The sequence below is a fragment of the Scophthalmus maximus genome, chromosome 4 (assembly GCF_022379125.1).
Source record: "Scophthalmus maximus strain ysfricsl-2021 chromosome 4, ASM2237912v1, whole genome shotgun sequence".
Classification (NCBI taxonomy): domain Eukaryota; kingdom Metazoa; phylum Chordata; class Actinopteri; order Pleuronectiformes; family Scophthalmidae; genus Scophthalmus; species Scophthalmus maximus.
This window is the reverse complement of record NC_061518.1, coordinates 26,679,937-26,822,743: the sequence shown is the minus strand read 5'-3', so window position 1 is coordinate 26,822,743 and position 142,807 is coordinate 26,679,937. Positions and strand designations below refer to the sequence as shown.

Sequence of the window (142,807 nt, the reverse complement as noted above, 5' to 3'; positions counted from 1 at the left end):
TGCTTGATTCGTGGTCGCCATTTCAAAAGGTCTATAATGTTGAGAGGTGTGGGGGGGGGGGGGTTGTCTGAACCCTTCTTTAGTTAAACATGTTTTTGTTTTTTTACATTAGGTCTACGAGGTACTGAAGAGGACAAGATGCACCAGAGCCAAATACTCCATGGGTAAGCCCCTCTGCGTATATATCTCAAACACACACAGGATAAATTAATATGCACTTAATCTGGGCCTTCATTGCCATACAGTGTGATTACTACCACAGCCAAGACCAGGCTGTGGGATCCTCTCTTGCTTCATCCGCACGCCTGCATTTTAGTTTTAAAACACATCACTGTTGCTACGTTTATGCCCGCCATTCACACTACTCTGGAGTTTTTGAGCGGCTAAAACTGAGTTTTTGGAAATGCTGCCAACCTCGTTTTTGGTGTGGTGACCGAAAGGAAATAGCTGGTGAATAGATGATTGATCCATGTTGCTTCCTCGGAGTCACCATGGTGTGGTCAGGGTGGATAGACCAGGTTTAGATCCACAGGCCTGTTTGTGGGTTTACACAACAAAAGTACTTTGGTTAAGATCAGTGAAAAGATGACATATGTCTGAAGTCCCTGTAAACTTTTTCTGTATGGAAGCAAACCAGGATCTTTCACAAAATCTTAATCAAGACTTCAGAGAGTCTGAACACAAACATTACAGTAAACCTATTATGAATGCTGCAAGTCACCGCACGTGGAGACTTGACTGGAAGCTAAAGTACTGCAGGGCCCAGTATGAGGAGTTGTTTCTATTTTATTCTATGTCTGTATTTCCAATTTCCCAGGAACCACTCACCCAAAAACTTGGATTGTCCAGAGATTGAATGTTTGAAAGTTTGAAGTTAATTGAATGAGTGGTTGTTGAGGAAATCGAAGGACATACAGACAGACTGACAGTCCCTCTCTTAGGGTGCCGTCAAAATCTCCTTCCTATCTACTATTCCTCGACCTCAATGGAAGGGGTCAAGAAAGGTGTAAAGGAGGACTGATAGGACTCAGGAGTAGCCGACAGCGCTGCTCAGAGAATCCGACTCGACTTTCACTAAACTATGTCATCACGTGACGGCGGATGTTATTGATGTGTCTGTTGTGGTGAAACTACACATTTCCGAAGGTGGACTACAAAACACATTGCAAGTTCCAGTGTACCCTATGCTAGAGGAGATAGGAAAGGAAGCTTTGAAGCTCCTTTCCTATGCATTTAGAGAATCCGAACAGCTCTTATCATGCTGCTGATCAAATACTTCCGGGTCACTTCAAGACTTAGGAAACTTCCTAAGACAATTTGACAATTCGACCTCACCCTGACACTTCTCTCTGGAGCTCGAGTAGGGACAGGGGGTTTGCCTATGAGCCTAATGAACGGTTCCTCTGATTGGTCAACTGTTTTCTGAGTGACACATGACCAAACCAACCACCGGTAATGGACTGTAGCCTACTGCTGTAGCTTAGTAAAACCTCTGTGAACTTCAGCCACTGGTCTCTAATGTGTCTGTCCTCAGGAAGACATCCAGCATCCAACGCTTGTGCAGCTGGTCCTTGATGTTTTTCTGTCTAGTAGCTGTGAGCTGCAGCAGTGGAATGACTGCTTGGTGTTGTGTTGTTCTTGAAGTTGAAGCAACAACAAAGAGGATATGGACGGTGGCTCCAGATGGGCTGTGTCTGTGTTGTCGTAAACTCACAAAATGAGGGAAATCCTGGTGGCTGAATACAGGCAGCGTGCATTGATACTGTCACAGTATTTATGTATAACCTAGACCTGCTTTGTAATCACATAGACGTGTGTGTGTGTGTGTGTGTGTGTGTGTGTGTGTGTCTTCATTATAATCCCGGCTGAATATGCCTTCTTACAGGGATCACCAGTCTGCTAGCCAATGGTGTCTACACGTCATCCTATCCTCCACATGATGTGAGTATATCACCATCACTCGAGTGGTTATCTATGGCTACAAAAACTATTCAAATTCAAGATAGGCCAACATGCTCACTTAATCTCTGTAAGAGAATTTGGTAGTCCACATTTTCAAATGCAGCATTCAGGTCTTGTTTCTGACAGAGTTTATTCTAAGATCATTCATTACTTTCAGTGTCTTTAAACCCAATTGAAACATATCCAATTTAGTGTTTGAGAAAAAAAACAACACTTAGTTGATTAAAAACCCCTTTTTCTCAAATTTGACTCAAAAATTAGGAATTTGAAATCCGTCTAAAATTGCTGGGTTTTAAAATATTGAGTTTAACAGGGACGCATTTCCAGAAAGCTCAGTGCCCGGGGGTCTGGACATTTCCCTGAGCTACTGTCAATAAAATAAATCATATTCCTGACCTCGAAATACTAGTATAATAAGTATAAGTATAATATAATGAGGTCATCCACTGCAGACATAGTACATGGCATGCAGCAGCGTCTGTAGAGATCCTGAAGCAATAGTTCCTTGAAAAACAAAACACTATTTTGTTTCACTACTTTTTTTTCTCACAAAATATTGGCCCTCTTCCCCCTCTGTATTTTTTTTTTTTTGTTTTACTACAATGGCCCTAATACGCTGTCGTACTAAGTCTTCACGGGATGATGGTAAGATTTTTTTTTTGCAGTGGTGGTCAGACACACCCAAAACAGTGACAGAGGATATATTGATGTTAAGACAATATGATACAATTAGACAAAAAGTGTGTGTGTGTGTGCGTGTGTGTGTGTGCGTGTGTGTGTTTTGCAGGGCGACATCGAGGATGCAAACGCAGAACCTAATGATAGGAAGGTAAGTAAAGTCAATAAAGTGAATCAGACGTCACCACACCACTGACGTTTATCAGATTTCCGAAAAGAGACACGAGACATCTTATCGAAAAGACAATAAAAAGACTATTTAGTATTTTTTACCATGTAGAGACACATAATATTACTTTTTTTTTTTTACAAAAAATATGATTCCTTCCTCTCACACATGATGAACAGGAAGCAGCGATGCCTCAAACCGATCTCTGCCCAGTTAATTTGTTCAGAAAGCCTGAGGAGGCTCGTACCTCATTTCAGGAAATCCTGCAATGGAGATGCACAGTTATATTGACCCACAGTCAATAATAATCATAATAACACCCTAATTAAGAAGTACAGGGAGGCTTTCTTCTAATGAGTTGTAAACCAAGACAGATTACCATGGTAACTGTGGAGGTACCTCCAATAGTAAAGGGGCAGAATAGACATTTTAATTATCTAAAATCCAATTTGTGCGGTCACATGAACAAAACGATCACATAATGTAACGCAATGCTGCACCGTCTTCCTTTACCAGAAAAATGACTAAACGTTTTATGACATTGACTGTCCCTCTGTACACTACTCCTTCAGCCATGCGGTGTGTGTGCGTGTGTGTGTGCGTGTGTGTGCGTGTGTGTGCGTGTGTGTGTGTGTGTGTGTGCAGAGAATAAAACAAAAACCCTTCGTTAAAGTGAATGGAATAAACAAACTTTAGACAGTTCCTTAAAACTTAAAGATTCAAATTTTGTGAGTTGAGTCTTTGGTTTAATTTATGTGGATTTAACTTTGAATTTGAAAGTAACATATTTGCATTAAGTCAATTTGTTAATATCTATCCAAATTCATAAAAATGATAAAAGGCGTTATGCGTGTACCTGTACATAAGATATTTAGAAGGTGAAAAAAGGCAGTGCCTTCAGCGTCACGTCTGAGTGGGCATTCCATTCAGGAAGTGCAGGTGGAGTGATAGCTCCAGAGTATGAAGGCTTATCAGATGCGAAAACACTGGCCAGTGGTTTATATCATGATCCTTCCCATTTGTGAAGGTTTGGTTTCACTTTACTTCTGTGAGACTGTCATAGACATTTTTGACAGGACAAAAACAATGCCACTGCTCATTATTTTTACCAGTTAGTATATTTTCTCGCCAATTCATGAAGTAAGTATTACTAATTGACTAAGTGTGACACCACCCCCCCCCAGATCACGGATCATTTTATGTTGGTTTTTTTTCTGAAATTGTAATACTGCTAACGTCTGGCGAAATTTTTTTTTTAAAGTGAAATCTCATTAGTTTTAGTGAGCAAGCAATCTCATGAATTCAATTCAATTTTATTTGTATAGCGCCAAATCACAACATACATCATCTCAAGGCTCTTTGCAGAACTAAGTAACTCTTTATTTCTCAGTGATTTAAGTTATTCAGAACTGTTTACATATTGGAGCCTTTGTCTCCAACATAGGAAAATAAAAGTAACTTGGCATTAGGAGGGGCTGAGTCTCCTCCCCTGCCATACTCCACAATTATACTGTAGGATGTGTGTGTGTGTGTGTGTGTGTGTGTGTGTGGGTGTGGGTGTGTTTGTGTGTGTCACTAAGGCAACAGCCTCTGAAGAGCCTCATATAAATGTATGGTTAAGAAACAGGTTTTCCTCGGCTGTAGGATTAGGCATGTTGAGATTCCAGGCTGATTATAAGATGTTTTTCTCACTTCACAGGCTCAGTCGACTACTCTCGACCTGCCTCCTGTAATTAAACGCCTTCATTTGTTGCCTCGCCGCTCTGCCCATGGACAGCCTGCGTGATTGCAAAACTGCTCCGCCGTTTCACTGTGATTGATTGTTTTCCCACCGGTAACAGGAACGGCTGGTACACAGTCAGTGGTTCAACGACAGCCTTATTTTCCCACAGCAACTGATTTGCATCTAATTATGTTTGACCACAACCAGTTCAATGTTTAAATGTACTTGCGTTGTAAATTAGAGCACATTGTGAATTATATAAGTCTAGATTTAATACCACGATAAATAATAAATTCCTCTATTACACAGTCCAGTACCAGCATCACAATGCAGTTCATCATTCACTGATTGATGGTTATTGCCAGGGTGCGATTTGCCCGGGGGATGTGTGGGATTTCCCCCCCTTTCTGGTCGACATATCCCCACCTCTGCTGATTTATTTTTATCCCCTCAAAGTGATTAATGCTACTTCACCAATAGACCATATTAAAGACATAAAATAGAAATGTTTTAACTAAGCAAAGCTCTGTGAGGTGAGCAGTCTGTAGTGCGACCCTAAACAACCAAAAGTTTGTTAGTGGCACAACAACCTATTGAGTGTGTTCTGATCTGCACCCTCTGAGCTTCAGTTTAGAAAAAAAAACTTTAAAATGGTGGTTAAGCTTCGATCAACACCATGGTCGAAAGAAGTGTGTGTGCTTTGGCTTTTGTAGACCGAGGAGAATATTCCCATTCATGACTATAAATACTACATTTTGTATTTTTTTACAGTTTGACTTACTTTCTGGACAGTGGTCCGTGATGTTATAATCCATACAAGAAAGGGTCTGTGTTGATGAAAAAAGGGTTAGGGTTACTAGTTGACGTACTTCAGTTGTAACAGTAAGTGGGTGTGGATCAGGACTGTAGAGTGGGGTCAGTGGTTTGATTCCCTACTCATCCCACATTGTGCCTCTTGTGCGACTGACAGACAAAGACCTAGAGAATCTGTTGCACATGCTCCCCCAGATATTCAGGATATAGACCCACGTTGTTAGGAGGGTTGACCTTGTGTGTTCTGTGAAACACTGAGAAGGAAAAGGGAGATACTTGTTTGCTTGAAACTCAAATAGTCTCTTGTTACAAAGGCCTACTGTAGGGCCAAATGTGGTTGTCGATTAGTATTGTTTGGCCGCGACGAGATGACAGAAATCCCAGCCAGACCGGGATCTGTTGGGAGTTCTTTCTTTGAGACAGAAGATGAGCCTGCAGGTCCGTTTCTCATTGCATTGATTTCTTGTCGCCCAGTAACTCATTTGGATGTGGGACCACTGAACCGCGTTGTGGTCTCACTGTACACCCCTTGCTGTCTAAGAAAAGAATATGTCACTGTGAACATGCCACACCAGTGGATTTATAATGCAAATATGATCGCAGGTATATTCAGGGTTCGATTTGCTGACACTTGATGTCTGTAGTGCGATAGAACACAAGATCAAAAACCGACCTAGATGATTTACCTAATGATCCTGGTTCCATCAGCCTTTATCACCGCACGGCTTTTCAGAATGTCACCAATCACTAATTCCCTATCGCTCTCGTACCAATGGAACAGCCAGCAGGGGCACTGACTCTTTGTCATGCAGACTTGAGCAGCCGCACATGGTACAACTGACAGTCCAATCGGTGGATGACCCGCTCTACCTCCGACAATACAGTTCCCTGCAGAGTTGTGGATTGTCAAGTTGCTCAGAGATGATTTCTTCTAGCCTTTAGCTCTAACATTTGTCTCACAGTTGACTGTTGCAGTGGTTTCGATTTCCAGCTCCTCCGGTCCACATGTCAGTGTCCTTTGAATGTGACTCGTGTAAAGCACTTTGAGTGGACATAAGACGAGCAAAGTGCGATATAAATACAGACCCTTCATGATTTGAGGTGATTTCCCGAACCCTTTCAAGCTTTACACAAACCCACTTGACACTGACTCTTCTGGTTCACGCCAGCAGATGCTCCCTTTGAATAGAAAAAACTCAAAATATGTGTATTAATCAAATTCGCTCAAACACACACCTTCAACTTTGGGTATCAATGCTTCTGGTGATGTCTTCAGCCTTGGACTGCACATGCTCTTTCCAACCTACACTGTGATCCTTTGAATAATGAAAGATGATTTGTTTGTCAGACTTATCCTCCTCCTCCTCCTCTTTGCAGCTGCTGTACCAGGAGTGGGCCAGCTACAGTGTCTTCTACAAGTACCAGCCCATTGGACTCATCAGGTCAGATCCAGTGCAGTGCTCTTGTCACACCTGTCAGGTGAATTACAGATGCGTCGCCCCCTGCAGCCAGGGAAGGCAGACGGGGGACTCTCACAAGCACATCGACGCTCCGCCGATCTTACACAGAAGCAATTTTGGACTGTGCTGACCTTTGAGTGTGAACTGAATCCGAAGCCATTTCTTAGCGAACGCCCCTGAGGGAGCATAGCACTGATGTAACGGGGTCACGTGCATTAGAGAGATGACACGCTGTCACCAAATCATCACTGTGACGGTGTCACAAAATAATTGTTGGGTTCTTTCTCAGACATTGCTTTAATGTGTAGCCCTGAACTAAACCACCACAGCCTGTCGTGTGAGACCATGAACTTTAGAAATGCCAAAGGGTCAGAATTACTTCACAGTCTATGCAGTTACTGGTGGAAGTGATTAGGAGAGGTTGATGGGAGAAGGACAGCAGACGGGGGGGGGGGGGGGTTAACCATGAAAAAATTGGCTTTAATATATTGTCTAACATGATCTTATCTCATACAGTACAGTTCACTTCACAGTGACATGTCGATATATTCGATTTAGAGCCTCTCTCCTTTTGGTTTCTGTTTCTCCACAGGAAGTATTTCGGGGAGAAGGTTGGACTGTACTTTGCCTGGTTGGGGGTCTACACACAGATGCTGATCCCTGCGGCCATCGTTGGAGTCATTGTGTTCCTCTACGGCTGTGCCACCGTCGATGACAACATACCTAGGTACACAACACACACACTTACACAGCATTCTTTTGTTAATCTGACATGGTTTCAATCAAAAAGTAATTTCATTACATATGAACTTTTTCTGAAAAGGTCTTTAACACGATTTATTTAACAAAAGAAGTCTCAAAGAAGTGTCTGTCAAATGTTGTGTGACGACCAACAGCCATACAGGAATTGATCTTAAAGAAATTGCACAAGACTTAGAGACTTTTAATAATAATAACACATTTTGGTTGACACAAAAAGTCACTTATCCAGTGAACAACAGACATCATTTTGCTAAAAAAAAACCTTTTACGTTTGTTTTATTCTCTTCTTTAAAAAAATTATATTTCAACAAGTCTTTGTGTTTAATGTTGAGCCATAAAATAAACTTTCCTAAAATATGTGAGAAAGCTCGTTCCACCTGTTTCCAACACAAATCAAAATGAAACAAAATGTTCCTGAATCAAGCATCAAGTGTAAGTTATTTTTGTTTGACACTTACTGACTGATTTTTTAAATTCTTAAAACATATAATAATTATTATCATCATCATAAATAATCATAATTCTAGTGCTCTTTTTAAAAAAACTTTTTTTTAATTATATCGTTAATATCTACTGTTGAATTATTTTAAGAAAGAGTCGATCCGATCACCTGCAGTATACCAGAATGGGTACAGTATGACAAGAAAACGAAATGGCCACATGTGGGACCACAACTGCACTTCCTGTTTAGGACAACGCTTCAACCACAACACCTGGGTTCATACAGGGCTCAGACCCGACGCCCCCTGTTTTAATTCCCTACGCCTAACTGGACTTGCTCTGTGGAGTTCGGTCCTCTGGCCTCCTCCTCCCAGATTTCCTCAAATTGCTCTCTCTCCTCTTCAACTGTTGCTGCCATTGATTGCGAAACTCATCATTATATCGTTGGACAGGCGATCGATGATGATCCTCTGCCACAGATCAATTCATCTCTTAATGTTGTCGGGGGGCTATTAGGGACCTCCCCGACTACAGCGGTCCACGTGCAGATGGGAGAAATGCAACTGAGCCAGAGATTCAAGCGACGTATGTTGAATTATTGGGCCACAAGGAAGATCATCTAACTGTGAAGGCCCCTGGGAAAAATAATGGCATAATGTGACGCATGGGCAATGAGAAGTGGGATTACATGAGAAAAGATGCAGTACCACAGCTCCTCACCCAGGAACTCCCACATGGTTATCTCCCCTGTGTCCTTAGAAAATAGGTGAGAGAAGGGAAAAGGAAATGAGGCAGATATAGTTGATGAAAGACTCAAAAGTGTACATGTATACAGGTGGTCACAAGAAGCTGGTGGGAAGAACTGGATTTGCTTTAAATATGAACATAGAGGAAAGAACATCAGATCATGTGGCAGTTTACAGCTGAGCTTCACTGAGATATACCATAGTGATGGCAATCCACAGATTTGTTGTACGTGTTGTCAAACAGCTGCGCTGCATGAATGTGAGTGAATGAGACAGTCCATCTACTTGACTGGACTCGGCAGCAGACATAATGAAACGGAGACGTCTTGCAGTGTGGGGTATGAATCTTATGGTAAACACTGGGCTCAGACCAAACCCTCAGAATGACTCCACCTATTCGCATTAATCCTCTGCTGAAGCTCTGGGTTTACTGCCACACCGAAGGAATTACTCACAGAGCATGTCCCTTAGGTGTTTGGCAACGTGATGACACGGTCTATTCCACAAGGCGTCAGATATATATTTTTTTGTTAAAAGCAGGTTTAAAATTTAGTGTGTAAAAAAAAGATGTCGATATCACATTGTCCAGTGCATACACGGTGATTCTATCCAGATCTGTGTGATCAGTCGGAAGCGTTGTTTTAATCAAACAGACACGTGTGATGTGAAACTGAACTCTGTCTTTCCAACCCCCTTCTGAATAATCCACGCCGCCCACTCGTCCCTGCGTTTGCCAGCATGGAGATCTGCGATCCGCGGAACAACATCACCATGTGCCCGCTGTGCGACCACGCCTGCAGCTACTGGAAGCTGGTGACGGCCTGTGGCACGGCCCGCGCCAGCCACCTGTTCGACAACCCGGCCACCGTCTTCTTCTCCATCTTCATGGCCCTGTGGGGTGAGGGCCCACATTCACACCGCGTCACACACAAGGGGCCCCGACTGAGCCCGGTAGACGAGCGGAAAGGTTTACGGATACAGACTGCGCAGCCAATCACTGCTGGAGCTGATCCAGTTAATAGATCAGAACATTAAATATCCTCAGTATAGAGCTTTGGCAGAGAATGCACAGGGCCACATTAAATTTACAATAGCAGGTTGTGACCATAACCGGACTTCCTCTGGTGTCACTCTGCCATCTGTTAGCAGCAGGAGGGAGGTGTAATGTGTTGTAGATGGAGCTAGTGTCTGACAGAGTCGCAGAACGGCTGCCATCTGGACTCACCTACTGAGGGTGGAAGCCATGAATAACTGTATGTAGGTGTCCCCTTCCCCTTATTGGGAAAACTGAATGGTATATATATATTTCATTTTTTTTTCATGTAACCATTTGTTAACAAATCCCGGTAAAGACATGAACCAGCAGCACACGTCTCCCGGATATAGGAACCCTGCCTGTATCACAGTTAGGGCTGCAACTAGCGATTATTTTCATCATCCGATTAGTCGTTTGGTCAATAAAATGTCGTAAAATGGTGAAAAATGACGACCGTGTTTCCTCACAACCCCCAAGATGATGTTTTGTTTTGTCCACACACCAGAAATATTCAGTTTACTTTCACAGAGGAGCAAAGAAACCAGGAAATACTCACATTTAAGAAGCTGAAATCAGAGAACTTTTTTCCTCCATAAAAACTACAATCCGATTAATCGAATATCAAAATAGTTGGCGAATAATTTAGTGATCGATTACTACGTGGTGGAAAATCTAAACGATGACCTCATCAAATGTATTTACACGTCGTGTATCTTTGGTGGTTGAGAAAAGGCGTGTTGAGTTTGTTGGGTTTGTTGGTTGTGTAGCGGTCCTCTTCATGGAGCACTGGAAGAGACGGCAGATGCGACTCAACTACATTTGGGACCTGACCGGCTTCGGGGAGGAGGAGGAGGTGAGGCGACACCACACATGACATCTTCTATACATCAAGCCTACACCGTAGTAGAATTAGATTCCACTGTCACGTCTGAACACTAAATATGAAACTGCAGCCTAGAGGTAACAATCTTACAATTCACACTCTCTCTAGTGAAATGATGAACGCGTTTTGCTCGATCAATACATTAAAGAACTGAAATGCAAAGGTGACAAGTCACGTGGAGCTATGATAACTATTTCTTTCTCAAGCTCGTCACTTCCTTTTTCTGGATTAAACAAATGAGATATGACGTTTTTTAATCAGTGAGCTGTCGAGGTGTTGGCTGATGTATATCTGGACAAAGCCGGGCTAGCCTTTTCCCCTTTATTCTATGCTAAGCTAAGCTAACTGGCTGTTAGCTATGGCTTCATATTTAGCGTAGAGTGATAGTGACATAGGGGCAGGTGTTTGTATGATGTCACTGTGATAAAATTTCACATTTTATCCTCAAAGACATTTGTTTTAAATTTTGTCAAAATGAATGCATTCGTTCAAAAATACTGGTGTGGTCCTTCAAACATTACGTGTGAATATCGTTTATATACTCATTTACTTTGTAAATGTGTGGTTGATCAGTCAAATGAAGGATCATTGGAAGCTCACAAAAAAACTGAAAATACAATCGGTCGCATAAATCTGGGCCGGTTTTGGATAAATTCAGCAAACTACGGCACTTACTTCAACAATTTCTGAATATCTGAGCCTCTGACTGGCCTCTCTTTTCTGTGGCAATGGCGGCTGAGGATCATGGCTAGTGTAGTTGTACTATTCACAAAGCTGACTAGATTCAAACTATGCATGTTTTAGTGTCCGTCCTGTGTCTCTCTGTTGAGGTATATCAAGGCTATTCTTAAGAGGAAAATCTGAAACGTAAACACAGAACTGGTTCTACCTCGAAGTCTCTTAATCTCCACCATCTCAAATTTCTGTTTTAGACTTTTGCAAACTAAAATATCTGTTTTAGGGGTCGACCGTTATGGCTTCTTAATGGCCGATAGAGATTATTACTAATCTAGGAGACCGATCACCGATATTTGAATCCGATATTTGTGTCAAAAGGCGTCAGAATTTAGAATAACAGAAACTCTTAACACAAAACTTTGTTTGACAATATGGGCCCTTTAATTCACAGAACCTTTCAACATGACCTTCAACAGCAGTATTATGAAGTTGAACAAACGAAACATGGGCGGCACATTGATTAAGTCCAGTGAGTCGTGACTGCGGCTGGATCAGAGCCAAAGTGGCACATTTTAAAATGAAATTGTAATCTGTCGACCCCTAGTGTCGGCTTTTTGATGACAAAATGTGTTTTTGTGACTTTTTTTGTGTCAATGTTCAGTGATGGGCACCGCTGACTGACATCTTCTCCGTGTGTGTGTGTGTTTTTTTGCAGGAGGAACATAAGGTTTGGATCTGACTCACTTTACCTCTTTACCGTCTTTGGACTCACTGTTTCAGATCAGTTCTGCGGATGCTGTCACTTAACACTAAACTTTTTTTCCCCCCTCAAGGTGTCTAACAAGCAGCCTGAGCTCTTTTTTCGTCTGACGCCTCCTTCGCCTCCTCGCTCCTGTCTTAATATGTTCTGCAGCTCCTCTTTTTTCTCTCTGAGGTTCACCCTGATTCTGGCAACCGCTGTGGCTTCTCGACACAATACCTGCTGCTGATGTTGGTGTCCCCTGACGGCTGCCAACCGACTTCACAGGACAGCTGCTCACGGCTCCTCTTTTTCTTTTGCTGTTTATATGTCGAGACGCTTCACGGTCGCACAGACACGACTGTAGACTCATGGGACAACTTGTAAATCCTTCGTCCCAAACTGGAGATAAACATTTAGAGTCAAATAGAAGAAATGTCATAAAATATCACCCTTTTAAATGTTGTAACAGAAATCAAACTGGACTACCCTGGTGGTCCGATGACAAGTTTTTAATGACATTTTTATAAAGTAGCTTAGGGGTGGTGTGCTGGAACAATTTCTCAAGTGGCATAGTGAGTCATTACGGAGAAAGCTCGTCTCTCTCTTTGTTGTTGTGGCTGTGATTTGACTGCACTGACTGAGACCGACGTGCTTCCCACTGGGCCAAAACCCCTCTGTCGTAGCGTCATTCGCTAGCACGACTCTTGTTTACAAACTGCACGGTGTTGGGTGGCGCGGTCCACACCTTTTTCATCGTTTTTTGATTTGCGTTTCCACTCTGCCTGTCTGTGCAGCTCGACGCATGACCTCCACACCAAACATGGCCGTCTCACCCCGAGCTTTGCTTTCTAGTGATGCAGTTTCCCCAGTGAACGTCTGCCTACTGCTCACACTGTATTACACTCACTCACCTCTGGTCACATACGAGCCACATTAAATGTTCATCTTCATTCCTCCTAACCATGAAAAAGGATTGTTTGCACAAATTCTACACAACACATGGTGGAGCTTTAGCCATTAGCCTGGATATTTAAAAATCTCTGGCGTATGTGTTTTCAAGGCAGAGGTGATCAGCTATAATATTCTGTGTACCACAGCTAACATCAGCCATGACATCCTGGAACTCTCCCTCGAGCCAGTTGACCATCAACAAACCTGCTTTATAGGTTTTTTTTTACAAGTTTTGTCTTTTTTATGCAGAATGACATATTTAAGTTTTTTTGGTTTCGCTTTTTAGTGCTAACCAATGATCAACGTGTACCGGAACAACCTGTTGGACACACAGACCCCATTTACATCTGGCATTAAAATGGGTTTCGTATCCAGATTGTGTCGAGATAGGATTCATCCTGATTACATTTAAATCTGGTACTGATATGTGTCTCCAGTCTCCACATCACTGGATCACGTCCACATCACCGTGGATCCAAAAAAAAAAAAGAGAGTATATTGATTTATCAAAATGTTGGGCAGTTTTCTTAGAGTTGCAAGGTGCTCGATCACTAACCTTGCAGCTTGAGTTTGACTCACTGTTCAACTTCAACCTGCAGTTTGTTTTTCAGCTTTTTGCCGGCGACTACTTAATCTTTGCATGAAGGATCATTGTGTTTCTCTCCTTTCTTGCACCGAGCGCTTCATTCACACTAAAAACGCACCGTGCTCTCCTGCCGCAGACGAGGGCCGTCTTCTGTGCCGCTCACCGTCTCTCACTCACCGCTCAGTTGTGTCACGGTGACCGAAGACTAAAGCTGGTTTCTCTCTTCCAGGACCACAACCGAGCAGAGTACGAATTCCGGGTCATGCAGAAGACGATGAGGCTGGAACATTCAACCCCAAAGGTAAAAAGTGATTCAGCACATTCTAACCCTCTCATATTTGATACTTTCTCATTTTCACCTTCCATATGGGATTTCCTGCTCTTAAGTTTGATGTGTATTCGTTGCTATTACTCACTTCTTCTTCGTTGCTTCTTTTCTGTAAAATCGCTCACTAGACCAGATTGTGATAAAAAAAACATCTGAAACCAATCCAGTTAAATCAATGTGGGTCTCATGAAGATGGTATGTTTTGCTTCATGTTACATCAAATATAACGAGGGGCAACTGTTGCTAAGTGTTTTTAGTGTAACGCTTTGCATTTGCCTCTAGTAGTCGAGTCAGAACCAATCAGGAAGATGGTACTGGAAGTGGACTATATTCATAAAGCGCTTTTCTTATCGACCAATCAAATCGCTTTATAGGACGAGTCACATTCAACCATTCACACACAGTCAGAAGACCTGCCAGAGGCAATTCAGGGTTAAGTGTCTTGCCCAGGGACACAACGGCATGAGGACTGGGGGAAGCGGGGATCGAACCGCCGACCTTCAGGTGTCTGCGCCATCTTTACCAAAAGTCTCCATTCCTGTCCATCCAGACTAGAGCTGCAACAGTTCATCAATTAATCGATTATTAATCGATTATTAAATGTATCGTTAAGTATTTTGATAATCGATTAATCGGTTCAAGTAGTTTTTATGGAAACAAAGTCAAAATTCTCTGATTTCAGCTTCTTAAATGTGAATATTTTCTGGTTTCTTTGCTCCTCTATGACCGTAAACTAAATATCTTTGGTGTGTGGAAAAAGCAAACATCATCTTCAGGTTTTGGGAAACACGATCAACATTTTTTACCATTTTGCATTTTGTAATAGGTACAGACAGGTAGCAAACAGGTTGGGGCCAAAATCAACAGGAACAGACTGGGGGAAATCACAGACAAACCAAAGAAAGACAAAGGGAAGCACAGAGGCCGTTTCTCAATACCAAGAACCTTCTTGAGAGTTCAACTCGGGAGAACAGGAGGACGCAGAACGGTCATTTTGCAATTGGAACAGCAGCGTACTTTCGTTTCTTCTTCTTCTGGTTTTATAGTGGGTGGCACCTAGCGTGCATGGCGCATTTTGCACTCTGTAGACTACACATAATAGCCAGTGGCGGGACAAAAACTTTGTGGTGGGTTGTGGAGGACATTTTGCTGAGTGAGGAAAATAGCATTGCAATATACGTATAAATGGATTGAAATCGCGTTGCCGTTTGTTGTCGCGAAATGCATTCTGGGATACTTGGCTCTACCAAGAACACACAAGTCTCCTACAATGCATCCTTGGTAAAGGGGGCGCGGCGAGAACAACATCCGGGCATGTGGACAGTTCTTGGCTCGATGCGTTCTTTGTATTGGAACAGTACTTTGGCCGCGACTGATGACGTTTCACGAGAACACGAGAACGTACAGAGAAGAACGCACATTGAGAAACGGCCGGAGACTAGATAGACTCAAAGTGGGTGGGGCCAATTGAACACAGGTGAGACACATGAGGAACAGGTGCAGACAATCACAGGGGCAGGAGACACAGGAAAAGTAAAGACACCAGAAACAAGAGGAGAACAGGAAGTGAAGCAACACAAGTAAAGGGACTTCAAATAAAACAGGAAACTCAAGAAAACACAAACACGGGATAACAAAGGTAACTTAACCAAGGCAAGGCACACTAGGCACACTAGAAAAATCCATCCACTTGGAAAAAAAAGTTCATGGGGCAGAACCATGACACTTACCAGACGCCCCCAGACAATTACAAAAATGACACGCTGGGGCTTTAATAGTAATGAAAACATTTAGTCCCGTGCTGCATCGGGTGGTTGTAGTGAGAGAAACCCATGAGCAACTGGTGATGAAAAGATAACAAATATTCTTACACACACAAATGCTGTCCACCAGCAGCTGACAGCTTTCAGGGAAACACGATTAGCACTGACCAGTGGAAGAAGAACATGTAGTCAAGTGCAGCAGGAACACTGACGCGTGTTTGTGTCGAGATTAAAAAAAAACACTGGACTGAACATGACACATTTAACATGACACGTCCTGGAGAACGAGGGTCAGAGGTGAGCATTGTTCATGTCCACTGTTGGCCTTTTGCCTTTCGTCTTGTGCCAAGGTCATATGTCTTCCGTTTCAAAGGAACACACACACACACACACACACTTTAGGCTTTTTGACCCAATTCTCAGTAGGCTTGAATGTGACATGATAGCTCAGGGTGGAATTAACTGTGCTCCACTGGAGCTACACAGTGTATGTGTGTGTGTGTGTGTGTCCATGGTGTGTTTGTATCTGTAGGCTCGGAGCATCGAGAGCTGCTTCTGACAGGAGCAGTGTGGCAGCAGAAACACACACACTCACATACACACAGCTAGAGATGAAATGAATGTTACTGATATGCTGCATGCTTTCCACCCCCCACTCTCTCTCTCTGTGTGTGTGTGTGTGTGTGTGTGTGTGTGTGTGTGTGCGTGTGCGTGTGCGTGTGTGTGTGTGTGTGTGCGTGTGTGTGTGCGTGCAAGTGTTTTAGGGGGAGAAGGTGAAGCTGACGTGTACGGACAGAATGCCAGCTTACTTGACCACTTTGGTCACGATGTGCTTCCTGGTGAGTCTCAAATGTCTGACATCTGAAGAAATCATTTTGAATCATAACTCCAGATTCATACAACACATTTGCTTTTGATGCATTTGCTTTTGCTGGGTGAAATGAAACATTACCAGCTGCAAATGACACGCTTTGTTACGCAGCGTTTGTAATTTAGCAAAGACTCAAATGTAACATCGCCTGGTTTTTTGTTTTTCTGTGCAGGTGAATGTCTGTAGGCAGCCTGCAACAGTTTGTGAGAGAAAGGATTTAAACACACAGCTGTACGTGGCCCGTCTAGAGAAGTGATCATTTTGTCACGTTCATATTTAGCTTTGGAAAAAAGCCACCAGGGTTATTTTAATGTGGCAAATACATTTAAGGAGTTTAGGTATCTTGGGGGAGGATTGAGCGGGAGATCGACAGGCGGATTGGGGCTGGGGTTAGGAGTAGACGGAGGGAGCTCGGAGTAGAACCGGGGGGTCGGTTGAGGTGGTTCAGGAAATCTGGTCAGGACGCCTCCTGGGCGTCTTCCCGAGGAGGTTTACCGGGCACGTCTGACTGGGAGGAGATCGAGAGGCATCAGGCCTGGGAACGCCTCGGGGTCACTCAAGGGTGAGCAGGAAAGCGTGGCCAGGCGGGGAATGGGGTGTCTGGATCCTGGAGGATGAGGATCAGGATGAGTGGAAGAAGATGGACGGATGGACATTTAATCATCATGTCATACGCAGCACTGTTCATCTCATTTGTCAGGCTGTTGCAGATCGAAAGATAACCTCCTTCAACAAGTGGATTTGACGCCGGCTTTAGATGAGATCAATCACTTTGCTGTGATTTTTTTTTTTATTGAAGAAACGGATTCGTAGATGAAATGTCTGCTACACAACAAGGACTATTGTAGAAGGATGAAACTGCTCTTGAAACCTAATCATGACCTGAACCAATGTTGTGTTTTATTGTTCCATCTTCAGTGAGAGGCGGATGGCTGCAAAGGGATTTCTCACAAATGAAAAATAAATGATCTGGCATTCACTATGATATGTATTTTAGAGTAACCGAGCATTGATGAAATGTTCCAAAAACCACAAAAGTGACCAACAGAGGAATTGGTGGGTTTAGGTTGGTTGGCAGAGAGATGCTGGTGATGCTTTATCATGAGTATGTAGTATGTCCAACATGTGTCACCAACACAGACGATGCAGCTCCTACCTGTGTTTCCGTGGTTTCTGTCGGGTGATCACCGACTGTCCTTGCTCTCAGATCGCCGTGACGTTCGCCATCGTCTTCGGAGTCATCCTGTACCGGATCAGCATCAAGGCGGCGCTGCACATAAGCAGCTACCCTGCAGCGCGGTCCAACATCAGAGCCACCGTCAAGACCACCGCCGCCATCATCAACCTCATCATCATCATCGTCTTGGATGAAATCTACGGCGCCATCGCCCGTTGGCTCACCACGCTGGGTGAGGCACAAACTAAACACACTTGACGGCATCAGAGGTTTTCTCATATGAGGCAAGCGTTCGCTGGAAACGAGAAAATATTAAAACATGAAGCTCTTGTTGTCCCCCTCCACTCAAAAAAGTGTTTTTCTTTGGGACATTGACTATAGGGACTTGTATCTTAGCACATTTGGTCACTGAAGAAGTGTTTTCACATTCCTCTCCTGGAGGAGGAGATTTCTGTCTTTCACTTCTCTGTAACTTAAAATTCAAACGAATCCTGTGCAAGCTAGATTTGGTATGTCACAAATGCAGAAAACCAATCGCTGTCGAAGGAAACCGGAAACTTCCAGTGCAGCAGAGGCAGCGCATCCACGAGCGGACAGCAGGTGTTTCAGCAGACAGTTAGCGTTAGCATTCGCAGTTACCATCCACGAGAGGACAGCAGGTGTGTTATTATTATTATTATTAGTTTATTTAAAAGGGGACAGTGCAATTTCATAAAACACATGATTACACATGGTTAAAAAAAGCCAGAATTAGCCAGAAGGCTAGTTTTCATCTGTAGTCCCCTGGCCATGATGGGAAAAGGCAATAAAAATTTAAAATTTAAAAGGAATAAAGAAAAGAAAAAGAGAGAAGAGAAAGAGAGAGAGAAAAAAAAGCACACAATACATTTACAATATAATACAAAACATAACATTTTATCATAATATAAAAACATCACAACAGGCTTATCTTTTAGTGTTGGCAGCTGTAGGTGTTGATAAGCCACATTTTCAATTTTTTTGTGAAGGCCTTGTATGTTGTGAGCAGTTTAACCTCCTCAGGTACTGGGTTCCACACCTTTGCACTCCGTACTGACCAGGCCGACTTACTGAAAGTGCTCCTGCGCAGAGGAATGTCACAGTCACCTCTGACAGAGCCTCGAGTGACACGCTCAAGGCTGTTTCTTTGGCTGATGAACTCTGCCAGAGGATCTGGAGCCAATTTATGCAGTACTTTGTAGGTCAGTTTTAAGTCTGCAAATGTGTGAAGACTGTCCCAATTTAAAATACTGTATTTTTTTAAGATTGCACAGTGATGATAGTGCCTAGGTTTTTGATCCATAACTTTAATTGCTTGTTTGTACAAGATTTCTAATGGGTTTTTTGAACTCTGACCAGCCTGGGACCAGCTGGTCAGGCAATAGTTGAAGTGGCTGAAAATCATTGAATGCAAATATATTTTTGCGGCTTCAGTTGACATTTCATTTTGGATTGCACGAAAATTTGCGAGATTAAACTTGATTATTTTACACAATTTGCCGATATGGGCTTTAAAGGAAACCTGTGAATCTATTATTATCCCAAGATATTTATATTGGCTGACAATTTGTATTCTTTCTCCATTAACATGTATGTCCGGGTCAGATGATACTCTATTTGTTTTAGTGAAATACATGCCTACAGTTTTAGAAACGTTTAGCTGCAGCACTCCTGCAACCAAGTTGTAACACAGGACATTGTTTTAATGAGTTTAGCGGCAACATTGTCTTTGGTGTGACCATGAACAAAGAAAACCGTGTCGTCTGCATACATAAAGCATTCAGCTTCAAAACAAACAGTGGGCAAATCATTAATATAAAGACTAAATAAAAGGGGGCCTAATATTGACCCCTGAGGGACTCCGGAGGTTAGCCTAAGAGAATCAGATCTGCAGTTGTTAACTGATACAGATTGTGTTCGATCATGCAGATATGATTCAATCCAACTCACAGCGTTTTGGGAGAAGTTACATTTTGAGAGCTTGGTAAGAAGAACAGCAGACAGTTAGCATTAGCATTAGCAGTTAGAATCCACGAGAGGACGGAAGGTGTGTCAGCAGATAGTTAGCGTTAGCATAGCAATTGGTTAAAATTGCCTCTAGCGATCTTGTTGGGCATATTCGTCCACCGGTCAACCTAGCGCAAGCAGCTGTGTTGGGCGGGGCGCGCGGCCTTTGTTATTTGCATATTATTTTGGGGGTAAACAATGTTAAACAAAATATTAGGCATAGCAGATTATTTTTATACAGGGGGTCTTTAAGGATGAAAGTGTCTCTGATTTCCCTTCAAAGTCTTTTAAGAAATAAAGTCAAACAAGAAGAGAACACATTATACTTAATTGTTGACGTTAACATATACCAGCATTAACCTTCAACAAAATGCTACCTGCTACAGACCGCAGCCAGAGGAAGCTTCTTGGGACAGGTATGTGACTTCCTCAGTTTTTGTAGCCTATTTTCATTTTTCTTGGACGAGGGAACAATAGGTGGGTGAGACAACAGCTCTGAAAGCTCTTTTTCCCCCCAGAATGATTCAGAGAAGCTCATCTGCATCTATTTGTCCTCCCACACATCTCGCTTTGTCTTTCATTATTTGTTGTTAGTGAAAGGTCGGAGAGGGAAGTGGCACGACCCATAGTTTATGTTTTTTTTTTTTTTTTCTTCTTCTGTTGCTCAAAATTTTACTTCTGGAGCCAACAGGAGTGAGTAATGGAAAGGGCACGTGATGCACCATGGGTGGGCCGATGCTCTTACGTGGATACGGCTCCAACTGGTTTCGCTTTTTAAATGTGATGCATTGAAAATGGGATCAAAATTGAAAATTCACAAATGGTAGTGAGAAATGTAGAAAAATACTTTCTTCAGTTCACTGGAAGTTCCAGCAAGAAATTTAAGTGGACAAATTCTCTTTTTCAGAGGTTCCAAAGACGGACAAGAGCTTCGAGGAGCGCCTCATCTTCAAAACCTTTATCTTGAAGTTCGTCAATGCCTTCACGCCCATTGTTTATCTGGCCTTTTTCAGGGGCAGGTAAGAAAATGTTCTTTTTATATAAGTCATTTTAATCAAACTTCTGTGATCCGTCAGTCATGATAGACCATGTGCCATGTGCTTTGTTTATGTCTGGTCCACAGGCTTGTTGGGCGGCCTGGAAAATACCTGTATGTCGTCGGATCGTACAGAATGGAAGAGGTAATACACAAGTCCACTTGACTTCCGTATTTTCTTCTTGGTGAACTTACCGGTCTGTTCAGTGGTTTGTTGGACACCAGTGTGGCTCTGTGGCTCAGAGGAAATTGATTTACAAACAAAGCTTGTTGGTAGAAGAAGTTCAATGTTGGTGCTTGGTGGAACATCTTGGCAACAAGACTAACAGAATATCAGCGGAGTTATTCTTAAAAGTTTTTTCATGTGCCAGCAAATCACCGCTTGTGTGTTCTGTTGTGTCAATATCTTGGAGCCAGCTACTGTAGCTGGATTTTGTTCATACTAACTTTGACACTGAGAGACAGAAAATACAAAACTCCAGGGTCCCCTGCTGTCAGTCGCGAAGATCAGCTCTGAGATTGCCCTCAAACAAAAACAGCATGGCTATAAATACTACTGTATTAACTGACAGTTAGTCAGTTAAGTTTGAATTGTACTATCCTTGCTGCGGTGTCTATTGCCTGCATGAATATAAGGATATTTTCAGTTTATTTTTACAATATGTTCTTCACATTTTTTGATTAAATATTTTCTTTAGAAAACAGATGTTCATTTCCCCGTGCCCTCGTACAAAGTGGCTGTGAACTGTTTTAATGTCACTTTCCCCTGCAGCTCGTCCAACTTCCACTCTCCTGTCACTGACTCCTGTCCCCTTTCCCACCCTCTGCCCAGTGTGCTCATGCAGGCTGCCTCATGGAGCTGTGCATCCAGTTGTGCATCACCATGCTCGGCAAGCAGCTCATCCAGAACAACCTGTTTGAGATCGGCATACCGTGAGTTCCCAAGAGCAGAGACTAACTCTTAACACACAGATGACAGGCTGAACAACACATCGCAAACAATGGGAGCCACAGAAAATAAATCATTTAAATGACACTTCCAGACACTTCCCTGGAATCCAGACACACCTTGGTGAACAATGTTCTTGGTCTTGCTTCATCCTAACAGTGGACTGAGGGAGGTTTACTATCCTCTTCTCAATCACACAATCCTTGTTCTTAAACCTCCTGACTGGACAGATGAAGAGAATAAAACTATATTTATTGATTTGGATGGGTTTCCAGGATTTTGGTTTGGATCATGTCAGGAGAACAAATCAGCTGTTCTGTTGTTTCCATATTTACGTGGATCTGCCCAGGTGCAACTACGATGTTACATCGCGTTATATCTTGCTGCCGTGATGAATTTTGAGATGTTCATAAAGAACAGTCCAGGGATTCTTATGATAAAGGGGATGAGATAGGAAGCATTAAAGCTCCTTTCCTGATCATTTTGAGATTTCAAAATCACTTTTCTCTCAGTGAGGAACCTTCCTCAGCAAAATAGACTAATTGACCACAGCCCAGGTCTTTGTTTGTCAATGTATATTTTAAAGCCCGACCGATATATTGGTTGGCCGATTATATCAGCCTTTCACAGACACATCGGTATTGGCAGATATGTTTAGAGCCCGACCAATATTGTCGCCAACTGATATGAGCCTTTAAATGTGCATTTATGTTTTACGTTTTAGGTAAACCAGATGTTTATTTTCTTTATTCAACTTCATTTATTTATGATAAAGTTCACGTTTAAACTAAAATATCAAGCCTCAATTACATTTCTTTATCATGAAGGTTTTATAACGACATCTTGGAATCATTGGCAGATTTAAAGAAAAAAAAAAAATATATATATATATATATATACTTATACTCCCTAATATCAAAATCGGCATCGCCCCCAAAAAATCCAAATAGGTCGGGCTCTAGTGTATTTTCTGAGCCACACTTCCAAACATTGCTTAACAGTATCACTTTGGGTTAAAATCTCTACAGTATGTCTTGAAGGAGAATACTCTTTCCACCGTATGTAAAAGAGAGGTTATCAATATCTGGGAGACCAATAATCTAAAAAGAAAAAAAGCATAAAACATAGTTCAGTACCGAAAACAAAAAGAAAAGTATCTCATGTAATTTTACAGGAATCTTAACCAAGAAATTGTGTTCATCTCTGTTCTTAATATATGTAAAAAGTCCGGCATAGATGCGGCTCCATTGCTGAGGCTGACTGTGTTGTTGGTCTGTGCAGGAAGCTGAAGAAACTTCTCCGGAGGAGGAAGTCAGAGTTGGACTCGAAGCAGGAGGAGGAGCTGAACAACAGCCTGCAGCGCCACGAGAAGGACCACCTGCTGGGTCCGTTCGTGGGCCTCAGCCCTGAGTACATGGAGATGAGTGAGTCTTAACCTGAATGTCAAAAGGTGTGAGAAAGTATCAGCAAAGTATCGTTATTGGATATTTGAAACGAGAAATTTAAAGCCCCATTGTGTCATTTTTGTACTTTTCTGGCGTCACCTGATTCCATTTCGGGTTTTCGTCAGCGTCTGAAAATTCAACGCGAATGCAACGTATTCTGGACCGTTTTGTGCTACAACCGATAAAGCGTCGTGATTGACAGATGAGACCTCTGATAGGTGGAGTGCATGTATCAACCCCGATACCACTGCTGGACCCGACAATACTGCACAGACTCTGGCTCCGAATGACAGCAAAAGCCCAAGATGGCAGCATCCATAACCATTTTTGTGTAATAAGAATAGCTGAAATGCAAACTGCTCTCACTGTATTGAACTTTAACTGAATAAAATAGATCCAGTTTGACAGCACAGTCCACAAATGTCAAACAGGATTGTGGAAACCCAGGTTGCATCATGCTTCATTGAGATTCCGAAGCAGTTGATCCAAGAAAAATCTATATGATAAAAACAGGCTGAGTCTGATGTACTAATACTCGAGAGAAATGGTCAAAGCTACGTTTGGCTCGTCCTCGATCAATACTTACATTTTAAAAGAAAGTATCAATGGCAAAACCCACATTTTCTAAACAGAGCTACAGTATACGACAAAACAAGTCACCTCTGAGGGGACTCAGCATTGATAATAGATTAGATTCGTCTTTATTTCAGACACATAAAAGTAGTTCCATATTGAAATGGAATAATTGACGGAGTGGATGCTGATTCAGGGAGATGGAAACCGTGGATGTCTTAAGTAGAAGTATTTATTATAAGAGCTCAATATTGAAGAGACTTCCGGTTCCCTACACAGATCAACAGGTTCACAGTGTTGGGCGTCCCAAGATAGATTGCCCATCCCCGGTCTCTGTAGCGTATTTAGTTTAGAGTAATGTCGTCATCTCCCCACGACTATGACACCTCGAGAGAGACTTCCGTTGCTCAATGGTTGTTTCGGCTTGCCATAGATACGATGACCTTGCTTGGTGCCTGAGAAGACTCGTCTTTAGAGTTTCTCAGGGGTGGATAGATGAAAATTCCTCAACACATATCAGTAAAGAAAAGAAAATAGAAATACAGCACAAGGACAACAAAACAAAATCTAGACATTGCAGTTTGAAAGTCCCCAGTGATTAAGATACATAAAGACATCTATTCCAATGTTTCCAATAATAAGATGGGTACCTTGTGTCACTTTATGTTGGCTCAGTCAAGGCTCTTACAATTCGATTTTAAACTAGCACCTGCACTGAGATGCTCGTTTGCATCTCGGGTCTAATCATCTCTCCTGTTTTATGCAGCGTGAACTAGAGCAGAAGAGAGGAGAAAGCAGAGAGCAGAGGGAAGAAAGGACATTATTTTTAAGTTAAGTGTGTGTCAAAGAATAAAGTGCTGATCCTAAGTCAGAACTGTGTGTGTGCATGCTGTGCCAAGGGAACTCACTGAGGTCACGACGCACGTTACAGTTTATAAATTGCGTCTTGGAAAAGATAACGGCGTCATGCGTTTTTTATATATTCACATTCACGTGCACGAAATTAAACTCCTGATTTCAAGCAGCAACCAGTGAGGACCACTCCAGACAATATATGGATGTGATGATGACTCTCCTCATTGGTGCGCATCATTTTAAAATGGACTCATGCAGGATGGAAAGCTATTTATTGAGTGACTAATGATCAAACATTGAATTAAAGGGGTTGATGAGTAGGACATACTGCAGGGAGATATGGATGAACATCTCTCAGTAAATAATCACCATCAAGTATTCAGACAAGCCATAGTATAAATAGTAATTTACATTTGAAATGTATTTAAGGAAATCTGGGGGAGCCAGAATGGGCCTGCTGGAGCTCATACAATTTATGATTAATATTTTCTATAATATACAGTTGCTATGCTTAAATTAGTCAGCAGAGGAGATGATTGATGGTCAGTAAATATAGTTCATTCTGTTCTGTGTAGATCTATTTCTTCCTAGACTGACAGATGGTGGGTCTACACTGCCCACTTGTGGTGCAGTTGTAGTAAAACAAAAATGAAAAAGCTTCCGGTGGCCTTTAATGATGCACTATGAACCTTGCTCGAGCTCCCAAGTTGGGAGCTGCTAGTCACATGCTCGTCACTAGAAATGTTCCCACCTTTCATGCAGTGTTGAGGAATTTTACGTACAAATGTATGCGTCCATTAATTGACTCAAAAAATGTAATTGTTAGGGCATTGACTGAGCCGACACAAAGTGACACGAGGAACCCATCTTGTTATTGGAAACATTGGAATAGATGTCTTCGCGTATCTTAATCACTGGGGACTTGTGAACTGCAATGTCTAGATTTTGTTTTGTTGTCCGTGTGTGGTATTTCTATTTTCTTTTCTTTGGACCTACTTTTATGTGTCTGAAATAAAGACTATTTAAATCTATTATCAATGCTGAGTCCTTTCAGAGGTGACTTGTTTTGTCGTGGACTGTAGCTCTGTTAAGAAAATGTGTGTTTTGTCATCGATACTTTAAAAAAATTTAAATATTGATCAAGAACGAGCCAAACGTAGCTTTGACCATCTCTCTCGAGTATTAGTACATCAGCCTCAGCCTGTTTTTATCACATCGATTTACTTGGATCAACTGCTTCGGAATCTCAATAAAGCATGATGCAACCAGGGTTTAAACAATCCTGATTGTCTTTAGTGGACTGTGCTGTCAAACTGGATCTATTTTATTCAATTAAAGGTCAATACAGTGAGAGTAGTTTTTTGTATGATACCCAGGGGACCGCCGTATAATTTTGATGTCATAGCGACGCAGTCACTGCCTTCAGCCTTGCCCCCGGTGCTCAGCCGTCATTCTGTTGAGTGATAAATAAACAAAAATCAGGAAGCTACATCATTGCACAGGATTCCGAAGGACATGAATACAATAGACCAGAACTAACTCAAAATTATCTTACCTTTGCTCTCTCCTCTCTGCTCTGGATCACGCGGCATAAAACACTACTCGCTCTGGTGTCTTCTGCCTCGCGGGCCGCCGCCGACACTCATTACCGATGAATTTCGCTCTGTCAGTCGGGGAGCAGGGAGATAGTTTCTCCTGGGCAGAGACACCAGTCCACCTCAAGCTCAGTCACACTGATCAGTGGATCATGTTTCTTATGCCAAAGAATGGCAACGCCTCCTGGCATTCTGCTGCATTCTACTCCTGCTGTAATTGTTTGTTAGATACGTCCAACTCTGGCCTTGTGCATGTTCACCAGTGAAAACTGCAAGATAGGCATCACCATATTTCGGACCAAATAGCGACAGCATGGAGCTCAGCAATTGTAAATGAAGTCATTATTTTGTATTGTTTAATCTATTATTCCATCTGCATTGTTACTTGATCTGGTCTGACAAATAGCATATATGATAATAACTCAAGATGCCTATGACGTATCATGACCAAACTCACAGGCAAGTCTTTTGAACATACACACCAAGTTTGAATTTGAATTCAAATTTGAGTTTGCATTTTGAATCTCCGGTAAAAACACGTCGCATCGGCCTACGAGGTTGTAACGGGTGTGTTTAGGACCCAATTGCAGTACTCGAGAATACAGGTATAGTTGGTATTTACGTCACACACAGGAATCAAAGCAGTTAAGCAGCACAGGATACTAATACTAGTCAGAGACGTCCCTGTTGACCTCCATCTCTCCGTCCGAGGGTGCTTCATCCTCCTCAGAAGAGGAAACTTCATCCTCGTCCTCATCGTCATTGCTGTCGGGCGGCTCAGACCACTGGGGAAGCGGAGCCCTCCTACCGGTGCCCCTGGTAAAAGTGGAGGTCCTGGACGGTTGGTCGGGATGTCGGTGATGAAAAAACTTTATGAGGTCGTTGTCCAGGACGTGTCGCGCAGGGACCCAGGACCTTTTCTCAGGGCAGTATCCCTCCCAGTCGACGAGGTACTGGAGGCCCCTCCCTCGACGATGAGACCTAATGAGCCGATGGACGGTGTAGGTGGGACCCCCATTGATCAACCATGGAGGGGGTGGAGGGGGAGGAGGCGAAGCTGCGGGGACCAGCGGACTCTCCCGGACAGGCTTGACCTTGGAGACGTGGAACGTCGGGTGGATCCGCATGGATCGAGGCAATTTCAGCCTAACCGTTGCAGGGTTTATGACCTTCTGTACCTCGAAGGGGCCGATAAACCTGGGTGCCAGCTTCTTGGATTCCACCCGTAGAGGTAATTCCCGGGTGGACAGCCACATCCTTTGACCCACCTGGTAGGAGGGGGCCCTGGTACGGTAGCGGTTTGCTCCGGCTGAGTAACGGTCGGCAGAGCGTAGGAGGGAGGCTCTGGCTTGTGTCCAGATCCTCCGGCTGCGGCGGATGAAGGCCTGGACAGACGGGCAGGAGACCTCTCTTCAAGGAAGGTGGCCCCAACCAACAAGCAGAACTCTTTCCAGAAGATGGAGGTAAACTGCGGTCCCCGGTCCGACACCACATCGACTGGGTGGCCATGCAGACGGAAAACGTCGAGCAGGACCAGTTCGGTCGTTTCCTTGGCCGAGGGAAGCTAGGGTAAGGTAAGAAGTGGGCTACCTTGCTGAATCGATCTACCACGGTCATAATGGCTGTGGCCGTGGGACGGTGACAACCCGGTGACGAAGTCCAGTGAGGTGTGGGACCAGGGACGGTGATGCACGGGCAGAGTCTGGAGCAGGCCGGCAGGAGCCTGATGGGAAGGCTTGTGCTGACTGCAGACTTGACAGGCCCCCACAAACTCCCGGGTGTCCTCTTCCAGCGTAGGCCACCAGAATCTCTGCCGAACCACATCCTTAGTGCGCTGGATCCCCGGGTGACAGGTGAGTCGGGAGTTGTGGGCCCACTGGAGGACGTCAGATGGGAGAGTGGCAGGGACGAACAGACGGTCAGGAGGGCAGGCGCGGGGGTGGAGGCGTCCACCTCCACCACAAACTGTCTCTCAGGGACGGGCATTTGGAGGATAGGGGCTGACGTGAACCTGGCCTTGAGGGATTGGAAAGCCGCGGGGGACCACAGAAAGGGAACCTTGTAGGATGTGAGGGCTGTGAGTGGCGCGGCGACCGTGCTGTAGCCCCGAATAAACCTCCTGTAGAAGTTGACGAAGCCAAGGAACCGTTGGAGCTGTTTGCGGGAGTCAGGGACGGGCCAGGCGGTGACAGCGGAAACCTACGCGGGGTCCATTTGGATGTTCCCTCTCCCGACGACGTACCCCAGGAAGGAGACAGATGAGGAGTGAAACTCAAACTTTTCAGCTTTTACGAAGTGTGAGTTTTCAAGGAGCCACTGGAGAACCGCCTGGACGTGGTGAACATGTTCTTCGTTGGTCTTGGAAAAGATCAGAAAATCATCCAGGTAAACAAAAACGTGCTTGTCCAGCATGTCTCAGCATGTCATTGACCAGGGCTTGGAAAACGGCCGGGGCGTTGGTGAGCCCAAAGGCATTACGAGGTACTTGTAATGTCCCGAAGGAGTGTTGAAGGCCGTCTTCCACTCATCCCCCTCTCGGATGCGAACCAGGTGGTAGGCGTTGCGCTGATCAACCTTGGAGAAGACAGTGGCGTCTTCTGAGAGCTCAAAGGCAGAGGAGATGAGCGGGAGGGGGTAGCGGTTCTTAACCGTAATGTCATTCAGGCCCCGGTTGTCGATACATGGCCGCATGGACTTGTCCTTCTTCTCGACGAAGAAGAACACCGCGCCAGCAGGAGAGGAGGAGGGACGGATGATGCCCGCCGCCAGGGACTCGTTAATGTAGACATCCCAGGCTTTCCTCTCGGGGGAGGACAGGGAGTACAGACCGCCCCTGGGAGGCGTCGACCCGGGCTGCAGATCAATGGCACAGTCATAGGGGCGGTGCGGAGGTAGAGAGGTGGCTGAACACCTCTTTGAAGTCGTTGTACTCGACTGGAACCCCTGTCAGATCTGGGGTGGAACTGGAGCAGGTGGCCGGTCGTGGCACAGACGCCTGCTTGAGGCACACTTGGTGGCAGGAAGTACTCCAACCCAGGATGGAGCCTGTGGACCAGTCAATGTTGGGGTTGTGACGACGGAGCCAGGGGAAACCCAAGATGAGTGGGAGCCGAGGAGACCTGAGGATATGCAGCTGGACGGTCTCATGATGGTTGCCAGACAGATAAATGCGCACCGGTGCCGTCAGGTGGGTGACTGTCCTTAGCAGGTGTCCATCGCGGGCGTTGGCAGGAACTGGACGAGGAAGAGGGACCCGCTGGATACCGAGTTGTCGAGCCAATTATTCATAAATAATGTTGATATCCGAGCCAGAGTCTATGAACGTTACCAGTGTGGGTTGGGGGAGAGGTTGGAGGCACGACTCACCAGTATTCCCCCTCCTACTGGTGACTCAGGGGACAAAATGGCTGGCCTGGCCGCAGTAGAGGCATAGGTTCCCCTGACGACGTCGTTCCCCCTGGCTCAGACCCAGTAGACCACAAGCGGCATCGGGACCTCGGGAAACCTCGCCAAACACTTTGCGGAGCTCCGCGGCGAAGGCTTGGAAGGACGAGCAGGCTGGAGTGCGACTAACCCACTCGGCCTAGCCCTCTGCCTGTCAGATGGTTGATGGTGAAGGCCAACTTAGAGTCCTCAGAAGCGAAGGTATGAGGCTGGAGCGAGAAGAGGATGGAACAGTTCGTGATGTAAGGGCTGCAGGCTACAGGGTCTCCAGTGTAGCGCTTTGGGGTTCCCACCCGGGGCTCCAGTAGCGGAACGGGAGCTGGGGCCGGAGATGTCGGAGTTGGAGAAGAGACACCAGTTGTAGCTTGGGCGAGAGTGGTAGTCAGCTGCTGCACCTGGGTGGCCAGCGCAACCAACGCTTGCTCCTGGTTCAAACAGTCAGGCGAATATCAGCTTGGAAGGAGGAGATCATGGCTCTGTGATGCTGGAGATTGTGCTCGATCCTATCGAAGCGATTCTGTGGTGACGTCGAGTGCCATGGGTCCATCTTTGGCCAGATTGTACTGTAATGGGTGTGTTTACGACCCAATTGCAGTACTCGAGAATACAGGTATAGTTGGTAATGACCTTTATTTATCACACACAGGAATCAAAGCAGTAAAGCAGCACAGGATAGAGTTCAGAGCAGGCTGCAGGCGACGAGTCTCTGGAGCCTCCCAGGTGAGTTGGGGAGTCGACTCAGCCGAGTCGAACGGGAGTACACATGGCAATAGTTCAGGAATCGCCGTACTCACTGAGCGGCTCAGGGTAGAGCGAAGGTTCAGTTAGGGGACAGGCCGGAGACGTAATCAGGAGAGAAGGGGGTTCGAAACCAAAAGAGCCGATCAGCGGAGCAGACAAACCAGAGAGGACAGACGAGAGGGAGAGTCAAGGCCAGGTGGGGAGTCGAGGAGCCGTAGCAGGGATTCACAAAACAGCCCAGAGGAGAGGCAGACAGAAACCAGGAGGGACGGAACGAAGCTCGTGGTCGGGGACAGAAGGCTGAGGTGATATCCGGGAAGGCGACAAGACGGGGTAGTCAGAGGCAGGCAAGGTCGATACCAGGAAAGCAGTCCGAACAACGCTGGAGAGTCTTGCATGAGAACAATAAACAATCTGGCAGTGAGTGCATGGTGGAGAGCAACATTTGTAGTCGGTTGATTGCAGACCAGTGGCAGCTGTGGTAACAGGTGAGTGGAGTTGGCTTGAGGAGGAGGGGCAGGTGGAAAAGTACTGGGAGCATGAGATGACTGAGGTGAGGAGAATGCAGACTGTGACAGAGATGACGTATCACGTTCGAAGGGGTGTCCCATTTCATTGGGGTAGACTTTCCTTTCCCTTGTAACTCCGTTTCAACGGGAAGGGGTAGGGGTAAAAATGAGAAATGGGATTGGGCCTTTTAGTTGTTCTTTGTTCTGCTGCCACCAAGTTGCTAAAGATTAATGAATCCCTCTGTGATTTAACTAACATTTTCGGCCCCCAGTGCAGCTCGCAGCTCTCCAACCTCCCAGAACACCATCCATCTTTTCACAGATACTCGGCTCAACGTGTATACGACAGAAATAAAACATCTGTCCACTCTGGATGAAGTGACGAAGCGTGTGAGATGAGGCAGTGATGCGAACAAGCATCTTTTTTTCACCACACTAATAAAAATTGAATTTAAGTAGATTTGTAGATTAAAGGTAAAAGGTAGACGTGCTGTATGTAATTTTGGCAAAGATAAAATGGGTTCATTCTCCTCTTTATCTTTAGCTTATAGATGTTGATTTGTTCTACAATTTATTCCACACAGACTTGGTTAACAGTTCAGCCACTGCTGAATTGTGTCTGTGCTGACGATGCGTTCATCCAGTAACCTCTGCTCATTTTTTCCTCCCCCCGTTTCTGTAGTCATCCAGTTCGGAATGGTGACTCTTTTCGTGGCCTCCTTCCCTCTGGCTCCGCTCTTCGCTCTCCTGAATAACATCATCGAGATCCGCCTGGACGCCAAGAAGTTTGTCATGGAGCTGCGCAGGCCCATCGCAGCCAAAGCCAAAGACATTGGTAGGTGTTTGCTGCCCCCGACTGCAATGACGAGGAAAGTAGATCATACAGGTCGTCCCACATTTGTGTGTGTTTATTCCCCTCGATGTTTTCAGCTGGATTGCTTTTATTAGGATTGAAGAGCAGGAAGATGAACTGTGAATTTTTAGAACACTACCTCAGAAAAAGCGAGCCTCATCCTCAAACGTTCAGTTAAGTGTTGATGCCATTACTGACTCACCCACCTCATCGATACCTCTTTGACGACGAAATTCCAAAGTTCGTGGTTTTGTGTGAAAGGCAAGTTCAGCTGAAGGACATGTCAGCAGCTGAAGGCAGTCTTAACCAAATCCACCAACTTTCGGTCAATATTGTTTTGTACAAGATTGTACTGAGAGATTTCAGATGGTTGAAGCGTCACATTACCGTTGGCTCAAGATTAGAAATCATTTCACTTAGGAAGGGACTGTTGTTACTTCCAATATGAACAGGAGAAAGTTTCAATCCACATGAAATAAAAAAAATGTTAGTCTATCCTTCAAGCAAAGGTGCTGGCATGATAAATGTTGTGCTTCTTGGAGGTCAGAGCATCCTGAATTGCACCAGCAAACTATTCACGTTTCAGGTTTTCGGTAAGCTGGTCTTCATAATGTACAGAAATAACCTGACAGAGATGGAAATCAGTCTCAGAGCTATAGTTGCATTAGTACTATAGTGTGCAGTGATATATAGAGCAGGTTAACATGCACCTAACATCTCTAACATTCCCTGTAATAGTGCTACAACGTCTGTCCAGGCTGATTGTGTCACCTAGTGAAGGTTTGTATGTACTGCTGTTTCACTCCTTTCTTCCCTTAATGAAAGTTGTGTCTCTCTGCAGGTATCTGGTACAACCTCTTGAGAGGCCTCAGCAAGGTAGCAGTCATTGTTAATGTAAGTCTACATGTTCTACAGTCATTATACAGTTACAATCCCAAAACACACCAGGGCTGGTCTGAAAAAAATAAGGTCAGGGGTCACATTGATAAATGTTGGCCTTAGGTGATAAGTGATAAGTGCTGGCATTTTTTAATCTGGAGAATATTTTCCCCACATGCATTTTTGCAGCCAATGATTTGTCAATAGCTTTTCTTCAACATATTCGGATGGCCAGTGGAATCAATCCGCCCTCAGACTCACACGTGGCTGGACAATGAAACATTTTGAATGTCACGAGTCAGTGTCACCTTATCGAATTCTTTTGTCTTGTAAAAAAATGTCTTATATTAGATTATAAGAAGTTCTATCTCCCCCCAGGCCTTTGTCATCTCCTTCACCTCTGACTTCATCCCCCGGCTTGTCTACCAGTACATGTACAGCCCCGATGGCACCATGCATGGCTTCATCGATCACACCCTGTCGTCCTTCAACGTCAGTGACTTCCAGCCGGGCACAGCCCCGCAGCAGCCGATGAACCTGGGCCACAAGGTAGAAACATGCAGGTAAGCTTTTCACTTTAAAATGTGAACGCTGTCTGATCATACAATGTCGTTATTTCTCATTTGTGTCGGTCGTTGATTCTCTTGAGTTATAACAGGTGAATATAGGTGAGTCAAAAGAAGCCCATTTTTAATATGTCTCCAAATAAATCTTGTTTTTTTGTTCCCAGATATAAGGACTACAGAGAGCCGCCCTGGTCCAACACACCGTATGAACTATCCAAGGAGTTCTGGGCCATTCTGGCCGCCCGCCTTGCCTTCGTTATTGTGTTTCAGGTTGAGAACGACGAACGTGACACATCACTCGCTTTTGTCATTCATATTTTAACGTAGGCAAAGCAAACAAGTCATTCATATCTGATGGATTTTTGGCTTCTAAGTGAAATATGAGGTGATTAACTGAGTGAAAATGGACAGAGTCTTGGAGAGTAGTGGCTATCTGCCTCTCCTGTGGTCATATACATATTTTCTTTTGATTTATTTGATTAACCCACAGAAGGACAATTGTATTTCACAACCATATAAGCTGGAAGCGGGTCATCCTCTAACCAGTAGGTCGATGGTTTGACCCCCTCCGGTTGCTCCAGTCCATGTGCCGATGTGTCCTTGTGCAAGACACTCAACCATAAATTGCCCCCTATGACGGTGACGGCAGTGTTTGAATGATATGTGAGAGAAAAAGCGCTGTTATATATCATTGATCAAATCCGTCGATAACTTTTTGAGTGATTTTGTTAAAAAAAAAAATCACATTAACTGCTTGGTAAAACTCCCTCGCTGTTACACTGCATAAACAGGAGCTTATGATGGTTAATGTTGCCAAACTTTAAATATTTGCAGACTTTATTACTTCTGCTGCTGTTACACTGTGTTAAAGCATATCACAAATAAGCATTGCAATCAGATATCACAAAAGCGAAAAACGAGATGTAAACACACCTTAGCTTGGTTGAATCATCTTGCTTCAATGTTGCTATGCCAGTAACTCCTTCTTTTCAACAAGATGTTCATTAGTGTGTTCCCATTGACTCTTTGTCCACCCTGTCCTGTGCAGAACGTGGTGATGCTTATGAGCGACTTTGTCGACTGGCTGATCCCCGACATCCCCAAGGACATCAGCCTCCAGATCCACAAGGAGAAGATCCTCATGGTGGAGCTCTTCATGAAGGAGGAGCAGGGCAAAAGACTGGCAGCGCGGGACAACCACCACCGGGACAGCGGTACTTCACCCTCGTCAACCAATCAGACCCCAACACTGCCGCGCTCGCGGCCCGTATCCCACACCGACTGCTGTTAAGCTGCTTGCCGTTGGATCGGAGGACAAAACAAGCACAAACGGCCACAAGCCAACGCCCCCAGCCTGTACACAAACAGTAAAATATGACGATTTTTTTGCATTCATGTTGTTTAGGAAGTGCTCACGTTAGAATTCCCTTAGCGGAGAAACTGGCTGTCAATTTGTTACATTTTAAAAACAAGCCAGTCATAACCAGACATAATCTTATCAGCCATTGACCAAAAATCCAGCTAGTAGCAGACAATACTTCACCACAGGACTTATGATCACAAAATGCATAACAATTATTTATTGGATGTAACTCAAAGGAACAAGCCATTATCTTCAGGATGTCTGAGAAAAATAATGCCAAACCAGCGACCTAATGTGAATCCTTTTTTTTCCGAGGAGCAAGTTTATACCTCCCGCCTCTCCCACAGGACTGAACTGCAGCGTTTCTGTCAATCCATCCACACGGTCCTGGTATCTCACCGGTGGGCTTCAACGCTGACGGAGATCCTCCCCTTCTGCCATCGATCTGAACAGCTCAGACAAACAGGACTGAATCTGTTTTGCACAATTCTATACAAATGCAGGGATTTCTTGATGTTTTTCTCTTGTATGCAATATGGTCCGGCTCTTGTGCTTTGGTTGTTGGGCTAAAAAAACAGGGTTTCGAAGGAGCTCCGGTGTCAAGCAGCCCATCGATTCGTACTTCCTCTTGTATCGTTACATTTGTTACATTTTGAGTGTGAACACACAGCCTGAACAGTGCTCAGTGGCGTTTATTCCTGGAAGCACAAGTCGCATTCGTGATTCATTCAAATTTAACTGGAATTAAAGCTTGGCCTGGCAAGATTTATAGTATAAAAATTGATGTTATGAAATGACACATGAATTTATTTTTCCTTCGGCGAAAAAAGCATAAAAGTACAGGAGAGTATTAGGGCCAGACATAAGAAGAAAAAAATGTGGGGGAAGCTTTTTTATATATATATATATATATATATATATATATATATATATATATATAAAGTCAAAATGCTGACAATAATTTGAAAATTGTGACCAGGAAGTACTTTTCAGCAGCACCAAACAACCGGATGTTGATGTTTTGCTAGCCAGTTTGCTAAGCTAACGCTAGCTTCTAACCAAGTTGTAAAGTTGCGATATTATTATTGACAGGCTGAATCTATAAGCAAGGCTGCACGGTGGTGTAGTGGTTAGCACCTTCGCCTCACAGCAAGAAGGTTCTGGGTTCGAATCCCGGTTCAACCAGGGCCTTTCTGTGTGGAGTTTGCATGTTCTCCCCATGTATGCGTGGGGGTTCTCCGGCTTCCTCCCACAGTCCAAAGACATGCAGAATGGGGTTAGGTTCATTGGAGACTCTAAATTGACCGTAGGTGTGAATGTGAGAGTGAATGGTTGTCTGTCTCTGTATGTGGCCCCTGGCGACCTGTCCAGGGTGTACCCCGCCTCTCGCCCAATGTTAGCTGGGATTGGCTCCAGCGACCCCCCGCGATTCTTAAATGGATAAAGCGGTAGACGATGAATGAATGAATGAATCTATAGGCTAGCTTTGCTAACGTTAGTTAATGTAGCTGTTAAACTGGTGCCACAAAACATTGAAGTTTAGGGCTAATTCGACTTTAATCTCAACATGTTTGATTAAAATAAAAAATCTTCCTCCTCATTAATTAAAAAATTACTTATTGTACCAGTAGTCATGTGTGTGTCGTGTGTAAACAGCGTAATGCCATCATACTAAATATAATGTCAGAACGCTGCATCTTTGGAAAAGTTAGGATTAAAGAATCCCGCCTTTATACCGTACATGAGATTCACCATGGCGCCGTAATGGCCAAATTAGATATATTCATCTGGAAGTTTTCATAACACAGGAACCAGGAAATGCAGGACTGTTTCAATTCTATTATCTTGCCTTACACTAACCCTCCAAATCATTTGGCATTTTCAAAAAAGCTCCAAATCAAAACACAAAGACTGACTCACTTATAGCATATCGTTGTTGTTTTTTTGTTTTTGTATTGTTCATGCTGCAAGAGCACGTGGGAGTGACTGGATATCATTTCTGAAGGACGAAAAATGTAACTTTAGACTGAAATAAGCGTTCACATGAATAAGGTTCTGTCTGTGTATTGTCAAATCCAGCCCCGTGCTGTAAATATTTTGAAACTACCCAGACTGATAGAATGTATTATTACCTTTTTCAGCGATGTATTGTCACTCTTAGGTCAAAACATTGTATTTCTATATTGTTTGTTACTTTGCTCTCTTGTTTTTATGAGTATGCATTTCTAACTTTGTCTCATGTGTTGAAAAGGGTTTGTGGCCCACAAAGGGGACCACTGGTCAGTCAATTAGAGACTTTCACAATGACAAGGGTATACTTTCATATTCCTTATTTAATGTACTAGCAACCCTAAACATGGACCTATTGAACTATATGTGGAAGGATACCTGGGAAAACATCTTCCAATGCAGCCGACAAATGTTGTCTCTGTCACTTGGTTGTGGGATATGACTTACTTAGAGCACAAACTGCACATACAATTTCCTTTTTTAGCAAACCCTACTGCTGTTATTAATGTGTGTGCAAGTGTACTTTTAGTTTGGATATTCAGCGATACATTACAAAGGAACATTTTCCTTCAGAATCCTGTACGAGCTGAGACCACCCATGTCCCTCCGCAGACGTCCTCCTCCTGCCACCAGTTGCCATGTCGTATTGACAGCATCAATAAAACACTACAAACTGTGACATGGTAATATCTATTTAAAAAATGTATGCCAGTGGCTCATTTCACAACATTGCATGGGTGTGTATATGCACGATTTTTCCATCTCCGACTTTGAGTCTCATTAAGCTGACCGCTTATGAATGAGTGAGGAACTACCTGGATTGTACACATTTATTAAAGATTCGTGCATTTCACTTGATTTTGATTATTTGATCAATTGCAGACCTGTACGAGAAAAGTACAATATCAATGTGTTTGTAATGTATTGTAAAGAAAAGGTCTGTGAAAACCCTGTTTTATTTGATATGCTGTTCAGATGTTGCATAAAATATATCTTTACAGTAACGCTGAGATAAATCTAGCCCCAAACAAATGGTGATTTAATTGGATATTATCTTCTATTTGTCGATTCTTCGAATGCCAAAATCCAGGGTAAAATAATCGTATAAGCGCCGCCCAACGTTCGCTCATATACCTTACAGTATGTCAATACAGGCATCCTGGATGATCTAATAACATAACTAGGAGGTAGACAAACATCCGGATTTTCTTAAAGGCATAAATCTGGAAGACATCATTTTTTACTTCTAAATTCAGACAAAACCGAGGTCATTGTGTTTAACACCTCAGAGAAACATTATCTGAGCATCACTGCAAAAATAGCCCTACTAGAAATAAGTCGAATGTTCTAAAATGTGGTTAAATATTTGCAGACTTTACTACTGCTGCTGCTGTTAAACTGTGTTAAAGCATATCACAAATAAGCATTTTTTACATTTTTTGAAAATACTTTTTGCAGGGTAGTTACCTTGGATAGTATAACCTTGGCCTCCTGCTCTACTGTGAGGAGCCTTGGAGTTATGACTCGCATATAAAACAAAGCCTTTTTTTTCAATATCAAGACAGCCACAATCATAGCTCAGAAAAATTGACTTGCATTTAATTTACACTTTCACTTATGCCTACAAAAGAGAGACGAGGAAGATGTTTAATGGGAGAGACAATGTGATGAGAAGCAGGGGGAGAACCCGGGTAGAGGATATTAAATGAAACGGGAAACATGAGAAACGATAGAACATGTTATGCTTTACTGTGCATAATATGACAGAGAGAAGGTTACTGATATTGAACCTTGAATTCACGTGATCCTTTACAAAAAAAAGTTGTGGAGAGGAAACTCATTTGTTTTTGTTTCATTTGCCAAGGGAACAAAACTGAAACAAAACCTTTTCTTTTCTTTTCTTTTTTTACATTTAAACAATAAAGGCTGTAATACCATACCCTGAGCCACACTCCTTCACCAGTTGGTGGCAGCACTGTGCGACAGAGAGAGGGAGATTTTATATTTTACAAAATTCTATTGTATTTTTACAATGCCACTCACTGTGACATAAACCAAACATTGAATCTGAATCCTATTTCTGTAAAAGCTAAGATGAAAAATATTTCCCATTTGTTTTGGAAATGTTCCTGTACAGAGAAATTCTGATCAAATGTTCTTGAGTTCATCCAATCTCATTCGATTACAGATTTGTCTTTCTGTTTTAAGCATGTTTTCTTTGGTGTTTAGTGGAGCCTAAGACAGAGAATAATTAATAATGAATCTTTTATTTCTGCTTGCTAAATATCACATCCACAGATGTAAGTTCAGGGACTCTAAACCCTCCTTTCCTGTGTTTGAGTATGAAATCAATGAATATTTGGACTCCATCAAATATTCAAAGAATGTAAAGCTATGAAGACTGTGCAAATATATTCAAGACTTGTGACCCCACATGACGGATGTTGGAACCCTTCCAACTATAGTTGACGATATGAATTGGACTGCCTACTGATTACCCTTGATGGACTTTGTAGATTCCCTGGAATATGAATTGATCATTATATATTTGTTGTTGTTGTTGTTGTTGTTTGTACGTGTATTTGTGTTATATGTACGTTCAAACCATTCTTAATAAAGTTATTGATTAAAAAAAGATAAAAAGTAGAGAAACACGCGGAAGTGAAAATGAAAGTGACGTGTTTCCTGCTGAGCGGATGTGTCACTCTGTCGAAGAGACATGAGCTCGCTACAGTTCAACAGCGTCCTGCTGGAGATCTCGAACCAGCTGTCCGGCGACGAGCTGGACAAGATGAAGTTCCTGTGTCGGGACAAGATCGGGAAGAAGGACATGGAGAAGATCAGCAGCGGAGTCCGGCTCTTCCAGCTGCTGACGGAGAGAGGCGAGCTGGGAGCGGAGAAACCCGAGTTCTTGTCCAAGTGCCTCGAACACATCCGGCGGAGAGACCTGGCGGACATGCTGCAGAGTTTCGAAAGCCCCTGTGGGATCGGCAGCCACCCGGACCGGGAGGAGACAGGTACCGAACCTCGCTCTTCATGTGGACGAACATCCGGGCCACAAGTTGTGTCAAGTTGAAGAAGCTATTTGAAACTGAGGGTTGAGTGTCAAAACAGTGATGGGTTTTTTGTTTTGTTTTTCAAATTAAATATTTGGATTCAGTCTTTTTTTCAAACAAATCGTTAATGTTCACCTTCATAAATAATGGCTGGTGTAGTGGTCAGTGCTGTTGCCTCACAGCCACAAGGTTCTGCGTTCGTTGGCGCCCTAGGCGAGATCTTTGATCGGCGCCCACCCCCCACCCCAAGGGTGTTTACACCATTATTTGTCCAACACTTATCACCACTTGCAATGCAAGAAATTTAACATTGTATGATATCTAAGATGTGGAGTATATAAAAATATACAATAATCAAAACTAGATTAATGATGTATTAGTTACACATAGAGAATGTCACAGCTTAAATCCAGTGGCGGCTCCTGACAAATTTGTCAGGGGGTTGGGTGGCAATTGTTCTGATGATGGATGAGATGACCCGGTCACTCAGACAAATCAAAATAATCTTGTCTATTCAATGACTGAAAACGCTGACTCTCTGCACCGGTACGAGTTGCCGCAGTAATACATGGCAGAAGTACGCTTGAAAAAAAAAGTGCAAACTTAAACGGCTGTCTGGCGGCAAACTGAAGCAGTGAAAAATTGAACGGATCTTTTTTTTTTAAGATACGTTTAAAAATGTGGCAAAAAAGAGATGTTCTTCGGTGGTCCTCTCTGCAACAGAGGGACTCAGACTTACGCTACTTCCACTTCTCCTCCAAACTCCGTTAAATGACATCGCTCATCACCATCTCCATAAGGTAACATATAAATTATGCATGAGTAACTCATACAACCCTTCAACAACACTTCAAAAATCACTGAACTGTCCCTTTAAGTCGATGTCGGCGTAAGTAGTGTGATAGGCTCACTCTGCGGGTGAGGGTTTCTGTCAGAATCCACGAGACACTCGATGATATTCTCTGTGAAAGATATATTCATTATCCTTGACAATGTCTAGTTCCAGAGGTCTGATTCCTCTCAGCCGGAGCGATGCCCTCACTGCATGTAGCTTTGCGCTACACGCAGTGAGGGCCACGGACAATTTCAAGTTTGCCATCGTGATACTGATCATGTGATTAATATTACTGTATGATGTGCAGTTGCAGGCTGGATGTATTGATGCATTAGCCGTGTTCCCTGGACAGTAAATGTTCTTTACAGTAAAAGTTCTTATGCGTTATGCAATTGCAGGATTTGCAGTATAAAATTCTTGTTCCGAACCTATTTTTAATTTGCACAGCACGCCTACATACAGAAAATATTTTTCAATAGGATTCCTGAGAATGATTTCTGCTATTGACTTTTTTACTGATCGTTAAAATAGCTTATGATCAAATACCTGAACATTGATGCTGTGAAATGATTTCCTGTTCACATAATCCTCACGTTCTCTACGGGGCTTTAATGGGGAAACGTGTGCAATAACCAATACACGGGACACTGATGATGTTCTCTGTGAACGATATAGATTCAGTCTCTTTGACAACTTCTAGTTGGGTGGGGCTCCAGAGTGGGACCCCCCCCAAAAAATGTCCTTTGTCGCCTGACATTTAGCTCGTCTGTCTGTGCGTGTAGCGTTTTTTTTGTTTTCTCACCAGCATACAGCGAAGAAGAAGCCAATCAGAGTAAAGAGAAGGGCGGGGCTTCGTCTCTGATTGGCTCTGACCTTTGTATTCTTCTTCGCTGAATCTTGGTGGGAAAAATTAATAAGGCTACGATAGTCGATGGGCACTGAAATCCGGTATTAATTATGAAAGACTGTGGTAACGATAAACTTTATCGTCTCTAATAACGTCGGCACTGTTAGCAGCTAACGCTCCCACGTCGGAGCAGCGTCGTAGCGTTAGCTGCCCTGGTGCCGGCTCCCACTGTCCGTCACATACGCAGCACCTGCTCGAAAGTCTGGTTGTACTTCACCGAAATGGATGGAGACAACGCTCGTTGCCACAAGTGTAAAAAATGTTTTGCAAATAATGGCGGTGACACATTTAATGAAAGTGAGAGTAAACTCTACTTCTGCTGGTCCCAGTCAGAGACAATAGCCGCAGCTAGTGGGAGGATGACTGAGGAGAGGCTGAATGAGTTACAGCACTTATGATGAGAACTATTAGTTTTTTTTCTCAATTATTTAAACCATTTTGTCCTTTGTTATTTATATTTTGTGGCAGTTCTACCAATTTGTGCAGGAAGGAAAAAAAAAATCCCTGTCTCCTCCTCTTTCAGCTAAACTGGACATTGCCACAGAGGTGATCGCAGAAAACCTGGGAAAGATGTGGCGCAAACTGGGCCGCAAACTTGGTTTGAATGAAGTGAAGCTGGAGTCCATCTACAGGAGGCATCCCACGGACCTGGAGGAGACGGTGGTGGAACTGCTAAAGGATTGGAGGAAGAGTCGGGGTGCCGAGGCCCAAACCAACGAGCTGCTGAAGGCCCTCAGGGACTGTCAGTTCAACCTGACAGCTGCTAAAGTGGAGGACAAATTGGCAGACACGGGATATTGATGAAGATCTACAGATCAAACGAGACAAACTATGGGAATTAAAATGATAAATGAGATGAATTAAATGATGATTGTTGAAGAAATGAATGGAAAGTGAAAGTGAGATTAAAGAGTTGACATTTTTTAGTTTAAAGCCCCAAGTGTGTAATTTTTGTACTTTTCTGGCTGCATCTGGTGGTAAAATTGCAAACCGCAACCAACTGAGCACCCGGCAGGGGACACTTTATGGTGGTGCACCACTGATTCCATTTTCGGTTTTCCCGCAGCGCTGGAAATTCAACGCGAATGCGCCAATTAAACAGTATTTAATGCTGCGTTCCATTATACCTCGGAAACCGGGACCTCCCGAGTCGCAGTGGAACTGGAACGCAGCACAACACGACGTACCATCATGGAGACTTACACGGAGGGGGGGAGTATTAATCAAACCAAATGGTTAAGACAATGAGACCAGGGGTACAGTTGAATTGTCAAATTGTCTTAGGAAGTTTCCTGAATCTTGAAGTGACCCGGAAGTATTTGATTAACAGCTGATAAGAGCTGTTCGGATTTTCTAAATGCATAGGGAAGAAGCTTCAATGCTTCCTATCCTATCTCCTTTAGCATATGGTACACTGCAGCTTCCTATGTGAAAGGAAAGGAAAGGAGAAAGGAGACAATTCATTGCGGCAGCGATATCGGAAAAGATAATGGTATCTTGCGTTAAAAATAATTCACATTCGCGTGCACGGAATGAAACTCGCAATTTCAAGCAGCAACCAGTGAGTACCAGTCCAGATAATATATGGATGTGATGATGACTCATTGGTGCACATCATTTCAAAATGGACTAAAGCAAGATGGAAAGCTACTTATTGAGAGTGACTAATGATCAAACACTGAATTCAAAGTCTTGATGACCATATGGATGAACATCTCTTAGTGAAAAATTCCATAAAGTATTCAGACAAGCCATAGTACAAAGTTTTTTACAATCAAAATGTATTAAAGGAAATCTGGGGGAGCCAGTTTGAATGGGCCTGATGGAGCTGATAACATTTATAATTAATTAATATTATCTATAATGTACAGCTGCTATGCTTAAAAGAGATGCTTGATAAATAGAAAAGAATTCTTGTCAAATGTTCTAATATATATATATATAGTGGAAGAGATGCAAACAAGTACAAAAAAAGAAAAATTCAGGTGCAATATATATGTATATATAAATATACATATATATTTAGGTGCATGATGTGTTGCATTGAGATGTGAGCATCAGGGGAAGGTCTTGTATGGCATTTGTCGTTTTTTGGTTGGGTCTTAATTTTTTCTATTGTATGTACAATAAGCCTGTACTTTATATATATGGTTTTGTAAATCTATGGCGTTCTTGTCATAGTAAATGTCACTTTTTTATGTGTAAAATCAGAGGGGGGGTGGGCAATTCAAGAGTAGTCACCCTGGGGCACCCTAGGGTGTTAATCCGGCCCCGCTGATTCCATCAGCACGCTAGGCTGTTATTAATATTTTTTCGAAAACCTGTATCCAGTCAATGCAAGCTTTCACGCCAGCGACAGAATGGGGTTATCGTTGCTTTTATTTTGTCGTAGGTTTTTGCTTCTGACATGTTCGTTCTTGTGCAGTCTGATATAAAGTTTAACGGTCAATACATCTTAAATATTCACCTTTAACCATCACAGTTATTTTTGTCTTTAAAAGGATACGATGTCGCCTCCTTGAAGCTGTGATCGAGCAACAGGCAACACAACTCCTGTCTGAGAAATTTAATTAACCAAATGCGCTAAGCTTACAAACATACAGGACCTTCCTCTAATCAAATACTACGGAAACATTCGGCTGTGATACCTCTACTTCTTCAAACGTGGGTCTTCAAACTGTCTGGTGGACGATGGACTGTGGTACAGTAGCTCCTGAAACAAGTTCTCCTCTGCACCCTGGTGTTTCATCTTTGTTATAATACAAAGCTTAATGGTAGGTAAGTGTATCAGAAGTGGTCAAACTTGATCATCTATTTAATGTGATAAAAACCTTTTTTCAAATCAAAACACAGTAAATTAATTTTCATAATCTGCAGTTTGCAAGTTTATTTTTTTCAGATTTCCCCTCATGCCCCAAAACCCCTCACCACCTTCGTCTGCGCTGACGTCTTCCGGGCAGCTGGTCAATAGTCGCGTGGAGTTTCTGCGGAGGCAATGCATGTTGCTGTAGTTAGAGGAACTTTTTTTGAAAGAATTGTGCAAAAGTGGGACTGAGATGTTTGGTACGTGACTATTCCAGTTGTGTTGATTTTAACATTAGAGGGTAGGTTGACATTTGATTTAGTCTGTCTTATTAATATTTTAGGTGTCTTCTTGTTGAAGTCGGTCAATGATTCGACTGAGCCACGGAACACTTACAGCACTGGTACAGCCTGTTCAGCCTGTCGATGTCATTCTTGCTCATCTGGGTGGCCTGGCCAAAGGACACGTTGCTGTTGGGAATGGGCACCATGGTGGGATAGTTGTTCTTGGAGAAGGCGTACCTGAAGAATCACAGACACCACCATCACATCACGGATCAACGGCCCTCTTGTACAGGACAAGTCTATACAGACAGTGGAGGTCTCCAAAGTCCACCGGAGGAGAAAGAGAAATGAAATGTATTTAGTAAAGTTGATGACAATCATGAAGTATCCATCCATACCTCTCATATTGCATGACAGAGTTGTAGTCATAAGGAGTCCCCTGGTTCAGAGTGTCAATCTTGTTAAAGTTGTACACCATGTCTGCGGAGGTAATAGAAAATATGTCAAATTAAAACACATTTGATGGTATGAATCTTTTTATTTCTTGTGGATTTTAGCCCTAGTTTCTGATGCTCAGGCTCCCGTTGTAGGTGCTTTCGACCATGGGCAGTCAAACAGTATGTGGACTACATTTATAAAGTGATGTTGTAGTCTCAATGACGACTCAAAGAGCTTTACAGTACAAGTCACATTCACACACATTCTTATACTGCATCTCTATACCCGCCGCATTGTTCTTTCATATCAGTGACAGAAAAGCAGCGTTGAATGATTGTGTCCTTGGGCAAGGTTATGGCTCAATCACATTTCACCCCTGGCCCCTACCCCTTAGCCCTACCCCTCGGTTTTGCACGTTCACGTGTTGGGGTAGGGGTGTCTCAATTCCCTCTGGCCCTCCAAACTGAAATTTTACAGACCCACACTCCAAACGGAGGGCTGTGAGATATGCCTTGTGAATCACGGGCAAGTTGGCTGAAAAAAATGTCCAAGGCGACCAAAGAAACACACAAATTAGTGTGTCAACCTTTGTTCGTTGTTTCAATGTATTACGGCGCTTTTCTTCATAAAAGCCACACACACACAAAAAATCGCTAGTCACAAAGCAGCGTTATGTGTTATATTATTACCACATATGTAACGTTATCAACTGATGTGATGTGCTGTTTCGTCATCATAAGGCCACGTGGTATTTTCAGTGTGATTCACCTGTCCTGTCATGCCCAACATACTGTTATGAGCACGTTTGTTCATAACAGTATGCGTATGTCACCATAGTAACTGCAACAGCATCTTTACAACGATATCGCCGCCATTCCAGGCATGTTGAATCTCCGGTAAGAACACGTTGCGTCGTCCTCAGGATGACGTATCGCTTTCGAAGGAGTGTCCCATTTCGTAGGGGTAGACTTTTAACCGCTTTCTCTTGTAACTGCGTTGCAAGGGGAAATGAGAAATGGGATTGGGCCTATGTGTCTTGTCCAAGGACACATCAGTACATGGACTGGAGGACCAAGGGATCTAACCATCGACCCTCCTGGTTCTACCTTCAATCCTCACCGTCGATGATGTTTTCCCAGTACACCTTGATGTAGCTGTCCCTGTCGGAGCGAGTCTGTTCGTGGTTGAAGCCGAGGGCGTGGAGCAGCTCATGCTGGACGGTGCTGTGGTACAGGCAGCCCTGACGACTCAGAGACACTGTCTGACCACCGCCCTGACGACCCACGAAGGAGTAACAGCTGTGGAAACGCACATGATCATACAAGATATCATTGTATTGATTCTTGCATTATAATGCTCTAGAGCCCCTGTTTTCTAAAAGTATGAACTTTTTGTAGTTACTGAAATTCACACGTTTCATTTTTAGTGAGTGAAAGGGAAGACTGAGATGCTGTAAAGCTGCAACGGGCAACTTGCAATGTCTAGACACAGACCTCAAGATGGACATCGTATCGTATCGTAAAGACACTCAATGAAACTGATTTCAGAGCGATTTGATTCCCTCATATTTATGATGTGTCAGGAAAAGACAACAAGCTTTGGAGCAACTGTCTTTGATATTGATTGGAGTTTACAGCAGCCGATAATGCTGAATGTGAGTCGACAGTGTCAATAGCCTGCTCTCTGCTGTAGAGAACCTCCACCTTGGCCGATAAGTCTGCAGATTTACTAGACAGCCTAGGTCCCAGAGTGATGGTTGCTAACCGGCAGAATTTATACAGTTGTAAAAAAAAATCAAGAAATCGTTATCATTAGACATAGAATAAGTAAACACTCCAGAGTGCAGGATGATTCATTACACTGTTGAAACTATTTTACAGGAAGAAAAAACAATGTCGCCTTAGAAGAATTCTTCCGTGCAGTGAACCTACGTCAGCCAGAGCCTTACCCGCTCCTGGACTCGATGCTCAGCCACTCGTGGTCACCGTTCTGGTATGGTCTGAAACGAATGCAGGAAACTGAAGAGAACGACTCTAGTCCACGAATGATGATGGCTTGTTCTCGGGAGGCTGGAAGGACAAACACACAGCAGGTTAAGATGATCTGTGAAATGTAGCCAGATGCTCTCTTTGACAGCACTATGTCTGGCTGCAGCCATTATTAATATTCTCCTATAGGGGAAAAAACAAACAGTCACAATCATCTTAGGCAGCATTAAATCTTGGAGCCCTCATGTTTTGGCCCTTGTCAGTGTCTCAGATTCTTTTGTTTGACTTATAACACATCAAACTCAAGAATTGACTGTGGCCTAATACATCATACCCCTGACAAGTGCCACTGCAATGACATAATCGATATTAAACACTCTGTGGTTTAATGGACAAAACTGATGGAGTTGACGTTGACTCAGGATGACGGAAAACTGTGGATTTCTTAAGCAGAGGGATTTATTACAAGGAGCTCAATATTGAGGCGATTTCTGGTCTCGTTACACAAATCAACAAGTGGTCAGTGCATGGCGTCCCAAACACCTTGCAAGGGTTGCACTCATCTTTGGAGTCTCTCTGAGAGGTTTGAATGTTGTGGCCAACTGGTTTGAATGCTATAATATGTAGAAATGGTCTGTTAAGTGAGTCAAATGTGTCTGTCCCTATACACATTAAGAAAAATTACTTGTTGATACTTACAGAAGTGGTTGGTAATGTAGTAAGGGATGTAGACTTTCCCATCGCTCCACTTCTGCCACAGGCAGCCTGTGGAGGTGCAGGGGTCGGCGTTTCTGTCCGCCTCCGACCTGATGGCAATGTCTCCTCCGATCAGGGTGGGCTCATCAAAGTCAGGGGCTGCAAACCCAACACCAGATGCGGAGGTGAGTTTGAAACACAGAACAGAGTCACTCGTTCCTCTCTTGTTACACTGTGGTTTAAGCCATTATAGGGATAGTTCAGTGATTTTGAAGTGGGTTTGTATGAGATACTTGTGCATAGTTAATATGTTACACTTCTCCTCCAAACTCCGTAAAATGACATCACTGATCACCATCTCCATAAGGTAACATATTAACTATGCATAAGTACCTCATACAACCCCACTTCAAAATCACTGAACCATTCCTTTCAGGTTTTTTCTAGGTCACTTGTGTCTGGCTTTGTGTGGATCTGAAGTCAGAAACACTGGATGTGACTACCTGTGTTCCATACGGTGACTTATTTGAAACAGATGATCACTTGTTTGCAGATTGTTATCCGGTTGACCAACTTTCACTGAGAAATGTTTCCCTGTTATTGGTACTGTCTAACATTTTAGCCATACACACAAAATATATTTGTCTACAATATTGGGACAGTGTCATGGAAAAATGAACAGAATCGTGACTGAAAGGTGCGGACCAGCTGTGCTCACTGCGGTCTCTGTTGGCGCGCTCCAGCAGTTCGCTGACAGAAAGCTCCTTGGATGTGTCCTCCTCGAAGGCAGCAGCATCTGCACCACACATTGGATGTGATATTGTATGAACTGTATACACGATCATTTTTAATATATGGACTTAATGACATTAGAGGTGCTGTTCTTACCTTGCTGTACTCACCCAGAAGGACAAAGGAGAAAAGGAAGAAAAGTGAAAGAAGGAAAAAGAAGTTAATTTGCAAAAATTGTATGCACTTTTTCGTTGATATTCAGTATCATTAGTCTAATACTGTACCAGTACAGTATGATCCAGGTAATGAGGAACACGATCTGTAATCTACAGCGTTACCACCTTTTTTTTGCATCACTTTCCATGACTGTTATCATTAACCCCCCCCCCCCACCCCCATCAAAAACATTATATTATTTTATGATTTTTTTAATTATGAATTAAAAAATGACTTATCAAAAGGGTTTTATAGATTTAAATACATAAATATCAATATCAAATCTAAATCATGAAAACAATTTTTTTAATGATTTGTTTAATAACTTTGTTAAATAGGTTTTATTTTTAAATATTGAACAGTTTGAGGCTCTGTATATTTCAGCCTAATGGTGGTGGTTTGAAAGAATAATAACAAACAATAAAATGTCATATTTATCTTTTTTAATAAAAAGAGTAAGATGTGTCTTTGTGTAATTTTCCACAAATAAAAAAAATTGTTTGTAGCTTTATAGAGTTTTGAGTTCATTCTATGAAAGCCAATTCATAGCTTTCAATGAAGATTTATTTTAAATATCCATTGGCATTTCAATATGCACTTCTCTTTTTTCTACTCCTTATGAGGGGAGGAGTGTTGCTTTAACCAGAAAACATGAAAGGCCAAATCGGGATCCTGAGATAATGAAATGAATCATTCAGGAAAAACAACAAGGTTGTGTTTCTATATATCTGTATGTATATATTTATGTATGAGTAGTAGTTTAATATACCTCCATGATTTCAAATGTTTCTAATAATTCATTTCCCTAGGTTAGCAAAATGCAGAGATGACCATTGGCAAATATCCATTGGCATTTCAATATGCACTTCTCTTTTTTCTACTAGTTTATTATGATTATGATGGTTGTTATTATTAATAATTCATTTCCCTAGGTTAGCAAAATGCAGAGATGACCATTGGCAAATATCCATTGGCATTTCAATATGCACTTCTCTTTTTTCTATTAGTTTATTATGATTATGATGGTTGTTATTATTAATTCATGTTTACTCCTACTCCTTATGAGGGGAGGAGTGTTGCTTTAACCAGAAAACATGAAAGGCCAAATCGAATAAAAGCTATACATGTGACATATTTTGCAGATGTCTTGGGGATTCATGATTTTAAATTTTTGTCTTTGAAAAACAGTTTGGAACGCAGATGCAGACCCTCTTGACGTGATGGTTCGATGAGGTGCTTTGAGATGTTTTCTACCTCAGCCCAGGTGGACGACACCAGCAGCAGGACGGCGACAGACCAAGAGAAAACCAACATGGCTGCAACAGAAACTGCAATAACCACACAGTAAACGGAGAAAGGAGATATAGTATGGCATTTATGATAAATAATCCATCCATCCAGGCTATATTTTCTATGTAAAATGCTGATTTGCTGTATTGATGTGCACGCTGACTTAGGGGGCAATTGATTTTTGGGTCTTGCCCCTTAATCTCGTGAGCCACAACCATAATTCATTCATGTGTTGTCCAATATTATTAAAATATAATGTATGCTGGTAGAGGAGGTTGGGAGTCTTACCTGAGAACCTGGAGAGGGAATCAGTGTTCTGCTGTCACCCGGAGACAGCTTTTATACTCGCGTGAAGGAAAATGTGCAAACACGACGGCCATCGTTATCACTGGAGATGGAAAATGTCCGTGTCCTTGTAACCATTAGTGAAACGCTGCACCTGTCACAGGTGTGTGTGTGTGTGTGTGTGTGTGTGTGTGCAGCGTAAACACAGTGCTACTTTTCTCAGAGTTCTTCATACAAAAGTAGCTCTAAATCTGCCATAAAGTCAAACGTCAATGGATGGGTCCACAGTGTATGTGAAAAGGGGGTTTCTGCATTTATACCCTAACCCATGGGACGTTTCATTTTCTATTATCTTATTTTATTTGGTCTTAAATTGGTTGTTTGACTGAGAAAGTAATCTTACCTTTTTTATATGTCAGAAAAATACATATTATAACTAGCTAAAAAGAACATGCTGATCTTAAAGAGAACATTCTGTACTTGTATCTTGGATACTGACGTGATCTTTGTATGTCTTGTTGTCTACTATGGGGGTACTACTCAGGGTATGCATGACTCTGCAATAAGACTCAGGAAATTCATGACTGCCCAATGACTGTCTGTGTAGACAACTGTTGTTTGTATGACTTTATCTGTAAACAAGTACCACCCAGATATATGTTGTAAAGAGGAACCGCCCATCATGCTTAAATATCCTTGTATCTCCTGTATTCGGCGGACAACCTCGGTACTCAGACACTGTGCTGTTGTATTGACTTGTCCCCTTGCAGCAAGTATATATTAAATGTTACTACTGGACTAAAAACCGAATTCAACTTTCTGTGTTGATCAGATAATCCTAACATTATATTATCACATTGTCTTCAACAGTCCTGTTGTCCAGTTGCATGACCTCAAAAGAACAGGGATATAGTGGTGGAAGTCTTATTTTCTTGAAATAGCAGCAATAGCTAAATGTTTTTTGGGGGCTGTGCCACAGTTTTGCCACCAGCAACTGACATGTTTTCCTTGAAAATGCATGGAACAAGTTCAAGATTAGGACAGCAGCAGCTCATTGGTGGAAAAGGACTATCGAATTCCAGTTATCTTTTTGTAGCAAAAAAAAAACCTGGGGGGAAAAGAATAAGCTTTATATTTTAGTTTATATTTATATTCAAGTTTTTTATCTCAATAATTTTTGAAAAACAAAGAAGTATGTTAGTTTTTCTTCGTGAACTTTTCCTGGGATCCTGAGATAATGAAATGAATCATTCAGGAAAAACAACAAGGTTGTGTGTCTATATATCTGTATGTATATATTTATGTATGAGTAGTAGTTTAATATACCTCCATGATTTCAAATGTTTCTAATAATTCATTTCCCTAGGTTAGCAAAATGCAGAGATGACCAGAAAATAGTTCATATAGGTCAGGTGTCACACTTTATTAAAAATGCTGTTGTCCTGGTTGATTTGGAGAGCTGACAGAATCTGAGTTGGAAACATCTGTCACTCTGTCTGAGAAACACTATCTCCTCTTATCAGTGGGACACATTCAACACACTGTTGAGGATATGAACCCACCCACGGCCCGCCTCTACAGGTCCACTGTGACGAGGACAGAAGAGGTAAATGTTTTCGTTCCAATCATACTTGATGTGTCTGTGATATCAATATAGTCAAGGGGGCGATTTGTGAAAAACAGCTGAAGGGGGGTGACTCGATCATGTGTCACAGGGGAGGGGCTTCAAACTCTCGAGCTTGGGAGATGGTCGCGCTACCAAGGGAGCTAAAAACGCGGCATCATTAGGTAAATCAACTATTGTCTCACAAACACGAGCACTGACAGTGGGTGGTCCATTTCTGATTTTATTGTTCCATCGCACTATAGACAGACATTGTTAACGTTACAGCGCTTTACTAGTTTAATAATGTATTTCATATGTACTTATATGACAGAGGTGGCAATATGTAGACCAGAAGGGGGGAAATCCCACACCCTGAATATAGTGTATATCTCAATAATATTGTTTGATATAGAGAAAGCTTTTATCTCATGTAACGGGGACGTCTTTGGGATGCTTAAAAAATAGCGTCCCAAAGACATCTCTCTCTCTCTACTATTCGGTTCGCAGGACTTGGAAGCGTAGATAGGGTGTGACGGTGTATGGCAGGCATTTGGTTTGTGAATACAGCAGTTTGTCATCTGCCTGTCTCTGTGTTGCCATTTGCACATTTTGAGTTGGGATTATAAAGGAGGTGTCATCAGACATTAAACAGGTCACTGGTCCGGGTGAAACAGATGAGTTAAAGGACAGTCTTTATCTGCAATATTTCGGCTATCACCGATATTATATTTAATAATGTTATATATATATAATATAATATATTTTTCCCCCCTATTAAGTTATCTTAGACTAACGGGCCTTTTTGTTTAATTTGTTTTCTTCTTGGTTTCTTTTGGGCATTGATTTAAATTGGACATGTGCAATTTCTTTTATATATATATATTTCGAGAATAAAGTCAAATTGCTGACAATAATTTGAAAATTGTGACCAGGATGTACTTTTCAGCAGCACCAAACAACCGGATGTTGATGTTTTGCTAGCCAGTTTGCTAAGCTAACGCTAGCTTCTAACCAAGTTGTAAAGTTGAGATATATTATTATTGACAGGCTGAATCTGGAAGCTAGCTTAGCTTTGCTAACGTTAGATAATGTAGCTGTGTGACAGCTAAACTGGTGCCACAACACGGAAGTTTAGGGCTAATTCGACTTTAATCTCAACATGTTCGACTAAAATAAAAAAATCTTCCTCCTCATTAATTAAAAAAGAAAAAATCTTCCCCCTCATTTTTGTTCTTATGCCTGGAGACTCTTCCGTAGAAAAGACAAAAGCAACACTGACACATTATGGCCTTAGAAAATTTCTCACGGTGAAAAAACAGATCATTTACACGTCCAATATAGATCAACATTAGTTGCTGTTTCAGTCCAGTCTTCACTGTTCTTCTAGGTTTTCGCGGCCGTTTGTTTTCTGACTACCTTTAGACCAGCAGATTGCGAACTTGATCTGTCTGCCGTTCCACTTATCGTTTGAAAAGTGATTAGAGTGACAAAACTTTTTTTCTGTGTCTGCTAGATGTATAAGCTTCATATCAACATAAAAGGTGATCCATAGACCTCTTTAAGATTAAGATTCCTTAACTTTGTTTATTTTTGGGGTTTCGCCGAGTCAAATCCTTTAACCCTGTACAGAAATTCATAATGATCGGTTACCTTCAGATGCGATATGAAAATTTTAATGTTTATTTAATCTATCTTTCATCATTCATGGAACAGGTGTGTTGACAGATTTGTGTCAAAAGTTGTGTCAAGTTGAAGAAGCTATTTGAAACTGAGGGTTGAGTGTCAAAACAGTGATGGGTTTTTTGTTTTGTTTTTCAAATTAAATATTTGGATTCAGTCTTTTTTCAAACAAATCGTTAATGTTCACCTTCATAAATAATGGCTGGTGTAGTGGTCAGTGCTGTTGCCTCACAGCAACAAGGTTCTGGGTTCGTTGGCGCCCTAGGCGAGATCTTTGATCGGCGCCCACCCCCCACCCCAAGGGTGTTTACACCATTATTTGTCCAACACTTATCACCACTTGCAATGCAAGAAATCTAACATTGTACGACATCTAAGATGTGGAGTATATAAAAATATACAATAATCAAAACTAGATTAATGATGTATTAGTTACACATAGAGAATGTCACAGCTTAAATCCAGTGGCGGCTCCTGACAAATTTGTCAGGGGGTTGGGTGGCAATTGTTCTGATGATGGATGAGATGTCCCGGTCACTCAGACAAATCGAAATAATCTTGTCTATTCAATGACTGAAAACGCTGACTCTCTGCACCGGTACGAGTTGCCGCAGTAATACATGGCAGAAGTACGCTTGAAAAAAAAGGTGCAAACTTAAACGGCTGTCTGGCGGCAAACTGAAGCAGTGAAAAATTGAACGGATCATTTTTTTTTAAGATACATTGAAAAATGTGGCAAAAAAGAGATGTTCTTCGGTGGTCCTTTCTGCAACAGAGGGACTCAGACTTACGCTACTTCCACTTCTCCTCCAAACCCCGTAATTGACATCGCTCATCACCATCTCCATAAGGTAACATATAAACTATGCATGAGTAACTCATACAACCCCACTTCAAAAATCACTGAACTGTCCCTTTAAGTCGATGTCGGCGTAAGTAGTGTGATAGGCTCACTCTGCGGGTGAGGGTTTCTGTCAGAATCCACGGGACACTCGATGATGTTCTCTGTGAAAGATATATTCATTATCCTTGACAACGTCTAGCTCCAGAGGTCTCTGATTCCTCTCAGCCGCAGCGATGCCCTCACTGCGTGTAGCTTTGCGCTCATGCTGTGCCACGGACAATTTCAAGTTTGCCATCGTGATACTGATCATGTGATTAATATTACTGTATGATGTGCAGTTGCAGGCTGGATGTATTGATGCATTAGCCGTGTTCCCTGGACAGTAAATATTCTTTACAGTAAAAGTTCTTATGCGTTATGCAATTGCAGGATTTGCAGTATAAAATTCATGTTCCGAACCTATTTTTAATTTGCACAGCACGCCTACATACAGAACATATTTTTTCAATAGGATTCCCGAGAATGATTTGTGCTATTGACTTTTTTACTGATCGTTAAAATAGCTTATGATCAATTACCTGAACATTGATGCTGTGAAAGGATTTCCTTCGTCGTAGCGTTAGCTGCCCTGGTGCCGGCTCCCACTGTCCGTCACATACGCAGCACCTGCTCGAAAGTCTGGTTGTACTTCACCGAAATGGATGGAGACAACGCTCGTTGCCACAAGTGTAAAAAATGTTTTGCAAATAATGCAGTGACACATTTAATGAAAGTGAGAGTAAACTCTACTTCCGCTGGTCCCAGTCAGAGACAATAGCCGCAGCTAGTGGGAGGATGACTGAGGAGAGGCTGAATGAGTTACAGCACTTATGATGAGAACTATTAGTTTTTTTTCTCAATTATTTAAACCATTTTGTCCTTTGTTATTTATATTTTGTGGCAGTTCTACCAATTTGTGCAGGAAGGAAAAAAAAAATCCCTGTCTCCTCCTCTTTCAGCTAAACTGGACATTGCCACAGAGGTGATCGCAGAAAACCTGGGAAAGATGTGGCGCAAACTGGGCCGCAAACTTGGTTTGAATGAAGTGAAGCTGGAGTCCATCTACAGGAGGCATCCCACGGACCTGGAGGAGACGGTGGTGGAACTGCTAAAGGATTGGAGGAAGAGTCGGGGTGCCGAGGCCCAAACCAACGAGCTGCTGAAGGCCCTCAGGGACTGTCAGTTCAACCTGACAGCTGCTAAAGTGGAGGACAAATTGGCAGACACGGGATATTGATGAAGATCTACAGATCAAACGAGACAAACTATGGGAATTAAAATGATAAATGAGATGAATTAAATGATGATTGTTGAAGAAATGAATGGAAAGTGAAAGTGAGTTTAAAGAGTTGACATTTTTTAGTTTAAAGCCCCAAGTGTGTAATTTTTGTACTTTTCTGGCTGCATCTGGTGGTAAAATTGCAAACCGCAACCAACTGAGCACCCGGCAGGGGACACTTTATGGTGGTGCACCACTGATTCCATTTTCGGTTTTCCCGCAGCGCTGGAAATTCAACGCGAATGCGCCAATTAAAACGTATTTAATGCTGCGTTCCATTATACCTCGGAACCCGGACCTCCCGAGTCGCAGTGGAACTGGAACGCAGCACAACACGACGTACCATCATGGAGACTTACACGGAGGGGGGGAGTCTTAATCAAACCAAATGGTTAAGACAATGAGACCAGGGGTACAGTTGAATTGTCAAATTGTCTTAGGAAGTTTCCTGAATCTTGAAGTGACCCGGAAGTATTTGATTAACAGCTGATAAGAGCTGTTCTGATTTTCTAAATGCATAGGGAAGAAGCTTCAATGCTTCCTATCCTATCTCCTTTAGCATATGGTACACTGCAGCTTCCTATGTGAAAGGAAAGGAGAAAGGAGACAATTCATTGCGGCAGCGATATCGGAAAAGATAATGGTATCTTGCGTTAATAATAATTCACATTCGCGTGCACGGAATGAAACTCGCAATTTCAAGCAGCAACCAGTGAGTACCAGTCCAGATAATATATGGATGTGATGATGACTCATTGGTGCACATCATTTCAAAATGGACTAAAGCAAGATGGAAAGCTACTTATTGAGAGTGACTAATGATCAAACACTGAATTCAAAGTCTTGATGACCATATGGATGAACATCTCTTAGTGAAAAATTCCATAAAGTATTCAGACAAGCCATAGTACAAAGTATTTTACAATCAAAATGTAGTAAAGGAAATCTGGGGGAGCCAGTTTGAATGGGCCTGATGGAGCTGATAACATTTATAATTAATTAATATTATCTATAATGTACAGTTGCTATGCTTAAAAGAGATGCTTGATAAATAGAAAAGAATTCTGCTTGTCAAATGTTCTAATATATATATATACTGGAAGAGATGCAAACAAGTACAAAAAAAGAAAAATTCAGGTGCAATATATATGTATATATAAATATACATATATATTTAGGTGCATGATGTGTTGCATTGAGATGTGAGCATCAGGGGAAGGTCTTGTATGGCATTTGTCGTTTTGGTTGGGTCTTAATTTTTTCTATTGTACGTACAATAAGCCTGTACTTTATATATATGTTTTTGTAAATCTATGGCGTTCTTGTCATAGTAAATGTCACTTTTTTATGTCTAAAATCAGAGGGGGGGGGGGCACTTCAAGAGTAGTCACCCTGGGGCACCCTAGGGTGTTAATCCGGCCCCGCTGATTCCATCAGCACGCTAGGCTGTTATTAATATTTTTTTGAAAACCTGTATCCAGTCAATGCAAGCTTTCACGCCAGCGACAGAATGGGGTTATCGTTGCTTTTATTTTGTCGTAGGTTTTTGCTTCTGACATGTTCGCTCTTGTGCAGTCTGATATAAAGTTTAACGGTCAATACATCTCAAATATTCACCTTTAACCATCACAGTTATTTTTGTCTTTAAAAGGATACGATGTCGCCTCCTTGAAGCTGTGATCAAGCAACAGGCAACACAACTCCTGTCTGAGAAATTTAATTAACCAAATGCGCTAAGCTTACAAACATACAAGACCTTCCTCTAATCAAATACTAAGGAAACATTCGGCTGTGATACCTCTACTTCTTCAAACGTGGGTCTTCAAACTGTCTGGTGGACGATGGACTGTGGTACAGTAGCTCCTGAAACAATTTCTCCTCTGCACCCTGGTGTTTCATCTTTGTTATAATAGAAAGCTTAATGGCAGGTAAGTGTATCAGAAGTGGTCAAACTTGATCATCTATTTAATGTGATAAAAACCTTTTTTCAAATCAAAACACAGTAAGTCAATTTTCAGAATCTGCAGTTTGCAAGTTTATTTTTTTCAGATTTCCCCTCATGCCCCAAAACCCCTCACCACCTTCGTCTGCGCTGACGTCTTCCGGGCAGCTGGTCAATGGTCGCGTGGAGTTTCTGCGGAGGCAATGCATGTTGCTGTAGTTAGAGGAACTTTTTTTGAAAGAACTGTGCAAAAGTGGGACTGAGATGTTTGGTACGTGACTATTCCAGTTGTGTTGATTTTAACATTAGAGGGTAGGTTGACATTTGATTTAGTCTGTCTTATTAATATTTTAGGTGTCTTCTTGTTGAAGTCGGTCAATGATTCGACTGAGCCACGGAACACTTACAGCACTGGTACAGCCTGTTCAGCCTGTCGATGTCATTCTTGCTCATCTGGGTGGCCTGGCCAAAGGACACGTTGCTGTTGGGAATGGGCACCATGGTGGGATAGTTGTTCTTGGAGAAGGCGTACCTGAAGAATCACAGACACCACCATCACATCACGGATCAACGGCCCTCTTGTACAGGACAAGTCTATACAGACAGTGGAGGTCTCCAAAGTCCACCGGAGGAGAAAGAGAAATGAAATGTATTTAGTAAAGTTGATGACAATCATGAAGTATCCATCCATACCTCTCATATTGCATGACAGAGTTGTAGTCATAAGGAGTCCCCTGGTTCAGAGTGTCAATCTTGTTAAAGTTGTACACCATGTCTGCGGAGGTAATAGAAAATATGTCAAATTAAAACACATTTGATGGTATGAATCTTTTTATTTCTTGTGGATTTTAGCCCTAGTTTCTGATGCTCAGGCTCCCGTTGTAGGTGCTTTCGAACATGGACAGTCAAACAGTATGTGGACTACATTTATAAAGTGATGTTGTAGTCTCAATGACGACTCAAAGAGCTTTACAGTACAAGTCACATTCACACACATTCTTATACTGCATCTCTATACCCGCCGCATTGTTCTTTCATATCAGTGACAGAAAAGCAGCGTTGAATGATTGTGTCCTTGGGCAAGGTTATGGCTCAATCACATTTCACCCCTGGCCCCTACCCCTTAGCCCTACCCCTCGGTTTTGCACGTTCACGTGTTGGGGTAGGGGTGTCTCAATTCCCTCTGGCCCTCCAAACTGAAATTTTCCAGACCCACACTCCAAACGGAGGGCTGTGAGATTTGCCTTGTGAATCACGGGCAAGTCGGCTGAAAAAAATGTCCAAGGCGACCAAAGAAACACACAAATTAGTGTGTCAACCTTTGTTCGTTGTTTCAATGTATTACGGCGCTTTTCTTCATAAAAGCCACACACACACAAAAAATCGCTAGTCACAAAGCAGCGTTATGTGTTATATTATTACCACATATGTAACGTTATCAACTGATTTGATGTGCTGTTTCGTCATCATAAGGCCACGTGGTATTTTCAGTGTGATTCACCTGTCCTGTCATGCCCAACATACTGTTATGAGCACGTTTGTTATTTGAATAGTCTGCGTATGTCACCATAGTAACTGCAACAGCATCTTTACAACGATATCGCCACCATTCCAAGCATGTTGAATCTCCGGTAAAAACACGTTGCATCGTCCTCAGGATGACGTATCGCTTTCGAAGGAGTGTCCCATTTCGTAGGGGTAGACTTTTAACCGCTTTCTCTTGTAACTGCGTTTCAAGGGGAAATGAGAAATGGGATTGGGCCTATGTGTCTTGTCCAAGGACACATCAGTACATGGACTGGAGGACCAAGGGATCTAACCATCGACCCTCCTGGTTCTACCTTCAATCCTCACCGTCGATGATGTTTTCCCAGTACACCTTGATGTAGCTGTCCCTGTCGGAGCGAGTCTGTTCGTGGTTGAAGCCGAGGGCGTGGAGCAGCTCATGCTGGACGGTGCTGTGGTACAGGCAGCCCTGACGACTCAGAGACACTGTCTGACCACCGCCCTGACGACCCACGAAGGAGTAACAGCTGTGGAAACGCACATGATCATACAAGATATCATTGTATTGATTCTTGCATTATAATGCTCTAGAGCCCCTGTTTTCTAAAAGTATGAACTTTTTGTAGTTCACACGTTTCATTTTTAGTGAGTGAAAGGGAGGACTGAGATGCTGTAAAGCTGCAACGGGCAACTTGCAATTTCTAGACACAGACCTCAAGATGGACATCGTATCAAAATTGTTTCAAAGCTGTTAATTGTTCAAGCAAAACAGTAAAAAAACATACAGGGAAATCCTGCATGTGCGTCTTAAAGACACTCAATGAAACTGTCGTGGATATTGATTGGAGTTTACAGCAGCCGATAATGCTGAGTGTGAGTCGACATTGTCAATAGCCTGCTCTCTGCTGTAGAGAACCTCCACCTTGGCCGATAAGTCTGCAGATTTACTAGACAGCCTAGGTCCCAGAGTGATGGTTGCTAACCGGCAGAATTTATACAGTTGTAAAAAAAATCAAGAAATCGTTATCATTAGACATAGAATAAGTAAACACTCCAGAGTGCAGGATGATTCATTACACTGTTGAAACTATTTTACAGGAAGAAAAAACAATGTCGCCTTAGAAGAATTCTTCCGTGCAGTGAACCTACTTCAGCCAGAGCCTTACCCGCTCCTGGACTCGATGCTCAGCCACTCGTGGTCACCGTTCTGGTATGGTCTGAAACGAATGCAGGAAACTGAAGAGAACGACTCCAGTCCACGAATGATGATGGCTTGTTCTCGGGAGGCTGGAAGGACAAACACACAGCAGGTTAAGATGATCTGTGAAATGTAGTCAGATGCTCTCTTTGACAGCACTATGTCTGGCTGCAGCCATTATTAATATTCTCCTATAGGGGAAAAAACAAACAGTCACAATCATCTTAGGCAGCATTAAATCTTGGGGCCCTTATGTTTTGGCCCTTGTCAGTGTCTCAGATTCTTTTGTTTGACTTATAACACATCAAACTCAAGAATTGACTGTGGCCTAATACATCATACCCCTGACAAGTGCCACTGCAATGACATAATCGATATTAAACACTCTGTGGTTTAATGGACAAAACTGATGGAGTTGACGTTGACTCAGGATGACGGAAAACTGTGGATTTCTTAAGCAGAGGGATTTATTACAAGGAGCTCAATATTGAGGCGATTTCTGGTCTCGTTACACAGATCAACAAGTGGTCAGTGCATGGCGTCCCAAACACCTTGCAAGGGTTGCACTCATCTTTGGAGTCTCTCTGAGAGGTTTGAATGTTGTGGCCAACTGGTTTGAATGCTATAATATGTAGAAATGGTCTGTTAAGTGAGTCAAATGTGTCTGTCCCTATACACATTAAGAAAAATTACTTGTTGATACTTACAGAAGTGGTTGGTAATGTAGTAAGGGATGTAGACTTTCCCATCGCTCCACTTCTGCCACAGGCAGCCTGTGGAGGTGCAGGGGTCGGCGTTTCTGTCCGCCTCCGACCTGATGGCAATGTCTCCTCCGATCAGGGTGGGCTCATCAAAGTCAGGGGCTGCAAACCCAACACCAGATGCGGAGGTGAGTTTGAAACACAGAACAGAGTCACTCGTTCCTCTCTTGTTACACTGTGGTTTAAGCCATTATAGGGATAGTTCAGTGATTTTGAAGTGGGTTTGTATGAGATACTTGTGCATAGTTAATATGTTACACTTCTCCTCCAAACTCCGTAAAATGACATCACTGATCACCATCTCCATAAGGTAACATATTAACTATGCATAAGTACCTCATACAACCCCACTTCAAAATCACTGAACCATTCCTTTCAGGTTTTTTCTAGGTCACTTGTGTCTGGCTTTGTGTGGATCTGAAGTCAGAAACACTGGATGTGACTACCTGTGTTCCATACGGTGACTTATTTGAAACAGATGATCACTTGTTTGCAGATTGTTCTCCGGTTGACCAACTTTCACTGAGAAATGTTTCCCTGTTATTGGTACTGTCTAACATTTTAGCCATACACACAAAATATATTTGTCTACAATATTGGGACAGTGTCATGGAAAAATGAACAGAATCGTGACTGAAAGGTGAGGACCAGCTGTGCTCACTGCGGTCTCTGTTGGCGCGCTCCAGCAGTTCGCTGACAGAAAGCTCCTTGGATGTGTCCTCCTCGAAGGCAGCAGCATCTGCACCACACATTGGATGGGATATTGTATGAACTGTATACACGATCATTTTTAATATATGGACTTAATGACATAAGAGGTGCTGTTCTTACCTTGCTGTACTCCCCCAGAAGGACACAGGAGAAGAGGAAGAAAAGTGAAAGAAGGAAAAAGAAGTTAATTTGCAAAAATTGTATGCACTTTTTCGTTGATGTTCAGTATCATTAGTCTAATACTGTACCAGTACAGTATGAACCAGGTAATGAGGAACACGATCTGTTATCTACAGCGTTACCACCTTTTTTTTGCATCACTTTCCATGACTGTTATCATTTACCCCCCCATCCCATCAAAAACATTATATTCTTTTATGATTTTTTAAATTATGAATTAAAAAAATTAGTTATTAAAACGGTTTTATAGATTTAAATATATAAATATCAATATAAAAATCTAAATCATGAAAACATTTTTTTTTATGATTTGTTTAATAACTTTGTTAAATAGGTTTTATTTTTAAATAATGAAAATTTTGAGGCTCTGTATATTTCAGCCTAATGGTGGTGGTTTGAAAGAATAATAACAAACAATAAAATGTCATATTTATCTTTTTTAATAAAAAGAGTAAGATGTGTCTTTGTGTAATTTTCCACAAATAAAAAAAAATGTTTGTAGCTTTATAGAGTTTTGAGTTCATTCTATGAAAGCCAATTCATAGCTTTCAATGAAGATTTATTTTAAATATCCATTGGCATTTCAATATGCACTTCTCTTTTTACTACTAGTTTATTATGATTATGATGGTTGTTATTATTAATTCATATTTTCTCCTACTCCTTATGAGGAGAGGAGTGTTGCTTAAACCAGAAAACATGAAAGGCCAAATCGAATAAAAGCCATACATGTGACATATTTTGCGGATGTCTTGGGGATTCATGATTTTAAATTTTTGTCTTTGAAAAACAGTTTGGAACGCAGATGCAGACCCTCTTGACGTGATGGTTCGATGAGGTGCTTTGAGATGTTTTCTACCTCAGCCCAGGTGGACGACACCAGCAGCAGGACGGCGACAGACCAAGAGAAAACCAACATGGCTGCAACAGAAACTGCAATAACCACAGAGTAAACGGAGGAAGGAGATATAGCATGGCATTTATAATAAATAATCCATCCATCCAGGCTATATTTTCTATGTAAAATGCTGATTTGCTGTATTGATGTGCACGCTGACTTAGGGGTCAATTGATTTTTGGGTCTTGCCCCTTAATCTCGTGAGCCACAACCATAATTCATTCATGTGTTGTCCAATATTATTAAAATATAATGTATGCTGGTAGAGGAGGTTGGGAGTCTTACCTGAGAACCTGGAGAGGGAATCAGTGTTCTGCTGTCACCCGGAGACAGCTTTTATACTCGCGTGAGGGAAAATGTGCAAACACGACGGCCATCGTTATCACTGGAGATGGAAAATGTCCGTGTCCTTGTAACCATTAGTGAAACTCTGCACCTGTCACAGGTGTGTGTGTGTGTGTGTGTGTGCAGCGTGAACACAGTGCTACTTTTCTCAGAGTTCTTCATACAAAAGTAGCTCTAAATCTGCCATAAAGTCAAACGTCAATGGATGGGTCCACAGTGTATGTGAAAAGGGGGTTTCTGCATTTATACCCTAACCCATGGGACGTTTCATTTTCTATTATCTTATTTTATTTGGTCTTAAATTGTTTGTTTGACTGAGAAAGTAATCTTACCTTTTTTATATGTATAAAAACTAAAAACTGGAATCAACTTTCTGTGTTCATCAGATAATCCTAACATTATATTAACACATTGTCTTCAACAGTCCTGTTGTCCAGTTGCATGACCTCAAAAGAACAGGGATATAGTGGTGGAAGTCTTATTTTCTTGAAATAGCAGCAATAGCTAAATGTTTTTTGGGGGCTGTGCCACAGTTTTGCCACCAGCAACTGACATGTTTTCCTTGAAAATGCATGGAACAAGTTCAAGATTAGGACAGCAGCAGCTCATTGGTGGAAAAGGACTATCGAATTCCAGTTATCTTTTTGTAGCAAAAAAAAAAAACCTGGGGGGAAAAGAATATATTTTATATTTTATATTTTAATTTATATTTATATTCAAGGTTTTTATCTCAATAATTTTTTGAAAAACAAAGAAGTATGTTAGTTTTTCTTCGTGAACTTTTCCTGGGATCCTGAGATAATGAAATGAATCATTCAGGAAAAACAACAAGTTTGTGTGTCTATATATCTGTATGTATGTATTTATGTATGAGTATGTTTAATATACCTCCATGATTTCAAATGTTTCTAATAATTCATTTCCCTAGGTTAGCAAAATGCAGAGATGACCAGAAAATAGTTCATATAGGTCAGGTGTCACACTTTATTAAAAATGCTGTTGTCCTGGTTGATTTGGAGAGCTGACAGAATCTGAGTTGGAAACATCTGTCACTCTGTCTGAGAAACACTATCTCCTCTTATCAGTGGGACACATTCAACACACTGTTGAGGATATGAACCCACCCACGAGTTTTCACAATGTCACAGGTGGAATGAGTAAAAAGTGCTGACGAACTTCATGCACATTTTCTCGCGCGGGTAGATAACATACATGAGTCAAGGCAAAGACGCGACACTGATTCGGGCGATGCGATGCGAATCAGGCGAAAGTCGTGGGGCGTCCATCCCTTGACTAAAAAATATTTGAACTTGGGCGATATAATCGCGACGCGATAGCCAATGAGCATTGAGTTCCTTCCTCCGTCACCTGTCGTCAGACGGCCTGTCGTTGTATCATGAATGGAGGATCACTACTGTCGCTGTGTGTGCACCGCCCAGGGTGATATTTTCATCTTGACCGGGTGAAGAAGGAGAGGGCTCGGCAGAAAGAGAACGAGGAAGTTGGACACTAGCTAGCTAGTTAGCCCCAGTTAGCACAACCACTTTGTGTGGCTTCCCCACCGACACTCCCGTCTGCCTTTTTTTCCCTTCAACAGTTCATGTGTACGTGTGTGTGTGTGTGTGTGTGTGTGTCTTTGTCTGCTTATGTTTGGTAAGATGAGGTTAGTTGGAGAAATTGAAAGGAATTGAAGGGGCAAACTTTTGCGCGAATGACGCAAATAAGCACAAATGTTTGCTTGCAACCAAACTCGCGCGAGCAAAGCAAAATTTGCATCGCGTCTGCTGTGAACGCACCATTAGCTAACTGCACGTCTAATCGTCTCACTACTGCTATAGCTAACTGCACAGCTTATTGTCTTAACCATTTCATAGCTTATTGCACAGCCTGCCGTTTAAATTTAGCCACTGTTTGGCTGTGGGCCATTTTATTGTTTTCCTCATACAAGGGATTTTTATGGATAAAAGTTTTTAACAGTTTGCAAACAAAATTGTTCTATTCTTGAAATTGAAATTTAATTTTTGCTCGCAACAGTTGTGTTTCTCTGTAATATTGTGAGGTCTCGACCTCACTCTGTAAAGAGCCTCGAGATAAAGTATGTTACGATTTGGCGCTATACAAAAACAATTGACACAGAAATTTGACATTAACTGGTGATGTTAAGGGGTGGGGCTGCATGGTGGTGTAGTGGTTAGCACCTTCGCCTCACAGCAAGAAGGTTCTGGGTTCGAATCCCGGTTCAAACCAACCAGGACCTTTCTGTGTGGTGTTTGCATGTTCCCCCCGTGTATGCCAGGTCCTCCCACAGTCCAAAGTTTCATTGGAGACTCTAAATTGAATGTGAGAGTGAATGGTAGTTTGTCTCTGTATGTGGCCCTGTGATAGGCTGGCGACCTGTCCAGGGTGTCCCAGCCCAATGTCAGCTGGGATTGGCTCCAGCTGCCCCTTAGATGGATAAAGCAGTAGACAATGGATGGATGGTTAAAGGCGGCATGGTGGTGTAGTGGTTAGTGCCTTGGACTCTGGGTTTGCATCCCGGTTCGCAACCAATCAGAGCGGTAGGTGTGAATGTGAGAGTGAATGGTTGCCTGTCTATGTAGGTAACTTCTGAAAAATAAGACGACTGACGACATCTGGAGCAAGGAAAGTGGAAAAAGTAATCATCTTGTCAAACTGAGACACCACAAAAAACCAAAGAGGTAATGTAACAGGATTTTACACAAATGTTGTGAAATAGGCCGAGGAAACTAACAGAACAAAACGAATGACAGCTGATGTTTTCAGCCCCAATGCTGTTTGCATGTGTAGAATGTGTGTAACGGAAAACAATGTTGTTGGCGCAATGATAGAGGCCCACATTGCACATAATAAGCTGATAGAGTGCAATGTGATGCAAAGTAGCAGAGATTTGCACAATTTCAAACTTCCAAGACTCACTTGTGGTGAGAAGATGTACAAAGACGTTCTGGATACTACAGGGGTTCGGGAGAGCGGGGCAGTGGAAGGGAGAGAGAAACTGGATCATACCATGAAGGGGGGATTCTGTTGTATTTTCGTTGTTCAAATATTACGTTTAAACCATATATTGTCTATAGTTTTGACCATTTTTAAGCTTGTCAAACACAGACTTTTTATTCAACTTCTTATATTTTCCTCTAAATTTTAGTCAATAAACCTGAAAAATAATGCTTGTCAACATTACACGTGGCATCCTCCTTTGAAAAGCAACCAGCTGCCGTCATGAATGAATGAACGTTTGAATGAACGCGCTTCAGTTTTAGTTAAAGCAACCACAAAAAAGGATGTGATGAGAGAATGGAAGGAGACAGATGTGTTTCAGTCACAACAACTTTATTGATTGATGGTTGAATGTTTTGCTGACGTGTTCAGCATCTGGACGGGCTTCCTGTGGAACAGAAAAACAGAAGTTAATGATGTAAAAAGTGAGTGCGACAGCAGAGTGTTGTGTCCTCAAGTGGACACTCACAGCACTTGTAGAGCGTGTTGAGCCTGGCGATGTCGTTGCGGCTCATCTCCTTGGCGTTGCCGAAGGACACGTTGGAGTTCGGGATTGGAATCATGGTGGGCTGGTTGTTCTTAGAGAAGGCGTACCTACAAAAGGGAAAAAGACCAGTTAGACTGAAGCTCAAGACATCCTGCACGCACACACACACACACACACACACACACAACACACACACAACACACACACGTATGACAGCACACAGCCAGTTCTGCTCACTTGTGGTACTGCATGACCGAGTTGTAATCGTAGGGAGTGCCCTGGTTGAGGGTCGCAATCTTCCTGAAGTTGTGCTCCATTCCTAAAGTCAAGAGGAAATTGATTTTAAATTCTGGACAGAAATGAGTTCCGCTGCTGGGGAAAGATCCCAACAAATTTCACAGTCCCTTGGTTTGGGACCGATCGTTCTATGTTTGATCTTATTTGTCTGCAGTTTACTCGGTTCCTTTTTCTATTACACCATTAGGGGGAAATGAAACTGCTCCATTACCAGAATGAACGTTTTGCAGCATGACTCTGATGTGGTTGTCTCTGTCAGAGCGGGTTTGTTCGTGGTTGAATCCCAGAGCGTGGAGCAGCTCGTGCTGGACGGTGCCGTGGTAAAGGCACCCGCTGCGGGCCAGCGACACCACCTGCTTACCGCCAGTACGTCCGACAAAAGAGTAGCAGCTGCGGACACGGGATCAAACAAACGTTGAAGGTCGGTTTAATCCGTCGACAGCCTTTCAACTCCAGCTCTTCATTCGTGTCAATTTCTCACCCATTCTGGGACTCGATGCTCAGCCAGTCGCGGTCGCTGCTTCTGGTGGGCCTGAAGCGGATGCAGGAGAAGGAGGAGAAGGACTCCAGCCCCCGGGTGATGATGGCCTTCTCACGGGAGGCTGGCAAGGTGATATCACACAACGTTTAGCTTCTTATCACCCAACAGCACAGGAAAACAGAGGAACATGTTGGCACCAATATATATATACAAGAGTACATATGTGTAAGGGTACAGTCATAGCTAAAAGAGCAGAATAAATTAGTCCTGTGCTGATCGAGAGGGTAATGTTCTGTCACCCTGATTCATATGCAGATTTTGATGCTGGTGGGCTTCTCTGACAACTACTGCCAAAAAATGTATCTTTTTAACTCATACGTTAGTCTGGAGTCCTCTGTGGTTGGGATGTGTGCGATTCTTTTGAAAGGTTCAGTAAAGTGATTTCCGATTGTAATTCTGTGTTTCTGCCTCTGATGTCCTTGTCAATGTACCTAAAGCTATATTCAGTGCTAAACTTAACCAACACATATGTGGTAGATCTTAGCCACAGCAACCAGATTAACTGGTAACAGATATTCAGAGCCCGAAAACCAAATCATATTTGTTTGATTATCAACATGCTGATTTTATATATGGATGGATGGATGATTTATATTGTAGAACGTGTTTACTCATGTAAAACTCCATGAAGCAGAACAAACATCTTCCACATAGTGATTTCATTCAGAACATTATTTTCTTTCTTCTTTTTCATCTTCCATCCAACAATGACATTTCTCAACACCACGTTCAAGAGTTAAAAAATGCGGATTGGTTGGGTGACTTGAGGCTTTCTAATAATTAATTTTCATGATTTCTTAATCTGTTGGATTTAGTGCTTCATTTCACAACCACATGGGCCATGGCTGCTGCTAACCACGAGTGTACTGTTGACAATAGGCAGCGAACATACTCCTCTCTGTTTGATCTGTGTGATCGATGGTCAATCTCTTTGCAAACCTTTTGACAATGAAAAACCTTCTGTATGTAGACGGAGCTTAAATCTGACACTCACAGAAGTGATTGGTGATGTAGTACGGAATGTAGACCTTCCCATCAGTCCACTTGCCCCACATGCAGCCTCGGCTGGTGCAGGGGTCGGCATTTTTCTCGGCCTCACTGCCAACGGCGATGTCTCCTCCAATCAGGATGGGATCATTGTTGGAGCGGACTAAAACACATTATGCATACATGTATCGTACAGCAACTTGAAGCTCGTTGGAGTTTCCCTTAGAGAAAAATGTGAGAGCAAGAACAACCCGAGTTGAAGAAGACACTCACTCAGATTACTGTTGGCTCTCTCCAAACGTTCAGAGACGGAAAGTTCTGAGTTCTCCTCGGCAATCTCTGCACAACAACAACAACAACGACACGTTTCACTTTGCATGAAAACACACTGTTCCCAATACTGTGCATGTCAACACGACAAGTCTGATTGTACATACCTGCCTGCGAGTTGGCGACAAGAAACAAACATGTAAAAGAAACACAATGTGAAATGACAGTTAACAGCCAAGCATCCAAATACTGTGTCTTCAGGAGCAATGTTCACAGTAAGAATATCCAAGTTACAAATATGGGAGAGTTAAGAGATACACCTTCAGCAGAATTTATTAAGGAATAAAGACTTAACCTCCTAACCAGAGGGGAACCCTTAGTGACTTCTAGGACTTCAGAGAAGGCCCAACGTATCAGCATTTTAGATGTGATTTAACATATTTCAATAATTTTTTGGGGTTGATTTTCAATCAAGTTTGCTTCAGAAATGACAGTATAAGTGACACAAAACATTGCAAATAGAGTCATCTAATCAGATTTAGTTGTTGTTGTTGTCTCTAGGCAGAGAAGAGGTTACAGCTCGCTCACTCATTGGTTAGGACTTCATGATCAGGACAGAAGTTCTTGTGTGTTCATTTAGAAAGTGACGGGTAAATCAGCCAAACATATTTTGCTATTGTAGTGGGCAGGACAAAAAAACATTGCCCTACGCCTTCCAGAAGCTTCCAGAAGGCCACTGACATGAAGCTGCGTGTGGGAGCTTGTTGTGCAGCTTTTTAGAGTTGTTCACATCTTAAAATAAAACCCCCAAAAACATGGAGTTTGCCACGTTGAAGGCCCAGTGCCAGACCTCATAATTCACTACTGCTCGTAACAGAATGAAATTCTTCTTCTGTGACACAGGATCATGGACAAGACTGTGACAGTACAAGTTCCTGGGGCAGTTGAACCAAATGTTGATGTCTCTGTGGTGTCATGGTCCAACCTCATTGTCGGCCCAGCAGCAGGCAGACAGAAGCAGCAGAGCCAGAGCGGACCTCCTGAAAACAGACACACAAACCATCATCCCAGCAGACCTGCAGGGGGAAAAAAGACGGGACCCTCAGTCAAGCTTCTTCTCAGAGAAAAACCTTCAGCGTTCGGACGAACAAATCTCCACGCTCTCCTGCAGACACGAGCGGCCGAACTCACCTGTGACCTTCTGTGTGAACTGTGTCCAAGGTTTGACTCCAGGTTTTTATAGACGTTCATCTGCTCCGGCGAGCCAAATATGGATTATTTGAGTCCGGCCGAACTTGTGGAATCTGCTGAACTTGCTTATCAGCCACATATGGAGACGGAAACACCCAGTTGCATTATGCGTGGGAAAAGGAACACCTGTTGCGGGTTTTTTTTATGTAAGAATATTTATGTTCGTTAATGATGAAGATGAGTATTTCACCTCACACACTCGGCTGAACAGAATAAAAGCAACAGTGCAAAGAAATGAAGCCTGTTTCAGTTTTTCCACCTCATTTAAAAAACTAAAACTGCACTATATTATTATATTTATGAATATATTCTGCTCACTAGCTCTCACAATCTCTTTTTACAGTGGCATCAGCAGTGTACTATTTTATTTGGTGACCTGCATCCCTCCTATAAATTGTCAAGTTGTAATAATTCCGTCATTTTGTCAATAGCATTCACTGCGTGTGCTCAGAAATTGAAACTCTTGATACTTTTTAGCTATGCGGCACACGTTGAATATTCAGGTCTCTCTCCGAGTTTCTTTTTTTGTCACAGGATGCATTTGTCATTTTGTGCATCCTATATGTTTCCATAGGTGTGTTTGATTATGTGGATATATACTTTGCGTGCGGAATCTGTCCGAGCAAGGCCAGAAACGGGCTTATCGACACAGACACCTGTTTGTTGACCCAGCAATCTTCCACTTTCGGATGAATGTTGTTTTTTACTTAGAGGAAGAAATAAGTACAAGCTCAAATCTTTGTCAAGTCACAATCTTGACACTTTCAAGGTTAAAATATTTATTGTAGCACACAGAAACAGGTGTACAAGGTAAAGATACGTGAAGGTGTCTCTTTAATCAATTTTAGCATTCTGTCAAGCTGAAGTGTATATATATGATCATTGGAGTGCCGCTAATTTTCATTCCTCATTAGGATGGCACAAAACCTTTTAGCATATTCTGACTTAAAGCATGCTCATCAAGCACAAGATTAAAATTCCATCTCGCTGGCAGATCAGGCGCTGCATCGCTCGTCCTCCTTTCCTTTCGATTTCCTGTAGGAATACAGGAAGTAAGTTTATTTCAGGAACTATGGTGTCTTCATGCGATAGTCAAGTGGTTATGACATTTATATCATATGACCACAGCCACCCCGGTTCAAATCCTCACGTGAGCCTCTGATTCTTATCATCTCTCTTTTTTTACATTTTACTTTTTTTGTGCATTCTATTATGATGTCATTGTGTGAGTATACTTTACTTACTTTCATTCGAAAGGGTTTTTTACACACGTTTGGCGACAGTTGAATCTGCAATGAATTCAAACATCGGTAAAAGTGGTTTGGTTTCTTTATGGCACTGCTACAATGTGTATACTGTAGGCACATAGGTTTTGATTGTGCTTGGTCTGTGCTCACTAGTCTGTCCATTTAGTCCATACAGTAGTAAGGCAGGTAGCTCAGAAGAACTGTACTGTAGATAAATATAGAAACAAATGTGTGTACTAGTGGCTGTATATGAAGATGGACTATATGACAGCTCCTAAAAGTCCCCTCGTGTCTGGTTGCAGTATAGGTCATAGTGCCCGCCCCCTCGTGTCTGGTTGCAGTATAGGTCATAGTGCCCCCCTCGTGTCTGTTTGCAGTATAGGTCAAAGTGACCGCCCCCTGGTGTCTGGTTGCCGTATCGGTCAAAGTGACCGCCCCCTGGTGTCTGGGTGCAGTATAGGTCATAAGCCCCGCCCCCTGGTGTCTGGCTGCAGTATAGGTCATAGTGCCCCCCTGGTGTCTGGCAGCACTATAGGTCAAAGTGACCGCCCCCTGGTGTCTGGCTGCAGTATAGGTCATAGTGCCCCCCTCGTGTCTGGTTGCAGTATAGGTCATAGTGCTCCCCTCGTGTCTGGTTGCAGTATAGGTCATAGTGCCCCCCTGGTGTCTGGCTGCAGTATAGGTCATAAGCCCCGCCCCCTGGTGTCTGGCAGCAATATAGTTCAAAGTGACCGCCCCCTGGTGTCTGGCTGCAGTATAGGTCATAGTGCCCCCCCTGGTGTCTGGCAGCACTATAGGTCAAAGTGACCGCCCCCTGGTGTCTGGCTGCAGTATAGGTCATAGTGCCCCCCTGGTGTCTGGCAGCACTATAGGTCAAAGTGACCGCCCCCTGGTGTCTGGCTGCAGTATAGGTCATAGTGCCGCCCTGGTGTCTGGCTGCAGTATAGGTCATAGTGCCCCCCTGGTGTCTGGCTGCATTATAGGTCATAGTGCCCAACCCCCCGTGTCTGGCTGCAGTATAGGTCATAGTGCCCCCCTGGTGTCTGGCTGCATTATAGGTCATAGTGCCCCCCTGGTGTCTGGCTGCAGTATAGGTCATAGTGCCCCCTGGTGTCTGGCTGCAGTATAGGTCATAGTGCCCAACCCCTCGTGTCTGGCTGCAGTATAGGTCATAGTGCCCAACCCCTCGTGTCTGGCTGCAGTATAGGTCATAGTGCACCCCTGGTACTGGCTGCAGTATAGGTCATAGTACCCGCCCCCTGGTGTCTGGTTGCAGTATAGGTCATAGTGCCCCCTGGTGTCTGGCTGCAGTATAGGTCATAGTGCCCCGCCCCGAGACTGACTCGTGATCGATCAAGCGCACGCATCAGCGACACCATGGCAACTGTGCAGACTCTGATATTTTGGCTTCATTTTTTTCGGAGGAAGTAGAGATGCATTGTCCATCTTTATTCATGGACTATGGTGTATGTTTATGTAGTTAGTAACTAGGATGTGTAAGAATGTACGTACTGCATTGATAAAGGCGATTGACCCTCAGGATGTCAGTCGGACTCATCTGCTGGGCCCTGCCAATGGCGACGTTGTTGTCAGGGATGGGAATGATGGTTGGCTGCCTGTTCCTGGAGAAAGCAAACCTGTAGTGCAAACCCACAGTTGTAATGAGAGGTTGACACTGTTCACCACAAACCATATTATTCAAACTGCTCAGACGTCCATTCCCGTAGAGCGGAACCCAACTTAACAGTCCTAGTGCAAGCATTCATTGATGGTGGTGTTTCGTTTTTTTGGCCTAATGAATGAAATCCCTTCCAAAGAGAGAGAGAGAGAGAATATAGTGTGTTTTTTACTGCTTTAAGAAAAGCTATACATTTCTTAGTACTCTTATGAACTGTACATATTACACGATGACATCATTTCATTATTTGAGTTGTTGTTTTATATTTTTAGGTTCAGAGGGAAATGTGAGGCACTACCTTGAATAGTGCATGACCGAGTTGTAGTCATAGGGAGTGCCGAGGTTCCTTGTTTCTATCTTCCTGAAGTTACCCTCCATTCCTGCAGGGAGGTCACACAGGCTGATCACATTTTGTTTCCTGTTTGAGTCATATTACTGGCAATGTCATTAAAAAACCTTAGTGTGTAAACGCGACCCACCGGAAATGACGTTCTGCAGCAGGATGCGAACATGCTGATCCCGGTCGGAACGGGTCTGCTCGTGGTTGAAGCCCAGGGCATGGAGCAGCTCGTGTTGAATGATAGACTTGAAGACACAGCCCTGGCGATTCAAAGACAATGGCTGGCCATTACCGCGACGGCCGATATATGAGAAACACCTGAAAGAGAGCAGTAAATGAAACTGACAGCAATCAACAGAACGGTCTCTTTGAATTTCCCACATTGTGTCCCATGGACTTGGTGTGAATGCTGTGTGGTCCACACCCTGACAGAGACTGGATGTCCACAAAGTCCCTCTGTCCCCTCTGCAAGGGGGTGAAGCGAATGCAAGTGGACTCGGCAAATGACCTCAGACCTTGGATGATGAAGTTCCTCTCTCTTGTGGCTGAAATGTTGAAGAGAACTGCTTGTGAGTTGTATTTAGTTATTTTTTTTTTCTTTTTCTATTAATATAACAACCACTACTATTGTATTACCATATTTATATCTGTTATCATTATTGATGCCACTGCTTCTTTATTGCTACCACCTTTAGTACTTCTACGACTACTTCACAATTATTATTTCAACATCTATTGCTCATGCTGCTATCACTCTTCCACTCAAATCATTGCTATAACAAGAGCCACGACTAGTACTTCTGTCACTACTACAAAATTTGCCATATTGTTACTACTACTACTACTACTACTACTACTACTTCTAATGCTGCTATTGCTACCACTGCCATTTCTTGGCCCTGATATGCAAACCACTGCAGCATATCACACAACACAACAGCAATTCACCACAACGCAACAGCAAATCAACAGAACACGACAGCAAATTATTTGCTGTTGTGTTGTGTGATTTGCTGTCGTGTTGTGTGATTTGCTGTCGTGTTGTGGTGAATTGCAGTTGTGTTGTGGTGAATTGCTGTCGCTTTGTGGTATATTGGTGTTGTGTGAGTTGCTGTTGTGGTTTGCACTTCAGGGCCACCGTAATTGTAGGCAGGCACTACACTACACCACACTCAATACTAAAATTTCTTGTAATACTAGCCTAGTACAACTACTAGTAATACTACTAGTTCTGCTATCACTCCCACTCTGGCTACTACTTTTACTACAGAGCTGTTACAGTAGTACCACTACAGCTACTGCTACTTATGGGCAATTATTTACTGCCGCCACCAGCCACCTAGTTCTTCCATCACTAAGTTAGCGTAAGATATGTAAGCACTTTATATTAAAAGGGAAAATTCTTACAGAATGCAGAGGAAATGCGGTACGGAACGTAAACATTGCCATCGGTGGCTTTAGGCCACAGGCAGCCTCTGGCGGTGCAGGGATCAGCGTTCTGCAGACCCGTTGGCACTGCTATGTCTCCGGATATCACAAGGGGCTCATCCAGGTTCTTTCCTGCAAAACAACATGAGCGTGGTTAAATAGCATTTTCATCTTTTTTAGCTAAATGGTAAAAACAAAAACTTGAAATCGCTCAGTAACAAGAATAATATTGAATGCCTTTGTTAGCCTAGTAAAGTCTTTTTGCTTTGAGTAACTTTATAAAGCTCCATTTTTCAAGTTGCCCTGAATATTTTTCTTTTTAGTTGCAAAACACAAAATTAAAAGTTTTGACCGGAATGGAGGCCAGGCTAGTTCAAAACTGGGTTTACACAATACCTCAGGGCTCGTCTGCTAACCTATCCAGCTCTGCTGAAGTGTCCTCGGGCAAGACACTGAACCCTAAGTTGCCCCTGACAGCTGTGCCGGCAGTGTGAATGACATGTCGTAGAAAATGAGCTGTATATACAAAGTGTTCTATGAATGTATGTGTGCATGAATTGGTGAATGTGTGATCACTTGGAGTAGTCGGTAAGTCTAGAGAAGTGCTATATAAATGCAGTCCATTTTACATTAATATTTTATTTGGCGATCATAATAGTTAACGGTGATCCACATCTGGAATATACTGGTAAAAATGCCTTGAACCCAAGTGACACTGGAATTCTTAGAACTTAAAATGTAAAGTTTCATAATTATGGAAGATGAATATCATAAGAAACGTTCACTAGTTGGCACAACTGTCATTGCGTATATATATATGTATATATATATATATATATATATATATATATATATATATATATATATATATATACAGTACAAACAGTATGCTGGTGCACATGCAGTGGACATACCAACATTCACGTTGGCTTTTTCCAACAGTGTGGAAACGCTGAAGTCATCATCCGTCAGGGTGTTGCCTTTGGAAGAGAAACGGTTTGTTCATGTATCTGTTGCATTATGTAAAAGTAAGTATTTTGCTCGTGAAAAGTGACCTAGTCTTACCAGAGTTTTCTTCAGTCTTTTCAAATGCAGCCTGTAATAAGACACAGAGTTATAAATTCCCCCTAGTCTTTGACCTATCAGTATTTATCTTGAAGAAAAACTGCATTTGGGTCAACAAAATTGACATTGCTCTGTCATTTCAAATTGTGACAGAGGAACAGATGAAGTCAGTGTGGACTGACGGTGTCTGCTGATGCTCACCTGGATAGAGAAGCCCTGGACGGAGCAGAGGAGCGCAGTGAGAACAGCAGTCTGGAGGATCATGGCTGGTTTGTTGACAGCAGGTGCAGACCAAGAAGATGCCTGTGGAAAGGGAGAAGAAGTGCTCAAACTTATATAGGTGGGAAACTAACCGACTCTTCTTCTTTCAACCTCAAACGGATAACGGCTCAACAGACATGTTGACCAAATTCAGCCCAAGCGGAAGTGACAGTTATTACTTAAAATGGACTGTGGTTTGTGTAAGACGTTCTTTTTACATTAGTAGGAGTGGACCAACATTTATAACAGTCGCTGATTGGACAGGTCAATTCATGAAGGTGAATCTGCCTGTCCTGCGTTCTGCCTGTCCAACCGTTTCTCATTTGATTGATTTGATGGAGGGATTTTGACAAGAGATATTATTATAGTCAGTGAAATGTATATTTAATCAAATATAGCAAGTAATGTACAGGGCCTACTGTACAAGAGATAATGTTAATGAATATAATCCAAATAAGTATTACAAGCACTGAGTACATATAAAATGTGGCTTTTATACTTAAACCTAGTTTGAGGTTTTTGTTGGGTTATTTAATATATATATATATAATTGAAGACAAGTGGACAATCACACCAACTACGACTATATGACAATATGATATATATGTATGTTTATTTACATAAACAACATATCCCATAGATCACATATGAAGATAGCTTGTTTGTTTGATGTGTAGAGTCGATGTGTGTTGTTGTATGGTTATCTTTGTCCCTTTGAGTTAATTTGAAGATTCTGGGTCTTTTGTGTGTATCGTGATTGTGTGTGACTAATTATATATTGAGACATGAAATCAAAGCTGACAATACCAGGGGAAAATGCTGCAACTTTTTTAGATTGTTTTTTTATGATCCACAACTGCTGGTATAATTCTTAAAACCAAGTTTGGCACTATATGGTCATGTGAAGGACATGAGACACACCTGTTATCCAATAAGTCCTGAACCGATTAATCGATTATCAAAATAGTTGGCGATTAATTTAGTAATTGATTACTAATCAATTAATTGATTAAAAGTTGTAGCTTTAAAAGCACAAAATCTAGATTTTAAACAACGTGAAGCATCTGCAAGAAACATAGCACAAACAATAACATAAATATCAATTACATTTCCATTCATGTTTGTTATTACATTAAGGTTTTGCAGATTGAAGCAACCCCTAGGTGCCTAAAGTCTGAGCTCAAGAGTTGCGAAAGCTTATTTTGTGTAACGACTTCTCCAAATAGTGCACATGTGCAATGTGTTTGTTATACACAGTGTTGCAAAGTGTTGCAAGTTTGTATTATTAAACCCAGATAATATTGTTTGAGATGCCTTAATGAAAACAACTCTCCTAAGTATGTTCATCAAAAACCCTCACAAGATTTCATCTTTTCCCATCTCAAACCTGACTGACAGCCCTTTACATGACATCTACTTGTCACACACACTTGCAATTTTTTAAAATGTATAATTACCTGCTGTTATCTTAAGTGTGCATATTGCACATACACGTAATTCATATACATTAAATAGACTTGAATAACAACAATGAACTACATTTAAAGTTGGTGAAGGTTGAGTTATGTTAAATGTACATTTTAAGGGTATTATGTGTATAAAAAGTATTGAAAATTAGTAATACATTCGTAACTAATGTGTGACAAACTGGACAGCGCGGATCTCGTTGGATTGAGTTGGCTGCAACAACTTCCCCATATTTCAAGATGAAATCAAGAAATGGCTAAACAGACATTGTGGTTATGTGTTGTGACACGTCTGTTAACGTGACAACTAGTGTTGCATGTTTTGTTCTCCTTTGTGAACCAAAAGCTTTTAAATGAACAGATTTAAATAAAGGTTTAACGGCATCAGATTTTTTTAAAAAAAAGGCAAAATAAAGGAACATCCTGCTACAAAAATCAAGAAATATGTCTGTCTGTATTTCTGTCACACACGCACACACGCACGCCTGGACTATAAAGAGGATTCCGATGCAGTAGACGGTTCAGGCAGGCTTTTATTCCAGTAATCTTAAACCCTCAGACAGAGTGACAAACATAACAGGCTGTAGAACATTCCTTTCCTAACTAAACACAAGGCGATTCTACTAAAGAACAAAAAACACAGAGGGAAAATAACCTCAAGACTAATCTAATTGACTAAACATAAATCACGCCAATACCAGCTGACATTGGACGGGAGGCGGGGTTCACCCTGGACAGGTTGCCAGCCTATCACAGGCCGACATACAGAGACGGACAACCATTCACTCTCACATTCACACCTACAGTCAATTAAGAGTCTCTAGTTAACCTAAATCCAATCTGCATGTGTTTGGACTGTAGGAGGAAGTTAGAGAACCCGGAGAGAACCCACGCATACACGGGGAGAACATGCAAACTCCACACAGAAAGGCTACATCTGTAGTCTGCTGGTTAATAAATTGATTGCACATTCAATAAAGCAATCAATAAATGGAGCTGGTCATGGGAGCTTCCAAAATTTTTTTGTAGGTCTTGACAGGATACACCAAATTTCGTTCATGTACATCAAAATTAAAGCCCCTGACTTTGAAATGTGGTGGGGGGGCACTGTCATTTTGGCACGCTCACTCCCAAAGACACCTATAATATCACATTTTTCACCAGTTCTGATGCATGTGCAAATTTTAACACTTTTTAACTGAGCCTGTTCATTTGTACTAAGAAAAATAACAAGAATTCCTAGGAATTCCTTTGAGTGATTGATTTTATTCAACTCATTTTTGAGAACTTGTGGTGGATTTCGTACCCTTTTATTCTTGAAAAACACTGGAGGTTGTCTGTGGCTTTCATGCCCTCTTATTCTTGAGGAAAAATTGCACTGTGACAGGAACTACAAAGCTTCTTAAAGCCTGACCTTTGAGATACACTTGCTCTACACTTCTAAAGAAAAATCTAGCCAATATTTTGAACACAACATACAGTATATAGAGAGTCGGACCCTTGAAGTTAAAATACAATTTGACACAGTTAATGAATGTCCAAACAACCTCCACAAACCCGACGTTGACCTTTGAAACTCACATCAAAACTGGGATATCATTGACCACCCAGGAAAGGGAATCAGGGAGTCTGAACACTGAGTTCTCATCATCCTCGCAGCAAACAGAGAGGTACATTTTCCTTCCAATGCTAATGTGACACGTGTGTTAGCATCCCACAGACAGAGACATCATAAATGTGCTGATTCAGTGTACCGGCAACATTCCTAGCTCTCCACGAGAGACAACACCTCCAAAAGGCTGATCTGGATCTTATTTTAGATTGGAGGCCATGCTATGTACACACTTACTCTGGATCAGTTAAGTGCAGCTACACATAATGATCAATCAATGTTTGGCAATATCTACAGCTTCTACTGCCGACAACAATAACCAGAACCTCGCAAACAGACCTCAGTTCTTGTAGTCAGAGGTGAACTATGCATCGTTGATGATGATGCTGTTTTCTGAGACCGGCAAAGGAGGTGTCGCTTTTTTGATCCAGACTCTCGACGAGGCCCGTGGCCCCAGACGGTACTGGCACAGCTGTCATATTTATCTTCACATCTCTAAATGATCTGATGAAAGAGATTTTCATGTTTCATTAGATCAGATTAGTAAACCTTATTAGTCCCCGCGTGGGGAAACTCATTTGTTACCAAAGCAAGCCATACAGACAACAAAGAAAACAGACAGTCGGACTACGAATTACAAGGTGTTCATCGAGCTGAAAGGATCACCAGAGGAAGCAAAAGTACTGGTCATCAGGGACGTGAATGAACTGGACAGTGTATCAGTGATGACTGATGACACCAAGACAGATCCTAGAAGACTAGCACACTGAGGTAAAACAACAGACACGTGAATGAAAAACGAACATAACTCATGATTGTTGACAGACATCATACATCTGCATCTGGAGATATTGAACAACGAGACAAACAAGAAGTACAGAATATGACAAACTGGAAGTGAGCATTTTTCAATAAACAGGCACCAATGAATAGAATATTGTTCCTGAAAGTAACTTCTTTAATAACCTGAACAATTGTTCTTAATTTACAGATGAACAGTTTATCATGAGGGTTAAGTCAGATCATGGAATGTTGATTATCCACTTCAACAGTAGGAATTTATATGCAAAATTTCAAAACATCATGGAATATTTAAGCCACATCAAGAAACATTTTTGATGTGATAGCCATATCTGAGACCTGGATCAACTCTGAAAAGGATGTGGAATTTGAGTTGAAGGGATGTGAAATGACCTACAGGAGGAATAGGAAGAACAAAAAAGGTATGAGGATAAAAGACGAAGGGTACCGTTGAATTGTCAAATTGGCTGGGGATGTTTCCTGAATCTTGAAGTGACCCAGAAGTATTTGATCAGCAGCCATGTTAAGAGCTGTTCAGATTCTCCAAGTGCATAGGAAAGGAGCTTCAATGCTTCCTTTCCTATCTCCTCTAGCATAGGGTACACTGGAGCTTCCTATGTGAGAGTAAGGAGATATAGACGCCCCACAATTCATTGTGGCAGCGATATTTAACGTGACGCGCCATGAACGGACGTAAACGATTCAATCCAAAGTAGAAGAAGAGTATGATTATGACCGCACGTCATCATGTCAGTTACTGTTACATATGAATCGTCACGTGATGACGTAGTTTAGTTAAAGTGGAGTCGGATTCTCTGAGCAGCACTGTCGACTTTTCCTGAGTCCTATCAATCCTCCTTTACACCTTTCCTTGACCTCATGACGTTTCCTACTGAGGTCAAGGAATAGTTGATGGTAGACACAAGGAGGCACTGGTGATGGCAAACAGGTGAGACATGTTAGGAACAAGTGTGGACAATCAATTCAATTAAATCATACGTATCTGGCCATCTCTAAATGTTAGATGACCGAGGTATCACTAGTCGCTCACCGAAGAAGCTACTGAGCCCATTAAAAACACTGTACAGGGTGGCCTTCAAAATAAGGACTGTTTTGAGGCTGGCCCTTGTTGCCTCTCTATAGTGACCTTAAGTGAATCTGGGGGAAGGCAGATCACTGAGCAAGCCTTTCTGATCATCTTATTGATTTATTTATTATTTCATTTTTATGTATTTATTATGTTGTTTGACATAATACACACCTAATAGCAATAATAAAGATTTGGATAACAATAAGTGCGCATGCCGCAGCAACCCCTTCATGTTGTGTCGTGGTGACAACGCTAGAGGGCAGTACCGTTGTAACCCGACGGAATATGGCCGCTGAGCGCTCCTCGCGCTGAAGAAGAAGAAGAAGAGGGCGCAGAGGAGCAAGAAGAGTTTCCTGTCTCCCTGGCTCTTCAAAGATGGCGGACACGTGTGGCCAAGTATTGCTGGGCTCGGGGCTCACCGTCCTCTCCCACCCGCTGCTCTACATCAAAGTCCTGATCCAGGTGAGGGGGAGGGGGTGTGTTCGGAGCGACGGCTCTCGGAGCCGCTGTAGTCGCCCCTCAGCCGGCTGTGTGCACCGGCTGTGTGCACCTTGTTTCATAGAGGATACAGTCAAACTGCACCGAACAGAAGGCAGTCTAGTGTCGCCTCTCTCCTCAGAGTGTAGAACACGACGGAGTGTGTGTGAAACACTCGGCAGCTGAAGTTGCTCTTCAAAAGTCCAACCACACAACCTCTTGTCCCGATGACCTTCTGTTCCAAACAGCCGGTGGCGGGCGGAAGCGACGCGAGTAGACGAGTTCTGTGATGTGAAATGTGTTTACACTGCGCGTGGACGTCCCGAGACACATTCACACAGTTTCTGTCTCTGGTCAGTGGAGACGCGTTAGAGGCTCGAGGAGACAGCTAGTTAGCTGGGGCGTTAGCTGGTGAATAAGAAGGTGAGTTAGCTGGTGAGTAAGGAGGTGAGTTAGCTGGGGAGTAAGAAGGTGAGTTAGCTGGTGAGTAAGGAGGTGAGTTAGCTGGGGAGTAAGAAGGTGAGTTAGCTGGTGAGTAAGAAGGTGAGTTAGCTGGTAAGTAAGAAGGTGAGTTAGCTGGGGAGTAAGAAGGTGAGTTAGCTGGGGAGTAAGGAGGTGAGTTAGCTGGTGAGTAAGGAGGTGAGTTAGCTGGTGAGTAAGGAGGTGAGTTAGCTGGGGAGTAAGAAGGTGAGTTAGCTGGGGAGTAAGAAGGTGAGTTAGCTGGTGAGTAAGGAGGTGAGTTAGCTGGTGAGTAAGGAGGTGAGTTAGCTGGTGAGTAAGGAGGTGAGTTAGCTGGGGAGTAAGAAGGTGAGTTAGCTGGGGAGTAAGAAGGTGAGTTAGCTGGTGAGTAAGGAGGTGAGTTAGCTGGGGAGTAAGAAGGTGAGTTAGCTGGTGAGTAAGGAGGTGAGTTAGCTGGTGAGTAAGGAGGTGAGTTAGCTGGTGAGTAAGGAGGTGAGTTAGCTGGGGAGTAAGAAGGTGAGTTAGCTGGGGAGTAAGGAGGTGAGTTAGCTGGTGAGTAAGAAGGTGAGTTAGCTGGTGAGTAAGAAGGTGAGTTAGCTGGTGAGTAAGGAGGTGAGTTAGCTGGTGAGTAAGGAGGTGAGTTAGCTGGTGAGTAAGGAGGTGAGTTAGCTGGTGAGTAAGGAGGTGAGTTAGCTGGTGAGTAAGGAGGTGAGTTAGCTGGGGAGTAAGAAGGTGAGTTAGCTGGGGAGTAAGGAGGTGAGTTAGCTGGGGAGTAAGAAGGTGAGTTAGCTGGTGAGTAAGGAGGTGAGTTAGCTGGGGAGTAAGAAGGTGAGTTAGCTGGTGAGTAAGGAGGTGAGTTAGCTGGTGAGTAAGGAGGTGAGTTAGCTGGTGAGTAAGGAGGTGAGTTAGCTGGGGAGTAAGAAGGTGAGTTAGCTGGGGAGTAAGGAGGTGAGTTAGCTGGTGAGTAAGAAGGTGAGTTAGCTGGGGAGTAAGAAGGTGAGTTAGCTGGGGAGTAAGGAGGTGAGTTAGCTGGTGAGTAAGAAGGTGAGTTAGCTGGTGAGTAAGGAGGTGAGTTAGCTGGGGAGTAAGAAGGTGAGTTAGCTGGTGAGTAAGGAGGTGAGTTAGCTGGTGTGTAAGAAGGTGAGTTAGCTGGTGAGTAAGGAGGTGAGTTAGCTGGTGAGTAAGGAGGTGAGTTAGCTGGGGAGTAAGAAGGTGAGTTAGCTGGGGAGTAAGAAGGTGAGTTAGCTGGTGAGTAAGAAGGTGAGTTAGCTGGGGAGTAAGAAGGTGAGTTAGCTGGTGAGTAAGAAGGTGAGTTAGCTGGTGAGTAAGGAGGTGAGTTAGCTGGGGAGTAAGAAGGTGAGTTAGCTGGGGAGTAAGAAGGTGAGTTAGCTGGTGAGTAAGAAGGTGAGTTAGCTGGTGAGTTAGTTGGTTAATTAGAAGGTGAGTTAGCTGGTGAGTTAGAAGGAGATTTCGCTGGTGAGTTAGGGGAGTTAGTTGGTTAATTCGAAGGTGAGTTTGCTGGTGAGTTGGCTGGTGAGTAAGAAGGTGAGTTAGCTGGTGAGTTAGTTGGTTAATTAGAAGGTGAGTTAGCTGGTGAGTTAGAAGGAGATTTCGCTGGTGAGTTAGGGGAGTTAGTTGGTTAATTCGAAGGTGAGTTGGCTGGTGAGTAAGAAGGCGAGTTAGCTGGTGAGCTGGCTGGTGAGTTAGTTGGAGAGTTAGCTGGTAAAGTAGAAGCTGAGTTGGCTGGTGAGTAAGGAGGGGAGTTAGCTGATGAGTTAGAAGGTGAATTAAAGGGTGAGTTCACTGATGAGTTAGCTGGTGAGGTGGCTGGTGAAGTAGAAGGTGAGTTAGCTGTTTAGTTAGTTGGTTGATTAGAAGGTGAGTTAGTTGGTGAGTTGGCTGGTGAGTTAGCGGTCACTTGGTGGCTCTGTCTAAGCTGCTGCTGCATCCGCAGTGACCACGTGGTTTGTGTTGTCGACTCAAAGTATCTGCTGACTTGTCGTCCCCCCCCCCCCCGTTAGCTCATCTGTGTGAGTCCTCCTCGTAGCTTTCTGTCTCAATGCATCTTAAATAAAGATTCACAATCACTAATGACCCGTGAGCCCCACTGACCTTCGGCCCACTCACTCGCTAACACTAGCTAAAGCCAACGTTAATCATTTAGCCAATGATATTAGCTTGTCAATAAAATGTGCAGACACTTTGTTTCGTGTCAGATCTGTGAAGTGAATGCAACTGACAGTGACAAGTGAACAGAACAGTGAGGGAGGGTAGCAACAAGTCGTGTGTCCTTAAGAAACCAGGAAGTGAGGCCTGATGAAGTACAGTGATCATTTCCTTTAACTCATTGTTCCTGTGGTCTGGGTCGGCAGGTAGGACATGAGCCGCTCGCCCCCACCCTGGGCAGGAACCTGTTTGGCAGACAAGTGTACCAGCTGCCTGGACTGTTTGCTTATGGTGAGTCTGGCTCTTTCCACACAGTAAATGTGTATTCATCACAGTGCTTCTACGAAGGCAGAAAGATGAGTTAAATGTTCCATCTGTGGGTGTGTTTAACTTCTGTAGTCATTATTGTAATGTAATATTTCTGTATTGAACTTGTTCTTAAATGTTGTTAAATGGGAACAATTCCATTTAGACTTTTACGGAAATGTGCTGCATATCAGAAAAGTGCTCTAGTTTGTGTTTTGCTTTGTGCAGAATTCAGAACTATCAGACACTACATTGTTTTCCCCATCTGGATTTCTCCTTGTAGTCATGTTTGGTGGGAATGCCAGTAGAAGTATGAGGCTTCGACAAGTAAATATTTGTTTGTACTTGAGCAGGGAAGACAGAAGTTCAGGGAATTTTTACCCCCAAAAAAATGATGTGTACCTTCTGTTTCTCACCTGAAGGCAGTGTGTGTATCCTCTGGGCCTTACAAGCATGTGCACTTTTCTCCTAATAACAAATGACACAAAAAAGGCAGACTATAGGAATTTATTTAAAGTCCCCCTCCACTCAAAAAAGTGTTTTTCCTCCGTCTCTGTCCTCTAAAATGTCTGACATTGACTATAGGGACTTGTATCTTAGCACATTTGGTCACTATAGAAGTGTTTTCACATTCCTCCCCTGGAGGAGGAGATTTCTGTGTTTCACTTCTCTGCAATTTGAAATTCTAACGAATCCTGGGCAAGCTAGAATTGGTACGTCACTAATACGACAACCAATACCTGTCGAATATGCAAATGTCGGCAAAAAAAATGGAAACTTCCAGTGGGCAGAGGCATCGTGAGAGGACGGCAAGTGTGTCATAAGAGACAGTTAGCATTAGCAATAGCAGTTGGTGAAAGTTTTATGGCTGAATCTCGCAGATTTTGCAGCTAGCCATCTCGTTGTGCACATTCTTGTGCTCGGGGTACTTTTTTAATTCACTTTTTTCATACAGCACCAAATCAAAGCATTCACTATCCCAAGTTTTTTTTCATAAGGTCAAGACCTCACAATATCATAGAGAGAAACACAGCAGTTCCCACAATGAGCAAACACAGTGGTTCTAGTGGCTGGTGTTCCGGTTGTGTCAGGGTTAGTGTTAACGCCCTCTAAGCACAGGCAAACACGAGTGTCTTTGACGTGTGTCCTGATCTGGAGTTGAAAAGTTGCGTTCATCATAAACACGCTGGACATGTGAATAAAGACCTATGACCTCATCAATGATACTGTGAAGCAGAACCTCTGATAAAGGTTCTGTTGATTGTGACAAAGGCTGCTTCAAATATTTAAACTTGTATTCTCCACTTGTTGCACCTTTGTTGAAGCCTTTTAATCTATTCTTGCATTGCTCTGCCCTTCTCCGATAGAGTTTTGAACTCAGCATCTGCCATCTCAGAGGCATTTGAAGGAAAAAAAAAAAAAAAATTTGTTGGCCTATTATAAGTACTGATATTCATTCAGTCATTAATGCAGGCTAAAAAGGCTTTTTACTAAGTATTTTGTGTAAATAACTTAATAATAAATAAATTAAATGTGTATGTTTGATAAATTAGTATGGTAGAATTTGTGCTCATTCATACAAAGATAGTGTGATGAAGGGCTGAAAGACTTTAAACCAGTTCAGCTATTCTATATAATGAAGATTCATTTGTTTCCTTCGCAAAAGGGGCAATGAATAACCCAAAAAACTGAATTAACTAATCTAAATTAGGGGTGGGCGATCAGGCCAAAAGATCATATCGCGATATTTTAGGATAGAAACACAATCAACTCTCTGAATCACTATTTTTCTCACCATCTTGTTGGTTGCAATGAATGCACGCGCAGTTTTCTGTAACAAGAGCAACTTCCCCGCGATCTGTAAGATTCCTCTGAAAAGCAGATCATATGCCAAATTATGATCATCCAAGGTATAAATTTGTCAGATCGCACACCCCTAATCTAAATCTAATTTAATTTATGGTAACATCGGTATCGGCCCAGAATTTCACAATCGGTGCATCCTTAGTTAACTTGTAATGAGCATAGTCTGACTATTTGATGGGAAATATTGAGTTTTGATAATTTTTCTCATAAAATACATAAGAGACGAGTTTTGTTTTTATTCCTTTTGTTTTTCTGAGCTGCACTGATAAGTGACGGCATCAACACTGTCAGGGATTTTCTCAGAATCAAAGAATCTTTGTTGAATTCAAATTATGCTGTAAAAGTTGTAATGTATTAAGTGTGATAAACTCTCTGGACAGATGGACATTCTGGAACAGCAAAACCATTCCACTAATCTGTAAAAATTGTAGTCCTACCAATATATCGGTGGGCCAATATTTTATGAGCCCGACCGATATTATCGACCAACTGATTTGAGCCTTTAAATGTGGATTTATATTTACATTTTATGTAAAAAAATGTTTGTTATAAATTCTATGTATTTGGTTGTATTTGTATTTTCCAATTTATAGTTATTTATGATAAAGTATATATTGACTGGTCTGAACATTATTCAGCTAATTTCAGAGTGGAGGCTCATCTCATGAACTCACATGTGCGCCCATCATTGGATGATCAGAGACTGTACTTTGTGGTTTTACAGGTTTAACATGACAGTGACTCATCTCTTATCAGAGCGAATCACCATGACAACCTATACTGCACCACAAACCTGCTCTGGGGCAGCTTGACTTCATGATAGCAGATCAAAACTACTGACCAATCCTAGTCAACATTCCACAGGGACAAATCATAAAGAGCAACATATATTTTGGGGTACAAGATTCCTGATGCCCCCTACAGGCTGATATATATTTCAAAAAAATCAGTCAGTGACTTCCAAAATGTCGTTTTCAAACCTTTATGACAAAGACATGTAATTGAGGCTTGATATTTTAGATTAACCATAAACAGCTAACTGTCAGTTCTTTGACAATTTTGTGACACTCACATCTGATGATTATGGCATCAGATGTGTGTTTGTGTTTACTTTTTTTCTCTTTTCTCCGTATTTCTTTCTTTCTTTATTTCTTTCTTTCTAATGTGTGAATGCTGAGGCATACTGTATGAATGCTGCTTCTTTTTTCATCGAAAAAATATGACATCTATAAAGATCCAACACACATTTAACTTGTATTTGACTGCTGTTGAATACACGTCTCTTCCATCCTGGGCCACAGTTTTCAGGTCTAGATAAAATTTTTAAAAAATAATCTTTAACTGAGTGGCATCTTAACTATCCTTTTTTTTAATAACATATTTGTGTTTCCTTCAGGCATCTAAACAGCATACTGTTTTAAAACTGCCTTTCATAACGTGGCCTCCTGTTGTCTTTTTTTCTGAATGTTTTAGCGAAACACATCATGAAAGTTGATGGAAAAGCTGGTCTCTTCAAAGGAATCGGTCCCAGGCTCTGTGCCGGCACCATTGGCACTGTTGTGCACAGCAAAGTTGTGCAGGTAGGTCTGACTATGTTACATTTTCCACAATCAATGTTATTACATCCATAGTTTGTTCCTCAGATGAAGGTACTTGTATGGAGGTAAAGTGTCACCATTATTGTCCTGAAAACATTTCCTGTAATATAATATGAAAATTGTTTGTGGTTGCCGTTTCACTGTCATACTCTCTGCTCAGGACATGGAGATCTTTCATCAGCACCTATACAAATTCTATAATGACATAATTGTGTCTTGTAGTTCAGACCTGTACTGTTCTCTCGGTCTACTATTTGTGTTTTCTCATTTCTAAGTTAATGGTTTAACTGTGAAATATCGAGCCTCGATTACATATTTTTTGTCATAAAGGTTTGATAATGACGTTTTAGGAATCATTGCCATTAAAAAATATATATATACATATATATAAACTCCGTAATATCCATATGGGCATCGGCCCCCAAAAATCTATCTCAGTTGGGCTCCAATAAGTAAAGGTAGTTGTAGTGTGTACTGTTTCTTATTATGGTGCCTGATGTTTACACCTCCTGACCAACGGCTGCCTACAGTTTGGATCATCTTTAGTGTCATCACATGTGTATTACTATGTTGAAATAAGTTCAAACAGATGTCTGATAATCCAGAATGCTTATTAATGCCTGTGTGTAAATGGGCTGTACCTGTTGAATATGCCATTGACTTGATGTATGTAAATACAATTGATAATTTACACCAATTTTTATAATGTTAACTGCTACTTGTTTATAGAAATGTCAGGAACAAGGCACACTTCAGGTAAGAGGTCTTTCTCATATTCATTGTGTGAACTGTTGAAACTTAGATATCAGCTGGACAATGTGCACATCGGTGCTGTACACGAGTCAAAGTGTGTTGTAAACACTACCCAACATACAGTTTTTAATTGGGTGCTTGTATATCTGCTCCTGTGTATTGTTAAGTATCTGCATGTGTAAGTGTTTCTGATGCGTCTTCTTACAGAACATGTAGGTTTCCATTTTATTAAACACATCAATCCACACTAACTGAGATGGGGTTGCTGCGGTACTCTGTGTAATCATGGTGTTCTGTAGGGCTGGACGATTTGGGGAAAATATCTCTGTGATTTTTCTGACAGTTATTGCAATTTGATTTGCGATATCAGTTTAATATTTGCTGTGTAATAGATTTAAAACATAGAGCACAGTGAATGTAACTTGTGCTGTCAATAAGACTAGAAAAGTGATTTACCATTGCAAACACTTTACTAACAAGCCAGGAACCTTTTTAGTCATCTTTGTTTCTAGGGCTCTGGCTCTTGTTACTGCTCCGGATTATTCTTATGGCCAAGACATTATCATGGTGGTGGCAGCAGCAAATGTTACTAATTTAAAAAAAAATTGAATAACATTCATTCACGTTGCCAAAAAAAAGTTGTTTACTTGATATTCAGATTTTTGATGGCAATTCATTACACTGTGGCCTCCTTCCTTACTAGTGTAAGAAAAAGTTTGACGATGACAGTCGGTTTTAAAAAGAAATCAAAATGAACTTCATATGTTAATTGTCAGAGACTGGAAGCCTTGGTTTCAATCTCTCTTCAATCTATCTATATTTTCCTTCTGCCATCATGTAACAGTAAAATCCAAAGAATAACATGCTAATAATTTTTATCTTGTCATATGAACAAAGTATAGACAGGAAAACAATGTGGGGAAAGGGACACAATGATATTCCTTAATCCAATACACTTTTTGTTAAAAAAAATGTGAATATTTCCTCACTAACTGTGTGTGGGGCAAATTTGTTTTACCCAGCACAGTCCTGGCTTTGTAAATTGAAAACAAAAAAATGGTGCGGACTAGGGGTCGACTGATTATCTGCGCCAATATTCAGCATTTTATTGTTATGAGTAGCGGTCATTTTTAAGCCGATATGACGATACGATAGCTGCTACTGAATACATGTAGGGGAAATGCTGCTGCTGATAGGTCATGTTAAATGTGTTCTTAGGCATTTCAACAAAGTTTAGTTTTCGTGTTATTCTAAATTCTGACACCTTTTGACCAATGGCGCCCCCAATTATTTTGGAGTTTTGAATTTGAGGTTTGGATAGTCGGATTTTGTTTATTTAAGTCTGTTTTTTCTTACCTTGGTTATTATAGTGGGTCGTTCTCCCATACACAAGGCTGCGGGATCCAGGCTCAGTCAGTGCAGTAAAATCATCAACAACAGCAGAGAGAGACACAATCTTTCTCAAATATCGCTTACTGCCCCTTTAAGGTGCTGACTGTCCATGACCTGCTGTATCCTTGGTTCAAGTCAAGCTAGGAACCTATGTTGCATGTCATCCCCTTTGTCTCTCTTTCCTTGATGATTATGATTTTGATTATGATGAGGTTTGTCTCTGTCCAGCTACTGGATGGCCAGCAGAAGGCTGAGGAGGGCTCCCTACAGCACGTTGTTAACGAGGTAAGACACTTGTACAGTTATAGTAAGATACTGCCAAAAAAGCACAAGAGCTAAACCAAGATTAAAATGTTCTCAACTGGACTGCTCAACGCCTGCCCGTTACCATCCCAACAGAGAAGCAAGATGGGGACAGGGTTGAGAAAAAGCCAGAGTGCTCAGGACTTCAAACTGGGACAAAGGTTCACCTTCCAGCTAGACAGTGACCTTGAACACAGGGCCAACTTTTGAATGTCAGTGAGTGTGCCCAGCCAGTGCCCTGACCTGAACCCAATAAAACATTTCTGAGACCTGGAAATGTCTGTCCACTGACGGGCCCCATCCAACCTGACACATGATGAGATGATCTGTAAAGGTCAGCTTGTACAGCTTGTTGTTTCATAACCAAGATTCAAGGCTATAATTGCTGCCAAAGGCAATTCCAACTAAATACTGAGGAAAGGGTCTGAATTCCTTCCATCCATCCATCCATCCATCCATTCATTTTCCCCGGCTGAGCAGGGTGTTCCACACATCCCTCTCCCCGGCCACGCTTTCTAGCTCCTCCTGGGGGATCCCGAGGAGTTCCCAGTCCTGATGGGATATGTTGTCCCTCCAGCAAGTTTGGAGTCTACCTCTGTCTCCTCCCACTTGGACGTGCCCAGTAAACCGCCACAGGAAGGCGCCACATATAACCTTTGTATCTAAAATAGCTTTCCAAAAATGGCAAAGCTTTTCACAGTTCCAGAAAAGATGAGTAAATATTTATTGAGTGTCTTCACATTCAAGTGTAAATGAGAAGTGTGTTTTGTCTCCACAGACGACCAAAGAAATGATAGCTCGTTCCTGTGCCACGATCGTCACTCATCCTTTTCATGGTACGTCACAGGTTGCTGCTCCGATGCCTTTACCTGCCTCACTGCGTCAGTGTTTATGTGATGCCTTCAGTGCTGGTACAGTATGTACAGTATTTTTTTCCTTGACTTGTTTTACAGTGATTACTTTGCGGTGTATGGTCCAGTTTATTGGGAGAGAAATAAAATACAGGTAAAAGTTTAACATCGTCGAGATGAACGTCAATGAGAAGAGCCGTGAAACCTGTTAAAAGTTGAAAACCTTTTTTTTTTGTCTTCTGGTCTGTTCCCAGTGGGGTGTTTGACTCCATCATCACAGTCTACAGAGAAGAAGGCATACTTGGCTTCTTTGCGTGAGTTTGACTCTCCTTGTGTTTCTATTTCTTGACGGTCTTGATGGTCCAGTTGACAACAGCTCATCTTCATGGGTCTTATTTCCAGGAACACCTAATACTCGTATCTATTCATTCATGTATAGTTGTTTTAAGTTTTGACCAGCTGTGGAGCTAGGGACTAAAAAGTCAACCATTTTACCGACTGTACAGTTGTTTCTATTGTGTCTCTGATATGACGACTTATGAGCCCAAACTTAGCTTAAGGAGGTGACTGAAGTAAAGTTGTAGATGTACTGGATTACATTAGGGCAGCAACGACGCATGCAATCGACGAATTTACGCGATGGATTGCGTAAATTTGTCGATTGCATCCGCCGTTTCAGCGTAGAATGCGTCGGCGCGTCACACTGTTTACGTTCATCCCAAGTGATCAAGGCAAGGTTCGGTGAAACGGAGTTGGTTGCAGCGCTGAATGTGCAGGTTACAGTCTGTCTGTTCATGAACGCCGCAGCGTATAAACACTAATGACAAGTTTCTATTTGTTATTTAAACTGGGTGAATCCCGGTCAGGGGGGAGGACAACACTTCGGCCCTGGAGAAAGTGAAAGCACATCTTCCTGGAGGAAAAGGCTGCAAACTCAGATACTCACGCGAATTAATCGACGCGAAAATTTGCGTCAAACAGCCACAAAGATAAACTACGTCTTACCTATAATGTTATGTCACGATAAGTTGTGTTGCGATCCACAAATCCGCTTGTTAGCTAGCACAGAGGCTACCTGTAACTTTGAGATGATACCCTACCAGCAGCTCTGATGTCATTACTCAGCACTATAAAGAGTGTTGGTAGAGAGAGATAAACGCCCGTCTTTCTTATAAATCATAGGTATTTAGATGGAATAAATACATCATTATTTATGTTGAGTTCCACCTTATAATCGTTGGACTGATAGAATAAATAATCGATAGATTAAAAGATAAAAAGCCTGCAGCCTTAGATTATATTAGTTTTTTTCTCTGTGTGGCTCAAAATTAATCTGGCTGTATAGTTGATACTGGGCAGGTGGAAAAAGGACCTTTGACTTTGTGTTTGAATCCTTTTTTACAGTGGTGTGATCTTGCATCCCGTGTGTAAGAGTCTTTGATCAGATCAGATGTTTTTTTCTCCTCTCAGGGGTTTGATCCCTCGTCTGCTCGGAGACGTGCTGTCCCTGTGGATTTGTAACCTGCTGGCACACGTCATCAATACGTACGCCATCGACGATTCGGTACGCTGCTTCTTCTACGCCACTCACTTCAGTTAGGGTTCTGTATTCTGTAAAGTATGTTTGAGCCGGTGGGCCAGAATTGGAACCGCTCCCAAAATACTTCCAGGTCACTTGACTCCATTAGGAACCTTCCTTCGCAGCCCAGTCTTCAACCCGCAGCACTGCCCCACCACGAGTCCAGACCCCAACACAAGAACTAACTCTGAACCTCTTCCTCTGACAGATGAGTCACACGGGAGAAATGAAGAACTGCTCCCAGGCTGTGACCGGGGTGAGTCCCTCTGTCTGTATGTACGGATCATGTCTGTCTGTAGCTGGTTGGACCATGTCTGTCTGTAGCTGTCTGTAACCGGTTGGACCATGTCTGTCTGTAGCTGTCTGTAACCGGTTGGATCAAGTCTGTCTGTAGCCTGTTGGACCATGTCTGTCTGTAACCGGTTGGATCATGTCTGTCTGTGGCCGTTTGGATATTGTCTGTCTAGCTGGTTGGATCACGTCTGTCTGTAGGTGTTTGGATCACGTCTGTCTGTAGCCGCTTGGTTCATGTCTGTCCGTAGCTGGTTGGATCACGTCTGTCTGTAGCCGCTTGGTTCATGTCTGTCCGTAGCTGGTTGGACCACGTCTGTCCGTAGGTGGTTGGATCACGTCTGTCTGTAGCCGCTTGGTTCATGTCTGTCTGTAGCTGGTTGGATCACGTCTGTCTGTAGCCGGTTGGACCATGTCTGTCTGTATGTATGGATCATGTCTGTCTTTAGCTGGTTGGATCATGTCTGTCTGTAGATGGTGTCTGTCTTTAGCTCTGTGTCTCATGCCCTGTGCTCTGTTTCAGTTCTTTGCCAGTATGCTCACGTACCCTTTTGTATTGGTGTCGAACCTCATGGCTGTCAACAACTGCGGGTGAGTCGTTCATAGCGGTCGTAAATTAATTAAAAAGACTTATATATATCATATATATGTATATACATGATATGATATATATATATATATACTGTATGTATATAAATATCTGTCCCCTGTGCTTCAGGCTGGCTGGAGGCCTGCCCCCCTATGCTTCAGTCTATCCCACCTGGGTGGACTGCTGGAGACATCTAAGCAGAGAGGTGAGTGGATAAAGAGTCATCACACTGCACAGAAACACAAGACATTATTGTTATTTAAGATGATGTCACTGACCACACCTCTCGTTTCCAGGGCAACACGAGCAGAGGCAGCAGTTTATTTTTCCGGAAGCTTCCGGCTGGAAAGATGTACGCAATTGACCAGAAGAGGTTTTTTTGAATCCCCCGCAGGACTGAGCTGAACATAGTTGTGATACTAAAACAGAAGAAAAATAATAATCAACGTTGCCCGATCTTGGGTCGGACAGTTGGCATTTCATTTTTTTTTTTGTAAGCACTTGTTTGTTTCTCCCCTTATCAATCGTGTGAAGAAACCCACTGATGTATTTACTGAGTGAAACTGCAGCAGAGCGTCTCTTCTTTTGACCCACGTGTACAAAACTGATGACAAACCATGGTGTCTGCATACTGCCCCGCCCCCTTTTTAATAACTGTCATTAATATGACTCCCCTCCCTCCATGTCATGATGGGATTTGTTTGTTGACGGAAAAAAAAGCACTTGATTCTGCATGTGGTAATGTGTAATAATTGACAGAGTGGGACCTCTCGTCGTGTGGTGTTGTCTTCATGTGTTAGTGACCGTAAAGCTCATGAGGAGGTGACGGGACTGCGAGTGTGTCCCAGGACCAACTCTCCTGACTGACCAGAATAAAAACTGCTTTTTTGACCTTGATTTTCTCGTAAAGGTGTTTTTGACGTTTTGAATTTGTGAAGTATATGAAAACATTGTAGAGAGCACTGCACCAACGACACTGCGAGTGTGGTTTGGTCTCCCGTACCTGAGACTGCGGGTTTCGCAGCCCGGCCAGTAAAAAGAAATCCGATCAGTAACATCCTGATTGGCTGTTTGGTGTCTAATCACGTTATTTTTTTCTGAACTTTGGATAAGTTTTGGACGGATTCAAATTATTCAAAACAAAGGACTGGGGATGATACAGATGTTAACAATTTTACAGGCGACTAGAGCTGCAACAGTTAATCGATTCAACTATTTTAATAATCGATTAATTAGTTTAGGTAGTTTTTTTAATCAAGAAAAAATGTCAAAATTCTTTGATTTCAGCTTCTTTAATGTGAATATATTCTGGTTTCTTTGCTCCTCTGTGACAGTAAACTGAATATCTTTGGTGTCGTGGTCAAAACAAAACATCATGTTGGGATTTGAGAAACACGATCAACATTTCTCACCATTTTATGGACCAAACAAGTAAGTGATTGATAGAGAAAATAATGGACAGATTAATTCATAATGAAAATAAACTTTACTTGCAGCCCTACAGGCGACCCTCTTATATTTATGCCTTCTGGGACACAGGAATTTTTTCCCGCTGCAGTTCCACGAGTGGCCACTAGGAGAAAAAAAAATAACATTAAGGCTCAGCAGTGGTCCGGTATCCAGTTCCTGTAATGGATCCATGGACTGGAGTCAAAGCAAAAGGGGGGTGAACCGGAAGTAAAACTACACCCGTCAAAATAAAAGTGGACTGACAGAAAAATTTACCGTCACGTTAAACTCATAATGCAGTGGTTTTATATTAATGTGGCATTCTTGTCACTTCAGTATCAACACAACACCATTTAGTTTATTGAACAAATATTTGTCGTTCGTTATAATCAACATCTGTGACATGATGTACATGTACATACACTATCATAAAGTCCGGGAGCAAACCATAACTTCATTTTGGGTTCGGACTTTCTCTACAGGTTATGGTTTTGTCTACGTCTTATTACTGATTCTATCATATTGATGCACTTTTGCTCATTTTTTAACAGTGTCCTCGGGTGCCTTAAAAGATGCCCATAAATAAAATGCATTATTAATGTTATCATTACTAATAATAATAATATGCCTAGCAGCAAAATGTAAAATCTCACTGACACTTTTGGAAATTAAATGTTTATTAAGAAGACAAACAATGCAGGCAATTCACTCAAAAATAGCGACGGGTCAAACTCGGAAGCAACGTCAGGAAGTTGCCTGGTCACTACGAGTACTCCGCAGGCTTGTTCCCGCTGTGCTGGGCGTTGATGTGCTGAGTCATGTCCTTGCGGTTGGTCGACGTGTGGCCACACTGCACGCACGTGTAGCGCCCCCTGGTGTGCTCCCATAGGATGCGTCTGTTGCAGGCCACGCCTGATTGCAAGAGAGAGGACAAAAGTACTGTCATTTTCAAATTTCTAAATATTATGAACCTGACGGTTGGGCCTAGCAGAACGGAGCATCTGACCATATGCTGAAATTTGCTCCAAACGCCAGCTACCATGGGTCACCGTAGAGAGAGACCCATGTGGGAGGAGAGACTCACCTGGAGTCTTCTTCCAGACAGCTGAGGAGCCGGGAGGCGAGTGAGAGGCTGACACCAGAGCCGGCTGAACGGGCTCAGGGGACCCGCTCCGTGTCTGGTTCTGACCCAGAGTGTCTGCCGACGGGTCGTCCATGTTTAGAGACCAAGGCAGCGGAACTGCCTCTTTGAGTTGCGGAGGAGGGGAGGTGTCTGGTTGAGACAGGAAGGGGGGCGGAGCGGCGGGGTCTGGCTGAGGAGCGGAGGCAGGGAAGGAGCCCCCTTGGTCCGGGAGCTGAGAGGACGGTTGCTGCCACGGGGGGTTCTGCTCTGCCATGTCGGCGGCGGGCGAAGGGGCTGCTGGTTCGGCCGGCTTGGCTTTGCCCCGCGGCACTTTGGAGCAGGTGTGCAGGTGAGTCAGGAGGCCGCGGTAGGACCGCAGCTTCGTGCGACAGCTCTCGCACCTTTTTGTGGGGGGGAGGAAAAAAAGAAACAGCAAGGTCACATTTGACTTCTGAGGGAAACTTTACCGCAGGTGCACGGGGCTGAATTAGAGAGCGACTCACAAGAAGAATATGTTGGGTTTGTGATGGTGCCGCATGTGTTCCATCAATGTCTGCATGTCGGGGAAGGAGCCGCTACAGCCGACGGAGGAGCAGAGCAGGACCTTCCCTGAGGAGGAGGACACAACCGACCAAATCACATCACGTCGTCACTTCATCTCTGACAGTATGATCAGGAGAAACCATTGGAATGACCCCGAACTCTCAGAGTTATGAATGTGCCCATAGGACAGGTCTGGAATATACATTCATTAGACCTGGACACAATAATGAAGACTATTTTTTCCCAATTTGCATTTAAGTCAAAACATTGTAAATAAGGTCAAACCAAAATAGAGGATGATTTTTTTGGGGTGGACATTTCTAGAATAGAGGTGAGATGTCATTTATAAATTTGAAATACTATTTTGTTAGTAAAGTCTTATTCACAGGATTTCATCTCAACTCTCCCTCTTCTCTTTTGTTTCACAACGTACAGACCTTCATACAATGAGGAAGTAGACAGAGAGAAGACACATACATCTCCAACAGACGCCAGACGGAGGGGGGCCATTACAATAATAATAATAATAATAATTAAGTCATAATTAATAATAAAAGAGTAGCAGTGGTAGATATGGAGTCCTTGACCCAGGAGAAGTGTCCCTCTCCGGCAGGTTGATGTTTGGAACGCGGGGCTACGGGAGGCTCACACCGGGGGGAGGGGCTCACCGGGAACAGACTGCGCGGGGATCTCGTGCTCCTTGACGTGACTCTGCAGGGTGCTGGTGTTGCTGTACACCCGCTTGCATCCGTGGAGCGGACACGGCGTCCTCTGGATCCCTGCAACAGACAAACGGCGACACATCAAGAGCCGACCCGACACGACCCATCACGACCCGACCCGACACGACCCGACACATCACGAGTTAGCTAGCACGCTAGCTACTAGTTATTCGGCTGGCTAGGCTCGTCGCACACGCACACGCACACGGACACGCCTGTAACACCTGAGCTGAAGTTCACACCTGCTCCTCCGCCGTCCGCGCTCTGCAGCACCGAGCTGCCTGACGACATGATGGGACTGGGACCGTGGGTGTGAGTGGTCGTTCTCTGGGGCGACGACTGCGCAGGCAGGGAGGTCAGACGCGGACTACAGGAGCCACAATGCAACGCGACAACCGCCCTGCTCTTCTTCGTGCACTGGCGAGGTCGCGACCACGCGGAGCACTATCGCCGCCAACTGACTGATTTAGGTACTACCTGTATCCTCCAGGCTAGGCCTGTATTTTCCAGATGTATTCATACATGTTTTAAAAACGGCTTGCTAGAGTTATTTGCAGAAAATGTTTTTTTCGTGTCCACGTGTTTGTTTCCTTTAAGTTCTAGTCCGTTCTTTAATAACTGTCTCTCATTTGTATGTTGAGGACAGAACAGGATGATTGCAGACATCTTGTATTACACTGTAATGTTCCGGTCTAATCCCACTGATCAATTTGGCGTAGAGACGTATTGCATCTTTTATAATATAATAATCCCATCTGTTGCAAGATGCAAATGTAGATGATGGTCCAGATTTACAGGAGAAGAGGTTTCAAAGTAGATTTTATTGATCTTATGTCAAGTGCACAATTACATTTATGGTTTTATACATTAGTTATTCAAGGATTTTTATATTAGAGCTGAAAAAAAGTCTAGTTATTGCATTGAATTAGTAAAAAGTAATAAAAAGTCATCTTTAGACAATAATTTATCCAGGATCAGGTCCTAGGAGGCGGCCGGCTGAGCAGGGTGTTCCACACATCCCTCTGCCCCGGGCGACTTTCTCCAGCTCCTCCTGGGGCCTGATGGGATATGTAGTCCCTCCAGCGAGTCCCTGGCTCCGCCTCTCGGTCTCCTCCCAGTCGGACTTGCCCGGTAAAAAAATCTTCTATACAATGATCACTTATCTCATTCAGGGATCAGCCAGCCTGTTTTTTTTAAAAAGGCTGAGGAAGTATCATGCAAAGACACACCTTATACTTATAACGTACACACACTTACGATTCACATGCTCACTCTGCTGATGAGAGTTCAGATCCAGGTCATTCAGGTGCAACCGGCACAACAATAAATAAACCCCATTACATCTGGCATTGCGAAACCCCCAGTTATTACTTTGTGAGACACACAAAGAACACAAATATATTCCTAAAAGTAACATCTGACATCGCTGACTTAGGGATTACATCCATTCATTATTTGAGGCTGGACGACATAGTTCTCGTGCTGAAATGTGTCTGCGAGGCCTTTGTGTACAAATATACAGCAGTGTTTACGGAAGAGTATGAGGGCAAGGCATAAGAAGAAAAAATGAGGAGGAAGATTTTTTTCTTCTTCTTACATTTCGAGAATAAAACTGAAAATTTTGACCAGGACGCACTTCTCAGCAGCTCTAAACAACCGAATGATAATGTTTTGTTAGTCAGTTCGCTAAGCTAACGCTAGCTGCTAACCAAGTTGTAAAGTTGTGATATTATTATTGACAGGCTGAATCTGGAAGAAACGATGCGGTGACAATGTGTGTTTGCACGTGAACGTCAACGTGAGTCCTGACACGGCGACGTTCATGTGCAAACAACCGTTAAGGAATTTTGAGAGGCGCACAGTTACCGAAGCTAGCGTAGCCTTGCTAACGTTAGCTAACGTGGATGTGTGACAGCTGAACTGGAACCACAACACGGACGTTTAGGGCTATTCCAACTTTAATCTCAACGTTTCAACTTTATTCTCGACATGTTAAATAAATTTTAAAAAATCTTCCACCCTCATTTTCTTCTTCTTAGGCCTGGCCTTAATACTCTTCCGTAGGGTGTTAGCTGCCTACAGTGAAAAGACTGACAAAAAAAAACGTTTTTGACACTTTCCATGTTAACAACCGTCACTTCCCCCTTATCCTGAAAGAAGAGACACACCGTGAGCCAAAGTCAGAACACTCACAGTGTATTCATAGCGTGAATATGTCAACAGATCATACTCCACTGGCTGCGCTCGAGGGGGATTTTGGAGTGATGGCGAGCTGTTGCCGGTCACATTGCGGAGCACACTCTGGGTGAGCTGCTCTCCGCGTTCGCCTTCTGCCGGACACACTCTGGAAGGGAGGAGGGAACAGGACGTCACGCATTGTATGGTGTAGAGTAGGCCTGTCACGATAACTACTTTTTGCCGCACAATATATTGTCCCAAAAAATTATTGCGATAATATTGTCGTCATTTTTTGATACTGAATTATGTGAACTTGCGGTTTGGGCCTATTGGTTGTTGCGCGTGCGAGTCATATACACGATGTGTGTCGCTGCCGAGAGAAATGTTATCCATTCAAGCAATTGAAGACATGGTTCCTTTAGAAGAATATTAAGAAAAAACAAATGTTCTGCCATTTTATCGACCAAACCAGTAAAAGATAAATCGTACGAAGAGAACAGATGAGAGGACTTGACTGCACTGTTTTTGACGTTCATTCTTATGTTAACAAACACGCATGTTGACACAACGGCTATTTTTATTTCATATCCACGTATCGTACCATAAGTCGATAACGTAATTATCGTGACAGGCCTGTCGTCGAGTGAATGGCACCAATATGAAACTGATAAGTCACATGACAGTATGACGATCTCACCTGCCAGGTCTGTGCGACCGATCTCCACCAGCCCCTCGTAGAGGCCCTTGGTCGGGTTCTCCCCCGCCACCCCGACCCCGTGGAGCCAGATCAACAGCATGCGGTGACCGTGCTCCTTGAAGCTTTTCATCCCTATGGGATCAATTCAGAATGACCTGTATGAACCTTATCTCAGAAAATATGAATAGAGAAAAATGATGGAAATAAATCCTTAGTCGAAAGAGTCGGGGAAGTCGAGACTGACCCAAAGATTCTAGATTTTCTTTATTGTCTTGTCATGTCCCGTCTTGGCTCTTCATCCATCATGGAGCCTCAAAACGACATTTGTATATTAAAAAAAGGCTTCATTTGTTCAAACGTCCCAAAATAAGACAAACTTCCGCTGGGCTTTCTCTTCCTTTAGACGTGGACAGAGAACACGTCAGCACCTGTAATGATCTGCACGAATCTTTGACTTGAACTGAAAGAATGAAATCTTTTGTGTTGTCCAAGTCTTTAACAAACCGTATCCACCACTTTGTTTGACACACACTCAGGTTCTACTATTAGACAGAGGACTCGCACGCTTCCCTCTAACATGTGGACCACGTCATCGCTGCTGCATATTCATCATCCACATTATGGTTAGTATCTGCGCTACGGAGCCACCGACGCACCAAGCGGATCTTAAGTGTGTCCGTAGTGTGCGTCTCACCCGTCCACTGCTGCTCGATGGCTCTTATGTGTGCGTCGCTGAAGTCCCAGTGCTGAGCCAGGAGCTTCCACTCCCCACGGCAGAGGGACCTGGTGGCCAGGCTCCACACGACCGAGCGGAGGTGCTGCGTCTCGGGCTGGTGGTCCTGCTTGAAGCTCAGCGGCCTGCCCACCCAGGGGTCCTGGTCACTGCCCATGTGATCCTGGGGACACCGTACAATATATGTGGTGCACCTATTGAAGTCAATCATATCAACAACACCTACTGACTACACTACTGACTACAGTACTCACTACAGAACTGACTGACTATATTACTGACTGACTGCAGTACTGACTACTGTACCGACAGGCTACAGTACTGACTGACTATAGTACTGACTCACTACAGTGACTGACTACAGTACTGACTGACTACTGTACTGACTGACTACAGTACTGACTGACTACATTACTGACTGACTGCAGTACTGACTATAGTACTGACTGACTATAGTACTGACTACAGTGACTGATGACTACAGTACTGACCGACTACAGTCCTGACTGACTACAGTACTGACTACAGTACTGACTACAGTGACTGATGACTACAGTACTGACCGACTACAGTCCTGACTGACTACAGTACTGACTACAGTACTGACTGGCTACAGTACTCACTACAGAACTGACTGACTACATTACTGACTGACTGCAGTACTGACTACAGTACTGACCGATTACAGTCCTGACTGACTACAGTACTGACTGACTACAGTACTGACTACAGTGCTCACTACAGAACTGACTGACTACATTACTGAGTGACTGCAGTACTGACTACAGTGACTGATGACTACAGTACTGACCCACTACAGTCCTGACTGACTACAGTACTGACTACAGTATTGACTGACTGCAGTACTGACTGGCTACAGTACTGACTACAGTACTCACTACAGAACTGACTGACTACATTACTGACTGACTGCAGTACTGACTACTGTACTGACTGGCTACAGTACTGACTACTGTACTGACTGACTACAGTACTGACTGACTGCAGTACCGACTACGGTACTGACCGACTTCAGTACTGAATGGCTACAGTACTGACTGACTACAGTACTGACTCACTGCAGTACTGACTACAGTACTGACTAAAGTACTGACTGACTGCAGTACTGACTACAGTACTGACCGACTTCAGTACTGAATGGCTACAGTACTGACTGACTACAGTACTGACTGACTACAGTACTGACTGCCCTACTGACTACATTACTGACTGACTGCAGTACTGACTACAGTACTGACTCACTACAGTGACTGACTACAATGACTGATGACTACAGTACTGACTGACTACAGTACTGACTGACTACAGTACTGAATCACTACAGTGACTGACTACAGTGACTGACGACTACAGTACTGACCGACTACAGTACGGACTGACTACAGTACTGACTGACTACAGTAATGACTGACTACAGTACTGACTCACTACAGTGACTGATGACTACAGTACTGACTGACTACAGTACTGATTGACTACAGTACTGACTGACTACAGTACTGACTCTACTGACTGACTACAGAACCGACTGACTACAGTACTGATTGACTACAGTACTGACTGACTACAGTACTGACTCTACTGACTGACTACAGAACCGACTGACTACAGTACTGACTCTACTGACTGACTACAGAACTGACTGACTACAGTACTGACTGACTACAGTAATGACTGACTACAGTACTGACTCACTACAGTGACTGATGACTACAGTACTGACTGACTACAGTACTGATTGACTACAGTACTGACTGACTACAGTACTGACTCTACTGACTGACTACAGAACCGACTGACTACAGTACTGATTGACTACAGTACTGACTACAGTACTGACTCTACTGACTGACTACAGTACTGATTGACTACAGTACTGACTACAGTACTGACTCTACTGACTGACTACAGAACTGACTGACTACAGTACTGACTCTACTGACTGACTACAGTACTGACTACAGTACTGACTCTACTGACTGACTACAGAACTGACTGACTACAGTACTGACTCTACTGACTGACTACAGAACTGACTGACTACAGTACGGTCTGACTACATTACTGACTGACTGCAGTACTGACTACAGTACTGACTGACTATAGTACTGACTCACTACAGTGACTGACTACAGTGACTAATGACTACAGTACTGACCGACTACAGTACTTACTCACTACAGTACTGACTCACTACAGAGACTGACTACAGTGACTGATGACTACAGTACTGACCGACTGCAGTACTGACTGACTACAGTACTGACTCACTACAGTGACTAATGACTACAGTACTGACTCCAGTACCGACTCTACTGACTGACTACAGTACGGTCTGACTACATTACTGACTGACTGCAGTACTGACTACAGTACTGACTGACTATAGTACTGACTCACTACAGTGACTGACTACAGTGACTAATGACTACAGTACTGACCGACTACAGTACTGACTCACTACAGTACTGACTCACTACAGAGACTGACTACAGTGACTGATGACTACAGTACTGTCTGACTACATTACCGACTGACTGCAGTACTGACTACAGTACTGACTCTACTGACTGACTACAGAACTGACTGACTACAGTACTGACTCTACTGACTGACTACAGTACTGATTGACTACAGTACTGACTACAGTACTGACTCTACTGACTGACTACAGTACTGATTGACTACAGTACTGACTACAGTACTGACTCTACTGACTGACTACAGAACTGACTGACTACAGTACTGACTCTACTGACTGACTACAGAACTGACTGACTACAGTACGGTCTGACTACATTACTGACTGACTGCAGTACTGACTACAGTACTGACTGACTATAGTACTGACTCACTACAGTGACTGACTACAGTGACTAATGACTACAATACTGACCGACTACAGTACTGACTCACTACAGTACTGACTCACTACAGAGACTGACTACAGTGACTGATGACTACAGTACTGACCGACTGCAGTACTGACTGACTACAGTACTGACTCTACTGACTGACTACAGAACTGACTGACTACAGTACTGATTGACTACAGTACTGACTGACTACAGTACTGACTACAGTACTGACTCTACTGACTGACTACAGAACTGACTGACTACAGTACTGACTACATTACTGACTGACTGCAGTACTGACTACAGTACTGACTGACTATAGTACTGACTCACTACAGTACTGACTCACTACAGTGACTAATGACTACAGTACTGACTCCAGTACTGACTCTACTGACTGACTACAGAACTAACTGACTAAAGTACTGACTCTACTGACTGACTACAGAACTGCCACTACTGACTGACTACAGAACTGACTGACTACAGTACTGACTGACTACAGTACTGACTCACTACAGTGACTGACTACAGTGACTGATGACTACAGTGCTGACCGACTACAGTACTGAATGACTACAGTACTGACTGACTACAGTGACTGACGACTACAGTACTGACCGACTACAGTACGGACTGACTACAGTACTGACTGACTACAGTTCTGACTACAGTACTGACTACAGTGACTGACCGACTACAGTACGGACTGACTACAGTACTGACTGACTACAGTACTGACTCACTACAGTACTGACTCACTACAGTGACTGATGACTACAGTACTGACTGACTACAGTACTGACTGACTACAGTACTGACTCACTACAGTGACTGATGACTACAGTACTGACTGACTACAGTACTGACTGACTACAGTACTGACCACAGTACTGACTGACTAAGTACTGACTGACTACAGTACTGACCACAGTACTGACTGACTACAGTACTGACTCACTACAGTGACTGATGACTACAGTACTGACTGACTACAGTACTGATTGACTACAGAACTGACTGACTACAGTACTGACTCTACTGACTGACTACAGAGCTGACTGACTACAGAAGTGACTGACTACAGTACTGACTGACTACAGAAGTGACTGACTACAGTACTGACTGACTACAGTACTGACTGACTGCAGTACTGACTACATTACTGACTGACTATAGTACTGACTCACTACAGTGACTGACTACAGTGACTGATGACTACAGTACTGACCAACTACAGTACTGTCTGACTACAGTACTGACTACAGTACTGACTCACTACAGTACTAACTCACTACAGTGACTGACTACAGTGACTGATGACTACAGTACTGACCGACTACAGTTCTGACTGGCTACTGTACTGACTTCAGTCCTGACTGACTACAGTACTGACTCACTACAGTGACTGACTACAGTGACTGATGACTACAGTACTGACCGACTACAGTACTGACTGATTACAGTACTGACTGACTACATTACTGATTGACTACAGTACTGACTGACTACAGTACTGACTGAAGTACTGACTCTACTGACTGACTACAGAACTGACTGACTACAGTACTGACTTACTACAATGACTGACTACAGTGACTGATGATTACGGTACTGACCGACTACAGTACTGACTACAGTGACAGACTACAGTACGGACTACAGTACTGACTGTACGGACCTGTCCGAGCCTCAGAGCAGTGCTCCATGTAAAATAATTCAATCCAGCAGAAGAAACATCAGCTCTTAGAAGACGAGAAAGCGTTTGAATTATTATTATCGGAGTTCTTCCAGGTGAGGCGTTGCAGCTCCGCGCCCGGTGACAGTAAACTCACCTTCTCCCATTTATAAAAACGGTCAGCTTTGATGATCATGTCGACCAGGATGACGTGGTTTCCTCTGGCCGCCACCTCCAGGCACGTCTTCCCCTGCTGAGTATATGATATCGTTAGAGAAAACACACACAATCATTTATACAACAAAGTTACCTCTCCACTTTTTTGCATGATGATGCCCTGTCGCTGACAGGCACCTTTTGAAACAGGCAAAAACAGTTACCAGTCCTACTAATAGATCTATTAGAACCCAGTCCCTCCAGTGTGATTCTGTCCTGTGTGTTACAGTGTGTGCTGTGTGGTACCTTATCGGTCATAGTGAGGTTGACACCTGAGATCAGCATCATCTCAGCCAGGTCCTGCCAGCCGTGCTCTGCTGCTATGTGTAAAGCCGTCTGCTGTCGCTGTGAACCACGCGACCAGAATCTGTTAGCTGATGACACTGCACGGTAGCCTTTCTGTTAGCATTATTAAAATAGAAATAATCACACATTGTATTGCATCTGTTTTAACATTTACTTAGTCGGGCTGACAAGTTGTGATTTAGTTTCATTTTGGCAACAAAGGTCAGAATGTTAATTTAATGCATATCTGTAAAACTATTTCGACATGTTACAATTTCATCTTGGACGTACTCTAATTTGCATATTCTTTTCTGATTCATCGCCCTAATCAACATGTTAATTTTTTCATCGATATCTGAATTAATTCATAACTACTTTTAATTGTAATTTTCTGGGGGCATCTGGTTGTAAAGTTGCAAACGGCAACCAACTGAGCACCCGACAGGGGACACTTCATGGTGGCGCGCCGCTGATTCCATTTCCGGTTTCCGGCAGCGCTGAATGTACAACGCGAGTCCACCTCATGTAACTATATTTAACTCATTGAAAGTTGATGGAAAAACATGGCGATTATACATATATGAACACATAGTTATTGACTATATATTACAATCCTGTGAATGAGTTCTTCTAAATATTACACACTGTAGCTTTAAATTAAATCATAGCTCAAATATAATTGCTACTAATATGGATAGAATTTTCACTCTTTGAAAATGCATTTCTGGATTGCAGCTCTGGATACTTGAAATTACTAGTTAAATTCAATATCAATATCATTATCAATAATGTATTTTTTAGGGGTAATTTTTGACTTTATGATCCGCTGCCGCCAGTAAGAATTGAATTCTTAATATCAAGAAATTGCATTTTGACTTGTGAGTGTTCATTTGTAGATGTCAATAGTTAGATCTGCTACCAGTCAAAATTAGGGATGGGACGATACCACTTTTTCGCGTCCGATCTGGTCATTTTAGCCAATATTGCCCCGATACCGATATGGAATATCAGATTGGGACATCCCTCGTCAAAATTACATGTAATGAAATGAAATTAAACATTATTCAATTGTTACAGAGTTCTGTAGTCAATAGTAAAATTTAGTAGTTGTATTAGTAGTAGTAGAAGAAGGAGAAATGAATAGTTGACATGAAGACAACAAGCTTGTAACTATAGTCAAAAAGTGACTGTTGATCTCTACAGTTGTTCTTACGGTGACTGATAAAATGTTACACACACACACACAGGTCTCTGCTGTACTGGTGCAGCTGGAGGTGCTCGTACTCACACAGTCCGTCATGTCCAGGTCACAATCAGCATCTATGAGCAGCCGCACGACCTGGGAGTGGTTGTTCAACACAGCCATGTGCAGTGGTGTGTTCTGTTGCTGTTTGAAACACAAAGACAGAAGAGCATGTCACCCGAGATGGGAACGAAAAAGAGTGCCAACATAGTTTTTCAGTGGTCATAAGAAAAGTGAACTGTTGGCACTTTACTATCAGCTTCTCTCTACGACACATTTATAGGGTTGTCACAATATCCGAATTCAGACTTTTGTCATACATCATACTTACATTGTCGACTGCGTTGATATCAACTCCTGCCTCCAGGAGTAGGCCCGCCTCTCTGTCAAAGCCACGCCGAGCCACGAAATGGAGGCCGCTCATATTCTTCTGCAGATAGAAAACATAGGTTTTAAATGTTCACTCCTTCAAACATTCCAAAAAAAAACCCTCAATCATCTCTCGTTTTTAATATAAATGATATACAAGTACGACATTAAAGGAACCAACCGTACATGAGTTAGTGAGTTTACATTACAGCCGGACTCCAGGAGCAATTTGACACATTCGTAGTGACCCCCGTCCGCCGCAACGTGCAGAGCTGTGAGGCCGTCCTGAACCACAACAGACCGAGCTTCAGAAGACAACAGTGACATAGAAGTTGTACTGAATATTCAACATCTTTGCTTGAGAGGGTTTATAATTTTAGGCTTTCTCGTACTTTTGACTATCAAACCACTACAGCCAAACACTGACGCCACGCCAGAGAAGACTGGCTTAAATTATTTCAGCATGTTGAATAATGTATAATATTCACTGTTTTTTTATTATTATTATTTTTTTTTGGGGGGGGGGGGGGTCCACTGGCTTGGTTAATAATCCTGGTGTTGGTCATTTCATTTCAATTCATTCCAAGTTTTTGCACTAAATAGATTCATCTGGATTTTTCTTTGTCTCTTTTGATAGTCAACCGTGAAGCCGTCAAGTGTCTTCGGGTTTTAGACAAAACAAAGAATGTGAAAGTGCAGTACCACATTGGGCTTCTGTGATGCAATGGATTTTTTTTTATTTAAGTTTTGACACTTTAGTGGATTAGATCAATCCATTATTAAACAAACAGCTGTTCACATACAACATGTATGAATTTGATGGTGGAAGGAACATCGTTCACTGCCTCATATGGGAAAAAAGCATGACTGAAGAAATCAATTTTAAAAGGGAGAATGGACCGACACCATCGCGTTTTGATGGAGTAAGAGCATTTGCACTCACTATGTTCCTCTCATCGATGCCCGCTCCTGTCTCGACAACCCTCTGCAGGACCTCTGTGTGGCCAGGCCTCGCTGCCAGGTGCATGGCCGTGTTCTCTTCCTGCAGGCCAGACACAACAAGCACAAACCATCTTCGACTATACGTTCTCACCAAAACATGTCAACAATACAACACTAAAACAAGAAGGAAGGTGTGTCAGGTTGATCCATTCATTTTTCAAATACATAATTCAATCAAAAACTAGTGATATCTGACTTTTTTTTTGTCAAGAGTTCCAACATTATGGTGGCCCTGAGAGCCCACAGCAATGCAACTTAAGAAAACACATGAAAATAGAAAAAACGCAAGCAAAATCTTGAACACACACACGCAGCATTTTTTAAAAAGCGCTGCAAATAGACTGCAACAGAACGGAAGAGTTTCCAGAGGACACTTAAAAGTGATGCACATAGTCTGGACACATGTTGTTGTTGTTGCTGCAGATTTTAACACACAGTGCTGTTAAAGCCCCAGTGTGTCATTTTTTTACTTTTCTGGCGGCATGGTTGGTGGTAAAGTTGCAAACCGCAACCAACTGAGCGACCGACAGGGGACACTTTATGGTGGTGCACCTCTAATTCTATTTCCTCATTTCCTGCAGCGCTGGAAATTCAAAGCGAATGCGAAGTATTCTGGTCCATGGATTCAATTTCTGTGAATCCATTCTTCTAAATATTACACACTTTAGCTTTAAGGTTACCTTTCCGTCGGCGGTGTTGGAAAATGAGATGAAAAGTAACTGTATTTGATTTATTTTAAATCTATGGCGTTCTTTCATTGTAAATGTCACTTTTTTGTGCAAAGTCAGAGGAGGGGGGGGCACTTCAAGAGTAATCTTCATGGGGCACCCATTATTCCGGGTCTGGGGCCACCGTACAACAGCCCCACAGAATGAATTGAATGTAATCAAACAATGCTGAAGGTAAACGTTGTATAGTTACAGTTATATTTGCTGTTTAGTCGATTTGGTCAATTCTGCATGTGCTAGTATTCAACTCTGCATGACAGAAGCAAAGCGTTGTCTTCACATCACTCTGATAGACATGACAACAACCCAAATGTCTCAACATCTTAGTGATGAATGTTGTGTCACAGTACTCGGGCGTTTGTCTACACTCCATTGAGAATTCGATGCCTTACAAAAATCTCAAACTAACATGGCATTTCTGACCTCTGCAGTACACTGAGTGAATCTGAACAGACCCCTGAGCCCGCCTGTTTGACCCTGAGACGCATAATACCAAATGTCGTCATCTGTTTCCACTCCAGTGATGTGAACATATTTATTTTTGTTTGTCAGCTGTCGGACGTAGATCCGGGTTCCTACTGTTTGTTTGTGATTTAAAAAAACTCAGAAATGATGGATGTGTTTCAGCTCGCATTAATTTGGCCAAGGTGTGGTCATGGCAGCCAGGCAAATATAAGACTGCAAGAACAACTTCAGCAGGCAAAACAGCCAGTGTGTGTGTGCGTGTGTGTGTGTGTGTACCTTGTCCTTCAAACCGTGCGAGCAACCCATTCCAATCAGATACTCCACCACTTCAAGTTGTCCATGTTCGGCAGCCAAGTGAAGAGCTGTCTTCCCTGACTGGTCAGACAGATGTCAGGCAGGTTACACACAGGAATAATAATACAGTATAATAATGTAATACATACAGTACACTGCCCTGTGTACAGTATACTCCCCTGTGTATACAACAGTGACTGCAGATAAACATGGACGACGTGATTAGGGATGCACCGAAATTAAAATTGTTGACCAAAATCGAACAAAATGAAACTGTTGGCTGGAAACCGAATAACCGAAAAAGCTTATTTTTTTTTTTCAGTTCTTAATTTATTCAGCCAAATTTTTCACCATGTGCTTTTTACTTTTTTGTCCTGATTTTCAAGGAAAAAAAACTATTAGAAAAGTAAAATTTATAAATATTCATAGAACACTGAACTTTTTCTTTTTACATTTCCGCAGACATTATGCCAGGAAAGCACAATATAACTTAAACAGATCATCAGATTTATCTCCTGGCAGGTTATTATGTCCCTCATGCTACAAGAGTTATGACATGAATCCTTATTCATGAACCTCCAGAGGTAAACTGGTGTCAAAGAGTCACCTTGTCAACTCTGTCCAGACGGACATCTTCCAGGTCCTCCATGATAAACTCCAACACCCTGGTGTGGCCTCGCTGAGCAGCACAGTGCAGCATGCTCAGACCATCCTAACACACACACACACACACACACACACACACACACACAAACAGACTGTGAGATATCAGCAGAGCCTCATCCTTTGAATCATTCTGTGAAATGAAGGATCATCTCACTTTGTTTTCACAGTTGAACTTTGCTCCGCAGGACACCAGGACCTGCAGGATCTTCAGGTGGCCGAACCAGGATGCCAGGAGCAGTGCATTCATGCCAAACTGTTGGACAAGAATTCATAACATTTATATAACACTGACGCCGATAGTACACATTTATATGTTGGCTTCACTAGGTATTCTGAGTGAGGCAGTGGACGTGATGTTTTTCACATTTATAATTACTTCCATGAAACATGCATCATGCTGCAGTTTATCAAGTGTAGACCAGACAATAAATATTTCATGTAACTCATATGACAACTGACAAACAAGCCCCCCTTCCTATTACCAGTTGGCAGCCCTATGAATATCCCCTCATAATTATATTGAAGACAGCTTCAGGCTGGGACTCTTAATAAACATGTGAAGTCCGGGGCACATTGGACAATGTGTAATGTAAATGAGTTATAAGAACTTCTTGTTCTATGTAATAAAGCATCTGATTAATTGGCCGACCAACTTACTTACTAACTAACTTAGTTACAAACTCACTAAGTAACGTACTCACCGACTTACTAACTAACTTACTTACTAACTTACTTAGTAACGTACTTACCAACTTACTTACTAACTTACTTACTAACTTACTTACATACTTATTACTTACCTACTTACTAACTAACTAACTAACTTTCTAACTTACTTCCTAACTTACTTTCTCATCTCCTTACTTACTAACTAACTTAATTACTAATTTCTTTTCTTATCTCCTTACTTAGTTACTTACTAACGTACTAACTTACTTACTTACTAATTTACTAAATTCCTAACTAAGTAACTTACTTACTTTCTTATCTCCTTACTTGCTTACTAACTTACTTACTTTCTTCTCTCCTTAATTACTTACTTACTTAATTACTAACCAACTTACTAACTTACTTTCTTATGTCCTTACTAACTTACTTACGAACTAACTTACTTTCTCATCTCCTTACTTACTGACTTACTAACTTACTTACTTTCTTATGTCCTTACTTACCAACTAAGTTACTTACTAACTTATTTACTTTCGTATGTCCTTACTTACTAACTTACTTAGTTACTAACTTACTTCCTAACTTACTTTCTTACCTACTTACTTACTAACTTACTTACTTTCTTATGTCCTTACCTACTCACTTACTTAGTAACTAACTAATTTACTTACTAACTAAGTTACTAAATTCCTAACTAGATACTTACTTACTTTCTTATCTCCTTACTTACTTACTAACTAACTTACTTACTTTCTCATCTCCTTACTTACTGACTTACTAACTTATTTACTTTCGTATGTCCTTACTTACTAACTTACTTAGTTACTAACTTACTTCCTAACTTACTTTCTTACCTACTTACTTACTAACTTACTTTCTTATGTCCTTACTTACTAACTTACTTAGTAACTAACTAAGTCACTAACTAACTAACTTCATAAATTCCTAACTAAGTTACTTATTTACTTTCTTATCTCCTTACTTACTCACTAACTAACTTACTAACTTTTTTTATTTCCTTACTTACTTACCTACTTACTATCTAACTTACTTACTCTCTTATCTCCTTAATTAATTACTTACTTACTAACTAACGTACTAACTTACTAATTTACTAACCTACTTACTTACTTTCGTATGTCCTTACTAACTTACCAACTAACTAACTAACTAACTAACTTATTTCCTAACTTACTTTCTTATCTCCTGAATTACTTACTAACTAACTAACTTACTTCCTTAATAACTTACTTACTAACTTACTTACTAACTAAGTAACTTACTTACTAAGTAACTTACCTACTAACTTATTTTTTATTTCCTTACTTACTTTCTTATCTCCTGAATAACTTACTTACTAACTAAGAAACTTACTTACTAAGTAACTTACCTACTAACTTACTTACTTTCTTTTGTCCTTACTTACTAACTTACTTAGTAACTAACTAACTTACTTACTTACGAACTTAGTTTACTTACTTACGTGTCCAGCAAAAAGATTATTTATTATTGTTATGTCCTTAATGATCCTACATAGGGATCCTGGCACCATTGGTGCTCAGGCCTAAAAATAATATAAATAATGTACTTGGATTCCATTTGCTACCCTTTTGGCAAGTTGAATTTGGAAATCCTGACCTCTTTCTGTACAGAGGTGACTTTCTAACTGTGCCGCAGGGAGGATATGGTTAAAACATTAAAAATATTGGTGCGAAAATTGACAAAATGTGAAATATTTCAGTGCCTTTGAAGCCAACACTGAGCAAAGAAGAAACAGAATTCAGACATTAAGTTAAAAATATTGTTAATCATAATAATACAACTATGATGAGGAATGAGGGAAGGTCACGCCCTTGTACACAGGACCAGTGCCAAATCCTTTTTTCAAGAAACCTTAATGGAAACATTTACACATATCTTGAGACAACAATAAAACAATGGACATTACAGGATCCAGAAGTATGTAACACTGGATGGCAGCTGCAGATAAAATGAACCTGCGTGTTTATTTACAATGTCCCTCTCGTCAACGTCAGTGTCATGGTCCAGTAGGAGGCGTAAAGCCTGTTCAGTTCCAGCTCCTGCCGCCCAGTGCAGGGCTTTCCGGTCTACCTGTACACAGACAGACAGACAGACGGGCGGACAGATGGACATCAACAAGTGTTCGATAGGGTAGCTAGCTCCATGGTGAGTTTCTGCGACAACCAATAAACAATGAGACTGTATCTCTATGACTGTACCACTGGGCTTTACAGGGGCCTGGGCTTTTCCTAATCTTCGGTCATTCAGTCGGGTCCAAGTGTTTGGACAGTGACACCATTTTTGTAGTTTTACCTCTGTACACTGCCACAATGGATTTATGATAAAGCAGTCAAAGTGTGATCTAAGTGTAGACTTTCAGGTTTAATTCAAGGGGTTTCAGAAAGTATTGCAATAACTATTTAGGAATCGCAGACATCTTTGCTTGTAGTCCTGTGGTCGCAGGAGTCCGAATAGCAGTGTCATGGCCCGGTGACGAGCTAATTGTCGAACTTGCATTTGGTAGTTTTTTAAGTGGAACTCTCAATATGAGGTCCACAGAGGTGTCGATGCAGGTGACCAAATAAACCTATCAGAGAGATAGCAAAAACTTGAGAAGTGGTCAAATCAACACTCTGGTACAAAAAAGAAGGAAACCAGTGTTTAGGTGAGCACAGAAGGCCAATAATCATTATATAATTACAGAGAAGAAGAAGATGTTATAGTTGCACCTACATAATAAGGTTGCTGTCCGTCAGCAGGAGGACAACTTACTTTATTTTTGGCCTTGACGTTCACGCCCTTCTTGATCAGCTCCTGCATTTTCCCTGTGTCGTTCATCTTCACAGCATCATGGAACTCCTTCTCTGAGCACAGTACTGTTGGGGTGACACAGTGTTCAACAGTCTGTCCTGCAGCCAACGTGGTTCTCTGCCTTGTTTCTCATGTAAGACCTTGCATTATTGGAGTGTAGTGTTGTATTGTAGTGTTGTTAAAGGTGAAATATTATGTAAAAATCACTTTTTTTCAGTGTTTGTGCACATAAATGGGTGTATCTGTGGAGCCTGCTGGCCCACAAACTGTGAGAAAAGACCACCCTGTGGTTTGTTTGTGAGCTGGCTGAACCCTACAGCCTGACTCTGAACGACTGGTTCAGATTTCTCTCCCTCTGTGATGTCACAGTTGGAATCATTTGGGGGTAACCCCGCCTGCAATCTGAGAATCTTCACTTCTCTGGTGAAGGGGCGTGGCATATCCTTCACATTTTTGAAATGGGTTGACCAATCAAAACAGACTGAGCCAGCAGGCCAATCATAGCAGACTGGGGTTTATCACGAGGCGTGGCTAAAAGAAATCCAGGTGTTTTAAACAGAGGGTGTAAAGAGGAGCTGCAGCATTGGTAAGTGCGAGAACACTGATGCTTTCTGAGCATTAGAGCATGTAAACATTTTCAAGTGGTCACCTAAATTAAGAGTATGAACCTGAATATGCGCATAATATGTCACCTTTAAGCACTAATCATTGGTATATTGCACCTGTAAAGACTACAATGTCAGTGACAAAGAGCGATTGCAATTTTTTCACTTTTTTTCACTCCGGTGACCAACTCCTTTCACTTCCTCAAGAGCGGCACATAACACAGAGATATGGAATGCCATTTTAGCCAATATTAAATAAATGAATTAATACACAAATAAATAAATATGTCTATGAAATACATCCTGAAATGAATAAATGCGGCGGTAAATAAATAACTATATAAATAAATGTAAATATAAATATATAAATGATTCAATTAGTTAAATAAATAGGTTTTACTTTTATGTATTTCAGGGTACTTTTTTGTTATAAATCCACATTTATTTATTTCAAGAGGCTTTTATTTCATAAGCGCACATTTACTTATTTCCGGGGACTTTATTTCCTAATGCCACATTTAATTATTTCCATTTCTTATATGCAATTCAGGGGGCGTGGCTATCTCAGTGTGCAAAAAAAGCTGGCAGTCGGAATGGCAGTTGTAGGCTAACGTCACGCACCCGAGGAGCTCCGCAGCCCGCGGACTCTGCGCCACACTGTCGGCCCCGGAGCTCCGCACCAGGCACCGGCCCCGCCACCAAACACGCACCCCGTCAAAGAGGACAAGAGCCCGGGCCCCCTGCGCCACACTGTCGGGCCCCAGACCGGAGCCCCGCACCGTTAACTCGCCACAAACTCACCCTGGCAAACAGCACTGGAACCCGGGCACTGTGCCTCTCACTTGGGGCCCCGGAGCTCTGTGCCTGGGGGTGCGTAATGGGCGAGGGGCGCGGTGCGGTGCTCTGGGGCCCCAAGTGACGGGCACAGTGCCCGGGTTCCAGTGCTCTTTGCCGGGTGAGTTTGGGACCTAGTTCAGCTTTGTAACACAACGCATGTACAGTAGATACAGTCAGATATAACATACATGTCACACACACACTCACAGATGTCGCCCTCCGACACCAGGTCGTCCTCCATGTCTGCGGAGTCTGTGTCTCACATGTCGGTCTCAGGGAGAGGACACCGGACCGGACCGGACCGCACCGCACCGGACGCTTCGGCTCCGCTGAACAGTTACACACACACACAACTGTCAAGCCCCACACAATAAGACATTAAAGAAGGACTTCCGGCTGTGACCTTCAAAATAAAAGGGTTACAGCGCTGTACAACTTCAAACGTCAGAAAAGATTAAACGTGATTTAAGAATAGTTGCGTTACTACCTCCGAGCTGTTTCATTATCAGATGATTATGTTTTGATTAACAAGTGAATTTCCCCGTGTGGGATTAATTAAGTCTTGTCTTATCTTATCTTATCTTATCTTTACCTATTTTATTTTATCTTATCTTACCTTATCTTTACCTATTTTATTTCATTTTATCTTACCTTATCTTTACCTATTTTATTTTATTTTATCTTATCTTATCTTATCTTATCTTATCTTATCTTATCTTATCTTATCTTATCTGATCTAATCTTATATTGTCTTATCTTATCTTATCTTACATTATCTTATTTTAAATTATCTTATCTTACATTATCTTATCTCATCTTATCTTTACCTATTTTATTTTATCTTATCTTATCTTATCTGATCTAATCTTATATTGTCTTATCTTATCTTACATTATCTTATTTTAAATTATCTTATCTTACATTATCTTATCTTATCTTATCTTTAGCTATTTGATTTTATCTTATCTTATCTTACCTTTACCTATTTTGTTTTATCTTATCTTATCTTATCTTATCTTTACCTATTTTATTTTATCTTATCTTATCTTATCTTATCTAATCTTATCTTCTCTTATCTTATCTTATCTCAGTGTTTAGAGTTACACGTTCTGGCCGCAAGTCATTTTTCATCTTTTGTAATAACATTCTTTACTAAAATTTGTACCACAAATCCATTCTGCATTCAGATTGTCATGAACTCTTGTTTCTGGACTTTTGATTGTTATTCCTTTTGTATCTGTTGTTGGTTTCTTGGTCCCTTGTTGTTGTTGTTCCCTGTTATGTTTTGTAGTAACTTTCCTTGTGTCTAGGTTTTAGTTAAGTTACTTTTATTTCATATGTATCTTGAATTTGTGATTTCCTGTTTTACTCTGTGGTTTCCTTCTTGTGTGTTGTCACTTCCTGTTCTCCTGTGTGTGTTTGGTGTTTTGACTTTTGACTTAACAATATATAAACTATTTTATATTGGTAGATAGATTGTCCATTAATAATTTTTAATTGCCTATTTTCAATAAAGACCAGGAGGAAAAGCTTGGATTTAACCATTTTATTTTAAACTTCATTTTGATTTTGACCTTCAAATGAATGAACTTTCTGTCTCTCTCCCCCTCCTCTTTTCTTCCTTTCTCCTTTCTTTCTCTATGCTTACTTTGCATTTTATTAAACTATTTTCTTATTGTATTGATTAAGTGTCTATTGCGACATGTAGACTTTTAGAAAGTTTTGTTTTTCTTTCCCAGACTTAGTTCCCATTTTGCAACTCAGATAAGTTGAGATAAGAAACTGACTATATTGATGACGTGTCCATAGTATTACAACATTTAATTTCGTTACTTAAAATTACCTTGCGCTTGTCCCTTTTCGTCGCCATCCTTCTTCTTTGGCTCGGTGTCGCCCTAACGCCAACACCGAGCATTACATCACCAACATCAGTAGGGTTACCTGGTCAGTCAGAATCAGGTTATTTTGACGGTCATGGTCAGTCCATAGTTTGGGGGGCCCCCTAGTGGCGGCGGGGCCCCAAGCGGCCGCTTAGTTCGCTTATAGGGAGAATGAATCCCTGGTCCAGAATGAATAGGGGCCTACAGAGACGGCCCCTATTCATTCTGGACGACCTCACGAGCTCCCTACACAACCACTGTGAGCAGAAGTTCTCCGTGTATTAGAAAATGGTTAAATGCTAACACTTCTGAAAACACATATCACATGACGTATATGCATACAGGTCAAGAGCATGTTGGTGTAACCAGGAAGCAGATTGTCTACGCTGCAGTTGGTTTCTTGTGAGAGAGGAACAGCGATGGTGAGTAGAGATTTCTCTGCTTGGACCGATGAAGAAGTGGAACTGTTTGTGAAAGTCAGGGGTTAGCGACACTTGTAATTCATTATCCGTGTTGCATTCACCACTGATGATAGTCTCTGTTTCATGGGGCTCCAAAGCTCAGCAGTGGTGCCTTTTAAAACTAAATGTTTGCGTTTGGATAAAACTCCTGGTTTGTGTTTAAGTCTGAATGGGCAGTTTGGATGTCTCCCAGCAGTGAATGCAAATGGTTTATGAATTTAAAGCACTTCTAACTCTTAACTTTCACTAACAAGGAAACGGCAGAGTAGACAATCTGTTTTCAGGTGTGTTAATATGGACTGAGGTTATTTTTGATTATATATTTTCTTTCTCTATTTTAGTGGTGTTGTGTGGATGCCCGACAGAGAGGTGGCAGAAATGATGCATTTTAGAAATGAATTGATATTCGTGTTGATGGAGCAAATGTTCTGCACCTTTTCTTGAATGATGTATTCATTAGCAGAATGTCAATTGTCTGACAATCAAGTAGGCAGTTTTCAGCTAAATAAAAAACAGAATAGATGTTTTATTTATTACATCAATCTTTTGGATGCTTTGTGAAAAGTACAATTAAAAACATAAAACATTCACAGCTAGTTTCCCTTTGTTTATTCCGGTGATAGCAAATTTTTATCCAAGAGTACAAAATGACATGACGTTAGAAAAAACCTTCTCGCTATACTCTAAATGGCATGGCATATTTAAAATAGTCTTCAAACAACATCACATCTTTTGACAAAGCACTAAAAAAATATCAAATATTTGTCAAATTGAAATGTTAGAGGTGTTAGTGAGAGCCAAAATTCCTGCTACAAGCTCTTCGGTCTGTGCTATGTATAATAACAGTATTAAACCAAAAAGCAATCATTAAAAGAAAGTGTAATGCAACAACATGGGACGCAGTTCTTCATTGATATAATCACATGATTAGAATGAAAAGATTTCAAAGTACTCCTGAGTTATGCTGGTACATGTTTCTGTGCAGTATCCATAACACCAGTCGTGTAACGTGGTATTAACACTTGTTAGTCATTTGTTTTGCATTTTCTAAATATAGGCTGCTTTCTCATTATATTATTAAAACTCATATTAAAAATATTAAAAAAATGTTTTGATACCTAATAGGCAAAGAAAACAAACAATATACAGGAGAAAATAAAGCATTTCGTTCAGCCACAGAGAAAGTTAATCTAAGAAATTGCACTTAGTTTTTAATGAACAAACAGTTGCATGTGCTGCATAACCATCAAAAAAATTCAGATGACCACTCTCTAAGCCCTGACCTACTGAGCTAATATCCACTGCTCAACGGCACATATGCAGTTTACAATGATAACAGAGTCAAATTTAACTCTTCAAATTATTAAGTCATCTGTGAACCCGTGGGTCTTTGATTTAGGAGGACGACAAAGGCATCTTGCTGAAATGACAAGATTTCATCAGCTAGCTAAGCAGAAAGAATGTCTCCATTCAGTATGTTTCACTTTCGGGATGTATTCCGCAAATGGAATATCACCTCAGAGTTGATCTCAGAGCAAAGGAAGAGCTTCCAACCTGTTTTTAACCTGTAACCTCAAAAACTAATGATAGGCTACTTGGCCTTGGAAGTAACACTCAGTTACTAACCTGGTTAGCGGGACAATGCTAATGACAGCAGCCACACACTGTATACAAAGATGGAGGCAAAATCTTCTTGCCCATCCCCCGGCAGTGCAGCCACAGTATGGGACATAAGTCCTGCGGATGAGACACGAGCCAAACTACAAAGTCAAAGTAAACCTTAAAGCCCCAGTGTGTAATATTTGTACTTTTCTGGCGGCATCTGGCGGTAAAGTTTCAAACCGCAATCAACTGAGCATCCGACAGGGGGACAATTTATGGTGGCGCACCGCTAATTCCATTTCCAGTTTCCCGCAGCGCTGGAAATTCAACGCGAATGCGACATATTCTGGACCGTTTTGTGCAACAACCGTATTTAATGCTGCGTTCCATTATACCTCGGAACTCTCACCCGGGAAGTCGGGGTGGTCATTTTCTTTTTCCGACCTCCTGAGTCGCAGTGGAACCTGAACGCAGCACAACACGACATAGCAAACATGGAGACTCACACGGAGGTCGGGACCACCTCATGTTACAATATTCAACTCATTCAAAGTTGAAGAAAAACATTAGTTCTTTGTTGCAGGTGATTATACATATATGAACACATAATTATGGACAATATATTATTTTTTTGTGAATACGTTCTTCTAAATATTACACACTGTAGCTTGAAATACATTTTTCTCAAAAATGGTTTGTCAAACTGATTCGAAGTGTTAATTTTCCCTTCCAAGTTTTGTTTCAATGGTTTATTGGATGCCATGAAAACAGGCTGAAACGTCCTGATAGACAGTTGAGACTGACTCGTTGATTCGTCGGACGAGTGCGTGGGCGGGACTTTGATACCTTGGCTCCAAACCACAATCACTTGTGTCTGGTATATGTTAGCTTCATTTTTGTACAAAGGGAGGAAGTGAAGACGCATCATCCATCTTTGTGTACAGTCTCTGATGGCAGATTATATTGGAACTGACAATTACACTGTTACATTTGTTTCTGCCTTTCCAGAAAACAACTGTATGTGAAGAAATCCAAAGCTGGACAGGCCTGCTTAAGCTATATCTGAACAATAACTGTCCAGGTGAGCGGCTCAGCAAATGGTCAATTCCAAGTCAACCTGGTACAACTGACCTTCACCAGCTGTTCCTGTTACCTGAGGTCTTTGTGAGTTTCAGTTTTTTGACCTCCCTGAGGACGTGGTCAGCCTGCCTCAGCTTCTCCATGGCCTCGGCCAGGATGTTCCCAGGCGTGCTCTCCCTGGCACCTTCGTCCTGAAACTGGGACACTCTGCTCAGGAGCTCGTCTGCCTCCTCCATCTCCAGAGCCACTTCCTTCTCAAGTTTCACGACGTCATCAGTAGGAGACCGGTCCCTTGGATCCACGGCTCTGCTGGTACGCTCTGAGGAGACCGCCAGTAGATCTCCGATGGAAGCTGACTTGACCTTGGTGGAGGGTTTGAGTGGGATACTTGGCTTCGAGTGAGGAAGCTTCAAAGCAACAGGGATCTGAACGTTGTGTGAATGTTGTCCAGTGATCGGAATGTTATCCTTGCTACCACCCAACACATCCAGACCAGCATGGCTCCCGCTCAGTGCAGCTGTGGAAGCCGCCAGCGCGTCTTCACTCTCGGAGCCTTCGCTGTCATCGTCCGAGTGCTGACCGCTGTCCACAGATTTCTCCTCCGCATTCCTTCTCTTCTCCGCAGGCAAGTGGCAGATCAGTGGACTCAGGTTGAGCCCGTCAGTGAGTTGGTCGTTCAAGGGGACATCTACTGAGGGGATCTCACTATTTGGGTGCAACACATCCGCATGAAGAGAACTGTCCGTGGTGTCTGAGGCAGTGTGGTCCTGTCTGACAACTGGCTGACTTACGGCTGGGTTGTCCTCTATGCGTTGCATCATGTCAGGCCGAACAAGTTCCTCTTGACTGCTCATGGTCTCCCCCGACACTTTAGCAGAAACCTGTTCCTCTGTGCTGGGAATCTCTTCACCTCTGATACTCACCAGAGCTTTTTGGTCTTCCTCCTCTGTTTCTACGGCAGTTCCCGTCATCTCCTCCCTGTTGTCACCATCCGCCTCCTGATTCTCGCCCGCTTTGCCTTCGACCTCTTGGTCTGGCTCCACAACCGGGTGGGATGGTTTCTTCTCTTTGGGCGGGGGGGCAGGAGGGTGGGGATTTAAACTGGACTGTGTCGGCTCTGTAATGTTGCTCACGGGTTTGATGGGAGGGGATGGCGTTGCACCTGCCTTCCTCATGGCACCGTGAATCTCAGACTTCTCTGCTTTGGCCTCCTCTGTAACCACTTCAACAGGTGAAACGCACAACTTGGCTTCTTTAGATGGAGGCATCGGCGGCTTCAGGACCTTAAAATCAATAATTTATTTTATATACCAAGTCATCCACATTGAAAAATATCTGCCCTGTATGATAAGAGTTACTGTATATGGAATGATACCGACCTTTTTCTCTGGACCATCATCTTTATCAGGTTCATTCTCAGGCGCTGAACTGGGTTTAGCCTCTTTGGTGGGGGGCATTGGAGGTGTGATGACCTTCTTCTGGGGGCTGACCTCCTCAGCACTGGGTCCTGACTGTTGCTCAGTACCATCACTATCGGCACGATGGGCCCCATCACACATTACAGCGTCCTCAAGATCAAGATCCAGACGTAGGATACCTTCAGACGACGCAACGGCTACCTGGAGGGTGACGAGAGGTTTTAAATTTAAAGTTGATTGTTGTACAAACTAAAGGGATAATTGCCAATACAGGTCAAGGTAAGAAACAACAGTGTGTTGGGAGTTCGGTGCTCTGAGTTACTACGGAATGCTGTTTCATTCACGAGTCATTTCCAATCTACAGTTTTTTTCAGATTACTGTTAAGATAATGTCAAAGTAGGTAAACACCCCTGCACAGATATTTCACAAAAGAAGCAGTCCAGTAAATTTGTAAAATACTTTTTTAGAATGTACCTACGAAATGTCTTTTTCTTGGAGGTTTTTTTTTTATTTTTTTATGTATATATTTGTATTTGACTTATGTTTGCTGTTCCTGTTTGTCTGTTTGCATTTGTGTTTATATCACCTGTGCCTCCATGTAGACTTGAGTGGTCGAAGTACACTCCTGTAAGTTTGAAACTGCACACACTGTGTTTTATTGAGAAAAATGTTAATAAACATATTGTTCGAAAGCTGTCTAGTAGTGAAGGGATTGCTATTGTGTTGACTTATTGACTTTTTACCTACAATATCTTAACAGAGATGAAAAACGTATTAATCAATTACTGTGATATTTCTGTTATAAAGTAATACGAATAATAATTTGAAAATATATTTTATTATGTGCATTTAGACTTCTGGGATTTTACTCTGAGACTGCTAAATTAACTGAGTATATTTACTTTTCTGAAATTGGCATTTTCTGCTTCACTGTGTTCCGTCTGTTTGTTTCAGGTTCTCAGTTTGTCTTTGTAGACTGTCTCCAAGCTAAGCTCTGTTGTGATCAGTATTCCTGAGCTAGATTTACTCATCTTCTAGTTTTTAAAAGCATTTCCCTGCTTTACAGTGCTCTGCCTGTTTTTAGATTTAACAAATTTGGTCTTGTTGACGTAAATCTTAGTAAAGAAATCTATCTCCACTGACTAAGGTGGAAACAGTTGCAGTGCAGCTCTCTATCAGCAGAGGTAGTTTTAATTGCTGTAATTTTAAAAAGCCAGCATTTGTTTGAAGCGGCAGACGAAGACGAATCAGACAAAGCACCTTGCTTTGGGTCTTCCTGCTCCTTCTCAAACGTTACACGCACAAACACTCGCACACAAACCTCTTTCATGTGTATCCTGGTTGGCGGCCGCCGGGGCCGGTTCACTTTTGGCCTTGTTCGAGTCACGTGCTCTAAATTACTGCTGTCATCGACCGTCACCTGTGAAAAGACGACGCCTGTTCATTCACAGCGTAGAAATCTGAGCGTGTACACGAAGGAAGGACGTCACTGACACTTACTGACTCGGTTACACTAGCTTACCTCATCAAAGACTTTGTTCTTTGCCCGATTGATGCCATCAGTCAGGGCTTTAATCCAAGCCCCCTTCTCGTCTGCTGTCTGAGTTTGGAACTTCACATCATTCACCTGTCAATAACATCACATGATGATTTACTACACACACATTCCCCTTTTTCCAAACCCATTACTTTCTTTTACGTTAGAGGTTTAGGTTCTAATACAACTCCCCTCTATAAATCAAGTAAGGACTTCTATAGACAAAGAGTGAAGGATACTTGAAATTGAAATGGTGGGCTAATCCTGGATCGGAGGCCAAGTTGGCCAGTGTAGTGTTCGAGAAAATGAGTCGACTTCTGACTTGTTTTATAACGTCACTAAACATTGTCCTAAGGAGTTTATGGTTCAATCTCTAGTTTCACGTCTGCTTCAATACAGCACAATGTTCATTTTGTAAATTGTGGACTCATTTAGAGCTGTCAATCAGACCAGACCCGCTCCTACATCTGGTTGCAAAAAGAACAACGTGGCACTTGAACTGAGGGTGATGTCGCGTTGGGTTGCCACCTGGTCACTGTAGACTCACAGGGACACCTGAATGAAACAGCCATGTTAATGTTCCTAATTACATCTGGTCTTTTCCTGCTATGATGCATCAACAGGTCAAAAGATCATTGGGCTTTAAAGCGACAAAGTAATGTAGGGCTGCAACTAACGATTATTTTCATAATCAATTAATCTGTTGATTATTTTCATGATTTATCGATTAGTTGTTTGGTCCATAAATGTCATAAAATGGTGAAAAATGACGATCGTGTTTCCCCAAACCCCAACATGATCTTTTGTTTTGTCCACTGTCGTAGAGGAGCAAAGAATCCAGAATTTTTTTTTCCCATAAAACTACTTGAACCGAATCAACAATTATCAAAACAGTTGGCGATTAATTTAGTAGTCGTTTACTAATCGATTCATTGATTAACTGTTGCAGCTCTGAAGTAATGACCTTCGAAGTTCTGTTACGATGGCTTTTAGGTCCTCTGGTTTTTTCTGCTTGCTCATTGTGGGAACTGTTGTGTTTCTTGACCTCACTATGTAAAGTGCCTATGTAATACCATGTAATTCTTTTATTTATTTGTCTTTTTGCTTCCATCATGCACTTACCTCCTGATCCACAGATGCCCATGTCCCATGTCCCATGTCCCGTGTTAAAAAGGCGGAGGGTGGGGTTTTTGACCTACACTGCAGCCGGCCAACAGGGGCCGATCAAGATCATTTGGCTTCACTTTTGTGATCTTTCATATGGTCCGTATTTATTTACATGCCATATGACATTGCTACACTCTATATCTCTCATTTACATATAACTTTTTTTTATTCTAATGTTTTAATATCTTATATATATATATAACCTTCAAGTAGGTGCACTTGTGAACTTCTCCTGTGCTTTTTTCTTTATTTCAGCTAAGAACCTGTAAAGCTACATTTTTAATTGTATTACTTCACTGATTTCCTCACTCACTCCACCTCTTCAAACAACCGCGGCCAAGCAGCCGCAGATGGTCGGCTGTGGGAAACACAGCTGTTGCTATGGTGCTCGGAGAAAGTCTTTTTTGTCTTTTGGCACCATTCAGTCGTGCAGAGCCGAAGCTGAACAGGGTTTCCCAAGAAAAACCGAGAGGCAGCCAAGTAGCTCTTCACGTCCTGGTCAGGACCCACTCACTTTATTCACAGTTTCGGGAACTGCATTCAGTTGTGGAATGAAAGTGTATCAACTTACAAAACTGTTGTTTGTAACAATTGTCTCTCTAATTTTTCAGTTCCCATTTTTTCAGAAAGGATTGGTTAACATTTGGTTTTAGCTAAAGTCAAAAGGAAACATTTTTGCGATCATTGGGTGCTCGGCACCCCTACAGGTCTGATCCTAGAATCGCCCCTGGTGAAAACAACATAATATATCAAAAACCTTTGTTTGTTTCCCAGTTTGCTCCGCTCAAATGTGTTGGCTCACCTTGTTTCCAGACTTGGTCGATCTGATCAGTATCAGTCTGTGCTTCTTTTTGAAGGGGCTCTTTAACTCGTGACATCTGTCATAGTTCTCCAGGTCCAGTCTCTCTAAGCAGTTCTGCAGCTCCTGCAACACAGAGTTTGGGGTACATGATTCAATATGACTTTACTGTGAATGTGACTGTAAAACTCATATTATGAGAGCTTTGTTTTTAATCGAAACACAATATAAAACCACATTAAAACAGTTACGTGACATATGCTGCAGATTGGAGGGAGAGCCGCATGAAGACGAAGCTGGTAGAGACTATAGCATACCTCATTTTCATACACCACGATCTCCGTCTTTTCCACGTGGATGAAGCGGTCCTTGTAGCTGGCCAAGATTCTGCCGGGAGCCTTCTTCACCCATCCGGCCTTACCCAGGAACTTTGGCTCTTTACACTGGGTGGGGTCCTCTTTTACACCCTACGATGACATAGAGAGAGGAAATCCCACTAAAAACAACATACTTTTTTACTGATGCTTCTCATTCTTTCTATCCTCTTCTCATTGAGTGACTAATAAAGGATGATCTTATCTTATCTGTCTAATGTAACATAGTTACAAGCTCCACGTGGTGAGGAACAAGCCTGAACAAGTCAGAAACAAGATTGAGAGACTTCATGCAGATAGGGGAGAGGGTACAGGAGCATCAATCGGCCACTGAATTGAAGCTGCAGCAGGGAACAGGAAGAGCCACACTAATAACACAACGTTCTGTGGTTGACCTGAAAAAGAAGTGACACCATGAACAGGTAAGGGGAAGTGCCTCTAACTTGGCACAAGATTATCTGTAGAGTTTTAGTGACTGATGATCAGACAGTGTGAAAGACACATTTCATGAAGTTAGCCTCTATGGAGGGAAAAATACAAAATGTCACAAAAGTGCAGATTGATGGAGAACATGAGAGGAGCCCTGATGAATGTGGGCAGCACAGTCTTTGGTCTGAAGAAGCCAAAGTAAATTTGTTTGAAGCAACTGGTTTCCAGTGTGTGCAAATCTGTTCCATAGTTTTTGCTTAAACCTGCTGACAAACCAACTAACCAACCAATCAACCAACAAAGAAACGGACAGGGGGTGAAATCATCACCTCTCTGGCAGAGGTAACTATGACCTGATGAAGTAAGTCCTCTGTCCTGTATCCAGTCACACGTTTGAGTGTTTTTGAAAACCAAAGGCAGAGCAACAAAATCGAGTAAAAAGAAAAGAATAATCAGTAAAGAACATCTGCCCACGGGTTTGTGTTGGACTGGTATCATCCACTCACTAACTAAATCTCACTTTATAAGGGAGGCAGTGACTTCTGTTGTAGTTACTTCTTTAATTTTGGATTACAGTGAAATGAACAAATTAATTATTATGAAATGAAATGATCAAGGGCTGACAACAGTGACTGATTTCATGTATAACATGAATAAGTGAGTGAGAAAAACATTGACATTCTATATTACTTATTAGAAAGACATCAGTTTATGATATATCAGGATTTCTTCCTGTTTTGATATTTGTGTTTTATAGACACTGTGTGAAGCTGATATCAGAGTGGTCATTGATTTAGCATGTTTACATATGTCTGGTTAAAAACACACAGCAATGGAAGCAACTGTCACAGATACAGTGCAGATTGTGTCACACCCCTGTGTTTCCCCTACCATTGAATTGGGGGGGCGCCCCGCTGAAAAGTCTAATTCATTTTAATATTTTTATATATATATATATATATTTATTTTTTTTCTGGTATTTTACATGTAGTGCCAAGCAGAAGTAATTTCAGGTCACTTTCCTTATACACCTTATTCCTCATTCTGCTTCCACTGTGGTGTCATTGCAAAACATAGTTTGTTGTTAGAGAAGTTGGGCTGAGGCCTCTTAACGACAGACTGTATCATCTTCTCACCTCAAACTACTGCAACTCGGACCAATATCTACAATATAATCTGTCACAATCACCTCAGGGTTCATGTGGTGACAAAGACAATCAGAAAACTACTTTTTTTTTAAAAATTAAAGTGTAACTTCCATTTTCTTCTTTTGGGGAAATATCCAAATAATTTGGAGACAGCTTGTCTCTCACTTTTTTGTTTTTGTGATTTGTCTGCTCTGACCGGGCACCGCACCCTGGACCTCATGTATGGGAGACCGACGCACTAACCACTAGGCCAAAAACTCGGAGTTGCAGCGCCACCAGCTAGCATGTCTCTTAAAGGGGCACCAAGTGATTCTAAAGCTATACACATTTTCTAAAAATTTGCAAATATTTCCTTGCGGTCCGCTAGCTGTCGGTTCTGTGTGCTTGGCGAAAAAAAGATCCAGGTTTTCGTCTCAGCCCAGGCTCCGTACATTTAAAACGAAATAAATGGTGCGGACCTCACCACACAACACTGTGTGCACTCGTTGCCACCTTGCTAGCCAATGGCGCAGCTTTCAGGTAAGCCGCCCAAGCAGAAAAATCACTACGACAAAAACAAAGAGATAAGCTTTGTCCAGAATCTCTTACTGCCCCTTTAAGGTGTCGACGAATGATGTTTACAAACTGCACTCCCAGTGTTGTGTGGTGCGGTCCGCACCATTTTTTGGTTTTACGATTTTCAGAGCCCGGGCGGAGCCGAAAACCCAGATTATTTTCACACAGAAACGACAGCTGGCGGACAGTGAGCGAATAGTCGCGGATTTTTTGAAAACCTGTATTGCTTTAGAATCGCCTACTGCCCCTTTAATTGTTTGTTCCAGTCTTCATGACTCAGGAGAAAAACTTTCATTTCAGCGTTGGAAGTTTTTAACATTATCCCTAAAGAGGATGTAAAGTTTTTAACTGTTCTGATCTGTTGAATCAGTTGCACATTAAAAAAAACATGAAGCTGCCAAACTTTTTCTGAATCTACAGCCCATACACAGTCGATCTGTGGAGTGTCCAATGTGTAAACCCAGACACTCCCTTTTCATGGTGACTAAACCCGACAAGTGCAGGTGTCTGCAAAATCCACAGCCTTTGTTTCTGTTGGGAGAAAACTTCCACAGGATATCTATTTTTTTTTCCTTTTTTCGGGGTTTTAGGTGGGAGGTCATCTGACACATTTTCCACTTTCACTGTGACTGCAGCAAGTGTGTGTCAACTTGGAAAGCAGCAGCGCAGCTGCAAATAAAGGAAGAGGGGAAGACGTGCCAGAGAGAGTGAGAAGGGCAAAAATAAAAATAAAAGCTTTTTAAAACCACTTTGTAGGCGAGTGATCGTGTCACTAGAATAAGTTCTCCTGAGAAAGACGAGGCAGCCTCAGACACACGGTGGCCTTGGCGTGTTTCTAGCATGGGGCTGGTGGACGACTTCAGCGCACTCGAGCGGAGGGCCGCGGGAGGTTTTAAACTCACACAGGAAGTCTGCTCTCGTCCTGAAGCACAGACCTGCCCACAGAATCTATTAACCATCCTATCTGTGGTGTCACAGTGAACTCTGACACAGATGAGCCGTCATCCACCGTTGTGCAGTTTAAAACCATTTGCAGAGACGAGCCGTGAAGCCACTGTCAAATGACAAAACACTGAAGCTGAGGTATCGCATGTTAGAAGAGGAAGAGGAAACAGAGACACACCTCGGCAGACATGTGCTTCTGATGAAGTCTGAGGTCAGGGAGCATCTGGCACTCATTGATTTTCATGCTGAACTGCCCAGCTTGAGCTCACACTTCACCGACACTCAACCCTGACTGCTCGGGCGGGGAGACGACAGTGAGGCAGGGCTGGACTACTTATTAACCTTTTATATGCTGGGATGAAACAGACATGAGGTTCTAATTATGAATTTTTTTGACCTTAAAAAAATGTGAGGACATGTGGCCTGTTGTAAACGACGGGGCCGTTCCACACCCTCCGACCTGGAACAGGTACAAGTTCGTTCACTGGTCAGAGTCACATTAAGATTCCCGAGGAAGTGAATCACCACGCAGCATGTGAGCTATCGCAATCCACACATCTCTTCCTGCTCACGTGTCTATAAAGTTAAAACCGGTGACAAAATGGCCCCAGTTGGTCTTCGCATCACATTCACACCGCAGATCGCAGGCGGAACTGAAAGCTTGAATAAAGACACCGACATAGATGATGTTCTTTTTTTGACTGTCATGGCATCCTGTCAGTGTGAAGACTCAACACCCCCTTTCATTTCACTTCGCACTCTAAACTTTAAACTAAATCCTGGTGGCACATGAGTTATTCAAAAGATCAATTTGTGTGTTGATCCCATCGAACTCCGTGGGAAACAAACATGAATATGTATCTGGTTGTTACAAAAGTAACTCGTTGGTGTATCAAAACAATTATTGCAAAAGGAGGAAACCCATCTTTGTGCTGCTGTCACTAATGATCCTTTTCACTACTGTCAATGAAATATGTCCATCCACCTGTCCTGGTTGATCACCGTACTGTACCGAGTGAAAAGAACGCTGCTAACGCTAGCTGCTAACCAAGTTGTAAAGTTGCGATATTATTATTGAGAGGCTGAATCTGGAAGAAACAATGCGGTGACAACGGGTGTTTGCCCGTGAACGTCAGCGTGTGTCCTGACACGATAACGTTCATGTGCAAACAACCGTTAATGAATTTTGGGAGGCGTGCAGTTAGTGACGCTAGCGTAGCTTTGCTAACGTTAGTTAACTTGGATGTGTGACAGCTGAACTGGAACCACAACACAGATGTTTAGTGCTATTTCAACTTTAATCTCAACATTTATACTTTATTGCTGAACTGTTTAATAAATTAAAAAAATCTTCCCCCTCATTTGTTCTTTCTTTTTCTTGGCCCTAATACTCTTCCGTATCACTTTGACCTTCATGACCTGTTCCTACAGGGTGTAGGTGGTGATGAGGGAAGAGAAAACAAGTGTCTTCAGTTTAACCTTGAATGTGTCTATAGAGGGAAAACACTGTTTCAAAGCTTTGGAAATTCATGATTCCTTTTATTCCTTAGCCTGGACCAGGGAGCGGCCCAGAGCGGCGGGTCAGAGGAGCTGAGATCTGGGAGTGGAGCGGGGGCAGAGAAGCTCCGACATGTGTGGAAGGGAAGGGTCCGGCCATTTAGAGCTAGAGAAATAAAAGAAGCTTAAAGTCTTAAGACAATGTGTGTCAGTCAGTGTTGACATTGTGGCCACAAAGAAATCATGTACGTGAAACACTATAAGTAAAAAAATATGAACATAAGTTGATTCTAGAGGTTTGGAGAAGATGGAACCTGAGAATAATTGTATACTGTTCAGTATAACTTTTTACATAAAGATTAATTGATCCAAAACCCAAATTTTATATCAATTAATCAATTACCTGACATACATTTTTCTTCTAAAAGAAAATTGTGATTTTTGAATATGAGCTATACAAATCAAATGTGATGAATGTATTGATTGATTGACCTGGACTGAACTGTGAACTCTGTACAGATATGACCACGATCACTTCTACTACAAGTCTTTTTTGATGTCACAGCCAAACAAAGTGAAAACTACCAATCAACATAGCATCCACAAAAAATGAGCTATATAGTTTATGTTGATCAGACGACGTCATGAAGAAGTCAGTAGATGACATGCAGAGCTCATCAGTCCATGTTCCAGGTCTCTCTGCGTCATGACCTATGTATGAAGCCTATGTAGATTCAAAAAGTGATGTATTGAGCATATGGTAGGAATGACATTATCGTGACATCACTGTGAAGTGGGAAATGATGTAATATAGCGTAGCAATGCATCAATCATTCTTCATCATATGGTGTAAGTGAGGTCATGATGATGTCACTATAATACTGACTGGTGTGCAGGGTACAGTATGCGTTGCTCCTCTGATACTGTACTTGGCAGACAGACGTGGACCAGACTAATGAAGCAGGCGTACTGTACAGCTACTGAAACCTGCCACGTCCACCTTCTCATCATGTGCTCTGTACTGTACTTGGTATTTTAATTATTTAAAGCTACAGTGGGTAATATTTAGAAGAACTTATTCACAGAAATTTAATATATTGTCCATAACTATGTGTTCATATATGTATAATCACCAATGTTTTTTCTTCAACTGTGAATGACTTAAATATAGTTACATGAGGTGGACCCGACCTCCGTGTGAGTTTCCATGTTTGTTACGTAGTGTTGAATCGGAAATTGAATCAGCGGTGCGCCACCGTCAAGTGTCCCCTGTCGGTTGCTCAGTTGGTTGCGGTTTGCAACTTTAATACCAGATGCTGCCAGAAAATTACAAAAATTACACACTGGGGCTTTAACTTTTGTTGCTGAAATTGCGGCACTTATAATAATAATTAGAGACCGACCAATATGGATTTTTGGAGGCCAATGCCGATATCGATATCTGGGACTGCATCATTTCCGATACGATACATCTGCCAATATATATATATTTTCAATCCGTCAATGATTCCTAAAATGTGATTATCAAACATTTATGACAAAGACATGTAATTGAGGCTTGATATTTTAGTTTAACCATGAACTTTATCATAAATAACTATAAATTGAGAATACAAATACAACCAAATACATAGAACTTATAACAAACATTTATTTTACATAAAATGTAAACATAAATGCACATTTAAAGGCTCAAATCAGATAATATCGGTTGGGCTCTTAAAATAATAATAATAATTATATGATACTTATGAGCCAACGATTAGAGCGGTATAGAATGTAAAACCATGGCACCACGGTTACTGAATTCATTCAGCATTAACAGGAAGGGATTTGTGTTTAGGTTGGTTCAGTAATTAGCTCATCCGAGTGGTTTCTCTCCATCTTTTTATCATATGTGATGGTAAATTGAATATTATTTTAGTTTTGATTCGTTGTTCAGAAAAAAACAAACAGCACATTGGCCTCTGGGCAGTTGTGAAGAACATGTTTCTACATCTTGTTGTTTCACGCTAAAAACGATTAATTGAGAAAATCATTTGCAGACCGTTTGGAAATGTAAGAAACCCCTAACTGGGTTTACTGTATATTTTTCATCATCCTCTCCTGCTCATTGTTAGGGGCACACAACATGATTTCAAGGTCCAGAATGAAATGCTTCTGACTGAAATGCATTTTGGAGGATTTGCCAGGTGGTAACAGAGAACAGATCTGCTGTGTGTATTATATATATATATCTTATACATCTATATATAACTTATCTTATGTAGGTGCACGTTACCATCTCGATGAGCTTTCTAATAACTGAGCCACTGACTCCAGGCCAGGTTTTTGTTACTTCCCACTGCATCAATTCAATTCAATCTAATTCAATTCAATTTTATTTGTATAGCGCCATATCACAACATACATTGTCTCAAGGCACTTTACATAGTGAGGTCAATATTATAATATTACAGGGAAAACCCAACAAATCCCACAATGAGCAAAGCACTTGGCGATTGTTGTCGGCTATTTACCACGCATTTTTCTGTCACATTCATACGCCGTTGGAAGAGCCGTCAGAGGCGAGTTAGGGTTAAGTGTCTTGCCCAAGGACACAACGGCATGTGGACTGGCGGAAGCTGGGATCGAACTACAAACCTTCGGGTTGGTGGACGAACGACTCTACGTCCTGAGCCACAGAAATGCACCTGACAACACCCCAGTTTCAGACCAACAACCTTGGGTGCAAGTGCATTCGCCATTCAAACAATGTGAGCGCTGGATGGGAAAATAACTTTGTCCATCTGAAACTAGTAAAGATATACTTGTGTTCTGCTTTGTGCCAGATGAGTGACAGTGATGGAAGAAGACATGTCCTTATATTTAGAATATTAAAAATGATAAAGAGTGGGAACTATGATGCGTTGACTTCACTGTTTCTACATTTCATCCTGTGCAGAAATGTAACATGTCACACACACATTCGCATTCACTACTGAGAACCCTTTCTTTTTCATAAAAGAATGTTCCCAGAAATTGTGAGTGGTGCCCCAGTAAGAGGGTGTGCTCACACACACACACACACACACACACACACACACACACACACACACACACACTCATTGTGTGGCAGGAGCCTGTACAGCACCATGAATATGAGAGAAGGTTAGTTGTTTTCTGCCTGACACATAATGTGCTCGTCTGTCTCATCAAGTGGATACGTCATACTGTGAACTGTAGGTTAGTGAGACAACGGGATGAGTCACGGAGCTGCCACACATGATCACCACCAGTTTTGGGGGTGAAGGATGAGGAATGTGAGGCAGAATGTTAGGCAGTGAAAAGACGGGAATGACTAATTGAAAACAAAAGAGACAGACGAGAGCTGAACAGCTATCAGGGGACAACCCGTCCAGCAGTTTGGCCTTTAATGTGAGCACAATATACTAACTTTTCTGTTTTGATGTGCTTTTGACTGGAGCACCTGAGTAAAATGATCATAAGTACAAGAGGCTTTGATCAACAACAGACAGCGCTTGTTATGTACTGTACATTCTTACACACTGAAGGGATGTAAATACTACTGAAATTAATATTTTTTTCATTTCATCACAGCTTTAGGAGCAACAGTACATAACACAACATGTCTGTACACCAGGCTGGTTAGTTACAGTTTAAATCAAAAGTCCACACTGCCACTACCACGTTCCATAGTGTCATGGTAAAATTGCCGTGACGTTGTAGTAACAAAATAACATGAGGTAAGTTTTGTAACAAGTTTAGCTGTTTTTGATTTAAAAGCTGATGTGGCGTTTTCATGATGTTTCCAGTTTAACTTAGCGTTCATTCGATATGCAAATGGAAGTCAGGAGTCAACGCACGACTCGAGTGGCGCAACTATCTGCTGCACAAACATCCACCCAATGTCCACGTCCAATACAATAACACACATGCACAGAATTCACGAGAGAAGCAATCAGTCGGACTCCAGCATCCACGGCAGACCTGCTGTCCTTCTCTGATGAGAGAAGGACAGCACACCAGCACATCTGGACAGCACACCAGCACATCTGGAACCAGAGCAGTCTACCCTAACCCCTAACATTCCATCTGCCGTCATCGCCCAGACCAAACAACGACAACGCAGGTCGTGAAATCATAATCTCTATTGCAAGAGAATGATGGGTCGATAAAAAGACAAACCGCAGCATGTATTCAAAACATCAAAGCTCCAATGTGAAACCATCTGCTTCGTCAGGACTTTACTTGGACCCGCAACCAATTGCCCACACTCCAAGATATCAGTAAATATTGATGTTTTTAATACAATTTTCTATATATTTATATATAATTATTTTTCATCAAGATTCATGCAGTATTTCCTGGGAAATTGGAGTGTCAAAAATCACCCTTTCACACAATGTTTTAATGGGTTGTGTCTTGGTGGGAATCTGTCCGGTCTATCCTGCTAACAATGTGTGTGTGTGTGTGTGTGTGTGTGTGTGTGTGTGTGTGTGGGACGCCAACATGAGCTGCTGCTGATGGTCAGTCTTACTGTGACGGACTGGCAATGCAATGTGTTTGCGAGCGAGAGAGAGAGCGAGAGAGCGCCGCACACAGCTCTACAATGAAACACAGTGTTAGAAACCTTTTATGTTCCCTTAAAAAAAATTCATATCATTACGAAACTGAAGCAGGGGCAAATATAGTATAGTAGCATATAAACAATGGGGCGCAGGATGTGGAACCCCCCTTTCAATTCCATCTTTAATGTGACTCACATCTTCAACCTTTAATGTAGATTATGGCTCAGCTGTAATTGTCTCATTGTCTCCTGACGTCGCAACAACACTTGTTGATGACAGTTGATGGTCAACATACTCGGACGGGACAGCGCAGCTTCGTAATCAATATGTTTGGTGTTTCTCATCAATGTGTAAAGTGGAAGGTTGTGGTGTGTTCATGTAACCTGTGAACTGTAGGTTAAAAAACCCAGCTCTTTGACTTCCCTTTTCTCATAAGTCGACTTCCTCGAAATGCCTCTGAACGTGTGCACTTGATAAGAAAGTCAGTTCCATGAGTGCAGGTTATGTGTCATGTGTCATAACCTGTGGTGTGATAACATCTGTTTTTAGAAATACATCACCATTCATTTTACATTTCTGCTTATTATTATTATTATTATTATTATTATCTGTGAAGCGTCAACCTGAGCCAACCTGCAGACGTCATCTCTCTCCAGAGGAACCCAACACTTCACATATCTTGCTAGATTTGGGAAATATAACGAGGCCGAATTCAGCACAGGGCCCGTCCGACTCGGACGAGGTCAGGCTTTCTGTTTGTGAAGTTGTGTTCGCGTCCGCACGTCGCGCCACGATCAAAACGACCAGTTTTCCAACGGGAGTCTGGTGCTCGTCGCCCCTCGCCGTGTTTTCCCACGGAACGCGACCGACGGAGAGTTGATGCCACAGAGATCTGACAGGTGGGCAGGTGCAACTTTAGCCAGATAAAAGTCGGGGGCGACGCTCCCGGCCTGTGCGCTGCCCTCCTCCCTCCCTCCTCCACCGTACTCACATCCTCCATGGTCCGTTATGTGGCTCGACACCGGCCCGGGTCCGCTCCACGTCAACTTATCCTCGGCAGAAAGTGCTCCGTACCTCTGCCCTGGTGGCGTTCTGCAGCGGACGCATTCCAACACACACAAACACAGCCAGTGACCCAAAAACAAGGAACCGTGCGCTTCACGAACACGAGAGTCTTCGTTTCCTCTTTTGCCACTGAGAGAAAAAAAAGCGAAGAAAAAAGTTTGGTTTCCGGTTGATGTGCATACACACTGTTGAATCGAGAAGTCCGTCGAGGAGGAGCCACACGCACACGCACAAACACACACACACGCACACACACACGCGCACACACACACACACACAAGCACACGCAAACACACACATACAGACACACACACACAGACACACACACATACACATACACACGCACACACACGCACACGCAAACACACACACGCACACAAACACAAAAACACACCCACACACCCACACACACACAGACACACACACGCACACGCACGCACACACACACACAAACACACGCACACGCACAGTGTCGAGGGCAGTGCGTTCAGAGCTCAGCTGCAGCATCCTCTCATCTGCAGCGCCGTCACCAGGTCACAGTCGTGACTGACTGATGGAGACGGACTCTCCTGTCACTTGACGCAACACTTCCTGGAACAGAGGTACCAGGAAGTGTTGCTGTGAGGGTACTAATGCTCGATAGATCAGCTGAAAGCTCTGGTTAAAGACATTAATAAAGGGTTGCGAGGTTGTGAGAAAAGCCAGAAATGCATTTTGAAATGTTGAAATGTTTGAGACCTTTTAATGAATACGTTTGAGTCTAGAATACACGTGGCCAGTGGCGCCGTCATGGGAGGGCCAGGGGGGGCCGCGGCCCCTCCCATGAAATCACTGGGATAAGATAAGATAAGATAACCTTTATTCGTCCCATAATGTGGAAATTTGGACATTACAGCAGCAAAGTGGATAGAAAAATATAGAAAGACATTTTAAAAAGCAATAGGTGTGTACAAAATATAATATAAAAAAGACATATAAATACTATATACAGAGCAGTAGCAATAGTTACACATGAGGAATACATTTTTTAATACAGATAATAGCTAAGGTAACAAAGAGCAGACTTAAATAAACAAAATCCAACTCTCCAAACCTCAAATCCAAAACTCCAAAATGGAATAATAGAATTCCTTTTGGTATTGGTGTTTCCACCCCGAGATTTTCAGTCGCCCCATCTGGCGCCACTGCGCCTGGCAACACAAACTGGCAGACCAAAGGTTCTTCTTATTAATGGCTTATAATGACATTCATTCAAAACAATTATAACTCATTTTATTAACTACTCATGAAGCCATTTGTTACAATGTAATGTTTTATTATTTAAAAAGTTATAATCTAAATGAGCACTTGAAGCTGTTTCTGCCTGTTTCATAAATGTTCATGTGCTCTATTGATTCTTGCACGTTTGGGTAATATCTTCATGGTTGATTGCTTATTGTAAATCGCTTTGGACAAAAGCATCTGCTACATTAATGTGATGTAATGTAGGAGGAGGGTAAATCATAGTTGTGACTATTACAGTTAAATTTAAACTTTAAAAGTTTTTTTAAGGCATAAAGATGAGTAATAACTATTAGTAAATCCACATGAACAAAACAAGATTTAAAATCCATTGTGGCACATTTCCCCCCCAACATAAAAATGTAAAACCTTAATGTGAACACAGTCAAAACATTGTTAAAATGTTAAAATACATCAGAGTTTAACACACACACACAAATGATTGAGGATGACATGGACCCCACTGAGATAGGTGAGGGAAGAGTTAGGGTGGAATCAGGTTGAACCAATGAGAAGGGAGGGGGCGGTGCTCATGATTATCCATGGGTGCGGTTGAATTGTCAAATTGTCTTAGAAAGTTTTTTTAATCTTGACGTGACCCAGAAGTATTTGAACGGCAGCCATGGTAAGAGCTGGTCAGATTCTCTAAATGTATAGGAAAGGAGCTTCCTTTCCTATCTCCTAGCCCCACAATTCATTGCGGCAGCGATATTTAACGTGACGCACCATGCACGAACGCAAACGATTCAATCCGAAGAAGTAGAAGAGCATGATTATGACCCAGAAGAGACGCATGTCATCATGTCAGTTACTGTTACATATGAATCATTTACATCTGATGTCACACGGTGGTAAAACACTGAAACATGCTGATGGAGCCGCTGAGTTTTTTGTAGTTCATCTTCAGAAATGTTTAGTTTCATCACGACAGACGCATCAACACGTCCACCGTCACGTGATGACGTAGTTTAGTGAAAGTGGAGTCGGATTCTCTGAGCAGCGCTGTCGACTTCTCCTGAGTCCTATCAGTCCTCCTTTACACCTTTCATTGACCTCATAGCGTTTTCCACTGAGGAGAACATTTCAATTGCACCCCATGTCTGAAAGTTATTAGTCCTAAACATTGAGAGAGAGAGAGAAAAAAAACTACAAACGACCAAGAGAACTACCAATCCATGAGCTGACACGAGTCATCAAGAACTACAGAAATACTGTAGCAATGCTCTAACACCAGAGGGCGCACCTTGACCAAAAACTGTCTTGAGCGAGGAAGGTACCATAGGTGAATTGCAATTCTGAATGCTGAGTGTGTATCTGTCATGCCTCGGTCAAACATCATCGACAGAGAAGCTGGAGGTCCCCCTCTCAAGGAGTCGGGACATCAGGGGGATATTCAGTGGACGGACTCTGACGAACAGAACAGGAGCACAAGTTTAGATCAGGGGGACGAGGGATGCAGGTGAAACATATCGTGGTGAGAAAAAAGACAAAGACCACCAGAAGACACACAATGTAAGAGACATCAAAATAAACTGGAAAAAATAAAGGGAGTGTATTCATATAGTGCTTTACATTCAGTCCCATTTACGACACAGCAGCGTTAAGAGTCTTGCACAAGGACACTTCGTCATGCGGACTGGCAAGAAGCAGGGATCGAAACACCGACCTCCCGTTAAGTGGATGAGCCTCTCTACTGCCTGAGCAACAGTCCAAGTCCAAGTCCAAGAGTTCCACAGAGGAGCATCGTGACAAAGACTACCAGGGAGGTGGAAGTAGCCTGCTGGAACCCAGATGGATTCTGGGAGCTCATTCATTTGCTCTGTCAGACTCTGTCTGGATCTGTTCCATTGGGAAGTAATTTGGCAGTTTTCTTCCGGTCCAATCACAACCGATTATCTGATAATGGGCGGAGTCTATACACTGTGACGCGGAGAGAGAAGGGACTTTTGTAAACAACCAAGATGGCCGCCGCTGATGAACGAGCATTTGACTGAAAGTACCTGATATTTTCATATTTCTCTCCCCATAAAGACAGCAACACACTTCACAGACATATTGTGGAATCATCATCATCATCACAGACATCACATCATCTCCTCTCTGCTCTTGTCTGTTGCCCAACAGACGTCACATGACTCGTCTGCGTCCGTTGGGAAATTGAAAATGAACCGAGGTCCCAGACTAATACGTAATTGAGTATTAGTCTGGCTACGACAGGCTAGTGACTAAGAACACAAATGTCACTGAAGCACGACGGTGGCAGTATCATGACCCCTGAGGATACAGTCAAGACAACATTGGAGTAAATGTAGGTCTTGTCGATGAGAAGTATTAGACCTAAAACCGATTGAACATCTGTGGAGATTCTAATAAAAGTAACAAAAATGTCAAGTTTGCGTATTTTTTAATTTGTTATTATGGGTTATTACGTGCAGATAGGATAAAATGACAGTTTCATGAGTGTCAAAAGCAAAAGGGGTCCAAATACTGCTCTCAACATGGTGTCCACAAAGTGAGCGTTCAAAAGCGAGAAACTCGTCAAAGTCATTGACTGATAGGGATTTTTGACAAAATATTTAAAACAATGATTTATTTATTTGGGGTACTATGTGTTAAAAGGGGCCATACGTGATCACACAGTTATTTCTATATTGACTCTAACATCACTTTGATCCACTATTTGATCTCAAATGGAATGTGCTGTTCAGATCTTAGTCTGAAAAACAGATGTTGTGCAAATACTGACAGCGTGGACTGTGGCTGCACACGAAATAAGACAACACGTTAAAAAAAGCATTGGACACAAACTGTTGGTCAACAGATATTCATTTTAATGCTCCGGGGGCTGCTTGGTCATTCTCAGGGAACTGTTGATGTCTTTAAACATATTCATTTTATTTCACTTATTGATTTCATTTGTAACTGCTATTGATCCATTTATCATTCTATTTTTAAATCTTAATTCCATTGGTTATTTTCACCATTTTTGTTTCTCATGTGCATTAGTCTGCAATGGTTTAACTGTTTACAACAATCAGCCACACACACACACACACACACACACACACACACACACACACACACACACACACATACGAATGTAATGTGGAACACTTTATTATAATGACTTTATTCCAAACACATACAGTAAATACAGAAGTGCATCCTATAAGGCATAAAAAGGCATTTACATTCATACTGCTCAATATTTAGATAACTTAATAAATACAACAATTATACTCCTGCAAGAAGACTTGAACCATCCAGAGTCTCTTGCTGTGTTACAGTAACACTTGCTGTCTGCTCCAATCAGAAAGAATCTGTGTACAATGGCTTCTTTCGGGGAGTATTTAATGAACTGATGAGCAAATTCCAGAGGTTTGTTCACTAAAAGAAAACACCTGGCTCTGCTGCGAGGCAGCGTCATTCTTTTCAGCAAAATGGCGACACAGCGACAAATTGACGTTTTGTGTGACAGTGACCTGGTGCAGTCATTTTGACAGTCTGCTGTTAAAAGTTTTTTTAAGGCATAAAGATGAGTAATAACTATTAGTAAATCCACATGAACAAAACAAGATTTAAAATCCATTGTGGCACATTTCCCCCCCCAACATAAAAATGTAAAACCTTAATGTGAACACAGTCAAAACATTGTTAAAATGTTAAAATACATCAGAGTTTAACACACACACACAAATGATTGAGGATGACATGGACCCCACTGAGATAGGTGAGGGAAGAGTTAGGGTGGAATCAGGTTGAACCAATGAGAAGGGAGGGGGCGGTGCTCATGATTATCCATGGGTGCGGTTGAATTGTCAAATTGTCTTAGAAAGTTTTTTTAATCTTGACGTGACCCAGAAGTATTTGAACGGCAGCCATGGTAAGAGCTGGTCAGATTCTCTAAATGTATAGGAAAGGAGCTTCCTTTCCTATCTCCTAGCCCCACAATTCATTGCGGCAGCGATATTTAACGTGACGCACCATGCACGAACGCAAACGATTCAATCCGAAGAAGTAGAAGAGCATGATTATGACCCAGAAGAGACGCATGTCATCATGTCAGTTACTGTTACATATGAATCATTTACATCTGATGTCACACGGTGGTAAAACACTGAAACATGCGGATGGAGCCGCTGAGTTTTTTGTAGTTCATCTTCAGAAATGTTTAGTTTCATCACGACAGACGCATCAACACGTCCACCGTCACGTGATGACGTAGTTTAGTGAAAGTGGAGTCGGATTCTCTGAGCAGCGCTGTCGACTTCTCCTGAGTCCTATCAGTCCTCCTTTACACCTTTCATTGACCTCATAGCGTTTTCCACTGAGGAGAACATTTCAATTGCACCCCATGTCTGAAAGTTATTAGTCCTAAACATTGAGAGAGAGAGAGAAAAAAAACTACAAACGACCAAGAGAACTACCAATCCATGAGCTGACACGAGTCATCAAGAACTACAGAAATACTGTAGCAATGCTCTAACACCAGAGGGCGCACCTTGACCAAAAACTGTCTTGAGCGAGGAAGGTACCATAGGTGAATTGCAATTCTGAATGCTGAGTGTGTATCTGTCATGCCTCGGTCAAACATCATCGACAGAGAAGCTGGAGGTCCCCCTCTCAAGGAGTCGGGACATCAGGGGGATATTCAGTGGACGGACTCTGACGAACAGAACAGGAGCACAAGTTTAGATCAGGGGGACGAGGGATGCAGGTGAAACATATCGTGGTGAGAAAAAAGACAAAGACCACCAGAAGACACACAATGTAAGAGACATCAAAATAAACTGGAAAAAATAAAGGGAGTGTATTCATATAGTGCTTTACATTCAGTCCCATTTACACACAAATTCATACAGCGCTTCTTCTACTTAAACACTGACGACACAGCAGCGTTAAGAGTCTTGCACAAGGACACTTCGTCATGCGGACTGGCAAGAAGCAGGGATCGAAACACCGGGGAGGTGGAAGTAGCCTGCTGGAACCCAGATGGATTCTGGGAGCTCATTCATTTGCTCTGTCAGACTCTGTCTGGATCTGTTCCATTGGGAAGTAATTTGGCAGTTTTCTTCCGGTCCAATCACAACCGATTATCTGATAATGGGCGGCGTCTATACACTGTGACGCGGAGAGAGATGGGACTTTTGTAAACAACCAAGATGGCCGCCGTTGATGATGAAC

The 142,807-nt window shown here is 42.3% G+C and overlaps 9 protein-coding genes and 1 long non-coding RNA gene across 24 annotated transcripts in view; 5 read left to right on the top strand and 5 right to left on the bottom strand.

Annotated features, from left to right (window-relative positions):
* Positions 1-35,713, top strand: part of ano1a (anoctamin 1, calcium activated chloride channel a) — a 57,181-nt gene extending 21,468 nt beyond the window's left edge. For 3 of the 7 annotated variants that reach the window (XM_035628507.2, XM_035628506.2, XM_035628503.2), the window contains exons 7-26: positions 113-164; positions 1,886-1,941; positions 2,750-2,791; positions 6,723-6,787; positions 7,398-7,532; positions 9,492-9,652; positions 10,558-10,643; positions 12,067-12,078; positions 13,860-13,931; positions 16,486-16,560; positions 17,800-18,001; positions 20,702-20,813; positions 20,918-20,975; positions 21,663-21,763; positions 23,061-23,203; positions 31,624-31,776; positions 32,636-32,688; positions 33,052-33,236; positions 33,404-33,509; positions 34,288-35,713. In XM_035628507.2, coding sequence (XP_035484400.1) covers positions 113-164; positions 1,886-1,941; positions 2,750-2,791; positions 6,723-6,787; positions 7,398-7,532; positions 9,492-9,652; positions 10,558-10,643; positions 12,067-12,078; positions 13,860-13,931; positions 16,486-16,560; positions 17,800-18,001; positions 20,702-20,813; positions 20,918-20,975; positions 21,663-21,763; positions 23,061-23,203; positions 31,624-31,776; positions 32,636-32,688; positions 33,052-33,236; positions 33,404-33,509; positions 34,288-34,530 — 2,112 coding nt within the window. In that variant the 3' untranslated portion in view covers positions 34,531-35,713. Of the gene's footprint in view, positions 1-112; positions 165-1,885; positions 1,942-2,749; positions 2,792-6,722; positions 6,788-7,397; positions 7,533-9,491; positions 9,653-10,557; positions 10,644-12,066; positions 12,079-13,859; positions 13,932-16,485; positions 16,561-17,799; positions 18,002-20,701; positions 20,814-20,917; positions 20,976-21,662; positions 21,764-23,060; positions 23,204-31,623; positions 31,777-32,635; positions 32,689-33,051; positions 33,237-33,403; positions 33,510-34,287 lie in introns of those variants that run through there. The other 4 variants (XR_004790540.2, XR_004790539.2, XM_035628504.2 and 1 more) reach the window with 4 other exon arrangements.
* Positions 35,714-39,293: 3,580 nt separating this feature from the next.
* LOC118302382 (FAS-associated death domain protein) lies at positions 39,294-42,343 on the top strand. Its single transcript, XM_035628452.1, has 2 exons — positions 39,294-39,629; positions 41,934-42,343. The coding sequence occupies exons 1-2, from the start codon at positions 39,332-39,334 to the stop codon at positions 42,209-42,211; spliced, it is 576 nt and encodes a 191-aa protein (XP_035484345.1). The 5' UTR covers positions 39,294-39,331; the 3' UTR covers positions 42,212-42,343.
* Positions 42,344-44,271: 1,928 nt separating this feature from the next.
* Positions 44,272-50,215, bottom strand: LOC118302380 (high choriolytic enzyme 1). The gene is made up of 10 exons (XM_047331575.1): positions 50,146-50,215; positions 49,822-49,895; positions 48,508-48,511; positions 48,338-48,415; positions 47,623-47,778; positions 46,884-47,004; positions 46,055-46,233; positions 44,896-44,977; positions 44,610-44,734; positions 44,272-44,394 (listed from the first exon to the last, which is right to left on the bottom strand). Coding segments are annotated over exons 2-10 (807 nt in total). The 5' UTR covers positions 49,882-49,895; positions 50,146-50,215; the 3' UTR covers positions 44,272-44,392.
* A 4,970-nt stretch (positions 50,216-55,185) lies between these two features.
* On the top strand, positions 55,186-55,650 carry LOC118302662 (FAS-associated death domain protein-like; the record flags this gene model as incomplete). The annotated part of the gene is made up of 1 exon (XM_035628988.1): positions 55,186-55,650. A coding segment is annotated over one exon (363 nt), but the record flags the coding sequence as incomplete, so codon positions are not given.
* A 1,951-nt stretch (positions 55,651-57,601) lies between these two features.
* On the bottom strand, positions 57,602-63,133 carry LOC118302957 (high choriolytic enzyme 1). Its single transcript, XM_035629526.2, has 10 exons — positions 63,072-63,133; positions 62,748-62,821; positions 61,829-61,832; positions 61,659-61,736; positions 60,944-61,099; positions 60,205-60,325; positions 59,387-59,565; positions 58,226-58,307; positions 57,940-58,064; positions 57,602-57,724 (listed from the first exon to the last, which is right to left on the bottom strand). Coding segments are annotated over exons 2-10 (807 nt in total). The 5' UTR covers positions 62,808-62,821; positions 63,072-63,133; the 3' UTR covers positions 57,602-57,722.
* Positions 63,134-65,799: 2,666 nt separating this feature from the next.
* On the bottom strand, positions 65,800-76,116 carry LOC118302956. The gene is made up of 18 exons (XM_047331696.1): positions 75,942-76,116; positions 75,741-75,771; positions 75,590-75,655; positions 74,655-74,807; positions 73,672-73,792; positions 73,387-73,565; positions 73,206-73,287; positions 72,742-72,866; positions 71,248-71,271; positions 69,923-69,977; positions 69,717-69,807; positions 68,735-68,804; positions 68,469-68,624; positions 67,415-67,535; positions 67,145-67,323; positions 66,874-66,955; positions 66,619-66,743; positions 65,800-65,804 (listed from the first exon to the last, which is right to left on the bottom strand). The coding sequence occupies exons 1-18, from the start codon at positions 76,002-76,004 to the stop codon at positions 65,800-65,802; spliced, it is 1,728 nt and encodes a 575-aa protein (XP_047187652.1). The 5' UTR covers positions 76,005-76,116.
* Positions 76,117-81,278: 5,162 nt separating this feature from the next.
* On the top strand, positions 81,279-94,497 carry mtch2 (mitochondrial carrier homolog 2). 3 transcript variants are annotated; one of them, XM_035629521.2, is made up of 13 exons: positions 81,279-81,432; positions 84,279-84,363; positions 87,718-87,824; positions 88,572-88,598; positions 90,216-90,272; positions 91,069-91,126; positions 91,244-91,295; positions 91,396-91,455; positions 92,612-92,705; positions 92,929-92,976; positions 93,535-93,602; positions 93,730-93,805; positions 93,897-94,497. In XM_035629521.2, exons 1-13 carry the CDS (start codon positions 81,346-81,348, stop codon positions 93,981-93,983), a joined length of 906 nt encoding a protein of 301 aa, XP_035485414.1. In that variant the 5' UTR covers positions 81,279-81,345; the 3' UTR covers positions 93,984-94,497. The 3 variants fall into 3 exon arrangements, with proteins under 3 accessions (XP_035485414.1, XP_035485415.1, XP_035485416.1); XM_035629523.2 differs by lacking the exon at positions 81,279-81,432 and adding an exon at positions 81,529-81,870; XM_035629522.2 differs by lacking the exon at positions 88,572-88,598.
* Positions 94,498-96,754: 2,257 nt separating this feature from the next.
* Positions 96,755-116,192, bottom strand: ankdd1a (ankyrin repeat and death domain containing 1A). 7 transcript variants are annotated; one of them, XM_035629513.2, is made up of 17 exons: positions 116,021-116,191; positions 114,333-114,436; positions 113,553-113,651; positions 111,025-111,123; positions 110,812-110,916; positions 110,187-110,285; positions 108,659-108,757; positions 107,902-108,000; positions 107,678-107,776; positions 107,392-107,490; positions 106,065-106,217; positions 105,760-105,855; positions 101,007-101,208; positions 100,313-100,444; positions 99,631-99,781; positions 97,384-97,494; positions 96,755-96,781 (listed from the first exon to the last, which is right to left on the bottom strand). In XM_035629513.2, exons 1-15 carry the CDS (start codon positions 116,052-116,054, stop codon positions 99,720-99,722), a joined length of 1,581 nt encoding a protein of 526 aa, XP_035485406.1. In that variant the 5' UTR covers positions 116,055-116,191; the 3' UTR covers positions 96,755-96,781; positions 97,384-97,494; positions 99,631-99,719. The 7 variants fall into 7 exon arrangements, with proteins under 7 accessions (XP_035485406.1, XP_035485407.1, XP_035485408.1 ...); XM_035629514.2 differs by having other exon boundaries at positions 105,760-105,852; XM_035629515.2 differs by having other exon boundaries at positions 106,065-106,163; positions 116,021-116,190.
* Positions 97,225-100,458, top strand: LOC118302959. The gene is made up of 3 exons (XR_004790678.2): positions 97,225-97,907; positions 99,661-99,742; positions 100,320-100,458. It is a non-coding gene; the product is annotated as an uncharacterized LOC118302959 (long non-coding RNA).
* Positions 116,193-120,320: 4,128 nt separating the features above from the next.
* Positions 120,321-136,549, bottom strand: plekho2 (pleckstrin homology domain containing, family O member 2). The gene is made up of 7 exons (XM_035628289.2): positions 136,269-136,549; positions 126,076-126,225; positions 125,762-125,884; positions 123,778-123,882; positions 123,577-123,675; positions 122,216-122,455; positions 120,321-122,119 (listed from the first exon to the last, which is right to left on the bottom strand). The coding sequence occupies exons 1-7, from the start codon at positions 136,275-136,277 to the stop codon at positions 120,890-120,892; spliced, it is 1,956 nt and encodes a 651-aa protein (XP_035484182.2). The 5' UTR covers positions 136,278-136,549; the 3' UTR covers positions 120,321-120,889.
* Between the last annotated feature and the right edge of the window lie 6,258 nt (positions 136,550-142,807).

Bases quoted from the DNA above. Each gene is read 5' to 3' on its own strand.
- LOC118302382 (XM_035628452.1), top strand. From the start codon at position 39,332: ATGAGCTCGCTACAGTTCAACAGCGTCCTGCTGGAGATCTCGAACCAG. The intron at 39,630-41,933 runs GTACCGAACCTC...CTCCTCTTTCAG, and splicing joins CCCGGACCGGGAGGAGACAG to CTAAACTGGACATTGCCACA.
- LOC118302380 (XM_047331575.1), bottom strand. From the start codon at position 49,881: ATGTTGGTTTTCTCTTGGTCTGTCGCCGTCCTGCTGCTGGTGTCGTCC. The intron at 47,005-47,622 runs GTAAGTATCAAC...TTGTCCTTCCAG, and splicing joins CTACATTACCAACCACTTCT to CCTCCCGAGAACAAGCCATC. The intron at 44,735-44,895 runs GTATGGATGGAT...GTGATTCTTCAG, and splicing joins TCTGTCATGCAATATGAGAG to GTACGCCTTCTCCAAGAACA.
- LOC118302957 (XM_035629526.2), bottom strand. From the start codon at position 62,807: ATGTTGGTTTTCTCTTGGTCTGTCGCCGTCCTGCTGCTGGTGTCGTCC. The intron at 61,100-61,658 runs GTGAGCACAGCT...TTGGGTTTGCAG, and splicing joins GCGCGCCAACAGAGACCGCA to CCCCTGACTTTGATGAGCCC. The intron at 58,308-59,386 runs GTGAGGATTGAA...TTACCTCCGCAG, and splicing joins CTGGGAAAACATCATCGACG to ACATGGTGTACAACTTTAAC.
- LOC118302956 (XM_047331696.1), bottom strand. From the start codon at position 76,004: ATGATCCTCCAGACTGCTGTTCTCACTGCGCTCCTCTGCTCCGTCCAG. The intron at 72,867-73,205 runs GTAGTGCCTCAC...TTTGCACTACAG, and splicing joins TCGGTCATGCACTATTCAAG to GTTTGCTTTCTCCAGGAACA. The intron at 71,272-72,741 runs GTACGTACATTC...AATTCATTGCAG, and splicing joins CAATCGCCTTTATCAATGCA to ATTCAACTGTCGCCAAACGT.
- mtch2 (XM_035629521.2), top strand. From the start codon at position 81,346: ATGGCGGACACGTGTGGCCAAGTATTGCTGGGCTCGGGGCTCACCGTC. The intron at 90,273-91,068 runs GTAAGACACTTG...TTGTCTCCACAG, and splicing joins TACAGCACGTTGTTAACGAG to ACGACCAAAGAAATGATAGC. The intron at 93,603-93,729 runs GTGAGTCGTTCA...CCTGTGCTTCAG, and splicing joins ATGGCTGTCAACAACTGCGG to GCTGGCTGGAGGCCTGCCCC.
- ankdd1a (XM_035629513.2), bottom strand. From the start codon at position 116,054: ATGGAGGACGACCTGGTGTCGGAGGGCGACATCT. The intron at 108,001-108,658 runs GTGAGTGCAAAT...GTTGTGGTTCAG, and splicing joins GCATCGATGAGAGGAACATA to GACGGCCTCACAGCTCTGCA. The intron at 100,445-101,006 runs GTGAGACGCACA...TTGATCCCATAG, and splicing joins CATCGAGCAGCAGTGGACGG to GGATGAAAAGCTTCAAGGAG.
- plekho2 (XM_035628289.2), bottom strand. The intron at 125,885-126,075 runs GTATGCTATAGT...TCTGTGTTGCAG, and splicing joins TCGTGGTGTATGAAAATGAG to GAGCTGCAGAACTGCTTAGA. The intron at 122,456-123,576 runs GTTTGTGTGCGA...GTCACCCTCCAG, and splicing joins CCAGGATACACATGAAAGAG to GTAGCCGTTGCGTCGTCTGA.